Here is a 144,179-nt window from a genome sequence, read left to right as displayed (position 1 = left end):
CCCTGTGATTTCAGTTACAAGTATTAACCTACAAGCGAACTTTTTCCAGTGATGGGATGGTGGTAGAAGCAAGAGGGTTGACTCAGGAATAATGTCAGGAAATACTTCTTCACGGAGAGGGTGATAGATACCTGCAGTGCCCTCCTGCGGGAGGTGGTGGAGAAGAAAAACAGTAACGGAATTTTAAAATGTGTCAGATAAACACAAAGGAATCCGGTATAGAAGGCATGGAGCCAAACTAGCTTAGTGATGATTAGATGGCAACACCAGTAATTGGGAAGCAGAGCCAGTGCTGGGCAGACTTCGGTCTGTGCCCTGAAAGATCAAGTATGCAGATAGTATCACACCATACCTTATGCTATGAGTTTATCTTGTTGGGCAGACTGGATGGACCATACAAGTATCTATCTGTCGTTATCTATCTGAGCCTGCAAAGAGGTGGGATAATGTGGGGTACAAATGTAATAAATAATAATAATACTATATTTGTTAGAGCAGGTTCTACTTTTATTTATGTTTATAGTGCTACTAGACATAGGCAGCACTGTGCACATATTTCAAGATCTTTCAGTAGAAGGGTAAAAATCTTCATTGCATCTTTGTAGAGCAGCCTAGTGTAGCTGGCTATGACTTCTGAAGGCCGATGCAGTAGACTTTCACAGGGTTAGCATGGCTTAAGCGTACAATTTTGTGCATAATATAACCCTGCACAGTCTTGTATAGCATATTTAAACCCATGGTAATGAGGCTGTTTCCTTGAAGGGGTGTCTTTGTTTCGAAAAGTCATTTTCCTACAAAGCTGTTCAATATCGGAAACTACCTATCTTTAAAGACATCTGGCTCATATTTCTTATTTCACAAATTGTTAAAAAACCATCTCTTTCAGAGCTTTCTAAATCATGTTTGAACTGACTTTTCTTAATTTTGTTAATCACATTGAGTCCAATTCATTGGGAAAAGGTGGTGTAGAAAAGCATGAATTTGATTCTGTGCAGATGCAGAAGACTGAGCATGACGCCAAGTTTGAGAGAGCTTAAAAAGTTAGCTCATTCTTCTATGGGGATTTCATTCTTGTTTCTTCTCTTTTCTGCTACCATGCAAGATCCGTAACTTAAAGAGCGTAGATAAAAAGGACAAGTGATGCTCTTGAAGAGGTGCACTGCTGAGAGCTGTATACTTGCACAGATCTGAGCTCATATATCTGCGTATATGTTAGAATGCTATTCTGCATATAAAAGTCTTGATTATCTGGCCTAAACGGGACCAACCCATTGTCGGATAACTGAAAAAGTCAGATTTATGGAAAAAACACTGCATACCTCAAACAATGCATTAACAAAGGCACAGAGTTCCAATTTTTCAAAGATTGTTCTAAAACAAAGATTTTTAATAGAAATAAATGCAGTGTCACTTGGGGGGGGGGGGGGGTGTCAGAGAGCAAAACCTGAAGACCCGGTTTCAAATCCCACTGCAGTGCTTTGTGTCTGTAGCTATTTTATCCAGCCATGCCCAGGTTCTAAGCGCCCTTTGCAATCATGTAAATTTTGTTTGGTACATCTTTATAGATATGGCAGAGTAGAGATTCTGCATTAGAGAACAACGCAAGGACAGGGACAAACTTTTTGTTACTGTGTCATTCTCTACTTTGAAGACTGTTAATGAATTCTGGGCAGTTATTTATGTTCGAGTGATGCAGACAAAGATGTTTTGATTTTTTTGGAAAAGCAAGCAAAAGTGCTGTTTGCACGGGGGATCCTGTGCATTCCTGCTACCAGCACATCTATTTAAAAAAAATCTTAACTATGCTTCATAGGGCATATTTCTCCCCTGCTAGGGCATACAGTACTGGTTGTATTTTCCACACTGGGCATTTTAACAGGGTGGATTAGGGTTCCTAGGGTGGCAGCAGAAGTTGGCTATCATTGGGGTTGGCAGGGTAAAGAGTGGTGGGGGGGTTGTTGTTGTTGCTTGTTATAGCTTTCTATTTGTGATTTTTATAAACAGTTGCACAGAATATTGTTTTTCTATTTTAATAAAAAGATTTAAATATAAAATCATAAGGACAAAGCCTGCGGGGGCGGGACAGAGACAGAGCCCTCAGGGATGGGATAACATTTGTTCCCATGTTATTCTCTGCTCTGGATACTGTCTCCTTACAAAAAACATACCCATGTTTTTTTTCAAACCCAAACAGATCCCTGTCTCTGGTTTGAACACCGGGCTGCTCTAAGTTTCAGTATGGCTTTTCCATAACAGATCAGCAGAGTGCCCACTTCCATTCCTTAAAAAATGCAATTAATAAGCTGAATAGTGGGGGAAAGAGTTCTCTTTGGTGCACAGAGTGTGAGCAGCGTATTCCTCCTGCATCTCCAGCTTGCGGGAGAGTGGAGGCTCCTGGTAAGGAGCACTCATGGCAGTTTCCATCAGGCACCAGCAGACCGCCTGTTGACATCATTGGGGTCTTGATTTTGCCTTCAAGAGCTGGTGCTGCTTGTGGCACGCAGCCACAAGGTTTGCTCACAGCTGTAATGACTCAGGGGCACTTTTACTAAGCCACGTAAGCGTCTATGTGCGCCCAATGCATACCAAAAGAGTTACCACACTGCTACTGCATGGCCCTTGCAGTAATTTCATTTTTGGCGTGCGTCTGCTATGCGTGCCCCAAAAATATTTCTTTTCTGTGCGCCAAGTGGCATTTGGCGCGCATAAGTCATTACCGCTCGGTTACTGTGTGAGACTTTACCGCTAGGTCAATGGCTGACGGTAAGGTCTCAGTCCCAAAATGGATGCGCGGCAGTTTTGATTTTGCCACACTTCCATTTTTGGCAAAAAATTTTTTAAAAAGGGCTTTTTTTTACAGGCGCGCACCCAAAACCCACACCTACACTACCGCAAGCCATTTTTCAGCACACCTTAGTAAAAGGACCCCTAAGTGTCTCTTCTGAAGAAGTTGTAGAAAAATTAACTAATGTGGATTCAAATATTCAAACCTTGGGTAAGCGTATATAAACTCAGGTTGCTACCTACAGGCTACTCTTAGCGTTTAAGGATTCCTTAAATTTTACATTTTAAAATTAAAATTGATGGAGAATGTCAGTAGGAGTAGGAACCTTCAGTTTTTGAATTTTCCTTATAGTTTTCTCTAGTCACCAGAGATTCTCTTGAGGAAATACCTCAAAGAGATTCTTGAACTATCTGCTTATATGATTCAGATAGTAAATTGTTATTATTTACCTGATTAAAAAAAGGTTTCTGATGTTCATCAAGGGGCTGACCAATTGGTCACAGCAGAAGTAGATCTTAACATGTTTTTTAGAAGATTCTCAAGGTACTGTGAAAACTAGATCTACTGGCCTTTGGTCAGGAAAAAGATACATCTTTGGTTCTGAAAACTTTTTTTTCAAAAGATTGATTAAATTTATTGTGGCACCAGGATGAGGCTAGATCCACTCAACTTAGACGAAAGGCTTTTTTTGGCTCAAGTCTAGGGTGTTGGCAATTCTTTTTTTCTGTCTTCTCACATTCAAGGGTACTGAATATATATTTTTGGACTTGCTACAACTTGAAAGGGACATACATGAAGGGTAGTTCTGTGGATTAGTGGGGTATATTATAGTATATATGCGCTATATTTAATAGTTTCAGCTGACTTGATTGTTTTGTTTCCTTGTTATTTAGATGACTTTTTCCTCTAAATGTGGGCTAGTTGGATTTCTAAGGACAAAACACTTGTTTAATTTTTGTAATTTCCTGAAATTCCAATTCGTGTTCTTTTGGTGGATATGCAAAATGTTAAATTTTAAAAAAATGTATAAAACAAACTGAGTAGTTTATAAAAATGACTTGTACCTAGAATGTATGATGCCTGTTTTTTCACATAACCTGGCTAAAGCCAAGGGGACTAAAGTGAGTCAGTGTATTTGATGTTAAAATGAAATTACATATTTCAAGCAGATTATTTTTTTAATTGATTTTGATAGATGTTGATGCTCTGTTACTTTTAGCATGCAGCATTGGGTTTTGTAAAGATTCAGGCCCAGATGCACGAAGGTCCCCGTTAAGAATCCATCTGTATTTCCAAATCAGTAAATATTATTGATTTGGAAATACAGAGTGATTCCCAAAGAGAATCACATACAGATGGAACTGCATGTTGCTTTTGCAACCCAGCCCATTTGCATGCAAAATGGGGGAAGCCAGCTGAGCATGCGCAGAACAGACAGTTGCTAAGTGTGGATGTTCTGCGCATGCTACAGATGGTTCTTATACGTTCAGACAAGCTGCATGTATGAAAGCCAGCGTAGGTTTTAAAATTTGTTTTGTTTTTGTGTTTTATTTAAACTGCCGAGGTCTGCTGATCCTGGGAGGCTGCACTCTCCTGCCCATGGGGGCGCACCACTCGTCCGCTAATGCTGGGATCCTACAGCCTCCTGCCTGGGGGGGGGGGGGGGGCGGTAGATGCAGAAACCTCCCCACCTCCGTCGCAAGGCAAGCTCAGCAGCAGCAGCAGTGCCTGGGTGGAGAGGGCTAGCAGACGGTGTAACTTTTTTTGTGTGTGTTCGGGACTGCTCGTGCATAGCCTGCAGGAAGGGCAGCCGGCTATAGGGCAAAGACTTTTCTGCTCTCTCATTCCCTCTCCCTCCTCCTCTTGCTTTTCTCTTGGGCAGCCTTTGCTGACAAAAGCACTTACTCTCATGTCTTCTGCACATGAGGACCCTGCAGCTATGAAGTACTAGCAAGAACTGATAAGACCGACAGCTCCAGACCTCCTGTTAGCTTTCAGTGCTAAAGGTAGGGGTTGCTTCTGTGCTTCGGGTTGGAAAACGGCTGTGCATTGCTTTGCATGCACATTTGTATAGTAATTAGTTCATTATAGTAGCTTTGCTTAGCGTTGCGTTCCGTTTTCGTTAGCTGCTACCGTGATTGGAAAAGAGCTTGGAGAACCGTTTTGTGCATGTTTAGTTTTACTCCTTGTTCGCTAAACTGGCTAGAACTGGTATAAAAACCACGTTGCTGACTCGGTTTTAGTTCAGCTGGGCCTCACCTGGGATTTTCCATTGCATGAAGTGTTTCAGACAGGTTGTGCTGAGGCTCTTATCAAATACATCAGAGAGTTATTTAGCAGTGCTTTTTTACACTCAGCATACACCAAAGAAAGGAGTGCAAACCAAGCCCCACACCTTTCTGCCTGAGGTTGGTGCCTCTTCTGATGTTACCTGCTGGTATCCTTGCATCAGCTTTCCTTCTGGGCCTATGGGTTTGATCAAATCTGGCTGCTGCTCTTCTGTCAGATTTGTGTTTTGCTCATTGTCTGTCTTTGGATTTTGGAGAAAATGTGCTGTCCTGCTCTGTAAAATAATATGGTAAATTAACTTCCCACTCATGCACACACCCCTGCTCTCAATCTGTGCCCAAAGTACAGTAATTGTATTTTCGAATATGCAGTGTTCTGATAAATGTCTTAGAATTGCAGTTGTGTGTTTTTCTTTAATTGCATTTTAAAATTTCATTTAGTATCTGACCACTGCAGTTAACCACAGTATTTTCTGAGCATGGGGAAGTAAAAGCAGAGAGCAGGTAAATGTAGCTGTGTTAGCAGTTTTCCACATCATTTATCTTGCCTCTGAGATGGAGGAAAGAGATTTAAGTAGGGAGGTGGACAGAATAGGGGTCCAAGATGCCTCCTTAGCTGTGGGATATGTCTTTTCTTTATTCTGGCTGTTAATGTCTGTGGCTAAAAGGAAGGGTGGTTCTCTTCTACAGCTCCAGGGAAAACTCATCAATTATATCTCCATTCCCCTTCCTTGTGTTCTGGGGTAACAACTAGTGAAACAAGGTCTTGCAGCTTCTCAGGTCCATTAAGTATCCACTACCCAGCCCTGACTGTATTCAGGCTTCTAAAGTGGTAGTCTACCATCTTTTCTGACTGGGAGGAGGCCGCTTGTGAAAGCTTGCCAAGTTTTTGGAGATGTCTTCATGTCCGACACTGTTCACTTGAGATGAGAAGTTCATTGTGCCAGCACATATCACAGGACCCCACATCTACATGGGAAAAGCATTCAACATAAGGGGATCCTACTCAGGCAGTTCCTCCAAATGTAGTATATCATTCAGTGTAGAAACTATGAAGAAGGGTGCTACATTGGGGAGACAGATATGCTAAAGGCAAGAATCAACTCGCACAAGCACCACATCAAACACCATAAATTAACCAGGATGACACCTCTGTGGGAGAGAATTTTGCAAGGCCAGAGCACTACATCAATGACTTTATGGCCAGAACACTAAGAGAACATTTTAAAACATGTGACACCTTTTGAAGTTAAGACCTCTTCAATGACAAAATTATCTTAAGAGCTCTGGACTTCCTATCACATTATAAACCATAAAATTATACTGTTTTGAGAGGAAGTGACGTTGCAGCCCTGAATGAACGGCTAGAGTTAGAGCTGCCACGCTACCAACTTACAATCTATTATACATCAGGCCATAATTTTGCCATCTGACCTTGCCTGCTTCATATTGTGCTGTAGTAGAGGTAGACTAGTATTGCGGAAGATTAGAGCAGCTAAGACTAAAAGACATTAGGTGAGCTGTAGACCGACAAAGGCCACATCCCACAATGTGTCTCCTGTGGGCTTGCGCGACTCTGCCTCTAAATCCAATTCAGCTGTCTCAGTGTGGGAACAATATGAGGCTGGCACCTCCCACGAGAGCATGAGTTCTGACATCTGGGAGAACTTAGCAGAGATCCTAAAAGGATGAGGCGATATTCTGGACTCATAGACTTTCTCCATGAAGGCATGAAGAAACTTGGTGGTCGGATGAAGGACCTGGACAGCCCTGTGGACAACAGACTGAAGCGATGCTGACCTGCGACTTGGCCAAGTTTCGGCACAGTACCTTCAGGGGTTGGTGAAACATCTGATGATGTAAAAAATTGGCATATATGATGATGCTCCTAGTAAAGCCAAAATCAAAATCACGCGATGGAAACAGAGCTCTGTTATGCAAATGGTTGATTTAGTTAGGTGGGTTTTGGGGGATGGGGGGGTTACCGTACAGTGTACTTTTGTGTGCTGTACTTCTGTTACTTTCATCCATGCTGTTCCAATTATTTTTACTAGAGTTCTTATCTGTTCTAATGTGAAAATCCTCACTTTGAATATCGAAGGTCCTTGGAAGAGGCAGTTATCTTCAGAGAATTAACGTTTTCCCCACATGTGGTGGTGATACAAGAAACACATTTTCACCGAGATCATGAGCATCTTCTACATCACCCTCAGTACTCCAAGATAGTCTTTGCCTCAGATGGTTCAGGCTGCAAAAAGAAGTGCTGCTTTGCTGTTTCACACTAATCTAAACTTGCAGATTTTATACATTAAAAGTGATGTAAAGGGGAGATTTTTTAACTAGGGTACTTATAACCAGGAACTCACCATTGTATCTATCTACGCACCAAATATAGGTCAAATGTCTTTTTTTCAGAGAACTGAGACTGCAAATGCAATTATTTGCAGGTGGCAAGCTGGTATTAGGTGGAGACTTTAATGCCGCAATATGTCCTTATTTGGACCAATCGAGATCTGCTCCAGGAAAAGATCTAGCCAGTGCTAGAGCTCTTTGGACCATGGTGGAAGACAAATCAAACAGATTTGGGTCTTTCTGTGCAGCTCTTGGATATGTAAACTGCCTCAAACCTCCTACTGGAATGCACGCAGTATATAAGCAGTAGATTAGATTCGATGATCCTTGGCGGGAGCAGTTCCCTGCAGCTCTATTACTACTACTACTACTACTACTATTTAGCATTTCTATAGTGCTACAAAGCGTACACAGCGCTGCACAAACATAGAAGAAAGACAGTCCCTGCTCAAAGAGCTTACAATCTAGTAGACAAAAAATAAAGCAAACAAATCAATTAATGTGTAGAGGAAAGAGGAGAGGAGGGTAGGTGGAGGCGAGTGGATACAAGTGGTTATGAGTCAAAGGCAATGTTAAAGAGGTGTTAAAGAGCTCGGGATTATAGATTTTATTCTCATGCTCATGAGACATATGCACACCTTGATTAAATCTTTTTGGATAAAGCTTTTGGAGAAAAATCTTGTTAGCTGATATACATAGTATAGCCATCTCTGATCGTGCTCCGTGTAGTGTATCCTTGCATGGTTTGTGTGAGGGAACCCTGTGAGAAGCGTTGGACTGTTAATAATTCCTTGCTTCAAGATGGTGCAATAGTAAAGGCTTACATGGATGTCCTTAAAGAGTATTTAGAATTTAATTTGCACTCCGAGCCCTTAATAGCTTTAGTTTGAGATTCCCTGAAAGCTGTCTATAAAATAATGAGTGGAGTGGAACAGGTAGACGTGAAGCTTTCCAAAAATAGGACTAGGGGGCATGCGATGAAGCTACAAAGTAGTATATTTAAAACGAATCAGAGAAAATGTTTCTTCACTCAACGTGTAATTCAACTCTGGAATTCATTGCCAGAAAATGTGGTAAAGGCGGTTAGCTTAGCAGAGTTTTAAAAAGGTTTGGATGGCTTCCTAACGGAAAAGTCCATAGACCATTATTAAATTGGACTTGGGGAAAATATTGCTGGGATAAGCAGCATAAAATGTTTTGTACTTTTTTGGGGATCTTGCCAGGTATTTGTGACTTGGATTGGCCACTGTTGCTACAGGCTCACTAGTCTTTTACATCTCTAGCATATGTTGATGGTTGGGGACCTTTGAAGGCTGGCGCACAGAGCGGGAGCTATCTCTGCAATGTACAAACCTGCCCTGGCCTTCTTTCAATGTGGTCTTGAGCAGGGACTAGCCCTGAATTCCCTAAAGGGTCAAATGGCAGTTTTCTTGTTTTAGAGATAGGATTGATGGCCTTGCTTTGGCTACATAGCCGGATGTGGGTCACTTTGTGAGTGGTCAAGCAAATTTGGCCCCCTTTGCATCAGGTCATGCCTCTTGGGATCTGTTTGGTCCTGTGGTCACTTTGCAAGGGGTCATGCCTCTTGATTTCAAATTTGGTCCTGTGGTCACTTTCTAAACTACCCTTTGGGCCTTTGAAGCATACTTTGCTGAAGGATTTATCTTTGAAGATGGTCTTTTTAGTCTTTTCTGTTCGGCCAGGAGGGACTAGAATAGCATGCCTCTTCCTGCAGAGATCCTTATATTTTCTTGTTGGCTGACTGTTTCTATCAGAGCAGTGCCGCCTTTTCTTCTGAAGATGGTGACCCCTTTTATCTAAATCAAGTGGTCTCGATTCCGGCATTTTTGGAGAGAGAATCGTTTTACGCCTGAACCCTTCATAAGTTAGGTGTCTACAGAGCTGTCTTGTGGTACTTGGAAGTCACAAATGCCTATGTAATTCAGACTTTTAAAATTGTTTCATGGATTATGCAAAAAGGAGATGGCTTTGGTCTTCAATTGCCTGCTGCATTAAGGAAGCAATAGAAGCAACTTACCTTCTGAATTAGAAAATGGTCAGGTCAGGCTTGATGGCTCACTCAACCAGAACACCTGGGCAGAAGCTCGGGTGGTCAGGCCAGAGGATATCTGCAGATGGGCAGTGTGGTCCTTCCTGCATTCCTTTATGAAGTGTGTGCAAGACTAATGCCCAGACCAGGAGATGCTGCCTATGGTAGAACCATATTGCTGGGAACTTTATCTTCCTCTAACTTAATGTGATAGATCTTTGATACATCCCTTCAGTCTGGTCTAGCAGGATAAGGAAGGTAAATTTTACCCTTACTTTAACTTCTTTTCCTTGAATTCTGCTAGACCAGTCCAGCACCCACCCAGGAAGACAGTCCTGTTAGTCCTTAACTTTGGCCTGCTTTTTACTGTTACTTATACATAGTTCTCTTTAGTATTATGGAGTCTGCAGAGGGCTCCCCTGTTCATAATGGATTCTGAATGTATGTAGGTGGTTTAGTTATTTTTAGCTTTGGCATTAGCATACTGGATTGTTCTGGGTGCACCACCTGTTATCCTGATGATATCATTGGAATTTTTAAGTCCATCTGCCGACGGGGGGGGGGGGGGGGGGGGGAGATAACCTGTCAGTCTGATCTAGCAGGACTCAAGGAAAAGAAATTATCAGGGAAGGGTAAATTTCACCATTGGGTTGGATAAAGGAGATTCTTTAACAGCTATTTGAGCTTAAATGTGTTTAATTCATAGCATTAAATCTGTTTAGTCTAACGAACTGAATGTACTAATGCAGTGGTTCCCAAACCTGATCCTGGAGTCACCCTAGCCACTGCACTGCACTGCCTCCACTGCATGCAAATCTATCTCATGAATATTCATTGATGTCATACATGTTCTCCAACAACTGTTGTCATTTTTAATTATCACTCTTTATTAAATAGTTTTCTCATTAATTAGTAACATTACCATTTATATATTTAACAACTTTTCATACATACCAACATGTATATCACACTCTTCTACACTTTCACATTCACAACCAAAATCACTTCTTATACTAATTAAATATTTCAAAGTATTTGGTACAAATTTCACTTCACGTTCCTCAAAAAATCACTCCCAGAAAATGAAGTCCCTGCACAAATATTTAGTTTACTGCTCCCAAACAAAACCGGAGCTAATAGAACTGTTCATCTCCATAGACTTATCTTGAATATCTACAAACATTGAAATATCTTTCATAGTCCTTGAATGATCCGAGGATGTCTTTAATTAATAGTAACTGACTCCATGCTGGTGTCTTCTTATTGTAACAATACATCTCATGTCTCCACTTAGACCCTACATGCTCCTGTTTCGCTGTTTAGAGCATCTTCAGGGGCCATATATTCAGCTACCATAGGTTGCTGGGCACTCGATAAACCATTTGCTCTTGACGACGCCAAAACAGACACCCACAATTATTGGACTTCATTTTCTGGGAGTGATTTTTTGAGGAACATGAAGTGAAATTTGTACCAAATAATTTGAAATATTCAATTAGTATGATTTTGTTTTGTGAATGTGAAAGTGTGGAAGAGTGTGATATGCATGTATTATGCAAGTATTTAATAAAGAGTGATAATTAAAAATGACAACAGTTGTTGGAGAACATGTATGATATACAAATTACAACTAAGTATTGAGTATGTACCTAGAATAGAATGGTGTTTGATCAAACAGTATGAATATTCATTGTGGATATCCTGCAAGCCTGACTGGCTGGGGTACCACCAGGATCAGGTTTGGGAACCACTGCACTAATGAATGTGCACCCCTAGATCTTAACTTTTAAGGCTCTCTGTAAGAGGCACTGCTAGCTTTAGGCTGGGGTTTGCTGTACAGGTTCTTGGCTTGGTGTTTGAAACTTTTTTTCATTGCATTCAAAAATCAAGTCCCTGCTGCCCACCTATCCATCTCTTGAAATCTGTTGGCACCAGTGTTGTAAGAAAGGTATTTAATGAATGTAAATTCTCTTTGCCCTCCCCAAGTAATAATTTACAAATTACCCATCGCCTAGAGTGTCCACCACTCCAGGCAATAATGTAACGATCACCCACTAAGTGAGGAGACAAAAAGATTCAGAAGGCTACAGATATATGAGAATAATTATTTATTTCACTTACCAAGCAATGATACAGGAGATAATCAGACTGAGTAATACAATCAAACCGTGACACAAGCGTGACCACTGTCATTAGTTCTCTGGCTATTTTGGTCCATGGGTCTATAACTTCGTGTCCCATATAATCGTGGGAAATGCAAAATCATCATGTCAAAGCATATTTCATTGGGGTTACAGGTTCATTAAACTATAATTGCAGAATCATCATGTTATAGCATTTTTACCTATGATCAACAAAGTCATACTTGTTTGCAAAATCATCTTCCCAGTAACCATATTTGTATTTCTCCACCCACCTGCTTCTGTGATTAAGAGGTTAACGGAAAATTCCCCTTAGATAAGCAGAGTTATTAACCATATTCTTCTGCAAAGCATATTTTCATTATTTCTTCATGTCAGCTTATTTTGCTCTTTAATAAGCACAAAAGGACATGAGATTCTGTGTCACACTTGTTTGCTTGCTTCTCAGTGACTTGCCCTCTTGGCCTGTACTTTACTTGCAATTGTCAGGCTGCCATAGCAGTCCTATCATTTGGGATTCATTCAGTCCTATCATTTGGGATTTTTTTAAAAATAGTTAATTCATGTAGATATGGGACATGCTGGCATGTCCCATATCTACATGAATTAACTATTTTTAAAAAAATACTTCATATATTTTATCTTCTCTCTTGACTTCCTATGAAATTTTCCTGTGATGCTGACCTTGAACTGTTGGTGTTTTTCACTGAAGGATCACTGAGTTTTGGATCCTGGCTGGCTTCAGGTTAACATAAGCAAAGAGCCTGGGAGATAGGAAGTGAAGGCTATAATTCTGCATTAGTATGATGACTTAGATGTATGACTCTTGGCCACCCTGTTAGGGTCTGTCTTTTCAGATTTTGCTGTCATAACCTTTTTATTATTTGCAGTGCTTTCAGTTAGAGGGGACAAAACCAGGGCTTTTGGTTCCAGCTGAAACAAAATCTGCATGAAATTCACTGTTCAGTTTCAACCAAAACCATAGCCCTCCCTGGGCCTACCTTTGAAGAACCCTGGTGGTCTAATACCTCTTTGGAGCTGGAGTGATTCTGAGTCACTCCTGTCCCCACTTGCCACAAAGTGAAAATGGTGACCGTGGCTGCATGGGCAGGAGCAATCCCCAGTCGCTCTAAGAAGGGGTTATTTTGGAAGATCTTTTCTCATCATATGTTTTTCTAATTTGATCTCATATATTGCCACTTGCTGAACCAGGAGATTGAGTGTATTTCCCATTACTGATGTGGATGTGCTTCTTCAAATACTACAGGACAGGAATTGCAGGACTGCTGCTGCTGATCCTCTCTTTAGAAATTAGAGAAAATAATTCTCTTCCTGTTCTTATCTTACTTAAAGAAATAGTTCTGCATCTTGTTGATGGAGAGAAGACTGTACAGCTGGGTTTTACCACATAGTTGGGGTGTAAGGATTCTTGCCTCTCCTTTCCCAGTGCTGCTTGATCTTTTTAGTGCTGGCTTTCATCGGATTGTTTAGCTGGTGTGTTTTTAACCCCAGTGGAACATAAATGAAGACACGTCTGAAGCCTTTGGAAGTGATAGACCTACCTCTGGCAGTGGTGTAGCCACCAGTGGGCCTGGGTGGGCTACGGCTCCTCCACTTTGGAATCGGGCCCATCCAGTCAGCAGCAGCACGAGACAGACAAACTATAGGTAGTGTCAACATTTTCACTGCCTAGTGCCCAACCACGTTAACTTCAGGGCCTCACCAAAAATTTTAGTCCTGGTTACACTTTCTGCCCCTCCCCCATAACATACATGTCAGACTTGTGTGTATTTACAGTATGAAAATGTTCAACTGGAGGGTTAGGGTAAGACTGCATAATCATCCATTAGGTCTGGCTAAAATATTTGGTGGTGGTAATCAAGTTGTGCCTTGGTATTTCCTGGTAATCCTTCCAGATGTGCAGAGCTTGGTCCAGCTGGGCGGAGGCGTCTTTCTGATCATGATGGCACAAACACAAGGGCTGCTTTCTTTTTTACTGAGACTTTTAGAAGCGAGGTCAAATCCAGTGTATTTAAAAGCAATGCTGGGGGGAGGGGAGCGAAGTTTCAAGATGATTTAGTTAAATGCAGAACCATAAATTCCTGCTACATCATGCTGGCTTCAGTTCTTTGAAAGATTCACTGCCTTATCCCAGGCCAGTTGCTCTGAATCGAACTGTTTGCTACTGCTCTAGCCCTTATGAGAAATCCAGACTAAGGTACCAACAGCTGAGAAAAGGATGTTTTTAGACATGAGCAAATACCGTATTTTTGCGAATATAACCCACGGAGTGTATACATTTTTACAGCCGGGAGATGCCTGGTGAGGGTTTTACTCATCTTAACATTTCATGGCCACAGTGAAGGAGACATTCTACAATTCTTTAAAAATAAAAAAAAAAGTCCCATGTGGTTTATATAAATTACTTTTTATTACAATAAATAAATAGTCTCCATTGGTAATCTTAGTAAGAGGCAAATAAAAATCTTTATAAGGCGGCATTCTACAGTTCTATTAAAAATAAAAAAATTGAAATGGTTTGCAAGATATAAGGTTATGGCATTAATTCTTCATAGAGTCTCAAATATTATCTTGTTCATCGCTAGAAGGAAAAACCTTTGTATCTTCATCTGAGTAGTTGGAATGTGCTGTGGGGAATACAAAGGTGTGGGTAACGTAAATCAATTTTTACATTGCTCCTTTTCCACAGATTATACAGGGGGGGTACGGGTTATATCCGCATTTGGGGTATATGCGTAAAAATACAGTAATGGGAATACATGACACCAATATAGAGAGAAGACCTCAAAATAACACCCCCTTCTTTTCTGTATTCTCTCGGGTATCCCCATTAATGTGGTCTAGATTTTTTTTTTTTTTTTTACTGGATGTTAGTTTAACTTTTTAATTAGTTTATATACATATAACACCCACAGAGCTGAGAAATATGCAGGATACTGTTAAGAATCTGATGAATATGAATATTTTAATTGAGGGATAAATCCAACAACTTTCTGTAATGTGCTCTTAATTTTGCTTCACTACCCAGTACTAGTGCAGAGCTAATTAGGAGAAATCCTGCACAGGGATGGCTAATTGAATGATTTTAGCTGTTTGTGCTTTGAAAGGCTTTGGTTCTATCTGTGAAATCATAATTCAACTGGACTTAGAGGCTGTTCTGTATCTGCATTTTATTTTATTTTATTTTTTTTTTTGCTGTTGCTTAGATTTGGTGTTTTGAGAAATTGAAGCCCTCCAGGAGTCTGCATTTTAATTTCTGTCTATTAAATCATAACTCCCACTGAGTGTATTGTTTACATTCCTAGTTAAAAATACATTTACTGAAATATTGTGCCTTGAAGGAATAAGCTGGTCACAGCGGTAGAAGTTCAATTATGGCCCCCAAACAATTCTTTTGAAAAGGCCCTCAGAGTGTGGGGAGTACCTCAGAAGATCTGGGAGCAGTTGCAAATGGATCCCCTTCTGGCCACAGGAGACACATGGGAAGAATTTATGCTTCTGGCTGGTCCATCTTATGCTGACTCGGGGATAACTTCAAGTTCAACTTTGTGATATACTGCAAAGCCATACAAAGATATTTAAGAGGTTTACAATATCATAAAACAGGGGGAACAGATAAAATAAAATCACCAAGACAATAGGGGGTGGGGGAGGCAGAAATGGAAGGAAAAGGAATAGAATGGAGGGAAAGGAAAATACAGTATCTTAAGAGGAACAGGAGCAAGTGGAAGGGATAAAACAAAAGGTAATGCACTGTGTAAAAAGGAGACTAAATCATGTTTGTTTAAAAGCTTGAGTAACTAGATGAGTCTTAAGGCCAGGGCCGCCGAGAGACACTGCCGGGCTGCCGCCACCGCCCTCCATCCCCGCACCTTTCTGTTTCTGAGTCATTGCTGCACTGCTCCCTCACTTTGTCCTCTCCTGCTCCTGTGTGCAGGGAGTCGGAACCCAGATGATTTCATTAATGCGATATCGCGTTAATGTAATCATCCGGTTCCTGGGTGGCACACAGGAGAGGACAGACCCAGAAGCAGGCAGGAAGAAGCTTGCTGGCACTGGGCCTGAGTCTGGGTCTCCCCCCCCCCCCCCCCTTGGAGGCCGGGCCCAGGGAATTTTGACCCCCCCCCCCACCCCTCACTCGGCAGCCCTGCTTAAGGCTGCTCTGAAATGTTTTATGGGAGAGTTCAGCTTTAATTGAGAGAGGGAGGGCATTCCAGAGGGAGGGTGCAACAATACTGAAACAGGTAAATGGAAGAGAATTGAGCCATATATAGTGAAAAGAAGAAACAGTAAGTAGTTACTATTAGAAAGTGCAGAGTGTATCCTGGGGAGTATAAGGAATTAGAAGGTTTGACAGTGGGAGCCTAGAGTGCGAAATTTGGTGGACAGTAGTAAGATTTTTGAAAAGAATTCACCTACTAGCCAAGTGCTACTTCTTGCTTAGAAAGTAAGCTGTTCCCCCAGGGATGTGATAGTGCAGATTTTTGTTAAAGAAAATTTATAGCACACAGCAGTTGACATACTTCAGGACCTAAGATGTTGGATGTCAATGAAAATACCGTGAATAGAAGGTAGGAGCAAGCTAGAGACTCAAAATAGGAAGACTTGGATACAGCAACCAGCTGGGAAGGAAGTTAATGGAAGAGATGGCTTGGGAGGGGGGGGGGGGGGGGGGGAGATATGATAGAGGTCTACAAAATCCTAAGTTCAGTAGAAATAACATAGTAGATGACGGCAGATAAAAACCTGTATGGCCCAGCCAGTCTGCCCAACAAGATAAACTCATAGTATAAGGTATGATGTGATACTACATATGTATACTTGATCTAGTTTTTGTCCTTGCCATTTTCAGGGCACAGACCATAGAAACCTGCCCAGCATTGGCTTTGCTTCCCAATTACTGGTGGTGCCATCTTTGGTTCCATGCCTTCTATACAGGATTCCTTTTTGTTTATCCCACACATTTTTTTTTTTTTTTTTTTTTACTTCTATTACTGTTTTCATCTTCACCACCTCCCGGTATTCCAGGTATCTGCCACCCTCTCCAAGAAAAAGTACTTCCTGACATGATTCCTTAGTTCCCCCTCCTCCCCCAGCAATCTACATTCATGGTTTCTAGTTCTAAATCAGTAAAAGAGTAAATCGTTTACGCTTTCAAAAATTACAAAGACTAGGGGGATATTACGTGGAGATACATGGTAACACTTTTGAAACAGGAGAAAATATTTTTTTCACTCAGCGAATAGTTAAACTTTGCAACGTGTTGCTGAAAAATGTGGTAACAGCATGTTAGTGTATCTAGGTTTAAAAAAGGTTTGGACAAGTTGCTGGAAGAAAAGTCCATAAATTGTTGTTAAGATAGATGTGGGGAAGTGAGTATCCCTGGGATCAGTAGCATGGAATCTTGCTAGTATTTTGGATTCTGTTAGTTACTTGTGACAGTGGATTGGCCACTCTTGGAAGCAGGATACTGGGCTAGATGCACCATTGGACTGTCCCAATGGCGATTTTATGCTCTTATGTGTCTGTTGAGAGAGGGGGGGGGGGGGGTAATCTGGATGCTGACGCCATGTTCACAACAGAAAGCAAATATCTGCAGTATTTCATGTTAGCTCAAAGTGCCTTCTGTCCACAGCCATCTAATTGTATTTTACAGATTTGATCCAAAAACTGATCTGCAAATAACAGGATCTCAAAGACCTCAAGTTCATCTGGCGGTCACTTCCATTGGGAGGGAGGAACAGAGGAGAATAAAAGATTGACTCCTGATGTGGTTTAGTTAATGAGAGCATGGAGCTGTGACATGCAGGGTCCAGTTTCCTTCTCTATGGTCTTATTCAGATTTATAACTTTTTAATGCAGGTTACACAATTAACTGAAGCAAAGGACTCAAACGCTTGCAATCTCTTTGTACACTGCAGAATCAAAATAACGCTTTATTAACAATAATCCCCAAAAGCCTTTGTGTGCAGTGAAGTGGTGCAGTACGTGTGAGGTCAGAGTTCATCCTTGGAACTGGGGAAAACAAAAGCATCTAGAATAATGGGAGGATGTGATGTGCCAGCAATCTGGCCCTGGTCCACATCCTGACCTTTCAGCTAGCCTTACTCGCAGTGGGAGCCCGCCCAACCTCTCTGTAGTGTTTCCAGCACATTGTATACTGCAGCTTGGGAGGGAAACGGGGCAGCATCCCAAGGGGAGGGAGCTGACCTGCACCGTGGGTTACAGTGGCTGGTGGATCAAAAACCACCATTCAAAGGCCAGCATCTACCTGCCCATCAACCACTCTGATTTTGTGTTCTTTCAACAACAGGGCCGCCTGTGCTCCCCACACCAATCAACTTGTCAGTCTGAGTGTCTCACCTTTTGAGTCTTCTCTCTGAATTTCCTTTATTTTCCTCCAAGCTTTGAATTTCTGCCCTTTACATTTCTGCAAAGCCAGTTGTACCAATGAGTGACTTTCATACTTGCCCCCCCTTTTTTTCAGCTGTACGTTAAAGGCTTTAATGAAACATAGAAACATGACAGCAAATAAGGGCCAAATGGCCCATCCAGTCTGCCCTTCCTCAGTAATTACTAGTTCTTCCTTTTCCTAAGGGACCCCACGTGCCTGTCCCACGCTTTCTTAAATTCCGACACAGCCTTCATCTCTACAACCTTCACCGGGAGGCCACGCCACACATCCACCACCCTTTCTGTGAAATAGTATTTTCTTAGATTCTTCCTAAGCCTCTTTCCTCTTAACTTCATCCTATGCCCTCTCATTCCAGAGTTTTTTTTCTTTCATTTGGAAAAGGTTCTCCTCCTGTACATTAACATCACTGAGGTATTTAAACGTCTCCATCATATCCCCTCTCTTCCAGCATATATATGTTGAGGTCCATGAGCCTTTCCCCATATGTTTTTATGACAGAGACCTTGTACCTGCCCTCTGGACCGACTCCATCCTATTTGGATACATAAGGCTCTACATCAAGTCTCTGCACATGGACCCTGCATTCTTCTGTATTCCCCACTGGCTGCCACTGCATTTCTGTGGCCACCCTTTAATGCAACTTGGCTGTTTACAAATATCCTGGCCTTAGATATCTTGAGCTGTTAATTCAGCATTTTGCTATGGGTATAATTAATTTAGGTTTGTAATGTAGTGCAAGATCAACATAAGTTGTGTACATTTTAAAAAATGGTTTAGCATGTGTCTGAATTAAGAGAACTGCCTTCAGGGTGTTACCTCTTCTCTGACAAACTTGCTGTGCCTGTGGGGGGAAAATGTGTGTCTCAGATCCTGAGATAAATGTTATCAAAGAATGGAAAGTGCTTGCAGATGCTGTTTTGTCCTTACTCCCCTCCCTCCTGCCCCTGCCCTTCCCCAGCAGCACTGCAAATTATAAACCAACTAAGCTTTAAGTATTTGTAATTTTGTCAAATTGGAATTCTTGGGCCTCCCCTGGAGAGGATTTGCAGGACTGATGAGAGGAATTTCCCCTGAAGAACAACCAAGAAACTTTGTTTTTAAATCCATGTCTTGAGAACTAGACATGATGCTTTGCTGTCAGTTTGGATGTCTCTCCCAGAAGGATCTAAAATCTTTCACCACCTCATTCCTCTGGTTGCCCTGTCTCTGGCCTGTGCTCAAATCACTCTGGGGGTCTTTTACTAAAGCTTAGCTTGAGTTATCTGCAGCAGAGCCCATAGGAATAAAATGGGTCCTGCTGGAGATAGCTAAGCTTTAGTAAAAGACCCCCTCTGAGATAGGCTCCAAATCTTGAAGCATTTTACTTTTATTTACATAGTGTTGTAAGTTCATGAAGCTGAAAGGCGCTTGGAATCCACTTTGTGCTTTTCTATGGAAATACAGAATACCAGGTTTTAAGGAATAACAAAAGATCTCCTAGGTAGTTGTGCAGAAGTGAAAGAAGTCCTTCCTCTCAGCCTTAGACTCTGATGATTTTTAAACTTATTCCCAGTAAATTTCAGGTTTATAAACACTGTACTGGCTGTCAGTTTGTTATAAGAACATGGAAATGGTACAGTTGAGGTTTTCAAAATAATTCAAAGTTGTTTAGTCACATGTGGATTATGAGAAATTGCAGGAGAACCTTGGGAAGCTTGGAAGACTGGGCATCCAGTTGGCAGTTGGAATTTAGGGCCCTGTTTACTAAGCCATGCTAGCCTTTTTATCACATGCTAAGCGCTAGAGTCAGAAAAAACTACAGGAAGTGGAAAGAACATGGATATCCCATGAAGAATCACAAAGAAACAGCAGAGAGTGGGAAGGAGGTAGGCTCTTCAAAACAGGCCAGAGACGCTAGGCATGAATCATAAAACTTTATTGGAGGATGACTCAACAGGGTACCATGTTTCGGAGCACACTGTTCCTTCCACAGGAGTCTACGTAAATTAAAATATAAATGAATGAATGTATAAGCCCTAAACAGTAAAAACGGTACAATATCAAAATGCGAGTAAACAAGTGTGTGTATATATGTGTATTATATGTGTGTATGTATATATATATATAATTATTTTTTTTACTATTAAACTAGTAAGTGAAATTTTTTGTTAAAATTTAAAGCAGTCACAGAGAATGGCAAAAATAAAAACTAGGGAGTTATTTTTGCCTCACTGTGTGTGTGGTGTGTGTGTGTGTTTTTAAAGGCAAATGTGTAGATGTCCAAAGAACAATTCAGTTCCTCGTGCTGATAAGATGTTTCTTCCAGAATTTGTAGACAGAGCCAGCTTTCCTCAGAGTTGCCTGCTGTTCTAAGATAATGTAGTGATTCATGGACTGTTTTAAACAGTTGAGATGGGGGATCTGGATAATTTGTAATACAGCATGTCTCATAGGACATCTCCCTAACCTACACTGCAGTTGTATTTTGCCACGTTGCCACTTTCCTATCAGTAAATGCTGCTCAGACCACCTTCTTGCAATCGAACATTACAAATGCTAAACACATGCTTTAATGTAGAAGTGGGACAGGCACGCTCTGTCTGCTTTGAGTTTCATTTTTGTCTTTTTAGAAAGGAAAGTGGAGTTTTCCTTTGCCACTGGAGCTCATCCAGTACATTTATCAGTTAGGACTCGGATCAAACAGCGTCTCTGGAGTGAAAGAGAATGGATAAGCTGCTATGCAGCCTTTCACTTCTGTTGGAACTGTTGGAGCCCCAGTGTGTCTTTGATGGGTTTTGTACACTGCACTTCAGAGGTTGCAGGGTTTTTTTAGTATCTCTGTGCTAATAAGATAAGCTGCCCTGACATTGCCAGCCAGCTATGGACTTTGGTTTAACAAATCCCAAGTGCCTGGATGGAATTAGCAAACATACAAGCTCATAAAAACAAAATTTTGGCAGCTTGGATGGGTTTTGGCTTTTTAATTCTCCAGATGGTAGATAAGTTGTTACCACATTGTAAGATCTGAAGAACAGGAAAGTCCCAGACCCCGAGCCACAGCTGTATCTTCCACTGCCTCTTCTCTACTGGGATATTTCCATTCTGAGTTACCGCCATACCTTCATTTCACGACGCCCAAGGGAAGCTGGCCTGTGATTTCACAATAGTCAGTAGAGCTGACAGTGGAAGTAACCACCTGTCTTCTGTGTGACTTCCATGATGTAATTACACATACATGGACAGAATGAAAATCTCACAAATACAGTGATTTAAGCAGCAGTTCATCATTGCTGGAAGCTTTACATTTGATCTAATTTAATCTTGCATTTTATAACCCGCTAAATCCCCCAAGAGGTCCAAAGCAGCTAACAAAGTCAGATAATTAGAGGTACAATCAAATCATACTAAAAACTAAAATTTTTAAAAACATCACAGAATAATCAGCCCAATTATTACAGAATCACAAATTAATGAACTAACTTTTTAATGGAAGGCTATAACTGCTATATATGAAAAATAACCATCAAGAATTTTTTTTTTAATGGATTCCTTTGGGTGAAGGAAACTCTAAATCCAACTTATGGGAGGATAGATGCACTCTCAACCGATACGGAATGAGAACGAATTCATGAACGCGAATTGGTGCAAAGCCATAGAGAATTTTGTGAATAAAAAAGGCAACTTTCAACAAAACCTGAACTTTCACTGGCAACCAATGAAGTCGTCAATAAAGGAGACTTGTGATCGTATTTTCCCAGTTTAAAAATTAGATGTGCTTCCGTGTTCTATAAAAAGTTGAACTCATTGCTGCAGAGTAACATCTACCGAATTGGAGAGCATTTCAGTAATCCAGCTGTGATAAAATCAAAATATGAACCAGAACTGTAAAGGAATTCTCATGAAAATAAGATTGTATAAACCTCAGCTGCTTCAGTTTAAAGACCTTTTTGAACAAATAACCTGAAATTTGAGAGAGAGGAGTACAACATAATAAAAATTGCTTTAAATGATTAAATTTGAAATAAAGTAGCTGAGCCACTGAGTCGGTTTGTGAAAGCCAAGAGCACTCAAGTATGGTGCCGAGGTTCACTGCAAGGGGTTAAGAGTATCCTCTGAGGGAATATATGCATTGACTTTTTTTTTTTCATTTATGTATTTAAGAACATGGTTTTCCCAGGAGCTCCGGAAATCCCTTCTTTCTCAGCATTGCCCCTCTAATTGAAAATAAGTAGCTGACATTGGGTAAGAAATGGAACACCAGCAGTAGGAATAACTAGAGAGATATCAGGTGAATGTAATGGCTGGAGTTCAGATGTGCGTGTGTGGCTGAAGACACTGACCCTTGGCCAGGGTCAGTTGTTATAATGAAAGATAGAAGTTGAGGAAGGGAGAGTGGGAAGGGGGTAGCTGTGAAATGATAGCTCAATAGAGGGCGACTTATGATTTTGATTTGAAAGCCATAGAGAAGTGGTTCCCAAACCTGGTCCTGGCATCTCCCCAACTAGTTGGGTTTGGTTTTCAGGATATCCACAATGAATATTCATGAGAGAGACTTGCATGCACTGCCTCCACTGCATACAAATCACTCATGAATATTCATTGTGGATATCCTGAAAAACTGACTGGTCAGGGTGCCTCCAGGACCAAGGTTGGGAACCACTGCCATAAAGGAAGAACTTGCGGGGTTAGAGAGTGGGAAGCTGTCATGGCTGTTTGTGAAGGATGTCTCTTGCTTATGGAAGGCTTGCTGTGTTTCACTGGCACAGGTCATTAATGGATTAGACACTTATGTTCTAGGAAATGTAGTCAATTTGGCATGTGTCCTTACTTAGCTGAACCATTGGGGTCCCAGTGCAGAGCACTGTTTCATAAAGCACTGATACCTCTACCTTCACCCCGTTGGAGAAGCTGTGGCTGAATTTCCAGTATTTGGTCTTATGGCAATTTTAAAGCCTTGTGCACAGAATTAGCAAAAGGTTGGCTATTGCAGTGCATAAGAACATAAGAATAGCCATGCTGGGTCAGACCAATGGTCCATCTAGCCCTTGTGTCCTGCTTCCAGCAGTGGCTTCCCCATGTCCATCTCAATAATGGACTATGGAGTTTTTCTCCAGGAACTTGTCCAAACCTTTTTTAAACCCAGATACTCTAACTGATGTTTCCATATCATCCAGAGCTTAACTGTTCTTTGAGTGAAAAAATATTTCCTCCTATTTGTTTTAGAAGTATTTCCATGTAATTTCATTGAGTGTCCCCTGGTCTTTGTACTTTTTGAAAGAGTGAAAAATCAATTTATTTCTACTTGTTCTACACCACTCAGGATTTTATAGACCTCAATCATATCCCCACTCAGCTGTCTCTTTTTTCCAAGCTGAAGAGCCCTAACCTCCTTAGCCTTTCCTCATTTAGGGAGTTCCATCCCCTTTATCACTTTGGTCACTCTTCTTTGAACCTTTTCTAATTCAGCTATCTTTTTTGAGACATGGCGACCAGAATTGAATGCAGTACTCGAGATGAGGTTGCATCATGGAGTGATAGAGACATTATAATATTCTTGGTCTTATTTTGCATCCCTTTCCTAATAATTCCTAGCATCCTGTTTGCTGTTTTGGCCACCGCCACCACCAGATATCAGCAGCATATTGTCTACAATGACACCTAGATCTTTTTCTTGAGTGCAGACTCTTAAGGTGAACCCTAGCGTCAGGTAACTATGATTCAGATTACTCTTCCCAATGTGCATCACTTTGCATTTATCCACATTAAAGTTTATCTGCTATTTGGAAGCCCAGTCTTTGTTTCCTATGGTCTACCTGTAGTTCATTACAATCTGCATGTGTTTTGACAACCTTGAATGTAGTTTTGTGTCATCTGAAAATTTAATCACCTCACTCGGTCTGTTTTCCAGATATTTATAAATGCGTTAAATAGCATTGGTCCCAGTACGGATCCCTGCTGCACTCCACTATTCACCCGCCTCCATTGAGAAAAATGGCCATTTAACCCTACCCCTCTGTTTTCTGTCCAATAACCAATTCCCAGTCCAAAGAAGGACATTGCCTCCTATCCCATGACTTCTTAATTTTCTCAGGAGTCTCTCATGAGGAACTTTGGCAAAAGCTTTTTCAAAATCCAGATACACTACATCAACTGGTTCACTTTTTTATCCACATGTTTATTTACACCTTCAAGGAAATGAAGCAGATTGAGGAGGCAACATTATAATAATGGCTGAACCCATTATTATAATGTTGCCCAATTTACCAGCTTTCCTAATTTCTGAAACATTTATTCATCTGTCCATTCTGTCCTGGCGGTGTCAACAGAAGCTATCTGCATCCCTCAGTGAACCTCGTTCTGGAGAGGTATTTGATATCAGAACTGTGTCAAAAGCTCCCTATGTTTATACGTGATGCTGTATTGTCTGCCATTATTGCTGTTTGTTAAAGATTGTTCACTTGACCCAGGTCTCTTTTGGTTGCTTTGATAGGAGGATAGCTTGTAAATGCTGCCTTTTGAAACGGTCAATAGTTTTATCTTGGGACGAAGCCCAACTTGAGTGTCTGTGCCAGTTGCTGTTCCGTCTCTAATTTACCAGTGATGTGCTTTATGGCGAGATGTTTTAATTACTAATGATCAGACCCTTGACCATGTTTTTCCCCTAAAGCATCTAACACTGGGCACATTACTGACATCCTCATGCTGTCCCTAGTGGATTCTTTAAGGCAAGCTATGTATAGAAGGGCATCAAAGCTGTTGATACCAGATATCTCCTTCACGTGTAACAGGATTACATAATTCAGTGCTACTCAATTCTGGTCCTTGAGGTCCACAGGCAGGCCAGGTTTTCAGGATATCCACAATGAATATGCATGAGAGATTTGCATACCAAGGAGGCAGTGCATGCAGATCTCTTTCTCATGCATATTTGTTATGCATATCCTGAAAATCTGGCCTGCCTGTGGACCTCAAGGGCGGGAATTGAGTAGCCCTGAAAATCCATAGTATCAAATGTCTTTGAAAGTAGTGTTGAAATTAGTTCAGTCACAGTAGACACAGATGGTTGAAATTGGCGATACTGAATCAGTGGGTTTGTATTCCCTTTAGAGCAGGGGTTTTCAACCCAGTCCTTGGGGCACACCTAGCCAGGATAGCCTCATAGTCTACCAGTGTTTGGACCTTGGATCTTTTTAAGCATCGCACTTTATTATATATATAATATATTGCCTCCCTGAAACTATGACTGTGTGAAATAGTTCATGCTAAAAAAAAACTGTCATAGAAGTAAGGAAACGCATATGAAATTGGATCTCAGGTGCACTTTTAACTACTTTTTAAAATTTTTGCAGCTGAAGCTATGGAACAAATACAGAATTTCGAACATTCCATCTCTGATATTTCTAGACGCCTCAACAGGGAAGGTGGTATGCAGAAATGGACTTCTTGTCATCCGTGATGACCCAGAAGGTAAAGAACTGCAGAAGGAGCATCAACACAGGCCAGCATGGTGACTTTCTAGCATCCATAGGAGTAATTTGGGGCAGGCATGGAGGGGAGTGATTCCCCATGTAGGCACTAATGTTGCATTGGTCCCCTTGCCCCCAGTACCAGTATAACTTTTTTACCCATTGCCCCCCCCCCCCCCTCTCCCACCCAAGTAAACAGGCAAACTAGACTGATACTAACACCTTTTCTTTTTGGAAGTGGGAGAAACATTTATTTGTTTGTGACAGCCTAAGGAATGATGGGAAAAAAGTAAGGGAGGGGGGTATTAGTGCTAGGTTTGTATGTATCAAGGATTTTGTATATACATCCTCTAAATAGGATGTCGCTCTACTGGGCAGATGTGGAGCATTTTGATCTTTATCCACCATCATTTGCTAGGTTACTGATTTCCTTCTTGAAATGTATGGCAGGTTGTCTGAACTTGGATCTAAAGAAAATGCCTTGTTTCCTGAATTTTGTGGAGGGAGTTATTTATTGATCCAGAATGCTGCTGCTGCTGCCTCTCCCGTAGGTGATAAGGCTGTAGTGAGTGATGATAAAATGAGCTGAGCTGGCTTTGTGAATGGGGGAGGGGGGGGAGCACACGATACGTGTTTTACAGAGCTCCTTTATTAACCCAAACACTTTTGTCCAGTGGCTGTATAAATATGTGAATCAAATTAGTGGACTCAAAAATGCTTACAATCTCATATAACCAACGGGGGCTTTAAAGAATCATCTACTCAATACCACATTTGCCCAGCGTCATCAATTAATAATATGATGTCTTCCCTTTACATTTTATATTTCTTGAAAAACTGAAGATCTTTAGGTTCTCCACAACTTCAATAATCTTAATTCAATAACGGACCTCAGTAGCTCAATGTATAGAATGGCAGCAATTCATTCATTTCACAAATGAATTGCTGCCATTCTATACATTGAGCTACTGAGGTCCGTTATTGAATTAAGATTATTGAAGTTGTGGAGAACCTAAAGATCTTCAGTTTTTCAAGAAATATAAAATGTAAAGGGAAGACATCATATTATTAATTGATGACGCTGGGCAAATGTGGTATTGAGTATATAAATATATGGGCATCCATCTCTAAAGTAGAAAACAGGACCTCTTTAGGATGTTATGCGTATGTTGCGAGTTTTAAGTAGTATATTATTCTGACACCCATAATCCACCTGAGTTGTGGAACCCTTCATCCTCCGCCATGGGTGCCCCTCCATCAAGCAATCGCATTTGCCCTTGCATGTTTTCTTCCTGTTTTGTTGACATCACCTGGATGAAAAGGGTCTTGCTAGGGTCATAGTTTCATGCTATTTCAAGACTAAAGTGAGACTACCCAAGTCGCATATCATCAGAGCAATAGTCAAAAGCATAACCTCAGTCAACTGGATGGCTGTTTAGGGCCTGTTAGTTAAAATGCTTGGATCAATTTAGACAAAAAGGTTGGATTGATACTGCAATGAATGCCAGCCAGCCTGCTATAGCTAGGAGTTACTTAAATGCAGATAGTCTGAGGACTAAGAACATCCATTTCTGATATGGTGCTTGCTGGGTCCAGTGTGACACCTGGAATGATTCTCCTGCATAGGAAATGAGTGGAGAAGTTAAGATTTCATACATGTTGACTTGATTACAGGAGTGCAAATGGACTTCATAAGACCTAATGCCTGCCAGTCTATTTCTCTCCATTATTATTTCATCCCTTTCGAGGGAAGGTTTTCCCAGCTAAGAATCTTTAGAACAGTGGGGAATTTATACTGGAAGATTATAAGAATCCTAAATCACATATGCTCCAAATTTGTATCCTAAACCCATGCCAGGAATATGATTTGATTTATGTTTTTATTAATTCTTAATTTGCAGTTGCCAAAAATGTTCTAAATAAGGCAACACTTTTTTCCTTATTTACTTGCAGTACAACAGAGTGAATATAAAGTAAATGTAGATGGTCAAGGGATTTCTTTCAGAAAGACACCACCATATGCCTTTCTCAAACTTTCTAATTTTAATGCAGATAGTGGCACAGTATACTTCTGGAAATGGAAGCTCCCCATGAGTAACTTTTTCATAACACATCTGGAGACACTGCTGTTTATAACAAAATTTGCAGTGTTTCCAATCCTCCTACCTTCAAGAGCTTATAAGTAGTTAAATACCATGAAAAGTCTGTGCAACAACCAATGAGCATGTTCAGCTGTAATGTAAACTCCCCTCCCCCCCTTTCCCTTATCTCCCTCCGGTGCACACAGTGCTCCACACATTTATTTATTTTATTTTTGTTACATTTGTGCCCCACGCTTTTCCCACTCATGGCAGGCTCAATGCGGCTTACATATACAGGTACTTATTTGTATCTGGGGCAATGGAGGGTCAAGTGACTTGCCCAGAGTCACAAGGAGCTGTGCCTGAAGTGGGAATCGAACTCAGTTCCTCAGTTCCCCAGGACCAGAGTCCACCACCCTAACCACTAGGCCACTCCAGGCCACTCCTCCACTCCAGGCCACTCCTCCACTCCACTGTATTCATAGACCCATATACCACAGGATAGGCAGCAGCATGTCCCTTCTCTTTCCCCCATCTCCCAAAACACACAAATAGACTTGACTGGATCCTTTTTCAGTCTCTTCTGCTTGTTGCTTTTCTTTCTTGACCTAGAGAGCTTCATCAAATTCAGTGTTGCAAAAGATGTAAGATTTTTTGAAGGTTTGGCTTTTAGGAAATATTTCATTGAGAAGAGGTAGTGACTGAAATGAGTAATTAACAAACTGCATTGTATATGGTTTTTATTTTTATTGTAATTTGCTTTAGGTGAGGCGAAATATCAAATAATGTAAAGTCTGAGGCTTTTCAGATTACTTTTGAGATTACAAATTTGTGGCATCTTCCCATTACCTTTAGGTTTGGAGTTCCCATGGGGCCCAAAGCCTTTCAGTGAGGTCATTGCAGGACCTCTGCTAAGGACCAGTGGGCAGTCTCTGGACAGCAGTGCCCTGGAAGGGAATTACGTGGGAGTCTATTTCTCCGCTCACTGGGTGAGTTCTGCCATTTTTGCCAATTTTATTAGAACAGTTTCAACCTTGCCGGTTTTTCCTCCGAGTACAGCCAGATTTGTTTTCCTCTGGCCTTTGAATTTTATCTGGCACAGGGATATCCCTAGTGCCCTCTAGACACCAAACAGCAGTAATATTAATTGTCCAAAGCTCATGGCACAGGGCTGCAGAATCAGCTCTTGTGATGAATTTGAGCGTAAATAAAGTGATTTTTTTTTGTACCCTCCCCCAGTGTCCGCCATGCCGAAGTCTTACTCGTGTCTTGGTGGAATCCTATCGAAAAATCAAGGAATCGGGGCAGAAATTTGAAATTGTATTAGTCAGCGCTGATCGGTAAGTAATTGAACTGCAGCTGTTCATTCAAGCTACATCTCCCACAGGCTTTACGATGTAATACATCAAAAATGTGTATGTAACCACTTCTGAGGTAGAAGCTTTTGGCAGGTAAACTTTTTGCTTTGTTTGTTTTCCTGCTTCCAAAAGAAAAAGGTAAAGGAGCAATGTAAGTGTGAATATCCAGTTATGGTTGGGTAAATGGAGTCATAGGGAGATTTAAGTGGCTTTTCCAGGTGTCACACAGATAGTAGCTGGCAGACAGCAGAGCAGAATTTGAACTTGAATCTTAGGCAATTTGTCAAGTTTCATAGTTTTCACCACCAACCACACCTCACTCTTCTCACTCCAAGAGTTAGTCACAACCTTAGCTAAGCTGTTTTAAGCGTGCAGAACAGTGCTGCAGGGTTTTTAAGCAACACTACAGATGTATGGAGATAACAGCTAAGTGGAGGCTTTTGCAAGTAGAAAAAAACTTCCATCTTATAGCTGTGAGCTTCACTTTAATAGACAGGCACAGGTTATACAGAACACAGTGGCACAATTGACATACACAGCCCACACCCACCTGAAGCCAGGACACAATTTAAGTTGTATACTATTATTTTTTTTTTTAAATAATGAGTGGCTGTGTGATTGGATCACATTTCTTCAAAAAGGTCCATTTTCATAGAACTCATAACCAAATGTGTTTTCCATCGATGAAGAGGATTAAATCATGTAAGATGCTTAATTCCTCGCTTAAGTACCAAGCAGTTTTGGTCTGGAACTGACTACCATTTCAGATTTGATTACTTATGTTTATTCAGTGTTTGGGAAAACCTTGAAAGCATTATTTCATAAATGTATCACTAGGAAATTAGATTATGTTTGGAAGATGTATTGTAATTCCTGGAATGTTTGTTGTTTATCCAATCTTCTTAAATTGTGTAATCCGCATGGAACTATTAAGGTATCTGTGGAACATAACATAACTAGGTACTCCTGGAGTGTTTTTTTTTTCTTTTTTTTTTTTTAATTGTTTAGCTATGGCCAACTACATACATAGGAACATCTGGAACTCCAAACTGCTCTACAGTGGGTGCTGGAGGGGGTCTTGGCAAGGATGATTCTTATTTAGTTTTTGTAGGCGAGGTTAATGTCTAAAGAATGTGTGTAGACCCGGTGAGACAGCATGGGATGGCTGAGGTAGCGCAGTATGCAAGGCGCTATAACGGCGACATGATAAATCCTACTGTTTGGGAGGGGGGAGGGGCTCGGATTGGGCTTGGCATGATGATGTCCCCTCTGTTGCACTTTGTGTCTTGTCTAGATCTGAGGATTCCTTTAAGCAGTACTTCAGTGAGATGCCCTGGTTAGCTGTTCCATACAGTGATGAATCCAGACGATCACGTTTAAACCGTCTTTATGGAATACAAGGTAATTATTATCCTCCTGTTACTGAGACATGAGATGGTATATAATATGTTTATTTTTGTAGCCCAGAATGTGATGGCAGATAAATCCCATCGCAGGCTGCACAGTTTACTTTCCAGAACACTGTCATAGACATCTGAGAATTTTGTTTGATGCATGGCCAGCTTAAGTAGTGAGGCACAGGCTCAGGACACTGAAGGCTCAAGGATGCTGAAAATCCACCTCACTGAACGGCTCTTCAGAACAGCAGGAGCCAGATATTTCCTTCACGCCCATGGCTGTGCTTTTCTGTGTTCTGATGGAGCTGTTTTATTTTTAAACTCAATCAGCCAACTTAGATTGTGAGCCCTCCAGGGACAGGGAAATACCCAGTGTACCTGAATGTAACTCACCTTGAGCTACTAATGAAAAGGCGTGAACAACATCCAGATAAATAATACAGGAAGTGCTGGTTATGTGTTAAAAATCGGTTATGCCTGCAGAATGCAGAGGAGCAGTGAGTGAAGGTTCTAGCTGGAATGGAGTTGATACTGTAGGGGTGGGATTGATGCTAAGGAAGGGCTAAGATTAGCTGATGAGGGAGGGGGGTTGAGTCTGGAACAGAGCTAATATTGAGGCTGAGCTGGAAGGAGGTTGTGTGTGTGTGTGTGTGGGGGGGGGGGGGGGGGGTAGGACTGGAAAGTGACTGATTCTGCAGTTCATATTTTAAGGTTGGCCTCAAAGGGGCACAAAAAAAAGGTGCTTCAGGTGCCAGAACTCCTCGAATCCTGTGCAATTTAAAGCACAAGTCAGTTTCAATCTTAGTTAATATTATGATAATTTGAGACTAGATAAGGTAAGTTGGTTTCTATTTCTCTGGATTTGTTCCATCTAGTTCATGTCCCCTCTTGTCCTGTCTGCTCTGGCTCTCTGTTATTTTAGGATGCTCCATGCTGTTTCAACAGAAGCATGTACTGATTTAGGGGCTCTGAGTCATGGTTTGTTATGGCTTATATGTATTCAGGGTTCAAGACATCAACATTCTCTGATGCCTTGCATGTCAAACACAAGCCCTAATTCAGGGTTCCTGTCATTTTCAAATATCATACTCTGACTCCCCCCTCCCACGGGTTTGACCTTACATTGGACCCCTGGCTAAATATAACACAACTGCTACAAGGAAGAAGGGGCGTATGCTTAAAAGGGTAAGATGGGCTCAGAGGCTTTTAAAGAAGCAGTATCCCAATATCCCCCAGAATTGGGGGAGGGAGCCTCAAGGCCTCTTATCCCATCTTCCAAATATCTCATATTCATAATCTGTGGAAACCAATTGAGTGAACCCCTGCAAATACGTACTTCTGGTCTGCCTAGTTTTGCTTTTCGACCTTTCTGAAAACAAAGGCTCAGTATTGTCATTTTATTTAGGCTTTTAAAGATATTCATAGCAGTGACCACACTCTGCTTTGCTGAAACTTATACCTATAAGTAAGTTTGACTATGGCAGGCAGACGGTCAGCGTCTTAAATGACTTGTCGATGAATCAGAGTAGAGGAGATTACTGAGCTCGTACAGAACTCTGGCATGTGTCCTAAGATGAAGCCCTTAGCTGCACAGATGCAGGCGATAGCAGCTTCATGATTTGCAGACTTCTTTTTTCTTGTCACTGCTCGGAAAACATGCTTTCTGCAAGTCTTGCGCTCCCTCCACTTCGTTTTTTCAAGCCAGTAACAAGCTGAAAAGACAATTTATATTGTATCGTGCTGACTTTAATCTATGTGTAATGGAAAACATAAGGAATATAATTATGGAACCAATTTAAAATTCAGCTTGTGTCTCGTGGTTTGGGGTTTCTGCTCAGCTGAGGTTCTTGGTTAGTGCTGGTTTCCATTACAAAAGTCTGAGTATTTTTTTTTTAAACTTTGTAGAAAGACCTGCCAAAAGTGGCAGAGGAGAGGAAGGCAATTCCATATGCATAGTCACTCTTCTTACCCTCAGGAATGCTTCTCATCTTAGACACTGCTGCCCCATTTTACTGTATTTCATCTTCAGTTAAGGTGATTATACTACAATTTTTAGAATATTGAAAACAAACCCTGAGGCCAGTGGTGCTTTATTCCTCTCCTGAAGGCACGCCTAACCAGATTTTTTTCAGCATTATCCTAATGAATATGCATATTCAGTAGGTTAATCCTGAAAACCCAACTGGTTAGTTGTGACTCCTGAAGAAGGCTGAGAAGTGATACCCTAAGGAAGCAAATTGATCATTAATGTCCTAGTTCTATAGATGGTGCTGAAAATTGCATATACAAATTTGCGCATGCAGTTTAATTGATGAACAAGTCCATTAGCATGATTGGGTGCTAATAATTGGCATTAATTAAAATTTGCACACCTTTAGGTGCAGATCTGAAAAGGGGTTGCGGCCATGGGAGGGGCATGGGCAGATCAGGGGCATTCCTGGAATTTACACACCGTTTTACTGGATAGGGGAGATCCATGCCTAATTTAGGCACAGGAGTTTACACCAGGTTTTAGTTGAAGTAAATATTTGCAGCCAAAATCAAGCACAGATGCCAAACACTATTCTGTAAACAGTGCCCAACTCTGAGTGCAGTGTATAGAATGGTGCTCGACCCCAATTTTTATCTGTGCCCAAAAATGGGCACCATTTATAGAATTGAGTCCTAAATGTCCTAAGAAGCTGCTCAAATGTGGTTTTTGAAGCGTGATGTATAAAATGACCAACACGTGAACCCATCAGGTTTATATATAAAGATATAGACACATGTATTTTTTTTTCTTACTTTGAATGCATCATTACACTATTTATCCATAAAGTGTATTCAAATGAAACAGCATTTCACAGCAATACTGGCTTATCAAGCTGTGCAATGCTGGAATTCCTTACCATCTGAAATTAGGATAGAACCTTCTTATCTTAGATTTAGAAGATTGCTAAAAACATTTTTATTTAGAAACCCCTCAATATTCAAAGGTATTGAACTGTCCAGACACAGCCGCTGACCAGTTAAATAGCATTTCTGTGCCTAACCTTAGATATTCAGTGGGAGATGGTAGGAGATAACCAGTTAAGTGTCCACTGTTAGTGGCTAGCTGTTAACCAGCTATGTTGCACGACATAGCCGGTTAAGTGCAGACATGCAGCACTTAATCGGCTGTGTTCAGTAGTTAAAATAGGCTGCATAAATAGAAGGCTTATCTTTAACCGCTAAAAAATGAATATCAGCTTAAATGGTTAACTTTTTTACTGTTAATAAAAACCTGGATATTCAGTGCTGGTAGCCGGAAATGGCCTGGAATTGACTATCTGAGTTTAACATCGGCAGTGGACAGCAAAAGAATTATCTGCTTCCAGCTGAATATTGGGTCTAAAACTTTTAACTGGTACTGTTTGATACACTGGTAAAATTGTGTATCAAGGGATTATTCCCCTTTTTACTGATTTTTGTAATCCACGCTAAACCTTTGAAAAGCTGCAGACTGTAAGTACCTATATTGTATATCATAGACCAGCATTTTCCAACTGGTGTTCCACAGTGGAAGTGGTGGTATACTGGGAAACTTCTTCCACCCACCCAACAGAGCTCAATAGTTTGCTGTTGAGACAGACATGGGGAAGCAACTGCTTGCCCCAAGATTGGTAGCATGGAATGTTGCTACTGATTGGGTTTCTGCCATGTACTTGTGACCTGGTTTGGCCACTGGAAACAGGATACTGGGCTAGATGGACCATTGGACTGACCCAGTATGGCTACTCATGTTCTTAGGTTGGGCAGGCCAGAGTCTCCAGTGCTATGGTAAAGGTTACCTGCAATAGAGTTGAAACTGCAGAGTGCTGGTGGATCTCATGAGACTGGAGCCCTGTACAGTTCTGATTTCATCAGGAAGCCAGCAGAGGATGAAAATGCATCTATTAGTTGGAGATCATGGGAGAAGATGGTAGAAGGGACTTTGTAAGTCAATGTGCTTTGAAAATGAGCCTCTAAATGTCTCAAATCTTATGTCAGGAAATTCCAGAGTTGGGCCTGCAACAATAAATATTGACTCCCTATATACATCAAGCCTGATGTGTCAAAAACTTGGAACCTTGAACAGAACTTGGTTGCTGACGCATAAAGAGTGGGTTGGAACATAGATCTTCAAGGTGACAACTAAACAAGATGGTACTTTATCAACAAGAATTTTAAAAATCAGTATTAAAACTTTAAAAACGTATTTGCCAAATAACATGCAGCCAGTACATTTGTTTTAAAAACAGCGTAATATGTTCATAATGTGGACACCCAGTAATCAAACGGGCAGCAGCATTCTGGGCAACTTGAAGGGCCTGCAAATCACTTTTAGAGAGACCCAAAAATAGAGAATTATAATAGTCAAAGGGTAAACAAGTTCTTGTATCACTGTACGAAAATTGACAGGGTTTAGTATGTTCCATTTGAATTAGAAGAAAATGCACTGAACAACTGATTTAAGGTATGATTTCATTGTCAGTGTGTCAAGTAGAACTCCCAGGTACTTCACCTCAAAATTGGGATTTTAATGTCTTCAAAATTCAAAAACTTAGGAAAATGTGGTGAATTTAAAGCTAGAGAGAAGTACCAGCGTTTTAGTTGGATTTAATCTAAACTTGTTGGCTGACATGCAGGTCTTAATTATAGTTCATCTTAAAGCAAATGTTTCTGAAGGTGGTTCTTTACTTGGAAAATAAAACTGCGTATAACCGATGGTTGAGGCCTAAACATCTTAAGATCTTACAGAATGGAGTATTGTAAATATTAAACAATAGAGCAGAAAGTGAAGAACATTGAGAGACTCCAGAGTAGTTAGAGGACCATTTACAGCAAAGTGATTCTAGAATAACTTGAACTTGATGATCTTGTAGGAAGGAAGTGAACCATTTTGATACTTGGCCAGAAATTCATAAAGCTTGTAGCTTCTTCAGTAGATACTGATGGTTGATAATATCAAAAGCTGCACTCATATCAAGTGTCACCATTAAAAACTCAGTCCCTCTATCAAAACCAGATCTGATGGAATCCAAAACCGAGATAAACAAAGTTTCGGTATTATGTTCAAGTCTAAAACCAAATTGGAATTGGTGTGGCAACCCTTTTTTCATCAATAAATGTTTGCAACTGTGCTGAGGCCAATTTTTCTAACACCTTGGTAAGAAAAGGTAAGGAAGAAATTGGTCTAAAGTTACCTGCAAGAGAAGAATCTAACCTGACGTTGTTCAAAAATGGACAGACTACAGCCTGTTAACAAGGAGGGAACAACCCCTTCATGAAAAGATTTATTTACAATTGATGTAATCACAAGGGTAGTGTCAGTACACAAATGCTTCTTTACCAGTGTACCTCCAGGAGAAGATTGAAGACCACTGAACTAGAAAAATGCATAATCTCTATACAGTGGAAACAAATTATGATACAGCTGTAGAGCACTCATTCTATGGAGTGGAGGAGTAGCCTAATGGATAAAGCAGAGGTTAAGAACAGGGAGGCCAGGGTGCAAATCCCACGGCTGTTCCTTGTGATCTTTAGCAGTAGCCCTCCATTGTCTCAAGTATAAACTTGAACTACTACTGAAAAGGGGAGAATTAAATCCAAATCCCTTCCCCTCCCCTTTCTTTCTTTCCAGACAACTTGTACAGTGGGCATGTCTCTCCTGAAGACTCTATTCCTTCCTCACCTGGTTCAGTTCATGCATTTGCTTTTTAAGTTTAACTAGATCAATGTCCATGGATACACAAAGAATTAATTTTCATTCCTTTCAAAAAGTGAAAAGGAAGTTCTCTGTGGCACCCCTGCTGACACTGTTGAAAATTTAGTCTTCTTTTCTTGCCGTTCTTTAACTTTTTGGTACTGTGGCCAGCAATGATGAGAGAGCTGGACGAAAAACTGAAGTGGAATTAGCATTTTGTAGAGCTGTAAATGGTTGATGAATGGTAGCTGCTGGTATCGTTTAATCAGCACAGGGTCCCATTGGCAGCTTTTTCCTTCTGTGACAATCTGTATTTCTGCTTCGCAGGGGAGGTTCATATCCCCTGATGTAGAGTTGAAACTTATATTCCCCATCAGACACTTTCACCTGTTCTAGTTTTTCTTTTCAAAAGTGCCATCACTGTTGCAACAGTGTTGGGTGACATTCAAAGGAGGTATGCCAATACAGGTGGTCTGATATCCCTCTAATACTGCACTGAGTGAGGTTTTGAAAACCAGGTTATCAGGAGACAAAGCCGCCTGGTCAAGAAAGGGGGTTTGTCCAGGAATCATTTTCTTTTTCATATGGTAGTTGACTTGAGCAGTATAACAAACATTAAATAAACTTGGAAGCAGAGACACCTCATTACATGTAGTGCTACAGAGTAGTGTAGAGTTTAGGCAATTGCAGTACCCCTGGATGAAACTGGAGTCTTAAGCTTTAATCTCTTCAAGTGGGCCAACGAAGACCGTACAGTATATTTGCTTTCAAGACTAATCCAAGTCCTTAGGCTCAGTGAGAGGCTCCCTTGCCCTGAGGGCACTCGCTCATCTCACTATCTTGGTCACTGCAGGCTTTTTTGGTGATGATGGGTTCAGTATAGAACTGTTGTGTTTAAGGATGTGATGCTCATAGTTATCCTGGCATTGACCCATCTCTGAACAATAGCAGCTATTGCGGTGGTAAGCAGGGGCTGTGCGATTGAAAAGAATGACATGAATCAGATTTTTCTTTTCATAACTTCCAGGTGATTTCTTTGAATAGATATTGAATGCCATCTTGGACTGAATGAAACCTTTGTGTTAAATTTTTGGCAAGCTCCTCTGGATTCCTATCTCTGCCATCTTGATAGGTTAATACCCTTTGCTTATTCCAGTGATTGCAGCTATAGCACAAACACAGCTGAGGAATTCCAGGCAGGGCTGGAATGTGGGGAGTGTTGTGACAAGCCAGGGCTTCTCCGAGTACAAGTCTGAGGGTAGATGTAGGGATTTGGTTGTGTTCCTTCCCCCACTCTACTCCTCCCCCATGTGATGAAATAGAACAGAGAAATAGATCATAATCTCATGCTTTGGCACAGCACCTCCCAGATCATTGGTTTTAATTTGATATTCCTGTCACAGTGTCAGAGCAAGACCTCAGAACAGCTTCTCTGCCCTGGAAGTGATTTTACTACTGTTACCAGTGATCCAGTGTTCTCATTCCATAGCACGAGCTTTGACTGAGTGGAGTTGAGGAGTAGCCTATTGGTTAGTGTAATGGCCTAAGAACCAGGGGAACAGGGTTTGATTCCCACTGTCTCCATTTGAACCCTAGTCAAGTCACTTAAACCCTCTGTTGCCCCAGGCACAAACTTAGTGAGCCCACTAGGGACGGAGAAAGTGCCGGAAATATAATAATGTAAACTGCTGTGATTGTACCACCTTGACCCTTTGGTGCAGAACCAAGACCAGAGATCTGTTACTTTTAGTTTAGGCTAACACAGTCCATCAAAAAGAACAAGCTTATTATTTGTAAAGTATTCAAGACCAAATATGAAAAGAATTGGTAGTATCACACAAAAATTAATAGCTATAAACTACTGGAAAAGTGATTGTGCTGCTGAGTTTCCATACTAAAATCAAAAATAGGCGGAGAAAGACCTCGGAAAAAATTATAAGGCAGAAATCACTTGCCAACAAATTGCTAGGGCTTCATATAACAATTTTTATCTCATGCAGTCTCATAGTCAACACATAAGAATGTAAGAATAGCCATACTCGATCAACCAATGGTCCATCTAGCCCAGTATCCAATAGTAGCCAAGCCAGCTCACAAGTACCTGGCAGAAACCCAGTTAGTAGCAACATTTCATGCTACAAATTCCTGGGTAAGCAGTGGCTTCCTCCATGGGCATCTCAATAGACTATGGGCTTTTCCTCCAGGAGCTTATCCAAACTTTTTTTTTTTTAACCCAGATATGCTAAATGCTGTTACCACATTCTCTGGCAACGAGTTCCAGAGCTTAATTATTTGCCGAATGAAAAAATATTTCCTCTTATTTGTTTTAAATGTATTTCCATGTAATTTAATTGGGTGTCCCCTGGTCTTGTACTTTTTTTTTTTTTTTTTTGAAAGAGTGAAAAATCAATTCACCTTTACCCGTTCTACAGCACTCATGATTTTGTAGACCTCGGTCATATCTCCCCTCAGCCTTCTCTTTGTCCTAATCTCTTTAGCCTTTCCTCATATGAGAGGAGTTCCATCCCCTTTTATCATTTTGGTCGTTCTTCTTTGAACCTTTTCTATTTCCGCTATTTTCTTTTTGAGATACGGCGACCAGAATTGAATGCAATATTCAAGGTGAGGTCGCACCATGGAGCGATAGAGGCATTATAATATTCTTGGTCTTATTTTGCATCCCTTTCCTAATAGTTCCTAACATCCTGTATACTTTTTTGACCGTGGCTGCACACTGGACAGAAGATTTCAGTGTTCTACAATGACACCTAGATCTTTTTTTTTTGAGTGCTGACTCCTAAGGGAGACCCTAGCATCAGGTAGCTATGATTCGGATTATTATTCTCAGTGTGCATCAATTTGCATTTGTCCACATTAAATTTCATCTGCCAGTTGGATGCCCAGTCTTCTAGTTTCCTAAGGTCTTCCTGCAATTTTTTACAAACCACATGTGTTTTGATAACCTTGAATTGTTTTGTCATCTGCAAATTAATCACCTCACTTTTTCAGATTTCCAGATCATTTATAAATACGTTAAATTGCTCCAGTCCAGTACATATCCTTGTAGCACTCCACTGTTCACCTTTCTCCATTGAGAAAATTGGCCATTTAACCCTACCCTCTGTTTTCTGTCCAGTAACCAATTCCTAATCCACAGAAGGACGTTGCCTCCTATCTCATAGTTTTTAATTTTCTCAGGAGTCTCTAATGAGGAACTTTGTCAAAAGCTTTCTGAAAATCTAGATACACTACATTAACCTGCTTACCTTTATCCACATGTTTGTTTATGCCTTCAAAGAATTGAAGCAAATTGGTGAGGCAAGACTTCCTCTGGCTGAACCTATGCTGACTCTGTCCCATTAAACCATGTTTGTCTGTGTGCCATAATTTTATTCTTTATAGGTTCCACTTTTTTGCCCTGTTTTAATAGTATCCTTCAAGAATACTCCACACTGCACCATGCGCTCCTGGGTGACTGTTGGCTCCCTGCCCCCCCCCCCCCCCCCCACACACACACACACAATTTTAGTTTAAAAACTGCATTATCTCCTTTTTAAATGTTAGCGCCAGCAGCCTGGTTCCATCGCCGTATCTCAAAAAGGTGAAGTCCATCCTTTCAGAACAGGCGTCCCCCTTTCCAGATTGTTGCCCAGGTCCTAACAAATCTAAATCCCTACTACTACTACTACTTATCGTCCATCCCTACATCATCGTCTCAACCAAGTTCTGCCTGTCTTTTGGGTCCTGCGCGTGAAATGAGGAGCATTTCTGAAAATGCTACCCTGGAGGATCTGGATTTCAGCTTTCTACTTAAGAGCCTAAATTTGTCTTCCAGAGCCTCCCTTCTACATTTTCTAGTCATTGGTACCAACATGTACTAAGACAGCTGGCTCCTCCCCAGCACTATCTAAACACAGAGACAAAAATTTTACCCCAAAGATATTAAATAAAATTTCAGTAATTCACTCAAAAGCACTTAGCCATTTAAAGATAAGTATGTTTTGAGTGAATTATTGCCTTATTTTTCATTAGTTATTAATATTCCGATCTGATGGGCTTCACCTTAACCAGGGTGGGACCAGGCTGCTGGCGTCAACTTTTAAAAATGAAATAGAGCAGCTTTTAAACTAGAAACGGGGGGAAGGCCGACAGTCGCTCAAAAGCGCATGGTTTGGAAGAAGATATCTTTTGAGGATATCACCCAGATAGGGAAAAAAGGGTTACTTGTGAGTAAGGACGACAAAGAAATCAGAGGATCAGATAGACTCAAATAAAATTAATAATGACCAGACAGAAGACAACATATTAATAATGCCATGTATTAAACGTAATAATAATCAGAACAACAAGCATACATTGAAATGTCTATACGCAAATGCCAGGAGCCTGAGGCATAAGATGGGAGAGCTGGAGTGCATTGCGCACAATGAAAAACTGGATATCATAGGCATCTCTGAGACCTGGTGGAAGGAAGATAACCAATGGGACACAGTCATACAGGGCTACAAATTATATCGCAGCGATATGGTGGATAGGATTGGAGGAGGGGTAGCGCTGTATGTAAATGAGAACCTTGACTCAGGCTGCAAATATTGCAGGAGACTAAACCCCGACTGGAATCCTTGTGGATTAAAATTCCATGTGAAAAGGGATGGTGATAGGAGTGTACTACCGTCCGCCTGGCCAAGACGAGCAGGCGGACGCGGCAATGACAAGGGAAATTAGGGAAGCGAATAAAAAGGGCAATGTAATATTAATGGGTGACTTCAATTATCCGGATATAGACTGGGTGAATGAAACATCGGTACACGCAAGGGAGGTGAAATTTCTTGATGAAATCAAGGACGGCTTCATGGAACAGCTGGTTCAGGAGCCGACGAGAAAAGGGAAAATACTAGACTTAATCATGATCTGGTTCGGGGGGTAACAGTGCGAGGGCCGCTTGATAACAGTGATCATAATATGATCGGTTTTGATATTGGCTACGAAGTAAGTGAACTCAGGAAATCAAATACACTAGCATTTAACTTTAAAAAAGGAGACTACGATAAAATGAGGAGAACGGTGAAAAAAAGACTGAGGGGAGCGGCTGAAAGGGTAAAAAACTTGAATCAGGCGTGGATGCTGTTCAAAAACACCATCCTAGAAGTACAGGACAAATATATTCCGCGCATTAGAAAAAGAGGAAAAAAGACCAAACGTCAGCCGGCGTGGCTAAACGGTAAGGTAAAGGAAGCTATTAGATCCAAAAAATAATCCTTCAGAAAATGGAGAAGGGAACCAACGGAAGACAATAAGATAAAGCATACGGAATGTCAAGCCAAATGCAAAAAGGAGATAAGGAGGGCTAAGGAGGACTTTGAAAAAAAGTTAGCGATAGAAGCGAAAACACATAGCAAAACTTTTTTTAGGTATATTAAAAGCAGAAAGCCGGCTAAAGAATCGGTAGGGCCGCTGTATGACGGTGGTGTTAAAGGGGCGATCAGGGAAGACAAAGCTGTAGCGGAGAAATTAAATGAATTTTTTGCTTCAGTCTTCACCAAGGAGGATTTGGGAGGGATACCGGTGCCGGAAAATGTATTTGAAGCGGACGAGTCGGAAAGACTAAATGATTTCTCTGTAAACTTGGAGGATGTAATGGGGCAGTTCTGCAAACTAAAAAGTAGTAAATCACCGGGTCCGGGTGGTATTCATCCCAGAGTATTAATAGAGCTGAAAAATGAACTTGCGGAGCTGCTGTAAGTAATATGCAATTTATCCCTAAAATCAGGTGTGGTACCGGAAGATTGGAGGGTGGCCAATGTAACGCCGATTTTTAAAAAGGGTTCCAGAGGAGATCCGGAAAAATATAGACCGGTGAGTCTGACGTCGGTGCCGGGAAAAATAGTGGAGGCTATTATTAAGAATAAAATTACGGAGCACGTACAAAAGCATGGGCTGCTGAGACAAAGTCAGCACGGATTTAGTGAAGGGAAATCTTGCCTCACAAATCTACTGCATTTTTTCGAGGGGGTGAACAAGCATGTGGACAAAGGGGAGCCGGTGGATATTGTATATCTAGATTTTCAGAAGGCGTTTGACAAAGTGCCTCATGAAAGACTCCAAAGGAAACTGGAGAGTCATGGGATTGGAGGCAGTGTATTATTATGGATTAAGAGCTGGTTAAAAGACAGGAAGCAGAGAGTAGGGTTGAATGGTCAGTATTCTCAATGGAGAAGGGTAGTTAGTGGGGTCCCTCAGGGGTCTGTGCTGGGACGGCTGCTTTTTAACATATTTATAAATGACTTTGAGATGGGAGTAACTAGTGAGGTAATTAAATTCGCAGATGACACAAAGTTATCCAGGGTCGTCTCGTCGCGGGAGGAATGTGAAAGATTACAAGAGGACCTCGTGAGACTGGGGGATTGGGCGTCCAAATGGCAGATGAAGTTCAACGTTGACAAGTGCAAAGTGATGCACGTGGGAAGGAGGAACCCGAATTACGGCTATGTCATGCAAGGTTCCGCTTTAGGAGTTATGGACCGAGAAAGGGATCTGGGAGTCATCGTGGATAGAACGTTGAAATCTTCTCCTCAATGTGCTGCGGCGGCTAAGAAGGCGAACAGAATGTTCAGTATTATTAGAAAAGGGATGGAAAACAAGCATGAGGATGTTATAATGCCGTTATATCGCTCCATGGTGCGACCGCACCTGGAGTATTGTGTTCAGTTCTGGTCGCCTCATCTCAAAAAAGGTATAAAGGAATTGGAGAAGATGCAGAGAAGGGCGACGAAAATGATAAAAGGGATGGGACGACTACCTTATGAGGAGAGGTTAAGATGGCTAGGACTCTTTAGCCTGGAGAAAAGGTGGCCGAGGGGTGATATGATAGAGGTGTACAAAATAATGAGTGGGGTAGAGCGGACAGATGTGAAGCGTTTGTTTACGCTTTCTAATAATAATAGAACTAGGGGACACAAGATAAAATTAGAATGTGGTAGGTTTAAAACAAATTGGAGAAAGTTTTTCTTTACTCAGCGTGTGGTTAGACTCTGGAACTCATTGCCGGAGAAGGTAGTGACGGCAGCTGGCCTTGCTGAGTTTAAAGGGGGTCTGGACAGATTCCTGAAGGAAAAGTCCATTGATCGTTATTAAATTTTGGGTTTTTGCCAGGTTCTTGGGGCCTGGATTGGCCGATGTCGGAGACAGTGCTGGGCTTGATGGACCTTTGGTTTTTTCCCAGCGTGGCAGTGCTTATGTACTTATGTACTTATTTGTAAACTATTATAATGTGTTCATTTGTTTTGGCAGTTTTCAGACACTGTAGTTCTTATCTTGTCAGGATTTAAGATGGGATTCTGGGGGGGAGGGGGGGCGTGTCAAGATGGCAGTGTGATCCGGGTGGTGTGTGAACGCTGTGCTCCTGCTGGATTACGATTTGGGAAAAAATTCCTCATATGTGATGCCTCATTCAAAAAGAAAAGGGATGGTGAGGTTTGTCCCCCCCCCCTCCCCCACCTACCTCAACATCGTCCCCAATCCAACAGAGTTTAGACCGTTTCCTCACCGGGGCCTCTTCGAGTGAAGTGAGGGCAGCAATTCCTGCTGTGGAGGGTAAACGGAGGAGCGGAACCTCTGCTGGGACAGGAAACATCATTATCTCCTCCCTCTGATTCCAACATACCTCCTTACCCGGCACTAACTGTGACGTTGGGAGAATGTTGCCATGCTTCCAGAAGTGTAGTGTTTGAACTCTCTGGTGGGGATCCTATGCTGCAGCAAAAACGCTTGGAGAATGGGACCCGGGATTTTATCGGAGCCCCAGAAACAAAGGAGGTTAGCCTTGGAAAAATCTGGTTAAAGCTTAATGAAATGGACGTAACTCTCCAGAAATCTTCAGGTGAGGTATCCACCTTGTTTCTTAAATTTGAAGATTTGGTAAAGACAGTGGAAATAGTAAAGGAAAGTCTGTCCACTCGGGTTAATTTGATTCAAAATGAAGTAAAACAACTACATGACTTCAATACTATAGCGGCTAAAGATAAATTAGCTCTTCATAGAAAGATTGAGAAGATTGAGAACTTTAATAGGTGTTTGAACCTTCGTCTCTTGAATTTTCCTAAAGTTCCAGGGTCTCTACCTATGGATTTATTTAAGAGATATCTGCATGAAAACTTAAAAATTCCACTAGATGCTATTCCTCCGATTAATAAGATCTGTTACCTGCCAAAAAGGCCCGGGAAAGATGAAGGGAATTCCAGAGGTGGGGAAAAAATTGATTTGAATAATATATCTGCTATTCTGGAACAATCGATAGAAAACGCTTCAGAGAGAGCTACACTTTTGGTTTTGTTTGTGTTTTGAACATGATCTCAATGCTATTCTAAAACTTTAAACACTCCAAAGATCTTTTTGGTGGTGCAAAAATTTGGATCTACCCAGACATTACTAAAACAACCCAAGAAAGGAGAAAGATTTTCCCGACTATGAAACAAGATGTTTTGAAACTTGGTGGAACATTCTTTCTTGCTTATCCATGTAAATGTGCGATTCGATTTGGAGAGACTAAGTATATGTTTTATATACCTGAACATTTAAAAGTTTTTCTAGATAAGAAAAGGTTGAAATAATGTTGGAAAATACAATATGTAGAGGTTTCACAAGTAACCTTTAATAATTTAAATATGCCTATATAACTCCTATTATATTCCTTTACATGTCCCCCTACTATAGTGGTCTGACAGAGCTGAATTTATTTAAATTTCTTTATTATATCATTTTCTTTGCTGCTAATATTGTATAGCTGTGTTTCTGTTTAACAAGTGAATGACTTGTGAAATTATTGTAAAACGTATATAAATAATAATACATTTAAAAAAAATGATTTAAGATGGGATCTGTAAGTGTCCCCTGTCCATCTGCATGACACATGTCGTGGCAAGCTGGATTCTTGTAACCCAGCCGATCTGACCATGCAGGAAGTATTTTAAAATATGTTTTTGTTCCACTTACTACAGCTTCTCTGCTAGCAATTGGCAGGGGCTCCTGAGCCTTTCAAGCTGCCCCTCTATGGGCTGTGCTGGCCCTGAGGCTGGCACATGTGAACATACATTACATATGTGCTTAGCTATTGCGCTTTGACAGGATAACGCACATATGGACTGTTGTGTGCGCACACACTGAACCCTTGCCACACAGCTTCCAGTATTGGGTAGTGGATGGAAAGAGGAGGTTCCTCCTCCAGGTTTGTTTGGTTTTGGTTTGTGTTTGTTTGTATGTTGTTTTTATTGCTGAATAAGCAAAAAGGTAACATTTACAGCGACTGTGGATAGTAGTTTTTATAGCCATTGGGATTAAGATGTCAAAACACACAAATATAGCCACATAATAAGGAAACCATGCACCCCATCTCAATGGAAACCCCCACCCCTATAATACAAACCAAGAAGAAGTTATTTAGCCATAGAGAATAACTGGAGAGTAACCTACGATTGCCTAAAACTACCCCTCAATTTATGGAAATAAATGGCAATAGCTTGCAAGGCAAAATACTGAGCAAAATCATAAGCCTCTATTTGCAGAATAAGCTGTAGCTGATCTTGTTCTTGGTATCTGGTTTTGAAAACATATCATGACTAAAAGCTTGTCATTGAGTGACTAGTAAAAACTGAGAGAGTATAGCTTGCTTACATATTTTGATAGTTAAAACCAAGCTATGATTCTGGATCCACTCTCCTGGGAATTTCAATCTCCACTTCTACAGTATTGGCTGACCATGGTACATTGCTATGAGGTGGTGAAAATGTAAAGCTGTTCATGTGTTTTGTAGGGTGGTGGTCTGCCCTATGAAATCTGTCCCCGTTTCCTCTGCCCACCAATTGTTGACAGTTGGAAAGAGCTTGGCGTGGACTCTGGCATACACCAAACAATGACTTGTTCAAGCAGAAATGAAGATTGAGTGTGCCCCCTATGCAGCAACAGAAGGTGCTAGGTCATCTTTCATTGCAGTAGAGCAGTGTTTTGAAATCCTTAAGCCCGTTTTATTTTTCTTTCTGTTTGAAATTGATTGAATTACCCTTGTAAGACATACAGGACCAAGTGAAGTTTCTAATAGCCCAAGTTTTTTGGATTATCTTCTGCTGAAACCAGACATGGTGACAGCACCACTTACATTATGAAGCAGATGTCATTGTGTTTAATTATAACATACAATAACTGGCAGAAAAGAAGTCTCTTGTATGTTTTAACAATTCTTATTAGATAAGGTATGATTTTTAGACTCAGATGATGACATTTTGTTCTAAATACCAAAATATTGGAAAGGGGCCAAGATGGCATCAGGCTAGTAGTGTGCTGCAGAACCTCTGCTGTATTTCCTCATTACTTTTGCTTCTGAAATTGACAAATTGCAAAAGGAAGGTTCAGGTCTACCCCCCCCCCCCCCCCCAACCGAGCTGACTGTGTCCCCAGCACTCACCCAACAGATGCTTTTGTGCAGCCTACCACAGAGGATGGAAAGAGGGACATGCCAATCTGTGTTGCTGCCTGGCACAGGAGGGATAGCCTCTGCTGAAAGACCCTGGGAGAGAGTGTATTGGCATGGTATTGGGTACCCAAGAAGTATTTGTTAGAGAATAGATGACAGCTAGAAGCTGGACATCCCTGAAAGTGAAATGGGTGTTTTGATGAAGGTAGAACCATCTGTCCGAGCTTGCTGACCCCTCATTAGGGGTATTAAAGGAGACACTTGTCGGCAATTGATAGTAACATAATAGCATAGTAGATGACAGCAGATAAAGACCTACATGGTCCATCCAGTCTACCCAATAAGAAACTCATAGCATGTGTTACAATATAACATATATTCTTCTTGATCTTGATCTGACATAAGTACATAAGTACATAAGTAGTGCCATACTGGGAAAGACCAAAGGTCCATCTAGCCCAGCATCCTGTTACCGACAGTGGCCAATCCAGGTCAAGGGCACCTGGCACGCTCCCCAAATGTAAAAACATTCCAGACAAGTTATACCTAAAAATGTGGAATTTTTCCAAGTCCATTTAATAGCGGTCTATGGACTTGTCCTTTAGGAATCTATATAACCCCTTTTTAAACTCCGTCAAGCTAACCGCCCGTACCACGTTCTCCGGCAACGAATTCCAGAGTCTAATTACACGTTGGGTGAAGAAAAATTTTCTCCGATTCGTTTTAAATTTACCACACTGTAGCTTCAACTCATGCCCTCTAGTCCTAGTATTTTTGGATAGCGTGAACAGTTGCTTCACATCCACCCGATCCATTCCACTCATTATTTTATACACTTCTATCATATCTCCCCTCAGCCGTCTCTTCTCCAAGCTGAAAAGCCCTAGCCTTCTCAGCCTCTCTTCATAGGAAAGTCGTCCCATCCCCACTATCATTTTCGTCGCCCTTCGCTTTACCTTTTCCAATTCTACTATATCTTTTTTGAGATACGGAGACCAGTACTGAACACAATACTCCAGGTGCGGTCGCACCATGGAGCGATACAACGGCATTATAACATCCGCACACCTGGACTCCATACCCTTCCTAATAACACCCAACATTCTATTCGCTTTCCTAGCCGCAGCAGCACACTGAGCAGAAGGTTTCAGCGTATCATCGACGACGACACCCAGATCCCTTTCTTGATCCGTAACTCCTAACGCGGAACCTTGCAAGACGTAGCTATAATTCGGGTTCCTCTTACCCACATGCATCACTTTGCACTTGTCAACATTGAACTTCATCTGCCACTTGCACGCCCATTCTCCCAGTCTCGCAAGGTCCTCCTGTAATCGTTCACATTCCTCCTGCGACTTGACGACCCTGAATAATTTTGTGTCATCGGCGAATTTAATTACCTCACTAGTTATTCCCATCTCTAGGTCATTTATAAATACATTAAAAAGCAACGGACCCAGCACAGACCCCTGCGGGACCCCACTAACTACCCTCCTCCACTGAGAATACTGGCCACGCAATCCTACTCTCTGCTTCCTATCTTTCAACCAGTTCTTAATCCATAATAATACCCTACCTCCGATTCCATGACTCTGCAATTTCTTCAGGAGTCTTTCGTGCGGCACTTTGTCAAACGCCTTCTGAAAATCCAGATATACAATATCAACCGGCTCCCCATTGTCCACATGTTTGCAATTTTCAGGAGTCTGCCTGACACTGGACTTACTACCCATCTGCTGGAGTTGTTGAAACCCAATCCAGCCCATCCAGATGTGTTTAGCCATAATCAGGGGACAGACTATAGAAGTCTGCCTGGCATTGGCCTTATTTCCCAGCTACTAGAGTTAATCTAAGCATTGCTAAGTTTTGTTTTGCTTCCATTCTCTTTTTATATAGGAATCCTTTGTGTTTCTCGCATGCATTTTTTAATTAACGTTTTCATCTCCTCCCAATCTCACAGGAGGGCATTCCAGGCATAAAATGATTTATGGGTCCTATGACTGACCTGAAAGCCTGTATTTGTCAGTAAGGACAGCGTTGGTTAAAGCAAGAGGGAAAGTTGGGAAGAAGTGGAAAAACAGGTGGTGGTTGTACCTCTACTATTGATAAAGATCAGTCAGTGGTACATAGACTTGAGATTCTGGACAATTTTCCCCCTTCTCCCCCACCAAACCACCACCATTGTAGCTCAAAAGCACTGAGTTGGAAAGATCAGCCTCCTATCCTTCCCCTCCTCCACAAAGACAATATTGTATGCTTTCTGGTAAAGGGAAAGGTATTTGTCATGTATTAGGCTTCTCCTCTGGGGAATCTGAAGGTGACTCTGTCTCGGTTAGGTTGTAAGCTTCACAGAGCTGGGGTGGTCTCTGTACACTTTGAATTGCCCTTCAGAAGAATAATGGTTACAACCCATCTGCAACTACTTCCATAGCCCGTGTCCACCATATTGTCTCGGATGGATTTGGAATTTTTCCTTTTCAGTTGTATAGATCCTTAGCCTTTGGATTGTAACTGCTGTAGAGGGTGTAGTTTGATACACAATTGTGTAAGGACAGTTTGACTTGAATGAAAGAGAAAAATCCAAATCCAAGCCTTTTGACAGTTTCCTACTGATACTGTTTGAATATACACTATTCCTCTAACTGTATAAACTTACATGCATAATTTGGCACTTAATGTGCAAAATTGTTTGCACAAGATGTGGAATATTGCCAGTTATGCATGCAACTTAATTGTTAATTAGCTGTTAATTGGCTTTAACAACCAATAATCAGTGTTGGCACTAATTTGCAATTATACATACTGCTGCCCTTAGTATTCTACAAATTGAGTACGCAAACTCCATAGCATGCAACTGAAAGGTGTGGTCCTGGGGGGGGCATGGGTGGGTCAGGGCATGCCTAGCACTTACGTGTGTAGGTTATGCACCTGACAGCAGTTGCACCAGCCATTGAGCTAGCATAAGTGCTTGCGCCTGTTAGGCTCATAAACATGGACTTACGCTACTATTCTATAAAGACAGTTACCTGTGAAATTCGCACTTAATGCTTGTAGAGAGTTACCCCTTATAGGCTTTTAATGTGTCGCATGAACTGCTCTGTTAGTCGATTTGCTATAATGTTACTCCCTACCGTACAGTGTGCTGGTGTGCACGTTCCTGAAATACTGGACCTAGCAACCCATTGATAGTGTGGTATGGTGTTTGCATGCCAGGTAAACCAAACAGAATATTTTTAATTTGTCTATAAATTCACTTTAACTCTGCAAGCTGTTAGATTACTCTATTCACGTTCTCTTATTTGGATGTTAACATGTTTCATGCCCCATTTTGCATAGGTGCTCAGTGTGGAAAATTGGATACCCAGGTCAGGATGTTCACAATTCCCCAGTGTTTTTTTTTTTTTGTTTTGTTTTGTTTTTTAAATGTCCTGCCAAATGCAGAGCTTTCAGTAAAATACATATAAAAATGCCAGAAAATGCATTTTTCATTTACTGTCATATACAGTGGGAGTCACCACTCTTACAGCAGGGTTTCTAAACCCAGTCCTTGGAACACCCCAAGCCAGTCTGGGTTTTAAGATATCCACAATGAATTTTGCATACTTAATGTGGGTATCTTGAAACTTAACTGGCTAGATGGTGTCCACAGGACTGGGTTGAGAACCCTTGCTCTGTGTAATCCACATTAAGTGCTGGTGATTATATATGGAAGTGATGATTTCGCAGCTTGCATATATGTGCTGGCACTTAATCCATATTGAAGAGGAGGGGATAATTCTATAACTTTGCACTTACATAAGTGTGTATTCCATACAGGAAAATAGCCAGTTACACTGGTATTCCATTGCAGGGCCAATGCTTGGAACAATCTGCCAGGAACTTTACATTTATATTGTTGTGTGAGTTCAGGAAGCGTTTGAAAACGTATTTTTTTGTGAAAATGTTCTGCTAATTCTTAACATGAAAGAGGCAGTGAAAAGGACAGATTGTATGTGTATTTATTTTATTGTGTACGTTTTGGGTACTCCACTTAGTTTTTAGGCAGAATAAAAATGTTTAAACAAAATAAATATATATGCATACACACAAACACAAGTGCTTATGGAAGTTCTCATGCCTAGTTTTGGAAGATGTGTACATAACGTATAGTACTCAAGTTGCACATGTAAATGCACACGCCACCCATGCGATGCCTTCCTGCAAACTATACGCTACTGAAGATATGCACATAATTACAGAATAACGCTTAATAGCATTTTTGGCGCATATGTTTGTGCATATAAACTAGTATTCTAAACATTTATGCCCATGATTAAATGTTAGCGCCTACTTTATAGAGTCATCCTAATAGTAGCCCGATTTTAAAAACAAAAAAACCCACTATTTGTATACCGGCAAGTGGTGCCAATTGACTAGTGAAGCCAGAAAGGTTTTTGTTTTGTTTTTTCACAAATTTTCAGGCAAAAAATTAAAAATCAAATGAGGCAGGGGATTAAGGAAAATCTGTCTCCTTAATCCTCTAAAGTCCTGGCTTAAACAAGCACTTTATGAAATCCATGTGTGCCTTGGAGCTTGTGCAAAAGCTGATGGGGAATTTTTTATAAATATGTATATTCCCATTTATAAAATGGAAAATGCACGTACACTTTCAGTCCACGTAAAATACTTTTCCTTAATATCTGCATCAAGGCCAGCTAAACAAGTAAAACAGCAGCTTTCTGAAATTGCTATTTGCATGTGTAGATGCTTCTAAAGTGACAACCTTAATCATTTTATAAATTCTACAAAGGAGGAAGGAAATCCCAGTCCCACCTGGTGGTTCTGCTACTCTAATGCCAGTACCTGATTTTTATTTTTGCAATGTCAGTTCTATAATCACAGCAAAAAGTGGCAAATGAAATTCAGTAAAATAAAAAATCAAAGAATGCAATGAAATAATATTGATATGCTCTCCAATAAAGGAAATTACAGGGCCAAACAAAGAAATAATTAACAAGCCTCCCCAAGCCTCTATAGTGCTTTAAAAACTCCAAGATTCACATCTGGACTCAAATTTCCTCCTTAGCTTTAATAAATTCCTATAGCTGATTGGGTCAGAAAACATATGATTTACACTCAAAATTTGACAATTACAAGGCAGATGGAGCACATAGATAGCACCCAGTGCCTGTGCTCTAGGTCACAAGACCAAGAACTCCTGGCACCCACAGCCCCATTGATCCCTGGCCTGGGCAGCAGATTCCAAAGAAATGATAGTTGCTGCTCACACAGGTTTAAAGCTGTCACGTCTACCACTGACCCTATAATCAGCAAAAATGGTAAACCTCCAGCAAAGTCTTTTCCCACAGTTGGATGATGGTTTATGCCAGTGCACCCCAGCAAAGGAGCAAATAGCAAGGTCAGGGAGCCAAAGAAAATAGTTTTCCTTGAAGACAAACAGCTGTTGATAAAAACTTGCAGGCTGCAGTAGAAGGAAATTGCTGGGAAATGTGGGCTTTCCTTTGGACACCATCTGCTGCTGCTGCTGCCTTTTCCAAGTCATGTCAGCTGGCATGATATGCTCTCTTCTGGCTCTGTATACTGACAGGGGGCAGCACACAGTCTGCTCATTACCACCTGCTCTCAGCAGTTCCTCCTTGTCCTCCTTCCTTGAGTACCCTAGGGTTACAGAGCTCCTTTTTATACTTCCCTTTGAAATGTTTTTATCATTTATTTATTGCATTTGTATCCCACATTTTCTCCACCTATTTGCAGGCTCAATGTGGCTTACATTATGCCGCAATGGCAATCACCATTAACGGAATGAGAAGTACAGAGTGGTATTACAATTGAGGTACATAAATATCAAGAAGTTAGAAGTAAATAAATAATACATATCAGGTATATGAGATCAAGGACAAGGTATAACGGTTAATAATAACAATATGATTAAAGTAACCAAATTAAGAGTTCAGTGTTGGCTTGTTCTGGTTCATTTTTTGATGTCAAGTCTTTTATGAAGGATTCTTTTTATAAGTCTCTTTGAACAGGTTAGTCTTCAGTAACTTCCAGAAGGTTGCCAGATCGTGCGTTGTTTTTAAGGCCTTCGGTAGTGCGTTCCATTGTTGTATGCAGATGTAGGAGAAGCTGGATGCATATAATTTGTGTTTAAGTCCTCTACAGTTGGGGTAATGGAGGTTTAAGAAAGTGCATGATAAACTTTTTGTATTTCTTGCTGGTAGGTCTATGAGGTCTGACATATATGACGGGGCCTCTCCATGAATGACTTTATGAACCAGGGTGCAGATTTTGAATGTAATTCGATCCTTTAGTGGGAGCCAGTGTAATTTTTTTCTGAGGGGTTTGGCGCTTTCATGTTTCGCTTTTCCAAATATGAGTCAGGCTGCAGTGTTTTGGGCTGTCTGGAGTTTCTTAATAGTTTGTTCTTTGCATCTGGCATAGATGGAATTGCTCTTTGCATCCGGCATAGATGGAATTGCAATAGTCCAGATGGCTTAATAGCAGTGTGATTGCACCAAATTGCGGAATACCTCTCTTGGGAAGAAAGGTTTCACTCTTTTAAGCTTCCACATTGCATAGAACATCTTTGTTACAGTTTCATGTGAATATCTAGAGTAAGATATTCCCACAATAACTTCCCAATCCCTTATGTGTTCTATTTGTCTGTCTTGAATAGATTGTAAGCTCTGTTAAGCAGGGACTGTCTCATATGTGTTTTATGTACAGTGTTGCATATGTCTAGTAGTGCTATGGAAATAAGCAGTAATAGTAGTGTTAGCTTTAACTGAACCTACTGACAACAGATTTATGTTTATCGTGGTGACTTACAGAAGTCACAGAGTGTACTGTTAAAGTATAAAATTAATCATTAAGAAATACTTTGATAACCAGAAACTTGCTCATTCCCTTTGTATGTGTTTCCATTAATGTTTGAGGAGATGGAAGGTGTTAAACTCAGAGAGTTAGACATATATTTTGGAATCTTTTGCACACACTAGTGCTGAGAACTACTATGATGTCCACCCCACATTACTGATGTGGTGTGAATCCTGTTTTGATGCAAGAAATGGTAGCTCAGGATTTTGAGCTCTGATTTTTGTATTGCTGGAATCTATGTGCTGTTAGCTGTGCAGGGACTCTGTAGTCATTCTTTCTTACCATGGCTACAAGATGCTGGGATGGAGATTTACTGAATTGTGATCTCTTCTGGTTACAGGGATTCCAACGCTAATCGTGCTGGACCCCCAGGGAGATGTCATCACACGGCAGGGGCGGGTGGAAGTGCTGAATGACCCAGAATGCAAAGAGTTCCCTTGGCACCCAAAACCTGTCCTGGAACTGACGGATTCCAATGCGGTGCAGCTGAATGAAGGGCCCTGTCTGGTTCTTTTTGTAGGTATGGAGCAGCACCAGGAGAAGCAAAAATCCCTTTGTGAAATAAAATGCTCTGCTTCTGTCTACTTTGATGTTCTCATTATACTTTTCTGTCGCTGACATAATCAAGAGGAGACAGGAAACTTGAAACCTTGCAGCCCGATTTTTATTATATCCATACATAAACATACTAATCAATTAGTGATAACATGAGGCTAAGAATTATAGCCTTGCAAATGAGGATAAAATTCCTACTCTGTAATCGTCCATCCATTGGTTGTCAGATTGCCTTGTGGGAATATCCAGGTCTAGGGTAGTCTTTCTTACAGCCCTGCTATCGAGAAACGCAACACAGGCAGTCTTCTGTCATCTTAATTGTGCGGTGACCGTGATAATTTATTCAATGGATCATAGGGTGTAATTTGTGGTGAGCCAAAGTCTTTCCTTCCCTGTTGCTGTTCCTCTGACTCATGGATTTAGATTTGCTTTATCCAAAACCAAGCTTGAGGCAAGTTGGGACAGTGAAATAACTTGTGTGCCTGACTAAGTGAGCTTACAGTCCAAGCGATACCCAAGTCAATGGAGAAGTGACATGAGTTGCCCAAGATCACAAAGTGTCAATAGGAGACGTGGGAATACTGCTTCATAACTTGCTTCTCTAACCACCAGGGGTTATGGAGCCCCAGTAATGGCTCTCATGCTTCGGTCGACCATCTTGAGTGTTTAGCATCTTTAATCCAAAGGGTACTTACAATTTAATGATTCAGAGGCGCATTGATACCCCACCCCAGCCATTGGCTTCATTGGTCTGGGTATCGATAAATCTTTCAAGTAACAGAGTAATAATGCTGCTGTTCATATTACCCAGTTGCTACTGTATAAACCAGGGTATAGAGAGACTAAGTAATATAGCCAAGGTCATGCTAAAAATCAGCAAGTGAGCTGAGATAAAAACATGACTTCCATGTGATTTTCAGAGGAAAACTTTTCAAGCATGTTCTTTACGGCAACCACAATGCTTACTGAATCTACTAAGTCCTTACTGTCCTGTCCAAAGTTTGAGATCTTTAAATCAATACTGGTTAGTTATCCCTACTAGATTAGATTCAACCTGTGAATCTGCCTTTTTCTTTTCTTTTTATTTTAACTTGGCTTCTGCTTTATGGAAATTCCCTCCCAAATCATCTTTGTTTAGAGTCCAATCTAGCAGCCTTTAAGAAGAATTTTTTTTTCTTTTCTCTTCCTTTCTTTTGACCGTAAGTGCTTTACATGCCGAAACAAGTAACCGTGACCCCAATGTATATATCAAGATATTTAATGTAAATGTGCTTTCAGTTTTAGACAGCTTTTGTTTTAATTTTTATATAGTTAATGTTATAGTACCTGAACCATTTGTAAACCATTTTGATTGGTATATCAAAAATTATAAATAAAAATAAAATGGGAGGTCTAAAACTTGGAAACATACTGCTCGATATTCAGCAAAATTTAACTGGCCAGGAATGGCTACTGGCCAGTTAAATAGCCTTAAGCCAACTAAGCACTAATATTCAGCGTGAGATAGCTGGCTATTTCAGCTGAATATTGGCCTTCACCGGCTGTGTTGCGCCAGTGCTGACCGGCTAAGTTTAGCAGCCAGATAGGCCCGTATAAATAGCAGGTCTATCTTTGGCTGCTATAACTTAGCTGGTCAGCAAATTGGCTATGTGCATTGCGGCCACACAAAAAAAACTGAAAACCTGGAAATATTTGAATTTATGGGTTTGCTGCCGACTCGCTACCAACTGCGGGAAGCAGCCCAGCTAACTCCTGTGGTCTGAATATCAGCCCAATAAAGTTGGTTTGATGGAGTAGTGTTCTGATGCCCTGATCTAGCATTTCTCTTGATTTGCTTATTGTCCCATGTGCAGTTAACCCTCTCCTCTGGTCTTTCTGGAGGCATCTGTGCAGAGGTTTTGAGGCACCTGTGGATTAATGCAGCATTGAAAAGTTTGCCACGTGGTGAAATTTATCTGTTTTCTGATAGGAGCTATGCATTCAGCAGCAGACGTGCACTTAAGGGTTTCCATTTACTTTTCAGATTCAGAGGATGATGGTGAGTCGGAGGCTGCTAAACAACTGATCCAGCCCATAGCAGAGAAGATAATTGCACAGCACAAAGCGAAGGATGAGGAGCCCCCACTGCTATTCTTCGTGGCAGGCGAGGTGAGTGCTAAATACCCAGAGGGCTATGAAGAGCATCTTTAGAAACCTCCTGGCATCTGTTTCCTCCAGCTGCATAGCTCTAAGCTAGAAGCTGTGGTCTTTTTCTGCCGTCATCTACTATGTTACTATAAAAAGACAGGTACAAATCAAGGTAAGGTATACACAAAAAATGGCACATGTGAGTTTATCTTGTTGGGCAGACTGGGTGGACCGGACAGTGCAGGTCTTTTTCTGCCGTCATCTACTATGTTACTATCTCGGTTTCAGCTTTTGTGCTGAAACCAACCCAAAATCTGGATTCAGCCATGCTTCAGTTTCCCCTACGGCTGTTTCCTCACCACAATTTTGAAGGCTGCAGGTGATAACCCTGACTTCCCCATTTGAAGGGAATTTACTTCTTGCCCACAAGTAACCTAAGCCTACCTCCTTGATGGATGAACTGATTGGCAGGGCCAGTAGGGAGCTTGGTTTGGTTGTCAGTGGACAAATCGATGCAGAGTGTGTAATCCACAGTACACTACATATGTGCTGCAACAAAGAAGCCCAGATTAATCCTGCAAGTCACAGTGCATGGCCAGCCTTCTGCTCATCTGCTGCTGCTGCAATATTGGGATCCTGCTGCTCTGGGCTCTGCATTTACTGTGCTTCCTCTGATCAGGTGATTCTTGTAAGGTGCAACATCTCTACAGGGGAAAAAACCTGCGAGAAAGTAGCCTACTTACAACACACATTCCATCTGAATGTACATATCAAATTGCTGTTAAATGAAGGGAAACAAAAGGTTAAGCAACCATTTAAAGTCACTTTTAGTAGTGAAGTAATGAGTTGGAGTGTCCCTGGATGCATGTAGCCAACCTTAAAATAGCACTGTGCCCAGGGCAGTGGCGTTCCTAGGGGGGCAGACACCCGGGGCAGCACCCCCCTCACGATGCAGCGCGGACCCCCCCCCCCCCCCCCCCGGGTGCATGCTGCTGGGGGGTGCCGCGGCGCGCGCCTGCTCTGAGTTCCCTGACTTTGCGCGTTCGCTGCAGCTCCCTCTGCTCTGCCCTGGAACAGGTTACTTCCTGTTCCGGGTCAGAGGGAGCTGCAGCGAACGCGCGAAGTCAGGGAACTCAGAGCAGGCGCGCGCCGCGGCACCCCCCAGCGGCGTGCACCCGGGGCGGACTGCCCCCACCGCCCCCCCCCCCTTGGTACGCCACTGGCCCAGGGGTATCTAATATTGGGATGCCTGGCCTGGGCAGGGAGAATTTTTCCCATCAGGGCCAGGCACCCTACTGGGAGGGAGTGGTGCCCAAGGTGGGAGTTTTTAAACCTTGGACAGAGCTGGGGCGGCTGGCGAGAGAGAGCAGGCCTCCTTCCACCCGCCCATACACTAGCTACTGTTGTTTACTGTCAGAAGTCACAACTTTGATAATGGGAGTACATGAGCCTGGGTTGTTGACGTCACACTGAAGCTGTTGTTTGGTGCAGCAGGGATAGCAGCACCTAGGTTGCACACCCCTTGCTGCATGGCAGGGATGTCCTGCCCCCCTCCCCCACTTTGGGCTCAGGCCCCCCTCCAAAGCTGCGGCACTCTTGAATGGCTGGCAGGGATGCCCAAGCCTCTGCCAGCTGAAGAGATCCACTGCCCCTGCCCCTCCCCCCCCCACACACACACACCCAGGTGCTGCCTCAGTAGCAAAGTTGGCAGCATGCTTTCCAGCCATCGATGCCAGCACTCCTTACGCATGTTCACTTCATGTGCATACTGAGCATGTGTATGGAGTATCAACAGGGAGGAAGTCGGCGATGTGATTTCCAGCTACTGAGGCTGCATCAGTCAGGGTTCAGGCAGTGAATCTCTGTGAGGCTTGGACATTCCTGCTAGCAAAGGTAAGATTTTTAATGGGGGAGTGGAGAGCAGAGAGAAAGTGTGCTCCCCTCTGGGCTGCCTGCAATACCCCTGCAATGTCATATGTGGTTAATGAATCCCATTGATGGGTTTACTTGGCCTGGGTCAGGGTGTTATAGTTGCCTATGTTTGAAGTGGCAGGGATGGAATTGAAAGTGTCACTTCTCTGTGCTGTAACTACTTATTTCACTGCCAATGTGAATATGGCAGTTAAAGATCAGTCTGCCAGATAGCATTTAGGGTGAGAGTAGAATGTTTTCTTCAAGCAGCTTCCTGCAGGAAGGAGCAGAAGTTAAAGCAATAGTTAGGGAGTTTTGAAGATGCAGCCCTCTCTCCCCCTTAGCCTCCCACAGCCATGTCACCAATTACTAGAATAGATTGGTAATGTCTGGGCTCCTGCCAGGGCAGCAGAGCAATGATGCCAGTCCTCCTCCAAGGGACTTGAGGGAAGGGAAAGGAGGGAGAGAAGCACTGTAATTGGGTGAGTTGACTGATTATTGTAGTAAGAGCAAATAATTAGGCTACGCAGCAGCCAGAGTGAAAATGTACAGATTAGGGAATGCAAAAGAAACTGTTTCCAAGGTTGAAATTCAGTCCTTGTTAGTTAATGAGGATGGCACAAAGCCTGCTCATTTCTGGGCAGAAAAAGCTTTTTAGAGGTTGGCAGTGGTTCTTGGAGCACTGGCCTGTCATGTTCTGGTGTGGCTGATGGAAGTGTGACAGCTGGGTATAGCAATAGAAGGTTTATAGGCTGCAGCCAAAACTGAACAGGAATACGTTTGTCTCCTTTTCATTCTCAGTGTGTATTAATACTGTGAGAGTGGAGACTGGCCTGCAGTGGACCTAATCGGTGCCAGGATTGTATGGCCTCTAGCTGCTCTAATAGGGTCATTGTCTGACGAGAAAAGGGGAAATGTGTTCATAGATATCAGTTGCTCTTTTTAAGCTCCAGGTTCAGATAGTCCATATTGGTCCTGGAGATAACTGGATTTCCTGCATACTTATTGAATGAAAATAGGAGTATCCCAGAAGGATACGGTACACAAGCTTTCAAGGTAGCACAGCTGTGTGCAGATGCTTACTCATTTGGTTGGCACTGTCACTTGGTCTGTAAGTACTTTCCTAATGAAGTGGAGGAGTGGCCTAGTGGTTACAGCACCAGGCTTGGCATTCAGGGGTGCCCAGTTCAAATCCACTGCTGTTCTTTGTTATCTTGGGAGAATCACTAAACCCTCCATCTTTTCAGGTACAACATTAAATACCTAGAGGTGTGTTTTCAAAGCACTTAAACTTACAAAGTTACATAGAGGCGTATTTTACGTGGAACTTCGTAACTGCTTTGAAAATTAGCCACCTAGTGTACCTGAATGTAACCCATCTTGAGCTGCTACTGAAAAAGGTGTGAGCAAAAATCCAAAATTAATCTAAAACCTTATTGGTTTGCTGAAAAAAGACAGTACTAATTTGGACGCAAGTTGATGATATCCAGCAGTGCCAAGACAGAACAGCTCTTGTCAGTGGTGTTCCTAGGGGGCGGTGGGTGCGGTCCGCCCTGGGTGCACGCCGCTGGGGGGGGGGGGGGGTGCCGCCGCGCGCCTGTCCTTCGTTCCATGCTCCCTCTGCCCCAGAACAGGAACCTTCCATGCATGGAATGAACGAAGGACAGGCGCGCGCGGCACCCCCCCAGCGGCGTGCACCCGGGGGGGGGGGGGGATGTTGCGCTGCACCCGGGGTGCAGGGCGCATCAGCAATCCGCCCCGGGTGTCAGCCCCCCTAGGAACGCCACTGGCTCTTGTAAAGCACAAAGGTGGTATTAATTTTGAGCATGCATGGCTTTTCCAGATGCAGCAGCCCCTTCACTTTTCTCAGTTTTGTGTGTTCTGTTCTGCTGAATGAATGTGAAATGAATATTCCTCGTCCTGGTGCAGTTTTCATTGTCACCTGCTTTTAAGACAGCCAGCTCAAAGGCCACCTTTAAAAGGATCTTAAATGAGGCCTTACTAAACCATTGTGCAGTGGGTCCAAGAGACAAATTGTACTTTAGAGGGTGGCATTAGTAAATGCTTCAGACTTGTGTTTAAAATATTTCAACTGACAGCTGGAGAATTTTAGTACATTTACCTTTTTTTTTTTTATAATTTCATTTATTCCCCTTTTTTCAGCCCTCTTCTCATCCACTCAGTGGATTTCCTGGAGTTATGTTCCCTGTGCTGGAAGAGTTAAAGGGAAACGTGGTAGTGCCAGATTGCACCTCTCCCTTACTAGTAGAGGTGATCATCACTAATATAGGGGACCTTTTACTAAGCTGCATTATAATAATAATATTAAAGCGTATAACCCACACTAGTCTTGCAGTTCAGAGCAGTTTATAGAAGACTAGCCGTTCAGCCCGTAAAAACGGGCTAGTATAGGAAGGTGGGGTTGAAAGGCCCCCCACCCCCGCCGCCAAGTTCGCCGCTGCCGCTCCCCCTCCCCCTCCGAGTTGCCCCCCCCCCCCCAGAGCCGTCGCCACCCACCTTCCACCCGGTCAGGCCCTCGCTCCACTATTGAAACAGCGAGGGCACACAGCTCTACTGCTGAGCTACTGTGGCCTTCCTTCTTCTTCTCTGCCTGTGTCCCGCCCTCGTGTGACGTAACGTCGTCGAGGGCGGGACACAGGCAGAGAAGAAGAAGGAAGGCCGACGGCAGCTCAGCAGAGCTGTGTGCTGCGTGCCCTCGGCTCGCTGTTTCAATAGCAGAGCGAGGGCCCGACCGGGTGGAAGGTGGGTGGCGGCGGCGAGTCCGGGTGGGGGGGAGTGTTAGCGACGGCGGTGTCCCTCGCAAATGCGCAGTAGAGACCCTCTCTGTTCCGCCCCCGTCATCACGTATTGACGCGGGGGCGGGGCAGGGAGGGTCTCTACTGCGCATTTGCGAGTGAGTACGACACTCGCCATTTATATATATTGACTAGCCGTTAAGCCCGTTAAAACGGGCGCGTATTGGAATGTTTTTTTTTCCCAAGGCCCCCCTCCCGTTGCAGCTGCAAGGCCCCCTGTCATCCTCCTTCCCTGCCAGCTCCAAGGCCCCCTCTGTCCCTCCCTCCCAGCTCCAAGGCTCCAGTCCTCCCCCCTTCCCAGCTGCAAGGCCCCCTGCCCTCCCTCCCTCCCTCCCAGTTCCAAGGCCCTCCCCCCAGCTCCAAAGGCCCCCTTCCCTCCCTCCCGCCCAGTTCCAAGGCCCCCTGCTCTCCCTCACAACTGTAAGGGGGCCCCATTCCCTCACAACTGTAAGGGCCCCCCTGCCCTCCCTCCCAGCTCCAAGGCTCCAGTCCTCCCCCCTTCCCAGCTGCAAGGCCCCCCGCCCTCCCAGTTCCAAGGCCCCAGGCCCTCACCCCCAGCTCCCAAGGCCCCCTTCCCTCCCTCCCTCCCAGTTCCAAGGCCCCAGGCCCTCCCCCCCAGCTCCCAAGGCCCCCTTCCCTCCCTCACAACTGTAAGGGCCCCCCTGCCCTCCCTCCCAGCTCCAAGGCTCCAGTCCTCCCCCCTTCCCAGCTGCAAGGCCCCCCGCCCTCCCTCCCAGTTCCAAGGCCCCAGGCCCTCCCCAGCTCCCAAGGCCCCCTTCCCTCCCTCCCTCCCAGTTCCAAGGCCCCCTGCTCTCCCTCACAACTGTAAGGGCCCCCCTGCCCTCCCTCCCAGCTCCAAGGCTCCAGCCCTCCCCCCTTCCCAGCTGCAAGGCCCCCTGCCCGCCCTCCCTCCCTCCCAGTTCCAAGGCCCCAGGCCCTCCCCCCAGCTCCCAAGGCCCCGTTCCCTCCCTCCCTCCCAGTTCCAAGGCCCCAGGCCCTCCCCCCCAGCTCCCAAGGCCCCAGGCCCTCCCTCCCTCCCAGTTCCAAGGCCCCCTGCTCTCCCTCACAACTGTAAGGGCCCCCCTGCCCTCCCTCCCAGCTCCAAGGCTCCAGTCCTCCCCCCTTCCCAGCTGCAAGGCCCCCCACCCTCCCTCCCAGTTCCAAGGCCCCAGGCCCCCCCAGCTCCCAAGGCCCCCTTCCCTCCCTCCCAGTTCCAAGGCCCCCCCGTGCCTTCTTCCCAGCCAGCTGGAAGGCCCCCTTCAGTCCAGCCCTCCCAGCTCCAAGGCCCCCCCTCCTTCTGAGACCTCCCATGTCCCCTCCCCCCCCCCCAAGGTAGCCGCTACCGCCCCCCCACCCCGGAGTCGCCACCACCCCCCCTTCACCCGGCCCGGGCCCTCTCTTCATTATTCAACTCACAGCAGCAAGCAGCAGCTCCCGTTGGCCTTCCTTCACTGCCTATGCCTCGCCCTCGTGTGACGTCACGTCGGCGAGGGCGGGGCACAGGCAGGGAAGGAAGGCCGACGGGAGCTGAAGTTGAGCTGCTTGCTGCTGTTTCGGCGCTGCTGTAAGTTGAATAACGAAGAGAGGGCCCGGGCCGGGTGAAGGGGGGTTGGTGGCGACTCCGGGGGGGGGGGGGGCGGTAGCGGCTACCTTGGGGGGGGGGAGCGGTAGCGACGTCAGCGGTTCCCTCCCTCCCCTTCCGCGCAGTTTCCCTCTCTGTCCCGCCCCCTCCCCCCGTCATCACGTCTTGACGCGGGGGCGGGACAGAGAGGGAAGTCTCTACTGCGCATTTGCAGGTGAGTCGGTCACTTGCCATTTATAGGTTTGATGCTTCTGGTTAGTCCCCAGCAATTACAAACCATGTAAAAGATTCATTGTACAAACTAAAACTATATCTTAATCTAAATCATCTAATTAAACCTATACTGGTTAATATATATTTCCTAAATAGAAATATTTTTATATTTCAACAAAACTCCATATAGGAACCAGATGACCTAATTATATTTGAAATTTATTTCCAAAACCTGGCTGTCTGGAAATATAGCAAATATTTAAAAAATTTCAGCCTTTTTATATACCCCTAGGAGAGGGAAAAGAGAAATAATAATTTCCCATCCTATTATCTCTATTATTTACTGTTAACTTAAAATTTCCATAAAAATAAGATGGAACCAGGCCACATAAGGTTTTATAAAGAAAGCATTACAGTTTAAATAAAATTCTGGCACCTGTCAGCAACCAATGCAATTTAATGTAGTATTGAGACAAACTTATCAAATTTCTTCAATGAACAAATCAAACAAAAGGCTGTATTTTGTATTGTTTGCAGCCTTTTAAAAAGTTGTTTTGAACATACCAAATATATGATTTTACAATAGTCCAGTTGACTCAAAATGATTGACTGCACCATTATTTTAAACTGGTCTTCCTAGAAGTATTTATGTATTTGTCTTAGTTTCCTAAAGAGCAAGAATGGTTTCCTAATTAAGCAGTTTATTTGGGTTTCTAATGTTAGAGTATTAACTACATTTATCCCTAAAATTTTAATATGTAACAATTCATAATTTTTATGATCCACAGTTAATGATTGAAGGTATCAAATTCAATGAATTTCCAAAACATATACATTTTGTTTTCTGTGAGTTCAGTTTGTCTGTTTTAACATGCTTCTGTCAACTCCACTCCTGCTTGCACAGTCAACATTTCTGATTCAGACCAATTACTGATGGGAATTAGAATTGAGATCATCTGCATAAATATAAGATGTATACCCATGTTTCTGAAATTCAAACCCCAATGTATGTAAAAATACATTAAAGAGAATCAGAGACAAGGGGGAATCCTTGTGGCATCCCTGCAGAGGACATTCCAGCTTTCATAATAAACTTTTATATATAGCTACTTTATATGATCTGCTGGTCATAAATCCATTAGATGCTAACGTGGGTCTAACGCAGAAAAAATGGCCTAACAGAGAATATGCTAAATCATTCACGGTGAAGCCCCTGCATATATGTCTGACTTGGTAGACTTGCCACCCAGAAATGCCAAAAAATCATCCAGAACCTTCCTCAACCTCCACTTCCCAAAATGCAAAGGCATAAAGTATAAAGCACTACATGCATCAACCTTCACCTACAAGAGCACGCAACTTTGGAACGCACTGCCACGCGGCCTGAGAGCGGTCTATGAGTTGACAGACTTCCGCAAACGATTAAAGACCTATCTCTTTGAAAAAACATACTGCAAGGATTAAAACATATAAATCCCATATACATCATAATAATGCCTCAAGACATTACCTCACGTACTCCACTTCCCCATACTCTCTCCCACTCAACAATCTACCCACAGATAAAAACTCTCTACCCATCACTCTCTTGCTACTATTCGACCACCGTAGTAATTCCCCAACGACATATCCTATAGTTTCTACGCCCCAAAAGTGACCAATATAACTCTGTCTTCCTTAACTATTCACAATGTAACCATAATCGTAATGTAACAAACTGTATTTCCATTATTTACAATGTATTGTAAGCCACACTGAGCCCGCAAATAGGTGGGAAAATGTGGGATACAAATGCAACTAAATAAATAAATAAAGTGTCATGCAGTAGTTTTGGAATATCTATACAATATCCGCGCGGTAAATATATTTTTGAAATTTTTTAGGGGGTATGTTGGGGATTGACTGTGCAATCAACTTAATATCAGAAAAGTAGATAATCAGGTCACTTCTGATTCAGTATAAGGGGGAGAAAAAGTCTCATACTGTCATTGGGACTTATCTGTCTTAAACAACACTCCGGATACGAGTGATGCCTTTATGTGACTCGTATAATCATCATGGCTAACACGTGAAAGGGATCTAAAACTGGCTTACAAAAATGGTCACTACCTCATGGACTACTGGAAACAAAACAGGGCACACTCTGACCCAGTAAGCAGGGGGGAAAGCACCATGGGAGTAGAGCCTACTCCCAACTACCAACATCGTGAGCATTTGCCACAAGCTAGTGGAATCGCGGAGCCCAATACCCTACACCCACCACAATGCATTGCTGATGTGACTCTGCAGTGCGCATAACAGAAAAGGTGTCACACTCACCAGAGAGCCACATCAGAACCAGGGAAAGGCTGTCACAGGATAGAACACATTCTGCTGTCATGGAGGTGGGTACGGTATTTGAGGCTGGCATATAGGCTGGAAAAAAAGTTTTTAAAGTGTTTTTTTTTTTTTTAAGTGGGGAGGGGGTTACTGACCACTGGGGGAGTCATCCCCGATTCCCTCCAGTGGTCATCTGGTCAGTTGGGGCACTTTTTTGGGACTTGTTCGTGAAAAAAAAGGGTCCACAAAAAGTGACCCAAAATCGCGGTAAAAACGCCTTTTTTCGATTATCGGCCGAGGATGCCCATCTCTCCTCAGCCGATAACCACGCCCCCAGTCCCGCCTTCACCACGCCTCCGTCAACTTTACCCATTTCTGCGATCATACCGATTTGGGCGCCCATGGGAGAAAGACGCCCATCTCCCGATTTTGGTCGCAATATAGGCGTTTTTCTCTTTCGATTATAAGCAGGATGGTGTGTCATTTATATAGAAAAGGGCTACATTTCGATTACAATTTTAATCATGATTAAAGTCAGGGTATAGCCAGTTCACTGGAGGGGTACATATTTCCTTTCCCTCCTCACCACACCCCCCCCCACCCCACATTAGATATCATACTTTTGCTGGTACTGTAGCTTTGGAGGGAGCCTTCACCATTCTCTCAAGCGTGCCCCCCTATAACTTCACTCATTTTCTCTCTCCATGTGCTTCCCCTATGCCTTCACCCATTCTCTCTCCATGTGCCCCCCCTATGCCTTCACCCATTCTTTCTCTGTCCCATATGCCACCCGTGCCTTCACAGAGAGAAGAGAGGAGATCCACCAGCAGTCTGGGAGGGAAGAGATGCCAGACTGGGCAAGCAGGTGGGGGAGGGAGAGAGGTTAATCATTAATTGTGGTTACATTTTTTTTTAATCACATTTAATGATTAACACATTGATTGCAGCATTAATCGCGATTAACCTGCAGCCCTAATATAGACAGCATATCAACGTGCACTTGGATGGATTTTTTTAATCAGGCTAGTGCCACAAAATACAACTGGGATGGCCCTTTTTCCTACTACATTTCTTGGTCTCTGACTGCATTTCTTTTTCTTGTGAATCTTCTGTCTTCATTGTACAGACTGGTCACTTGGCACTGACATTTTTATTAGCACTTTTCTTTTTTTCTCCTTTATCACACTATGTAGCTTACTTGCATGAAATTTAGCTGGAATTGAAATGTCCTAGGTGAGCACAACGTCTTCATTCTCCATTGTTCTCTTATGGCTGTGATTTCTGGTACTGTGCCGATATGCAGTTTAGTTGTGGCTACATTAATCTCTCTATGCTCTTGAACTCTATATGTGTGATTTTAGTTCTTCTTTATATATATGACCAGTATTTTAAAACCACAAAACTTTATTTTCCAATTGTAAATATAAAAAAAATCTATCATCCCACCCTTTAATACTCACAAAGATTAACAATCACCAAACCCTCAGATTACATAAAAAGTGTTATTTACCATTCAAATTATTATACCCTTTTACAGAGTCCAATAGTAATACAAAATAAATCTCTACTCCAAAAAATACATACACTTAGCTTATTACTGATGGGAGTGGAGGAATGGCCTAGTGGTTAGGGTGGTGGACTTTGGTCCTGGGGAACTGAGGAACTGAGTTTGATTGCCACTTCAGGCCAGGGCCGCCGGGGCCGGGCCCAGGACAAGGCCGCCCCCCCCCCCCCCCCCGCCGAGGTCACGTCGCGTTGTGCCCCCCTCCACCCGCTGCCAGTGCCGGGCCCTCTGAACTAACCTGAAGCGCCTTCATCTTCGACACAAGCAGCAGCAGCAGGGCAGACCTCTCCTTCCTTCCCTGCCCCGCCCTTGCGGACGTTACGTCAGGCGAGGGCGGGACACGGAAGGAAGGAGTGGCCTGCTCTGCTGCTGCTGCTTGCGTCGAAGATGAAGGCGCTTCAGGTTAGTTGTGGGAGCAACGGAGAGCGGGTGAGCCGGACTGTGGTAGCGCCGGGCCCCCTGCGGAGGCCCGGGCCCGGGAACTTTTGTCCCCCTTGTCCCCCCTCTCGGCGGCCCTGCTTCAGGCACAGGCAACTCCTTGTGACTCTGGGCAAGTCACTTAACCCTCCATTGTCCCATGTAAGCCGCATTGAGCCTGCCATGAGTGGGAAAGCGCGGGGTACAAATGTAACAAAAATAAATAAAAAATAAATAAATGTTCCAACCAATCACAAATGCTTTTCATGTACCATTTATATACTCTTGAGTCATTGATAATTGTACTTCAAAAAGGGAAAGAGTGGAGCCATGTTTCTTTGAGCTTCAGCCTACAGCACTTTCTACTCTAGTTTTTCCTGTGCTATGATGGAAAATATTTAAGAATCTCCTGATGATGCTTTTAGCGACACGTGGGCCCATGTAGAGATTCTAAGACAAGATCTTGAAACACCAACTTGAGATTTTGGATAAAAATTTTTCATGAAAGTTAGATTTTGGAACAGAACATCTTCAGTAATTATATAATAAAGATATTGCATGATGGAATTTGTTCATCGAGATCTACATATGGAACATTACAGATTGTTTCAACCAATGGACTAACAGTTCCGTATGATGCATTTTACCCTTTTGCAAGTACAATTATTACATGAAAAGCATTTGCAATTGGTTGGAACATCAGTAATAAGCTAAGTATATGTATTTTTTGGAGTACAGATTTATTTTGTATTAACAATATTGGACTCTGTAAAAGGGTATAATAATTTGAATGGTGAATAACACTTTTCATGTAATCTGAGGGTTTGGTGATTGTTAATAACCTTTGCGAGTATTAAAGGGTGGGATGATAAAGAGATTCTTATATTTATGGTTGGAAAATAGTTTTGAGGTTTTAAAATACTGGTCATATATATAAAGAAGTCTTTATAGTGATTTATGATTATAGATATTTAGAGACTAAACATAATTTGAGTCCTTCTGTGATAATGATTTTAGTTCTTGCCAGTGGCGTAGCAAGAGGGGGCGGGAGGGGGGCGGTCCGTCCCGGGTGTGAGCTCGGCGAATCGACATCCCCCCCACCTTTAAAAAGAATACCGGGAGTCGCGCCTGCCCTGCACGTACAAGAAATGTGGACCGTCGGCTCTTCCGTCGCTCTGTCCCGCCCTCCGCTGACGCAACTTCCTATTTCCGCAAGGGCGGGACAGAGCGAGAGAAGAGCCGACCGGTCCACATTTCTTGTACGTGCAGGGCAGGCGCGACTGCCGGTATTCTTTTTAAAGGTAGGGTGCGGGAGCTGGTCGTCGGGGGGGGGGGTCATCGTGCTGCACCCGGGGGGGGGGGGGTGCAACGGCGAACCGCCCCGCCCGGGTGGCAGCCCCCCCTGCTACGCCACTGGTTCTTGCCATACAAGTATGCACACTCTTGGAAGTATGGAACAGCAATTTAGAAAGGACGTCCAACTCAGAGTAAGGATGTCCAGGTTGGTATGTTGCAGGTGCTGCTTGTATTTTAGATTAGGATCTGCAGATGCACAGCTTCTGTAAAATACATGAGAAATAGACATCTGTATGCTGGTTATGTCCAGCGTGAACATCCATTCTACAAACTGAAAAGTCCAAACTATTAACGGGGCAAAACAAAGGACCATGAATGTCATTGTGGCATCATAGGAACGTCTGTGTTATAAAATGGCCATATAGACATCTCTGTGGAGTACAGGTGTAGCCTAATGGTTACAGCAGGGGATTGAGAACCCAGGGATCCTCATTCAAATCCTAGTGCAGCTTTGTGATTTTTTTTTAACTTTTTAATTGTGAACCCTGTAGCAACAGAAAAATACACAGAGTCTATTGAAGCAGGTGGTATATAAGAAATTTAACATATATTTTTTTAGTGTTATGAATGGCCATTGTTCCTAAAGCTGTCACAGAGCTAAGTATCTCTTGCCAGTTTCATGCGTGAGGGAAGCAACCACTGGGGGATTAAAGGGGTGACCTCCTTAATCCCTTCAGTGAGAAAGCAGCTCAATCGAAGCACCTTTTTTTTTTCTAATCTGGATGGGCAGGTACTAGGTCTAAATACCAAAGTCCATCTTTTTAAATATAGGTGTCCTCTTTCTGATATTGGCGTTGGATGTCCATATTTTGGCTTGTCCCCTAGTCCTACCCAAAACACACCCAAGCCATGCCCCTTGCTAAAAGGATGTAGTGAAGTTTTAGACATCCATATCTCAGCTTTATAGAATCAGGATTTGGATGTCTTAAATACTGGTTTTAAATGTCCAAAACATGAATAGAACTTCTTTTAAAAAAGCCATAGTAATGAAAGGAAAAGTGTATTTCAAAGAACAATATCTCCAAATGGGTTAGTTTTGTACATGTTGCCCAGAGTAAGCAAAGATTTATTTCTGGATTAGTTTTCAAAATACCATGATAGTAAAATCTTGCTTCTAAGCCAGACTATGTGGAGTACGATCTCAGTCTCTCAGGTTTACTGCTGATGCATTGAGACAAAGGCAGCTATTTGTCTGGACTTCACAAGACATAAGATGTACAGGCATCTTATCCAGGTGTGTTTAGAAATTTGCATTTAATTGAGCCTGGGAAATATTTCTATCTTTCTGCCACATTTTCTTGGTCTTTGCCCATATTTCTTAGTACTTCAGGATCATCTTCTTCCTCTTCACATGATGACTGACACCTCTAAGGCTGGTCTCATATGTTTCTCTTTTACTACTGTCTGGTTTTATTACATTGAGTTTCTCAGTTGGACTAGGACTGCCCAGGTGATCACAACCTCTTTATTCTCCCAGTGTCATCCCATTGCTTTGTAATGTTTACAAAGATTTTGCAATGTAGTCATACCACATTTTTGTACCTTATAGAAATTTTCTCCCATCAGAACTTTGCAGTCAGCTGTGAGATGAGTAACGCTTTCCAGGTCTTTCTTACAAAATCTATATGTATCTGTTTTTATCAGGGGTTTTTTTCTATGCTTGCTGTGAACTATCTTGCCCACAATCTACTGTCCTGGGCTGCCACTATCCATCTCTGATCCTTTAGGTTTTTAGGTTAGCCATTCATGTGTCCAGTTTTGATCTATGAATGACTCCTAAAATTTGTTATTGTATTCATTTACCATTTGTTCTTCCTTGTTTGCTGATCTGAGTTGTTGGGGGGGGGGGGGGGTTCACTTGCTTTGCAAATTTTCTTCCCTTCCTGTGTACTTGGTGGCTTCTCACTCATTCATTCTGCTTGTTGGATGGAATGCTTATCCAAACTGGATTCTGGATGTTTACTTTCATAACCACTTGTGCTCCTTGTAATCTTGTGCAAGTCACTTAACCCTCCATTGCCTCAGGTACCAACTTAGATTGTGAGCCCTCTATGGACAGGGAAATGCCCAGTGTACCTGAATATAACTCGCCTTGAGCTACTACAGAAAAGGTGTGAGCAAAATCCAAATAAATACTTCAACATTAGGTTTGGAGGCCTGAGGTAGCAGTTCTGTATGTATGTATTCTATTTTGCATGACCTTGCCAAAATCCAGCCTGCTGTTGAAGAGTAGCACCTTGTCCATCACTTCCTTGGATGTGGCTCAAGACTCAGTATCTTTGAAAAACACATGGTGCTCATGCTCCTGTTCCACTACCCTAGTGCCTGAGGAATTTATTGATGCCTGCCGTTGAAAATATGCACATATCTGAAGCTCCAGGCAAAAATTCCAAAGCAGAAAGTGTTATGGAGAAAGTTCAAAAGAACAAAAATAGGCCCATGTACCAAGTAAGATATAGGTAAAATTATATTAATAAATCAACTCAAATACCAGACCTAACCATATTTTGACTAGCACTTGGCTAAAGGATAAAATACAAAGCATTCAATCTATAAAGTAAAATTGATATGAGTAATCCAACAGTAGTATACTCATAATAAAAAAGTTTAAAATGTGTGCCTCCCCCTGTGACCCAAGAGGTGGTCTTCAGGCAGCATTGTGGGGTTCACAGTGGCCAGTCTGAGTCAGCTAGAAGTACTTGGCTGATCCTAATAGGGCAAATCATTTCTCATTGCTCATACCTAAAGGGAGCAAGCCCCAGGTATACTTGACTAATAATTATTAATGGACTTGATCATTCTCCAGAAACATATCCAAACTTTTTTTTGTAACCCCAGCTATACTATTGGTAACACATTTCACAGCTTAATTGGATGTTTACTGAAAAACAAATACTTTTCCAAACAATTTGGGTTAAATCTGCTGTCACATCTTGTCTCTTCAAGTAGAACCCTAACCTTATTTTTTTTTTTTAGTCATAAGGGGGCTATTTCATCCCCAGAAGACATCTCTTTAATTCTGATTTTATTTTTGCAGGATGATATGACGGACTCTCTTCGAGATTACACTAACCTTCCAGAGGCAGCACCACTGCTCACTATCCTGGACATGTCAGCAAGAGCCAAGTATGTGATGGATGTGGAAGAAATCACACCTGAGGTTGTGGATACATTTGTCAGTGATTTTCTAGCAGAAAAACTAAAACCAGAACCTATTTAAGAGGAAGTGGGGCCTTAAGATTCTGCAGCAACAGACTTTATTTAAAATTTGATTTTTTTTTTTAAGTAACAGATTACAAATGCATTTTTGGCACACAGTGCCTTGTTTAAAGCTTACTCCACCCTCCTCTGGCCTCTCAATATGCATCTGCCTATACGAATTGTTCTGCGCTACCATGTGGACCTGCATTTTGTACCACTTGATCCAACCAGCAGGTGCTTGGAAGCTGTGCTTTTCTCCATCTATACCACTTATCACAAGTCAAAGTTCATAGAACTAAGGTGTCTGAAGATACTACCTTGGTTATTGCATCCTACTATGTTTGGATTTGTGACTGTTCATAGGGACTTTTGGCAACCAAGTTCTTCATAATGGAGCTATTCCTACAATGGCCATTCTTGTTTTTATGGCTGTGTGAGCAAGGTTTGGCCTTTCATTCAACCAGATTGTGCCCTATAGAGGAGGGTAGGCAGTACTTTGCCTGTAATGCCTATATGTGCACCTTCCTCCTTTGCTGCTGTTTTTACCATTGGTGCTGATCTCCTTGTTGATGCTGTAAATGCAATATGAAAGCAAAGCCAGGCTGCCTTGTGCTGTACAAGGACAGCAGCGCACATGAGCTTTCATAAATTTGCTTTGGGATTGGAGCTTGGTATTGAACACCCCCTCCCCTCAGAGCATTTCTCAAACTGCACACATCACAAAACAGCAGCAGTGGCATAGTGGAAGAACAGTGCATGGCTTTGTCTCGAGTTGCGTTCATATAGAAGTCACTTTGTAGAGATGACATATTCGACTGCCAGGGTGAAGCTGTATGGTTTACTGCAATTTAAGACTGATGTCCAACAGTAGAAAGGCAAGCTATTGGAAGGAGAAGTAAACAGTGAAACTCTCACAAGTCTTCAAAGCAGAGGAGCTCCCAAAATGATAGTAATTGTAGGTGAAGGGAGTGTCTATGAGATGGATTGTTAATGTCAAGGGCAATTAGAAGAACTTTGTAACTGAACTGTGGTGCTGACATAACTTGAGTTTGATTACCATCTTCAAACTCATGCCAGTATTGCAAAATGGAGGCAGGCTGGACAATATGGGAAGGTGGGCTTCCTTCTCATGGAGTTAGCTTAGCAGTGGTATAGTTGCTGGGCTCAAGCCTCTTTTATCTGAACTTTTTTTGGCACGTTTGAAAGTGAATATTCTGACTTATCTTCCAGACTGTAAAAGGGTGTGACTTAGAGGGGGACTGCATTCATTAAAGAGACACTAGCACCACATATCAGCTTTCCTGGATATGTCATTACCTCACTTTATTGCGGCGAGATTTATCCACAATATTAATATTTTATGACTAAAGTATTTCAGGCAGCATTTGTTGGGAGGTGTGGGAGAACAAACAGTAAAAGTCTCCGGGCTGGCCAAAACCACTTTTCCGCAGTTTTCTTGTTCTCTTTGTATTTGCATTTCAGCAGATATCCAGTTATTAGGTTGATGTAAGAGACTCTGAACCAACTTCACTACAAATAAAAGAGCTGACTTTTTTTTTGTTGTTCTCTTGTGTAGGGCTTTTCTTGTGAGTTGATAAAATGGTCTTTGGCCTGAGGTAAATGTCCAGAAGATTCTCCCAGGTTAAAACTCATTGCATGTGTAGTAAAATGTAGGTTATGCTGCCCCTTGCTATAGTGATGCAAGCAGTCTCTCCCTCATCCCCAGTGCACACTACGATGCTTGTGTGCTCCATAGGATGTGCTAGTAATTTGTATCTAACATTTTTTGACCCATGCTACCAGGAGCCCTTGCTTCACCCCCCCCCCCCCCCCCCCCAGGCTGGGTGCTGCCTCTGCAGTAGTCCTAGCACCAATCAGTCGTGTACTTCTTGGTAACCCCCCCATTATGAATTTACATACATTTTTGTACAGCTGGGCCTATAAGAACCCTCCACAGCCTAACAGCCAAAGTGGCTTTGAGGCATATTTTCAAAGCACTTGGACTTACAAAGTAAGTCTAAATGCTTTGAAAATGAGCCCCTTTCTGGGGCAGATTTGGTTTAAAAAAAAAGGACGTCACCTTTAAGTAGGAAAACAAACTGTACAGACCTGAGAATGAAAAGCAAGGAAGCACATATGTTACTACTGCTGCAGGGTCAGCTCATTTAAAGGCCCGAGCAAAAATGCCCTTGCTTTCCAACTTTTATTGTATTGTTCCTCTCAGCACAGGCTTTCTACTGTTTTGGTTATTGGTCCTTGTTGGTAGGCTGGAGGAAGGGGTTCTGTTGGTGTCAGCCACCACAACTGCATCTGCCCCTTTATAAATTGCCCCCTTGATTGTTGATAAATGGAATGACTTGCTGTCTGCAGATGATTTTTTTTCCTGTATTTACCTTGCATAAGACTGCTGCTGCTGCAATCTGAGCAGAACACTACCTTAACATGGTAAGCAACCACAAATTTTCTAACAAAGGTGAAGGGGTATGAAAATGTTGGCAGAACACCTGTTGGTCCAACCAGTCACTGCCATCCATAGTGCTAGGACTGATAGCCAAGCTGTCACTCATAAGAGTTTGGTGGCTTGTGGGATGTTTTTCCTTATCCAAGTCCCTTTTTGTTGTCTTTGTTCATCTGTACCAGAGGCTTACATATCCACTCTCACTCAGCAGTATGCACTCTGGACCTGATGTAACCAGATGTGCTAAGCTTAGTGCAGTTTATTATCCATCTGTTAGAAACATTTTGCACACTAAAAGCTTGTACTTATTTGATGCTAACATGCAAAGATATTCATCAAGACTTCGGTTCACATACTGTGCTCTACTCTCAGGAATCCCTGCATATCCAATTGGTCGTCTGAGAATCTTGTAGCTCTCAGGGTTTTTCAAGGTATAAACAATGAATATACAAGAATAATTTGCACGCACTGCCTCCACTGTATGCAAATCATTTCATATGCATTTGTGGCTCTTCTATTTTTAGTAAAGTCCATTGCCTTTGGCTTTTAAGAGTTGAATCTCATGCCTTTTTCTATTGTAGCTCAAGGTGAGTTACATTCACAGTAATGGAGCAGATACAGACCTCATGGTCCATCCAGACTATGCTTAAGTCCACTGGTTGTGAACTCTTCACCATGCCAAACATGATGTAGTCTTGGTTATAATCATATATCAACCTTAAGTATTGCTGACCGTATTCAGCTTACTAGCCGTGATATCTTCCCCTCCTGAGTTGCACAGTGCCCTCACTTCCAGCACATAACAAAGCAACTCAACATGAGAGTTGCTGAAGCGTCACCTGTCTTTTTGCCATTTGCAGGACACAGACAATACAAATCTGTCCAGCATTAGCCTTGGTTCCCCCCACTACTGAAGTTTCCTGAATCTTCTTCCAGCTTTTTCAGGACACAGACTGTCCGTCTGGCTTTGGCCTTATTTCCCACTACTCTTACCCAACATAACAGCTCAACGGCAATTCAGGTGGTGTATGCATTTTTCAGTCCCTAGAGGGTTCACAATCTACGTTTGAACTTTTGAAAGCATCAGTAGAGGTGGGTTGCTGCAGCTGTTGACTCAAGATTACTTATTCCCAAGTAAACCCTCTATTATATGTAATTATTTCTTGTGTGTAATTCAAATTCCATTCCCTCCTTATAATTACTCTCTCCTTGTGGCCTTGCTATCTGTAAACTGTCTTGATTGAAGGGTGGTATAACAAACATGTAACTAAACAAGTGCATGGACAAGAGATGCAGGTGCTTCACACTGCTGACTTAACAATAAGATTGTAATTTTTATTCATGGCACTGGACATTCATAGAATAAAAAAATAGTAAAGTTTAGTGCATTTTTCTTTACTACACTTTTTTCTTTAAAACACAGCTAGCTGCTATGCCTATTTTTATGTAGTTTTAGCACACCTGCACCTACTGCACGAAATATGGTTACTGTATATCTTACTCATATTTAATAGAATGGCCCAGTGCTTTGTGGGTGTCATGTTTGATCTATTGCCATACATTGTAGAGCAGCTTCTACAGTACAAATGGACGATAAAAGAAAACCTAAGGATCAGCAAATTCCACTTTTCCTGCAGTGCTGATAGCACCTGCTAGTGTAAACTTATGTACTATGTCAATGTGGAAAAAGATGCTCTAATTTAATTAACATTTTGGTTCTGATCTGTAGTAGCCCATTCTCCAAAGCCTGCCTTTTATTCAGGGATTATAGCTCAGTTTTACAGCTGCCCCTAGTGTTCACTCTTTGTAGTGTCCTGATAACAGCTGTACACATAAAAAGTGCTCCCATTTTTATTTTCACCTTAGTTCCAAAATAATTTTGAAATGCTGACCAGGTTAAGCTTGGATCACTTCCTCATAAGATACCTTCACAAGGAAAGGATTAGTTACTTTTTCAACAGCTGTTTAGCCATGCCTAGGTCTTATCTGGTGAGAATAATGTAGCACAACTATAATAAATGGAATCTGTTCGCCTTTGTGGTTGGTCGGTAGTCTCCTCATATCAGCTGATCTCTGCCGGAGCCTCACCGCCTAAGAGTGTTTTCCAGTGCTGCTTCTCCTCTACGGCTGTCTTTGTGTTTTGGAGGAGGAGTCCCGACTTGACGCAGGTCAGCTGTTCTCTGCCAGCAACCTCCCTCTTGCCAACTGATCACGGTTGTGGTTTCGGCCATTGGGGACTAAGGAGAGTGGCCCTGGCGAGTGGTGGGGCTTCTGTTACCACCCTCTTGGCTCGCTATCCTCTTCGCCTGCCTTACCGAGACGCAGCGAATCAAGCTCTGATTTCAGACTTTTTCCCTTTCTCCTCTTTTGGTTTTCTTTCACCGCCTACTTTTAATTTGTTTTCAGATTGTATTTCTATTCCCTTCCTCACTCCATTCCAACTCTACTTCTACTCAATTTATTTTATGAGTTCATTGTAAGCCGCTTTGGGGCTGCCAAACTGTGGCAAAAGGCAGGGTATAAATGACCTAAAAATAAATAAATATCACAAATTCAAAGAAGCTTCTACAATCATATCCGTATCTTCAGGTATATCTTGTATTATTTAATAAAAATATAGTGAAGAAAGAAGACCAGTATATATCAGAGAAACCTCCATTTGAAAGAAACATTCATGAATGTAACTCACCTTGAGCTACTGCTGAAAAATGTGAGCAAAATCTAAATAAATAAATAAATAGAGGGCTCCTTTTAATCATCAGGGGGAAAAAAACTCCACTTATTTCAACAGTTTTCACAAAACAAAAGACAAGATGACCTTTTAAAGATACAGAATGTGAAAAAAATTGTTACTAACAATCATTTTGGATGATTTATTTGAACAGTGTATATTTGAACAAGGCTTTGAAACCAACATAAGTACTACATTATAGTTGTTAGCAACATAATTTTTTCACCTTTATCTTTCAAACAGAGTCTGATATATACTGGTCTTTTTTTCTCCACTACATTTTCATTAAATAATACAAGATATACCTGAAGATACTAATGATATAAATTCAAAGAAGCTTCTACGCTCATAAGAATAATGTAGTCTGTTACTGCTTTGAAATAGTTTTTTTTTTTTTTTAATCATCTTTAACAAATGCAAGCAAACCAGTAGTACAAGTAACAAAATCCCTCCTCTCTTCCCCCCCTACCCCCAAAAAAGTGAGAATTATCTGGCACTATTTTGGAGCTGTGGTCCTATTGCTGAGACCATCGTGGTTGACATCCACATCAGGAATTTAGGAGTGTTGTTCAGTTGGGCTTCTAGTATAATACTAGTCTCAAGGGCAACATTTCCAGAAAGGATATATTGGAAAGTAATCTGGCTCCCTTCCATCACTTCAGAGGATGAATGAGCATTTAACAGCTTCACTAATAACGGAGATAAGTTTTGTGGCTGTGTTTGAATCTGATTTGAGTCAAGAACTACACTCACTCATCATGGAATTCTATTCAGTGAAAAGAAACAAGTTTTCAGTCAAAACCTGGCCTGTGTAGGTCATTTCGAATGCACTGGACTCAGAGTATTAGGCATTTAAAAGTTAAAATATTTGCTTGTTTTGGTCTATCAACATGTAATGAGCTTGGGAGGAGAACATGTATAGAAGATAATAAAAGTTTTTATTATTATTTGTTACATTTGTATCCCACATTTTCCAGGCTCAATGTGGCTGACATAACTGTTAACTGTCTGAACAAATACAAAGTGACATTGTAGTAAAATGAAGTACATGTATGGTAGATACAGTTGGGGAACTTAGAGAGGAAAAGGGGGAAGAAGAGTCAGGTAATGTTAGTCTTTGGTTGCATTGTGTCGCAGGTGAACAGGCATTTTTATGTTGGGTCGGTGGGGTATGCTCTTCTGAACAGGTCTGTCTTTAGTGCTTTCTGAAAATTTAGGTGGTCGAGCGTAGTTTATTGCTTTTGGCAATGCGTTCCATAGTTGTGTGCTTAGGTAGGAAAAGCTGGTTGCATAGGTGGATTTATATTTGAGTCCTTTGCTGTTTGGGTAGTGGAGGTTTAGGTATGATAGTGCAGATTTTGTGGTGTTTCTGGTTGGCAGGTCGATGAGGTCTGTCATGTATCGTAGGGACTCGCCGTAAATAATTTTATGAACAGTTGTGCAGATTTTGAAAGCGATACGTTCTTAGTTTAACTGCACTGGCTACCAATCAAACTGGATAATGCTGATAATGAGTAAGATGTGAAACTGGTCACATATTATAATATTTAATAAAGATTGATATTGTATAATATAGCAATTCATAAGCTGTCATACTAGGAGTGACTATATTGACATAATTGATGCAGTGGGAGAGATGCATTTTACATTCTACTGGCTCAGCCATGAAGAATTGTGTGATGGCATTCATGAGCACCTCTGGGAAAAGGTAACTAAAATCAGTAGAAAAAAAAAAAAGGTTTTAATTTTGTAACAACAATCCAAACACCATCTTTCATGTAAAAAAAAAAAAAAACCCCAGCAGTTCAAACATGTAACTTAGGATGGCTTATAGACCTATCCCATAAAAACTGCCCATTCTCAACAGGTTTTTTTTTTGTTTGTTTTTTTTCACATTTGTACCCCGCGCTTTCCCACTCATGGCAGGCTCAATGTGGCTTACATATTGTATACAGGTACTTATTTGTACCTGGGGCAATGGAGGGTTAAGTGACTTGCCCAGAGTCACAAGGAGCTGCCTGTGCCTGAAGTGGGAATTGAACTCAGTTCCCCAGGACCAAAGTCCACCACCCTAACCACTAGGCCACTCCTCCACTAGTTTAGATCTGAGCCTATGGTCACATTTTAAAAACACTGCTTGAGCCTTGCCAAGCTTTTAACCTTGCCCTCTAAGGGTACTGCATCAAAATGACAGGTGCAGTTCAAGGTGAGTTGCTGGCTTTAGCTCCATACATGTTACGATAGATATTTTTTCCCCAAGGCTTCATTTGAGAAGAAAATTAATAAGTCTATCCTCCATTTAAGCTGCCTGCCATCTTCCTTTAAATACTTAAAGGAACCTCCATCCTGGTTAGGCCTGGTGGAGAGGACTAGGAATGGTAGAGACCTGTTAATACATTAATGGACAAGGAGTGAGTAGAAAATAAGGAAAATTACAAGCCTTCTGTTGTAGCTAAGCTACAAGTCTCATAGCATTAATCACCAGTCCCAATTCTGTATCACTAAGCTTTAAGGCTCATGCCATTAATACTCAATCCTGATTTGGTGTAGTTAAACAAAAATCTTAAATCTGACACTTGCTAAGGATATGAACTTAAATTAGGTCTGTTCTCTTACTGCCCTAGGATCATAACTAAGACCTTCTGCTAAGCCTTATTTCACCTTTCTGCTGCAATTGTCTTCTTCCTTCAAACAACAGGATACTTGCTGCCATTGCTGAATTCAAGCTGTCCACTCCTGGTACCACAGGAATTAAAAGTCTTGTCCCTCCACTACTTTCAGCTAGCTGAAGGGACTCCACGCTTAGCCCATGTGTTTCTCCTCCTATGACAATAGCAACTGGAGGCTGGGCCCAGTTCTCGCAATATGTATGTACAGACAATTCTGGAAATGAAACTTTACTTGACCTCTCTGTCTCTTCATCATCACTCTCCTCCTCTTCATCACTGGAAGAATCATAGGATAACTGCCTCTTACCCATCCTCTCTAGATGGCAAGAGACCCAACCATAGTCACTGGCTCTTGTTGATGCAAGTTTTGCTGGCTGTGCCATGTGCAAGTTGCAGTTATCAGCCACACAGACCCTAGTGCTAGCTGAGAGGTAATTTGGAATAACTTCCCATTCTAGACTAGTGATGACTGGTATGCGGAAGTGAGCACCCATCCCAGCACGAAGCACTTTTGGCTCCCATGCATCAACACAACCTAGGAATGGAGAGAAAAAGAAAAGGCATTACCACTTCTAGATTAATTATAAATCCTACTCACATCTGTACTTGTGTTGTCAGCCATCATTGAAGCAAGCCTAAGTGCTGGTCACCCACAGGTGTTACAGAACCTCAGCCCACATGCAGGAAAAGCAATGCTAGTTTGCAGATATGAGGCTATGGGGTGGAGGGGGGGGGGAGGAGATAGTGTGTGTATGTGGTAGAACTTGAGTGGCACTGACCTTTGGTAAGCAGGACTTTATTACAACCTGCCCCAGCTGCTGATCTCAGAATAGTTCCCAGGTTGCCAGGGTCACGGATATTGTCACAGATGAGAGACAATGGCAGCGAATTTTTCTGCTGAGTTACTGGATAACTCATCTTAGTGTGGTCAGGTCTGGAAAAGATTCCTGTGGAAACAACCAATATTATGGCCAGTTAATACTTTATATTATTATTTCTTATATAATTTCTAAAGCATTTCAAAATTAATTACAAAGGGAATGGAACTTAATATACCACCTTTCTGTGGTTTTTGCAACTACATTCAAAGTATATACAGGTACTTATTGGTACCTGGGCCAATGAGAGGTTAAGTGACTTAGAGTCAGAAGGAGCTGCAGTATGAATTGAACCCAGTTCCCCAGCATCCAAAGTCTGCTGCACTAACCACTAGGCTACTCCACTCCACTCCACTCCACCCCACCTCTTCATACAGAAATGCAGAGGAACATTGTTTGCTGGAGGGAGCAGCCTGCACAACCCCTTTCCTCTTGGTATATGCCATAGGTACAGAAGCAAGAGAAAGCTACACTAGTTTTAAGAGCAGTCTGGTTCAGAGCCATCGGGTGCATGTTGCCATCTTGAACCTGCCCTTTGTATGATATTTAGATAAACTTGTGGAGATAAGAGGCTGAATTAATGTAGAAGAGATTTGCCTTTTTTTTTTCCTATAGAAATCAAACAAAATAAAACATGGAACAGAAAATAAGATGATACCTTTTTTATTGGACATAACTTAATACATTTCTTGATTAGCTTTCAAAGGTTGCCCTTCTTCGTCAGATCGGAAATAAGCAAATGTGCAAGCTGACAGTGTATATAAGTGAAAATATTCAAGCATTACTATGATGGTCTGACAGGGTGGGAGGATGAGCGTGGGTCAGAGGTATGCATGGGGACATCAAAGCATATCATTGATATTCTAACAGGATGGGTGTGGATAGGTGAGGGGTGGGGTGATCAACAGAGACATACAGCTTTATGGTTTATAATGGACTAGGAACCCCAGGTCCTTGTTAAGTCCTTTCTGGTGGGTGTTAAAATATTCAATCATTCTGACTTCAAAGGTCTTACGTTCTTGTATGGTTTTAAAGTTACCTTTCAGTATTTTCACTGTGAAATCACTGGTACAGTGTCCTGGTTCAGTCTGTGATGGAAGTTTACTTCTGATTAGCTTGTGTTTTAAGTTGGGTGGTTGTCGGAAGGCCACACACCAGACCAAACCTCTAAAATACTACCGATACATCAATGACATTTTTATGATTTGGACGGAGGATGAAGAAACTCTGAAACAATTTTATTCTGCCTTCAATACATACCATCCTACAATCAGATTCAAAATTGACTACTCCCCAGAAAAAGTCAATTTTTTTGGACATCACGGTCTCAATCAGTGATGGCTGTATACAAACATCTATATACAAGAAACCCACAGACAGATGCAGCTACCTTCACAACGCCAGCTTCCATCCTTCACATACAAAAAGATCCATCATTTACAGCCAAGCCACAAGATACCACCATATCTGCTCTGACCCAGGGGACAGAGACAGACACCTTAAAAGCCTGAGTGCATCCTTCAAACAGGCTACAACCCCAAAATAATCTCCAAGAATATTGCCTCCTCCCTCAAAACACCCAGGGAGAATCTGCTACAGTACAAGGAGAAAAAAATCCACAGACAGAATTCCCCTTGTAGTGACATACAATCCAGAGCTGGAAAAACTGAGGAAAATCATAAGATATCTACAACCTATACTCCAGGAGGATGAATTACTGAAAGAGATATTCCCATCCCCACCAGTACTGGCCTTCCGACAACCACCCAACTTAAAACACAAGCTAATCAGAAGTAAACTTCCATCACAGACTGAAAAGGAACAGAAGGGCACACTTCCTTGTAATTTATCCAGTTGCAAACTATGCCAAAATATTTTACAGGACCCCACAGTTACCCACAAAGGAAAGATATTCAACATAAAGGGATCTTTCACTTGCTCATCTTCCAATGTGGTATATATCATTCAGTGTAAAAAATGTAACGAAGGATGTTATATTGGAGAAACAGGCCAGATGCTTAAGACAAGATTCAATTTACATAGACATCACATGAACAATACAGCCAGTAGGGCCCCCCACCCCGGTGGGACAGCACTTCACAGAACCAGGACACTGTACCAGTGATTTCACAGTGAAAATACAGAAAGGTAACTTTAAAACCATACAAGAACGTAAGACCTTTGAAGTCAGAATGATTGAATATTTTAAACACCCAACAGAAAGGACTTAACAAGGACCTGGGGTTCCTAGCCCATTATAAACCATAAAGCTATATGTCTCTGTTGATCACCCCACCCCTCACCTATCCACACCCATCCTGTTAGAATATCAATGATATGCTTTGATGTCCCCATGCATACCTCTGACCCACCCCCATCCTCCCACCCTGTCATAGTAATGCTTGAATGTTTTCACTTACATACACTGTTAGCTAGCACATTTGCTTATTTCCGATCTGACGAAGAAGGGCAACCTTCGAAAGCTAATCAAGAAATGTATTAAGTTATGTCCAATAAAAAAGGTATCGTCTTATTTTCTTTTCCATGTTTTATTTTGTTTGATTTCTATTGATAACCTTAAGAGTGGACTAACACGGCTACCACACTCCTTTTTTTTCAAAAATTATCTTTTCTAACCTACAAGAAATGTACACTATCTTAAAACAAGCTCATGATTCAGTACTAACAGCCCAAACTTGAACCTACAATTTAAGGTAAAATTATGTATCATACCTGATCACATACATACACATGATGACTCTGACACCTCTAAGGCTGGTCTCATATTTTTCTCTTTTACTACTGTCTGGTTTTATTACATTGAGTTTCGCAGTTGGACTAGGACTGCCCAGGTGATCACAACCTCTTTATTCTCCCAGTGTCATCCCATTGCTTTGTAATGTTTACAAAGATTTTGCAATGTAGTCATACCACATTCCATATCATCATGCTGATCAAGCCATAGACTGGTGGGTTGTGTCCATCTACCAGCAGGTGGAGATAGAGAGCAAACTTTTGCCTCCCTATATGTGGTCATGTGCTGCCGGAAACTCCTCAGTATGTCGATATCAAAGCTCCATCCGCAGGACTCAGCACTTAGAGAATTACACCCACAAAGGGACACTCTGCCCAGCTCACCACCGCCGAAACGGGGGAGGGGAATTAACCCAGCTCATCCCCACACAAGTGGGGGAGGGGAATCCGTCCAGCTCATCCCCGCGGAGCGGGGGAGGGACACCACCCCGCCGATGCGGGGGGATCTGGCTTATCCTGCAACCGCAAGAGGAGCTGACTGACCCTAACACCGCCGAAGCGGGAGGGGTACAAAGCTGCCCTACAGCCGCACGAAGCGGGAGGGAGTGCCGGCAGAATTTAAGTCTCAATCCAGCCCCGTAAAACGGAGGGGAGAGGAATGCAGCAGCTCACTGTAACACAAACTCGTCTCAACTCTTGAAGAATCCAAGTGAAAAAACTTGAACACGAAGTCCTCCTGAAGTAACTGAAGATTAAACTTGAACCTAAAATTCAACCAGAATATAAACAGTACAGATATCTGGGAGGGGCTATGGATTGATCAGCTATGATTAATGGAAAGAAAATGATCAGGTATGATACATAATTTTACCTTCCATATCATCATGCTGATCAATCCATAGACTGGTGGGATGTACCGAAGCAGTACTCACCCAGGGCGGGACATTGAAATCCCTGACCTCAACACTGAAGCTCCAAACCGGGCCTCCGCCCGTGCCTCCACAGTCAAGCGGTAATGCTTGGAGAATGTATGGGCCGATGCCCAAGTTGCCGCCTTGCATATCTCTGCCAAGGAGACGGACCCGGCCTCTGCCATCGAGGCCGCCTGAGCTCTAGTGGAGTGAGCCTTCAGCTGGATAGGCGGCACCTTCCCCGCGGCCACATAAGCCGCTGCAATGGCTTCCTTGACCCATCTTGCCACTGTAGGCTTAGCAGCCTGCAGACCCTTACGAGGACCTGCAAACAGGACAAACAGATGATCCGATTTCCGGAAATCATTGGTCGCTTCCAAGTATCTGATGATCACTCGTCTCACATCCAGATATTTGAGAGCAGAGAATTCCTCTGGGTAGTCCTCCCTACGAAAGGAAGGGAGACAGAGCTGCTGATTCACATGGAAGCGAGAAACAATCTTGGGCAGGAAGGAAGGCACTGTGCGAATAGTCACTCCTGCCTCAGTGAACTGCAGAAAAGGCTCTCGACATGAGAGCGCCTGGAGCTCGGAAACTCTTCTGGCTGAAGTGATAGCCACCAAAAAGACTGCTTTCAACGTCAGGTCTTTCAGAGATGCCCTCGACAAGGGTTCAAAAGGCGGCTTCTGCAAGGCTCTTAGCACCAGGTTGAGATTCCACGCAGGCACCACTGAGTGCAGAGGAGGGCGCAGGTGATTAACTCCCTTGAGAAAGCGCACCACATCTGGCTGCGAAGCCAGGGAAGCACCCTTCAGGCGGCCCCTGAAGCAAGCCAGAGCCGCTACCTGGACTTTAAGGGAACTGAGCGACAGGCCTTTCTCCAGACCTTTTTGCAGGAACGCCAACACTGAAGAAATTGGAGCAGTGAAGGGGGAAAGTGAGCCTGCTTCACACCACGCTGCAAAGGTACGCCAAACCCTGGCGTAAGCCGTAGAAGTAGAGCGCTTCCTCGCTCTCAGCATAGTGGTGATGACCTTGTCTGAGAAGCCCTTCTTTCTCAGACACTGCCGCTCAATAGCCAGGCCGTAAGACCAAAGGGGGAGGGATCCTCCATCACAACAGGACCCTGATGTAACAGGCCCTGCTCCACTGGCAGCCGCAGAGGATCGTCGACTGAGAGCCTGATCAAGTCCGCATACCAGGGACGTCTGGGCCAATCCGGACCCACCAGGATTATCCGGCCTGGATGCTTTGCCACCCGGTCTAGCACCCTGCCCAACATGGGCCAGGGCGGGAACACATAGAGAAGCTCTTGTGTCGGCCACTGTTGGAGAAGAGCATCTACTCCCAGGGATCGAGGGTCCCGTCCTCTGCTGAAAAAGCGCGGCACTTGGCAATTGGCCGATGACGCCATCACATCTAGGCTCGGCTGGCCCCAGCGCTTCGTGATGTCCAAGAACGCCTGAGCAGATAGCTGCCACTCTCCGGGCTCCAAGGTATGGCGACTGAGAAAGTCCGCCTTGACATTCATGACTCCGGCAATGTGGGCCGCTGACAGCTGTTCCAGGTTCGCTTCCGCCCACTGGCATAAATTCATGGCCTCCTTGGCTAGAGGGGCGCTCTTGGTACCTCCCTGGCGGTTGACATAGGCCACAGCCGTGGCATTGTCCGACAGGACCCGTACTGGCTTCAACGCCAGTACCGGGATGAACTCCAAAAGCGCCAACCGAATGGCTCTGAGTTCCAGGAGGTTGATAGACCACTTTGCCTCTGCAGGAGACCAGAGCCCCTGCGCTGTCCTTCCCAAGCAGTGGGCTCCCCAGCCCGACAAAGAGGCGTCCGTCGTGACGACAATCCACTCCGGGGTCACCAGAGGCATTCCTGCAGACAACTTGTCCGTCTGCGTCCACCAGCTCAGCGCCTTGCGCACTGCTGGGTCCAAGGGAAGGCGCACAGCATAATCCTCCGACATCGGAGTCCAGCGCTGCAGCAGAGAGTGTTGTAGTGGTCTCACATGAGCCCTGGCCCAGGGCACTACTTCCATCGTGGCCGTCATAGAGCCCAACAGCTGCACATAGTCCCAAGCCCGAAGAGGAGAGGCTACTAGGAACTGGTCCACCTGAGCCTGAAGCTTGACAATCCGATTGTCTGGCAGGAACACTCTGCCCACTTGGGTGTCGAATCGAACTCCCAGATACTCCAGGGACTGAGTCGGGCGCAGCTGGCTCTTCTCCCAGTTGATGATCCACCCCACGGAGCTCAAAAGAGCAACCACCCGGTTCACAGCTTTGCCGCACTCTGCATAAGAGGGGGCTCGGATCAACCAGTCGTCCAGATAAGGATGGACTTGTACTCCTTCCTTCCTCAGGAAGGCCGCGATGACCACCATTACTTTGGAGAAGGTCCGCGGAGCAGTAGCCAACCCGAACGGGAGGGCTCTGAACTGGAAGTGTCGGCCCAGGACTGCAAAACGCAGAAAGCGTTGATGAGGAGGCCAGATGGGAATATGCAAGTACACTTCCTTGATGTCCAAGGATGCCAGGTACTCCGCTGCCTTCACTGCCGCTATAACAGAGCGGAGAGTCTCCATGCGAAAGTGCCGAACTTTCAAGGCCCGATTGACCCCTTTGAGGTCGAGGATAGGCCGGACAGAACCTCCTTTCTTTGGTACCACAAAGTAAATGGAGTAACGCCCCTTGCCAAGCTGATTTTCTGGCACCGGAACGACCGCACCCAGGCGGATCAGGTTGTCCAAGGTCTGCTGCACTGCCACAGCTTTGACCGGAGACTTGCAGGGAGAGAGTACAAACCCGTCTCTTAAGGGTCGGCAGAACTCTAGCTTGTAGCCGTCTCTGATGACTTCCAGCACCCAAGCGTCTGAAGTTATTGTGGTCCACTCGCCCAGAAACGAGGACAGCCGTCCTCCAATCTGCACTGGGGCGTGGACCAAGGCCCCGTCATTGGGTACGAGACCCTGGGGGAGGACCGGAGGGAGCACCTCCGGGACGGCGGTCTCTGCGAAAGGAATGCTGCTTGGGGGAGAAGTTCCTCTTGAAGGAAGAGGGGGCAGAGGAGCCCGACCTGCCCGGGCGGTACCGACGGGCTTCCTGAAACCGTCCTCTGGAGGTACCGGGGCGAGTACTAGCCCGAGCCCTGACCTCTGGTAACTTCTTGCCCTTAGACGTGCCCAGATCGGTCACGATTTTGTCCAGCTCGACCCCAAAGAGCAGCTTGCCTTTAAAAGGCAATCTAGCCAGGCGGGATTTAGAGGCGTGGTCAGCAGACCAATGCTTCAGCCAAAGCCACCGCCGCGCAGAGATTGTCTGAGCCATGCCTTTAGCTGAGGCCCTCAAGACATCATACAGCAAGTCTGCCAAATAGGCTAAGCCCGATTCCAGGGCCGGCCAATCAGCCCTCAAGGAATGATCCGAGGGGGAAGCCCGCTGCACCATAGTCAGGCACGCCCTGGCCACATAGGAGCTGCAAACTGAGGCCTGCAAACTTAAAGCAGCCGCCTCAAAGGACGACCTTAAGGCCGCCTCCAATCTTCTGTCTTGGGCGTCCTTTAGGGCCGTGCCACCTTCCACCGGCAACGCCGTTTTCTTGGTCACCGCAGTGATTAAAGAATCCACGGTAGGCCACAGATAGGCCTCACGTTCACTTTCAGGCAAAGGATAGAGGCGGGACATAGCCCTAGCCACTTTAAGGCTCGCTTCCGGGACATCCCATTGAGCCGAAATTAAGGTGTGCATGGCATCATGCACGTGGAAGGTTCTAGGCGGGCGCTTCGTCCCCAGCATAATGGCAGAGCCAACAGGGGCTGAGGGAGAGACGTCCTCCGGAGAGGAAATCTTCAAAATGCCCATGGCCTGCACTAACAGGTTGGGCAAATCCTCTGAGCTAAAGAGCCGCGCTGCAGAGGGGTCATCCGCTCCATCCGAGCGGGGATCCGTCTCCTCCAAGGAATCCGCAAAGGACCGTTGGGAGAACTCAGATACGCTGCCCTCATCTACATCGGAGGAGACAAAGTCCTCCAAGGCCTGGGAATCAACCCGAGGGCGTTTACCTCCGGGAGCCTCAACCTCTTTACCAGACGAGGGAGCAGGGGCAGCGTTTTGCATAAGGAAGGCCTGATGCAGCAGCAAAACAAACTCGGGGGAGAAACCCCCCAGACTGTGCACTTCCGCAGCCTGGGCTACAGCCCTAGACGCACCCTCAACCGGCGCTCCCAAGAGCGGGGGAGAGACATGCTGCGCATCCAAGATGGCGTCCGGCGCGACACTCCGCGAAGGAGCCGCGCGGGAAGAACGGCGCTTAAGTTTAGCCGCTTTTGTGCCGTCGCCCAAATTAAGGGCGTTCATGGCATTAATGTCTCCCACCTCAAGGGCGGCCCAAGAAGAAGCCGTCTGAGCCGCGTGGCCGGCCAAGATGGTGGAGGCGAGCAGCGGGGGATGGGCGTTTATGGCGGGAAAAACCGCCACACCGGAGGAAGGACCGGGACACTCATCGGTCACGAAACTGTCACCCAACAAGGGCGAATCAGACTTTAAGACCCCCGCATCCCCTGTAGAAGCGCCCAAGCGATCCGGGGAGCGACTCTTTGCGCCCTCGCCCTCCGACGCCATAGGCCACGTGGAGATCAATCGGGGAACCCCCTGCCCACTATAAAAAGGTAAAAATTACCTGCTTTCCGCTCCGAGCTGTAACGACCTGGTGTCCCAGTGAGTAGCTGCAATAGATGTTTAAATAAACGTCGAAATAAACGCCTTTAAGGACGTTCAAAATTTTTTTTTTTTTTTTAACAACGGAGCCAGCGGGAGGGGGGAGAAAAGGAGGGACCTGGCGCCACCAGGTTTGCACTTGCTCAAGAAGAGCCCTCAACCCCAGGCACTCAACAAAACCTAAAAATTAGGCTTGGAGGCCTAGCCAGAGCTGCTGCTGTGTGTGACCACCACCTGCTGAGATAGAGAACATACTGAGGAGTTTCCGGCAGCACATGACCACATATAGGGAGGCAAAAGTTTGCTCTCTATCTCCACCTGCTGGTAGATGGACACAACCCACCAGTCTATGGATTGATCAGCATGATGATATGGAATACTTTTGCTTTCACTGGCAGATGGGCTTTGTCTTACCTATTATTCCTTGAGCTGTTACAAGATCAGACCACAGTTGTATGTCTTCAAACTTCACTTTGATAAGATTGACTCCCTTCAGCTTTTCATTTGGCAGCTCATTCAGCCGATCCACAGTACTGAAGAACAGAGTTTGCAGCATCGCTCCTGCTTCCAGGGCATCGCATATCAACCTCCGACCTTCCAGCAGAACCTTTCCATGTTGCTCCCGAAACTTTCGTGACTTTGCAATTGTAACCACTTTGCTATTTAAAAAAAAAATTTATATATATATATCCAGGACTAAATTTTTGGTAAATGCACTCTAACCATATTTCAGTTGGTTTTGAAACAAATGGCTTTGATAAGTGATTTTCAAAACCATTAGTGACTGACATTGGCAAACATGGGCCAACATCTTTTTGGCTAGAGGGGACCAAACAAACCAATTTCTTTTCCTGACATCTCTCCCTCCTGCGTTCAGTTGCTGATGCTGTGTTGGGCAAAAATATGAGAAGGCCATGGCCCACTCTATTCACTGCCTATAAAGTACATACCACATCTTACTATATGTTTACAAAACAAAAATTTGACAATATTTCCATTTATTATTTGGTAGCCAATAGCTACATTCATATATGCAAAATGTAAACAAAAAACAAGCAATTCATCAACCTAGCCAAACTGGGGTCACTGAAAATGAATACCACTTTTCATGATATGATGTAAAACATGCAAAACAGTTAAGATATTGACGGTTGCAGGTGCTAAGCTGAGCAATTGAGCCACATCCCGTTTAACGTCTGGATCTCGTCCTACTTCATCTACATACTGCGGTATTACTTATTTAAACATTATATATATTACTGGCTTCAGAGGGAAGGGCCGAGAGTAACTGCTACTTTAGCCCAGCTACCTAAGTTTGTGCCTTCTTTTACTCTCTCTTTACTACAATCCCGTCCCGACCGTGGCTCTCCTAAATTATCAGCTCCTCAAGATAGGGTTCCACAGCCTTATGTGTCCCCCCATAACCTATACAGCACTGCCACTTGGGAACAAATATATATTTTTCTTACGCCAGCCTCCGATCTCCGGGCACAGCTTTATCATAACGCAAACTCTGTGAGCGAGCGCTGGCCTGCTCTTCCCCACCAGCCGAGTTCCTAGGGGTATAAACCCGCCACTTTGTACTACTAGGCTTCGGTTGCTTAACCTCCTCCTTCTTCTCCTCCTGCGGGTGTAGAACCTGGACAGGGCGCCTCCGCAGAGCTCGGACATGCCGCTTCACAGTCACAGTTACGACTCGGGTTCCTCTTCCGAAGAACCCGCCTGCAAGAAGGCACAACCACGGCACTGCCATGATTATCCCTCCTGCTCCTTCGGCAACGAGTTATGACGCCAGGAGGAGTCAACCCCCACCATCCGGTAACGGATAATGACGTCAGTCGACGGGGCTAGCCACCATTTTGTGCGTGGCACCAGAAAACGACTACATTATACTCTAAGGTCTCGGAAAAAAAAATAATAAATAAAACAACGTAAATAACTGCACAGCAGCTGAAATTTGTCACTGTTAACGAAGATCACGCGAGACTCACTTGCAGTTGAGGCAATCCGGGTCTGACCTTTGAACCCGCCGGCTACCGCTCATTGGATGCTGACGGCCGGCTTCTGATTGGTCACTGTTGTGTCTGGACTGGACTGGTCCCTCCCTACCCCCTTCCTGCTTTACTTGGGTATCTGGTGGTTGCTGCTGGGGTGCTGGAGGTGAGTGTAGGTGCGTAAGATGAGCAGTGAGCTGAGAAAGGAAAAGGTTGTGTGGCCGTCAGGGTTATAGGTAGTTCTAATGATATCTCCCCCGAGTTGCTGCTGGGATTCCACTTAGGACTGTGTTGGACGGAATGGAGTGGTTCGCCTCTTTCTCTGGAGTCGGGTGCATACCTGCCCAAAACAGTTGTCACTTTATAGAAAATTGAGTATGTTGGCTTAAAGCTAAGCTTTAAACTGTGTGTGAATAGGGTGGTTTTTGTTCCTCTGAATGAAATTGGCAAGGCCCTGAAGATGCTACCCAATGATTTTCACAAATGTTGGGCAGTTGGGGGTGTAAGTGCGTCAGTTAGTATGTCTTCTTTGTGTAGTACTGTCTGTAGGTATGTCCTTTAGAAGATAATACTTGTATCTCCCCTAACCACCTTCACCCCAGAAGAGACTCCAAGGTTGTATCCCCGTCCTACCCTTGGAAAGGACTCTCCATATTCTCTTTCTCACCCTGGAACTTGTCCCAGTATCGCCTTTTCCACCCCATCCAATGGAAAGCTCTCCCCAGGGTTTCTTTCCTCTTTCCCCACAAAACAGTTCAACTGCATTCTCCTACTTCCCTCCCCCCCCCCCCCCCCCCCCCCCCCCCCCCCCGAACATTGTTGACCTCATTACTCCTCCCTGGCTCTCCAGATCCTCTGGGCTCAAGTCCCAGTATCCCAGTGCAGCCTGCCCTTGCAATGCTCCCTGCTCAGCAGAAAGAGCAGACAGCACAAAGCCAGGTGTTTCCTTTTCTCTTCCCTAGATCCTTTTTTTCCTCCTCCCTTCTCCTATCTCCTGGTAGAATGAGTAGAAAACCTAGAGCTGACTTATCGCCATTGCTTCTGCTTTCTCCATCCACTGACTAGAGGAGCAAACACACTTCCATTACATTGCTTCCTGCTATTTCAGAAGATGTGGAATTGTTTCCATCAACCAGCAAGTGGAGATAAAAAGCTTAAAACTAAGCTGAGCTTAGCATCCAGTCCAGCACCTCAATATTTTGATGGATACACTTTTCAGCCTCTGGTTCTGAGTGATTTGCTCCTGGTCCAGTTGTTCAACTAGTCCCCAGGTGGCTTGAATCTGCACCTCCCTTCACCTCTCCCCTGTTTCCTGTGGAGCTCTCCTTTTCCAGTACAACAACCTTTAAAATTAAAAAAAAAAAAAGGATAGAGGTTTACTGGAGAACCTGGGACGGAGTAATTGAGTCTTTCTCATCTGTTGTAAGACTTGTGGAGATTGTAAGCTTGTGGGGAGCAGCTGGCAGTGGTAAGGCCGACTTAAGTTTGACTCAGTACCGCTTGGATGGCTGCAAGTTCTACTTGGTGCAGGGGAGAAATCCTGAGTCACTTCTGGGACCGCATTGTGCCATGCTTAATCCAGTCGGGGTGAATGGCAATTCCCGTAGAGGCAATTAAGCGGTTTTCCCCACCGTGGGACCAACCAGCTGGCATCAGGGCATTACAGTGCATGCAAGCCAGGAATCCCCTGGGGCATGGGGGAAATGATCGGTGGCAGCATATCTTTGGATATGGCTCAGCATCTGAATATGCCGGGAACTTAGGGCTCTCGGGCAGTGCCAGTGCACAGTTTAATGCAGGAAACAGGTGCCACTTTGTCGGGACTGACTGTCTGATCACCCGCAGAGCATAGCCGCCATTTTACAACCTCAGGGCCCAACAGAGCATTCAACTGTATCAGGATCTTTGTTTTCTCCGGAGTTTATATTGCTCTTACATCAGGCTTGCTTCAGCAGGGACAATCAGAGTTGCTGCAGGGTGCTTCACCTCGCTGCCCCTCTGGCTCCTAAGAGATCTTGTTAGCCTCATCTGCCCATTCCCTCCTTATCTGATATGGCCTCAGTGTATTCAGAGGAGCCATCATTGAAGGAGCCATTAGAGGAGGGAGATGACTCGAAAGTACTGAGGTTTTTTCATAAAGAAGAACTCAGTACTCTTATTCCTGAGTCATTGGCGGTGCTGTCCTTTGAGGAGTCTTCTGCTTCAGTGTCAGGAGTTCCATCTTCATTGATCATGAGTGAGCTTCGAGGTCCTTCTAAGACCTTCCCAATGTATCCAGACATTCAAGACCTGATTACAGCAGAATGGGTCTCACCAGAGGAGAAAGAGAAATTGCAACTTCCCAGGGTGGACTCCTTTGTTACGGTGGTGATTAAGAAGACCACCTTGCTATTGGAAGGGGGCATTGACCTAAATTATCTACAAGATAGGAAGCTAGAAGGCTTGCTGAAACAAGCTTTTGATGTTGCCTCTTTGGGTCTTCAAGCAACAGTGCGCAGTTCATTTGTGGCTAGAGCATGCCTCAAGTGGCATCAGCAGTCTGCAACACAAGACGGGTGCCATAATACCCAGCTGGAAGGGGGGTTGACATACTTGGTGGATGCTATTTACGACATGTTACAACCTGCAGTATGTCTTTGGCTGTCAGCAACTCTGGTTGCAGTATTGGGCAGCAGATGCAGCATCAAAGTTAGACATCTAGTTAGACTGCCCTTTCAGGGCAATGCCTATTTGAAGAAGATCTTAGTAACTTGATGAAAGAACTAGAAACATGATGGCAGAAGGGCCAGATGGTTCATCCAGTCTGCCCAAAACTAGTGGAAACTAAGCCACAGCGGTTGCCTGAGGATAAGCCAAAAGCCTCTCGTCATCTGTCTTCAGGGGGCTGTTGATCTCGATTTCAAGACAGCAGATGGTACTGGCCTGGTCGTCAGCAATATTGTCAGAAATCCCACTTTCAGGCATGCTGGTTTTCCTTTCATGCGGACAGGAAGTCCTCCTCTCAGTCAGCTAGAGTGCCCAGTGCCTCCCGAGGTTCACAATGATGTGAGGCTGATCCAGTCTTCTTTTCCTCTGGTGGAAGGACCTCTTCAGGAGTTGCAGGAGGTGTGGGCCAAAATCACCTCAGACCAGTGGGTTCTAGATATTCTTACAGAAGGTTACAAATTGGAGTTCTCCACCTGGTTGCATCTCTCTTCTTGCAGCCTCTCTGTTGAAAGGGAACCAATGTGGTCAAGGTTCAGGCCACTGTAGATTCCTTGCTGGTGCTCTGGCCATTGTTCCAGTTTCCCAGGCCAAACAGGGACAAGGCAGATACTCCATCTACTTCATTGTCCCAAAAAAGGAAGGCACTTTCCATATCATCAAGCTGATCAATCCATAGACTGGTGGGTTGTGTCCATCTACCAGCAGGTGGAGATAGAGAGCAAACTTTTGCCTCCCTATATGTGGTCATGTGCTGCCGGAAACTCCTCAGTATGTTCTCTATCTCAGCAGGTGGTGGTCACACACAGCAGCAGCTCTGGCTAGGCCTCCAAGCCTAATTTTTAGGTTTTGTTGAGTGCCTGGGGTTGAGGGCTCTTTTGAGCAAGTGCAAACCTGGTGGTGCCAGGTCCCTCCTTTTCTCCCCCCTCCCGCTGGCTCCGTTAAAAAAAAAAAAAAAAAAAATTTTAAACGTCCTTAAAGGCGTTTATTTCGACGTTTATTTAAACGTTCATTGCAGCTACTCACTGGGACACCAGTTCGTTACAGCTCGGAGCGGACAGCAGGTAATTTTTACCTTTTTATAGCGGGCAGGGGGTTCCCCGATTCTTCTCCTCGTGGCATATGGCGTCGGAGGGCGAGGGCGCAAAGGGTCGCTCCCCGGATCGCTTGAGCGCTTCTAGAGGGGATGCGGGGGTCCTACAGCCTGATTCGCCCTTGTTGGGTGACAGTTTCGTGGCCGATGATTGTCCCGGTCCTTCCTCCGGCGTGGCGGTTTTTTCCCGCCATAAACGCCCATCCCCCGCTCCTCGCCTCCGCCATCTTGGCCGGCCACGCGGCTCGGACGGCTTCTTTGTGGGCCGCCCTTGAGGTTGGAGACATTAATGCCATGAACGCCCTTAATTTGGGCGACGGCACAAAAGCGGCTAAAGTTAAGCGCCGTTCTTCCCGCGCGGCTCCTTCACGGAGTGTCGCGCCGGACGCCATTTTGGATGCGCAGCATGTCTCTCCCCCGCTCTTGCGAGCGCCGGTTGAGGGTGCGTCTAGGGCTGTAGCCCAGGCTGCGGAAGTGCACAGTCTGGGGGGTTTCTCCCCCGAGTTTGTTTTGCTGCTGCATCAGGCTTTCCTCATGCAAAACGCTGCCCCTGCTCCCTCGTCTGGTAAAGAGGTTGAGGTTCCCAAAGGTAAACGCCCTCGGGTTGATTCCCAGGCCTTGGAGGACTTTGTCTCCTCCGATGTAGATGAGGGCAGCGTGTCTGAGGTCTCCCAACGGTCCTTTGCGGATTCCTTGGAGGAGACGGATCCCCGCTCGGATGGAGCGGATGACCCCTCTGCAGCGCGGCTTTTTAGCCCAGAGGATTTGCCCAACCTGTTGTTACAGGCCATGGACACTTTGAAGATTTCCTCTCCGGAGGACGTCTCTCCCTCAGCCCCTGTTGGCTCTGCCATTATGCTGGGGACGAAGCACCCGCCTAGAACCTTCCACGTGCATGATGCCATGTACACCTTAATTTCGGCTCAATGGGATGTCCCGGAAGCGAGCCTTAAAGTGGCTAGGGCTATGTCCCGCCTCTATCCTTTGGCTGTGAGTGAACGTGAGGCCTATCTGTGGCCTACCGTGGATTCTTTAATCACTGCGGTGACTAAGAAAACGGCATTGCCGGTGGAAGGTGGCACGGCCCTAAAGGACGCCCAAGACAGAAGGAGGCGGCCTTAAGGTCGTCCTTTGAGGCGGCTGCTTTAAGTTTGCAGGCCTCAGTTTGCGGCTCCTATGTGGCCAGGGCGTGCCTGACTATGGTGCAGCGGGCTTCCCCCTCGGATCATTCCTTGAGGGCTGATTGGCCGGCCCTGGAATCGGGCTTAGCCTATTTGGCAGACTTGCTGTATGATGTCTTGAGGGCCTCAGCTAAAGGCATGGCTCAGACAATCTCTGCGCGGCGGTGGCTTTGGCTGAAGCATTGGTCTGCTGACCACGCCTCTAAATCCCGCCTGGCTAGATTGCCTTTTAAAGGCAAGCTGCTCTTTGGGGTCGAGCTGGACAAAATCGTGACCGATCTCGGCACGTCTAAGGGCAAGAAATTACCAGAGGTCAGGGCTCGGGCTAGTACTCGTCCCGGTACCTCCAGAGGACGGTTGCAGGAAGCCCGTCGGTACCGCCCGGGCAAGTCGGGTTCCTCTGCCCCCTCTTCCTTCAAGAGGAATTTCTCCCCCAAGCAGCATTCCTTTCGCAGAGACCGCCGTCCCGGAGGTGCTCACTCCGGTCCTCCCCCAGGGTCTCGTACCCAATGACGGGGCCTTGGTCCACGCCCCAGTGCAGATTGGAGGACGGCTGTCCTCGTTTCTGGGCGAGTGGACCACAATAACTTCAGACGCGTGGGTGCTGGAAGTCATCAGAGACGGCTACAAGCTAGAGTTCTGCCGACCCTTAAAAGACGGGTTTGTACTCTCTCCCTGCAAGTCTCCGGTCAAAGCTGTGGCAGTGCAGCAGACCTTGGACAACCTGATCCGCCGGGGCGCGGTCGTTCCTGTGCCAGAAAGTCAGCTTGGCAAGGGACGTTACTCCATTTACTTTGTGGTACCAAAGAAAGGAGGTTCTGTCCGGCCTATCCTCGACCTCAAAGGGGTCAATCGGGCCTTGAAAGTTCGGCACTTTCGCATGGAGACTCTCCGCTCTGTTATAGCGGCAGTGAAGGCAGGAGAGTTCTTGGCTTCCTTGGACATCAAGGAAGCGTACCTGCATATTCCCATCTGGCCTCCTCATCAACGCTTTCTGCGTTTTGCAGTCCTAGGACGACACTTCCAGTTCAGAGCCCTCCCATTCGGGTTGGCTACTGCTCCGCGGACCTTTTCCAAAGTAATGGTGGTCATCGCGGCCTTCTTACGAAAGGAAGGGGTACAAGTCCATCCTTATCTGGACGACTGGTTGATCCGAGCCCCCTCTTATGCAGAGTGCGGCAAAGCTGTGGACCGGGTAGTTGCTCTTTTGAGCTCCCTGGGGTGGATCATCAACTGGGAGAAGAGCCAGCTGCGCCCGACTCAGTCCCTGGAGTACCTGGGAGTTCGATTCGACACCCAAGTGGGCAGAGTGTTCCTGCCAGACAATCGGATTGTCAACTTCAGGCTCAGGTGGACCAGTTCCTGGGAGCCTCTCCTCTCCGGGCTTGGGACTAGGTGCAGCTGTTGGGCTCTATGACGGCCACGATGGAAGTAGTGCCCTGGGCCAGGACTCATATGAGACCACTTCAACACTCCTTGCTGCAGCGCTGGACTCCGATGTCGGAGGATTATGCTGTGCGACTTCCCTTGGACCCAGCAGTGCGCAAGGCGCTGAGCTGGTGGATGCAGACAGACAAATTGTCTGCAGGAATGCCTCTGGTGACCCCAGAGTGGATTGTCGTCACGACGGATGCCTCTTTGTCGGGCTGGGGAGCCCACTGCTTGGGAAGGACAGCGCAGGGGCTCTGGTCTCCTGCAGAGGCAAAGTGGTCTATCAACCTCCTGGAACTCAGAGCCATTCGGTTGGCGCTTTTGGAGTTCATCCCGGTACTGGTGTGGAAGCCAGTACGGGTCCTGTCGGACAATGCCACGGCTGTGGCCTATGTCAACCGCCAGGGAGGTACCAAGAGCGCCCCTCTAGCCAAGGAGGCTATGTATCTTTGCCAGTGGGCGGAAGCGAACCTGGAGCAGCTTTCAGCGGCCCACATTGCCGGAGTCATGAATGTCAAGGCGGACTTTCTCAGTCGCCATACCTTGGAGCCCGGAGAGTGGCAGCTATCTGCTCAGGCATTCTTGGACATCACGAAGCGCTGGGGCCAGCCGAGCCTAGATCTGATGGCGTCATCGGCCAATTGCCAAGTGCCGCGCTTCTTCAGCAGAGGACGGGACCCTCGATCCCTGGGAGTAGATGCTCTTCTCCAACAGTGGCCGACACAAGAGCTCCTCTATGTGTTCCCGCCCTGGCCCATGTTGGGCAGGGTGCTAGACCGGGTGGCAAAGCATCCCGGCAGGGTAATCCTGGTGGGTCCGGATTGGCCCAGGCGTCCCTGGTATGCGGACTTGATCAGGCTCTCAGTGGACGATCCTCTGCGACTGCCAGTGGAGCAGGGCCTGTTACATCAGGGTCCCGTGGTGATGGAGGATCCCTCCCCCTTTGGTCTTACGGCCTGGCTATTGAGCGGCAGCGTCTGAGGAAGAAGGGCTTCTCAGACAAGGTCATCGTCACTATGCTGAGAGCGAGGAAGCGCTCTACTTCTACTGCTTACGCCAGGGTTTGGCGTATCTTTGCAGCGTGGTGTGAAGCAGGCTCACTTTCTCCCTTCACTGCTCCAATTTCTTCAGTGTTGGCGTTCCTGCAAGAAGGTCTGGAGAAAGGCCTGTCGCTCAGTTCCCTTAAAGTCCAGGTAGCGGCTCTGGCTTGCTTCAGGGGCTGCCTGAATGGTGCTTCCCTGGCTTCACAGCCAGATGTGGTGCGCTTTCTCAAGGGGGTTAATCACCTGCGCCCTCCTCTGCACTCAGTGGTGCCTGCGTGGAATCTCAACCTGGTGCTAAGAGCATTGCAGAAGCCGCCTTTTGAACCCTTGTCGAGGGCATCTCTGAAAGACCTGACGTTGAAAGCAGTCTTTTTGGTGGCTATCACTTCAGCCAGAAGAGTTTCCGAGCTCCAGGCGCTCTCATGTCGAGAGCCTTTTCTGCAGTTCACTGAGGCAGGAGTGTCTATTCGCACAGTGCCTTCCTTCCTGCCCAAGATTGTTTTTCGCTTCCATGTGAATCAGCAGCTCTGTCTCCCTTCCTTTCATAGGGAGGACTACCCAGAGGAGTACTCTGCTCTTAAATATCTGGATGTGAGACGAGTCATCATCAGATACTTGGAAGTGACCAATGATTTCCGGAAATCGGATCATCTGTTTGTCCTGTTTGCAGGTCCTCGTAAGGGTCTGCAGGCTGCTAAGCCTACAGTGGCAAGATGGGTCAAGGAAGCCATTGCAGCGGCTTATGTGGCCGCGGGGAAGGTTCCGCCTATCCAGCTGAAGGCTCACTCCACGAGAGCTCAGGCGGCCTCGATGGCAGAGGCCGGATCCGTCTCCTTGGAAGAGATATGCAAGGCGGCAACTTGGGCTTCGGCTCATACATTCTCCAAGCATTACCGTTTGACTGTGGCTGCACGGGCGGAGGCCCGGTTTGGAGCTTCAGTGTTGAGGTCAGGGATTTCTATGTCCCGCCCTGGGTGAGTACTGCTTCGGTACATCCCACCAGTCTATGGATTGATCAGCTTGATGATATGGAAGGTAAAATTATGTATAATCATACCTGATAATTTTCTTTCCATTAATCATAGCTGATCAATCCATAGCCCCTCCCAGATATCTGTACTGTTTTTATTCTCGTTGCATTTCAGGTTCAAGTTTAGTCTTCAGTTACTTCAGAAAGACTTCGTGTTCAAGTTTTTTCACTTGTATTCTTCAAGAGTTGAGACGAGTTTGTGTTACAGTGAGCTGCTGCATTCCTCTCCCCTCCGTTTTACGGGGCTGGATTGAGACTTAAAATTCTGCCGGCACTCCCTCCCGCTTCGTGCGGCTGTAGGGCAGCTTTGTACCCCTCCCGCTTCGGCGGTGTTAGGGTCAGTCAGCTCCTCCCGCGGTTGCGGTTGCAGGATAAGCCAGATCCCCCCGCATCGGCGGGTGTGGTGTCCCTCCCCCACTCCGCGGGGATGAGCTGGACGGATTCCCCTCCCCCACTTGTGTGGGGATGAGCTGGGTTAATTCCCCTCCCCCGTTTCGGCGGTGGTGAGCTGGGCAGAGTGTCCCTTCGTGGGTGTAATTCTCTAAGTGCTGAGTCCTGCGGATGGAGCTTTGATATCGACATACTGAGGAGTTTCCGGCAGCACATGACCACATATAGGGAGGCAAAAGTTTGCTCTCTATCTCCACCTGCTGGTAGATGGACACAACCCACCAGTCTATGGATTGATCAGCTATGATTAATGGAAAGAAAATTATCAGGTATGATTATACATAATTTTACCTTTCATCCAGTCTTAGATCTCAAAGATCTAAACCGCTGCCTCCAAGTGTCTCACTTTCACATTGATCAAACAAACCAACCTCTTGTTTACAAACTGCAAAGTACTTTAACGGTACTAAAATCCTGTGAAGTGCCAAGACATCTGATGATGAGAAAGGGAAAAAGCCTCTGTGCCCACACCTCCACCCAATATATAGCTTAATAGGGTAAGAAGGAAAATCCGTGGGTCAATTTTCTTCATCGGCATAAAAAAACCCTTATCTCATCTCAAAATCTCAATAATCTTTAGGCTAAAACTTCACAGGTTAAACATCAGTGGATCCAAATATACAGGTTAGAAGTAAAAAAAAAAAATCTTAAACTTAACCTTCCAAAGCATGTGTGGAGATAAACGTGCAGGAGAAATCCATCAGTCACACCAACTGTGGCCAGAGTTTCGCCGTCAAGGCTGTGTCAAGGCGTGCATGACATCAAAAGTTAGAGCACGATACATCTTCAGTGCATTCAGATCCCTTTCACATGGAAACACTAAGAGCAGTCATAGCCGTGGTTCAAGTAGGATAATTTCTTGCCGCCCTCAATCTCAAGAAGGCATACTTGCATGCTGCATCAGAGGTTTCTGCGTTTTGCAGTGCTGGGCCATCACTTCCAGTTCAGGGCTTTGCTGTTCGTTTTTGCCATGGCACCAAGAACATTTATCAAGGTTATGATGGTGGCCTTCCTTCAGCACCAGGGAATTGGAGCTCACTCATATCTCTGATTGACTGGCTCATTCATTCATTTTCCTATTCAGCAGTGTAGCGGTGACTGACAAAAGTTGTCCATCTTCTGCAGACATTGGGTTGGGTGATCAATTTTGAGAAGAGCAGACTAACTCCATTGCAGATTCTGGAGTATCTGGGTGTTCTATTCAACACAGCAAGAGAGAAGATCTTCCTCACGGAAAGCAGGAGGTCGAAGCTGGTTCAACAGATTTGGCTTCTGAGTCAAGGCAGGCCCAGGGTCTGGGGTCAGTGATAACGGCGATGGAAGTGTGATGCCTTCTGGTAAAGGCTCATATGCATCCATTACAGAAGTCTCTTCTCAGCCACTAATTTTCAGTGTCATAGAAGCACAATCTTCATCTTCCTTGTGTCCAGAGTGGAACCTTAATTTAGTTCTTCTGGCTCTTCAGAAGCTTACTTTTGAGCCACTCCAGAAGGCCTCCTTGAAAGATCTTATGCTAAAGACAGCGCTGCGTCAGCACGTGGCATTTCAGAGCTTCAGGCTCTCTTGTCAGGGTACCTTTCTCCACATTTCAGAGACGGGGGTCTCTCTGTGCACAGTTCTTTCCTTTCTTTCAGAAGTGGTAATGGTATTTCATCTCAACCAATCTGTGGCGCTTCTGTCCTTTTTATCAAAGAGGATGAAGAAGCTCAGTATTCTTCCTTGAAGCTTCTTGACGTGCGTAGAGTCCTCATCAGATATAAGTTACGAATGAGTTTTGCAAATTGGACTGTTTCTGCTTTTTGGTAAGCAGAGGCTTGGCCTCATGGCTTCCAAGCCCACAATTGCTAGATGGCTGAAGGAGACTATCATGTCAGCTTATTTGCTTTAAGGAAGCAGGCTTCTCAGGCTTTGTGGGCTCTTTCTACAAGGTGTACAGTAATATTGTGGGTGGAGGCTACCTTACTGTTTCTGGTGGATATTTGCAAGGTGGTACTTTACCAAGCACTACAGAATGGACACTGTAGCGCACTCAAAAGCCATTTTTGGGGCGTCCCTTATTTCTATCTGACAATGTCTGTAGAGCAGTGAGGTATAATCAATAAGATCAAATGCTGCAGTAAGGTCGAGAGAGGAGACGTACTGATTTAACTTGATCTAAAAGAAGATACAGTGGGGGAAATAAGTATTTGATCCCTTGCTGATTTTGTAAGTTTGCCCACTGACAAAGACATGAGCAGCCCATAATTGAAGGGTAGGTTATTGGTAACAGTGAGAGATAGCACATCACAAATTAAATCCGGAAAATCACATTGTGGAAAGTATATGAATTTATTTGCATTCTGCAGAGGGAAATAAGTATTTGATCCCTCTGGCAAACAAGACCTAATACTTGGTGGCAAAACCCTTGTTGGCAAGCACAGCGGTCAGACGTCTTCTGTAGTTGATGATGAGGTTTGCACACATGTCAGGAGGAATTTTGGTCCACTCCTCTTTGCAGATCATCTCTAAATCATTAAGAGTTCTGGGCTGTCGCTTGGCAACTCGCAGCTTCAGCTCCCTCCATAAGTTTTCAATGGGATTAAGGTCTGGTGACTGGCTAGGCCACTCCATGACCCTAATGTGCTTCTTCCTGAGCCACTCCTTTGTTGCCTTGGCTGTATGTTTTGGGTCATTGTCGTGCTGGAAGACCCAGCCACGACCCATTTTTAAGGCCCTGGCGGAGGGAAGGAGGTTGTCACTCAGAATTGTACGGTACATGGCCCCATCCATTCTCCCATTGATGCGGTGAAGTAGTCCTGTGCCCTTAGCAGAGAAACACCCCCAAAACATAACATTTCCACCTCCATGCTTGACAGTGGGGACGGTGTTCTTTGGGTCATAGGCAGCATTTCTCTTCCTCCAAACACGGCGAGTTGAGTTCATGCCAAAGAGCTCAATTTTTGTCTCATCTGACCACAGCACCTTCTCCCAATCACTCTCGGCATCATCCAGGTGTTCACTGGCAAACTTCAGACGGGCCGTCACATGTGCCTTCCGGAGCAGGGGGACCTTGCGGGCACTGCAGGATTGCAATCCGTTATGTCGTAATGTGTTACCAATGGTTTTCGTGGTGACAGTGGTCCCAGCTGCCTTGAGATCATTGACAAGTTCCCCCCTTGTAGTTGTAGGCTGATTTCTAACCTTCCTCATGATCAAGGATACCCCACGAGGTGAGATTTTGCGTGGAGCCCCAGATCTTTGTCGATTGACAGTCATTTTGTACTTCTTCCATTTTCTTACTATGGCACCAACAGTTGTCTCCTTCTCGCCCAGCATCTTACTGATGGTTTTGTAGCCCATTCCAGCCTTGTGCAGGTGTATGATCTTGTCCCTGACATCCTTAGACAGCTCCTTGCTCTTGGCCATTTTGTAGAGGTTAGAGTCTGACTGATTCACTGAGTCTGTGGACAGGTGTCTTTCATACAGGTGACCATTGCCGACAGCTGTCTGTCATGCAGGTACCTAGTTGATTTGGAGCATCTACCTGGTCTGTAGGGGCCAGATCTCTTACTGGTTGGTGGGGGATCAAATACTTATTTCCCTCTGCAGAATGCAAATAAATTCATATACTTTCCACAATGTGATTTTCCGGATTTAATTTGTGATGTGCTATCTCTCACTGTTACCAATAACCTACCCTTCAATTATGGGCTGCTCATGTCTTTGTCAGTGGGCAAACTTACAAAATCAGCAAGGGATCAAATACTTATTTCCCCCACTGTAGATGTAAGTAGTGATACCTAGCAATGTTGTTTCGGTGCTGTGGTAGCTTCTGAAAACCAATTTGTTTTGGGTGTAAAATGTGAGGTTTTTTTTCTAAGAACTCCTGAAGTTGAGAATGAACTATAGATTTCATGATCTTTGCTATGAATGGAAGGTTGGCTATCAGTCGGTAGTTGTTACAGTCACCAATTGTACCAAAGGGATACATTTGATTTTAGGTCTTATAGATGCATTCTTCCAAGTCTCAGGGATATAACCATCAGAAAGGCTTGTATTTATCATATTGTTGATAAGAGAAAAGGAAGTAATGGCATAATGCATCTTTCGATCAGAGTGGATGACATTGTGTCTTGTTGGGACTGTAGTAAGCTGCATAGAGTTAAGTACCTTTGTCAATGTATATAAGGAGGGTAGATTGAATCTTGTCAAGTGTGCTTCTAGGAACAGAAGATGGGAGGTCTTGAATCAGACATTGGTGATATAGTTGCAAGTAAAGTGTTTTGTAATGTGTTGAGTTTATTCTCAAGCGATTGGCTAAGTCTTGAGGGGAAGGGAGAGCCGCAGTCCTGAGCCCTTCTAACACATATTTAGACAATGCAGTGAGTGTAATTTACTCCTTATGACTGGTTTCCTGCATATTCTGTTGATGTAGGAACAACAAAGCCAAGCTAAAGACTTTCATCAAGGTAAGTGAGACCTCTTTTGTAATAGCACGTCCCCATTTATTGATTATATATCTTGCAAGGATTAGAAAACTAGCCAAATACAAGAAAAATATGGGAAAGATTCAGATATGATGTTACTCACTTGTAGAACCCTTTTTCAGAAATAAGGTTTCTCACCTGAAATATGTTTATGCTGATGCCCTAATATTATCTGTAGATACTGCAGGGTAAAGACACAGTGAAGTCTTGTGCGGCCTCCTCTCTCGGTGCATATCTGCCAAGGGATTCCTCGGGGTGCCTCTCAAATCCATGGCCACCAGAAGAGCCCTTCATTTTGTCTTTAAAGTTGGGGACCGACCTCAGACTGTCAAGTTCTACAGGGATGTGCTGGGAATGAAAGTAAGGTGATTCTGTGCTGCTGTCTTTGTTGTAGGAATGATGATTTCATGCAGGGGTGGGGGGTTAATACAATGAATCAAACATGCGACTCCTGTCAGTTCAATAAAGTCTTGCAGAGTACGAGTGGGAGAAGGAGCAAGGTATTAACTGACTTCTTAGCACATTGGAATACATGAGATCTCGTATTATAGGGGCAGGAAATGCTTAGGCAATGCTGCCTCATGTTCCCGGTAAACCACCTTAGCAGTTGTGAGAGTCTGAACTGGGCCTAAAAGATTCCTGATTTTTGAGGATTAGCAGATGGTTCCAGTGGTACTGGGAACTGTCAGAGCCAGTTCTTGGATTGCATTCTTGGTCTTGTAGTCCTAAGAAAAGCAGGACTGGTGAATTTCTCTTGCATTAATATTTTTTCTTTTGCACTGAGTAACATGGTATGAACTGTTTCATGTGTTCTAATTTCCTTCTTGTGTCTTTTCACAGATTCTGCGACATGAAGAGTTCGATGAGGGCTGCAAAGCAACATGTAATGGGTAAGTTAAGGGAGGGAAAGTCTTGTCACTTTCTGGAGTGAGAGCCCCCTGTGTATCCTGACAGGCTGCAGTTAGTACAGGCATTAGTTTCTTTATGTAATCCTCACTGTGTGACCTTGAGCATGCCACGGACCTTCCTGATAACATGTACTCGGCTAATGATACGAGGTAAGGAATAATTTGTAACTGGCTGGGGGCACTTTTTATGTTAAGTATCAATAGAAATCAAACAAAATAAAACATGGAAAAGAAAATAAGATGATACCTTTTTTATTGTACATAACTTAATACATTTCTTGATTAGCTTTCGAAGGTTGACCTTCTTCCTCAAATCGGAAATAAGCAAATGTGCTAGCTGACAGTGTATATAAGTGAAAACATTCAAGCATTACTATGACAGTCTGACAGGGTGGGAGGAGGGGGGTGGGTAGGAAGTATGCATGGGGACATCAAAGCATATCATTGATATTCTAACAGGATGGGTGTGGATAGGTGAGGGGAGGGTGATCAACAGAGACATACAGCTTTATGGTTTATAATGGGCTAGGAACCCCAGATCCTTGTTAAGTCCTTTCTGTTGGGTGTTAAAATATTCAATCATTCTGACTTCAAAGGTCTTACGTTCTTGTATGGTTTTAAAGTTACCTTTCAGGATTCTCACTGTGAAGTCACTGGTACAGTGTCCTGGTCCTGTAAAATGTTGACCAACAGGCGTGGGAACCCTGCTGGCACCAGTATTGTTCATATGATGTCTATGTAAATTGAATCTTGTCTTAAGCATCTGGCCTGTTTCTCCAATATAGCACCCAATATAGCACCCAACAGAAAGGACTTAACAAGGATCTGGGGTTCCTAGCCCATTATAAACCATAAAGCTGTATGTCTCTGTTGATCACCCCTCCCCTCACCTATCCACACCCATCCTGTTAGAATATCAATGATATGCTTTGATGTCCCCATGCATACCTCCGACCCACCCCCATCCTCCCACCCTGTCAGACTTCATAGTAATGCTTGAATGTTTTCACTTATATACACTGTCAGCTAGCACATTTGCTTATTTCCGACCTGAGGAAGAAGGGCAACCTTTGAAAGCTAATCAAGAAATGTATTAAGTTATGTCCAATAAAAAAGGTATCATCTTATTTTCTTTTCCATGTTTTATTTTGTTTGATTTCTATTGATAACCTTAAGAGTGGACTAACACGGCTACCACACTCCTCTATGTTAAGTATGAAACAAAGAGTTAGAATTTCCTTTAAACCGAATTGGCTGATTGGTTTGTGGGCATGATAGACAAGAGCTGACTGCTGGGATTATGTATTCCCTCCTTGCTGGCTGGCTGGCTGGTTCTTACACGGTGATGGACAGGGAACCAGGATCAATTTTTAGAGTGGTGGCACCATAGATGTTTCTAACACCTGTTTCCTTAGCGTAGGCAGCAATGAATCTAGGAACTGGTGGCTTGTGTCCATCTACCAGCAGGTGAACATAGAGATTACAAGCTGAAGTGAGTGATACTGGACGACCAGCCCCCCCATCAGCCAGTATATCTCTTATCTCCAGCAGGTGGTGGACGACTTCTCTCACCAGCTCCTGGATCCTGGATTCCTCGAGACTGGGACTACTGGGCTAATTTGGCCAGTTGAGTCTGGGGGTGTTTGGCCACTTGGAGCCATTCTTAGGGGCATACCTGTCTAGGTCCCTTCCTCACACCGTGTCCTCTTGCCTCCCTGCAGGTTTTTTCTGGCTGTTCCCTTCCTCACCAATATTTTAAAAAAAGGCAGCTGAGAAAAAAAAATCGCTTTACTGAGCTGGGGAGCAGAAGGAACTGCACACACAGTGAGTTTCCCAGACAGTTTCTTGTTGGAGTGAGTTTGTTACCCTGCTGAGCCTGTTTGGCAGCAGGTCTGCACTGAGAGGCGTTTGTTGGTGCCAGAGCCGCCTTTGTTGGTGATTGCCTGTGTTTTTTCTGTTTTTCTTCCTGCAGTGGGGCTTGTGGTAATGGCGGCGGAAGCAATGAAACAGTGTTCCTGCTGTAACAGCCAATGTTCTGCAAAGGGGTTGTTCTTGGCAGGCTGTTCATAGCCTTTGCAGGGATACAGCACTTCGGCTCCAGAGGCTTCCCTTTCCTGCGCTGATGGGGTTGGGGCTCACATCATTTTGTTTTCTTCCTCCGATGTGGCTCCCGCCTGTCAGCTGACTGTTTCAGAGCCGGGGCGCTGCCTTTTGTGGTTGCTTTGGGGTCCTTTTCCGGGGGGGAAGGGGGGGGCACTGGGGAGGCTTTCTCCACAGAATTTGTTCTTCTCTTGCATCAGGCCTATATGTTAAGGGCTTTTCCTCAGTCCCAGCTTCAGCCTTCTGTTATGCCTTCTACTAACTAGTGTGGCAGAGTGCATCGGCGCTGTTTCCCACTCTCCTTCTGAGGACCCTACTCTAAAGAGGAGGCGAATCATCTCTCTTTTGGAGATGGTGTCATTGGGTTCCGGTACCCTCTCCCCTTCACTTGTCATATTCTCTGAATATTCCCTCCATCCATCTCAGGTAGATGAGCTAGAGGAGGGCGAGTTGGGCAAGGAGGAACCTGATGACCATACGGCCGGCCGTGTCTTCCATAGGGACGAGCTGTGCAGGTGGTAGCTTTGGCCTGTTTTTGCGGGCAGGTTCCTCCCAAGCAGCTGATATGCTTGTGGTTTGTTTCTTGAAAGGTGTGATTCACCTGCATCCTCTGTTGCATCGGCCGTGTCCGGCCTGGAGCCGTAATCTAGTCCTGCGCACCTTACAAAGGCTGTGTTTTTGGTAGCTATGGCGTCAGCCCGTAGTGTTTCGGAGATCCAAGCCCTATTGTGTTGGGATCTGTTTTTACAATTTTCAGAGTCTGGGGTCACCTTGTGGATGGTGCCTTCTTTCCTACCGAAGATCAACTCACCTTTTCACCTCAAATCAGCCTCTTTTTCTCCCATCTTTTCGGGAAGAGGATTTTCCCTTGGATTTCAGGAAACTTTGTCTCTTAGATGTTTGCCGGGTTCTACTGTGCTATTTTGATCGGATCACCTGTTTGTTCTTTTTCAGGTGCCCGGCAGGGTGATGCGGCTTCTAAGACCGCTATTATTGCTAGATGAATCAAAGAGACAATTGCTTCGGCCTATCTTTTGCGTGGCCGTGTTGCTCTGGGGCCATTGCATGCTCATTCTTCTAGGGCGCAGTCCACTTTGTGGGCAGAGACATCAGTTCTGTCTTTGGATGGAATCTGCTGAGCGGCTACTTGGGCTTTGTTACACTCTTTTTCTCGTCATTATAGAGTGGATGTGGCCACTAGGTTGAATGCTTCCTTTGGAGCAGCAGTGTTGGCAAGGGGGGCAATGGCTTCCCTCCCTCCTTAGGGATTGCTTTGATACATCCCACCAGTTGCTGGATTCATCTGCTGCCTGCGCTAAGGAAGGTAAAATTATGTCTTACCTGATAATTTGTTTTCCTTTAGATGCAACAGATGAATCCAGGATTTCTCCCATATTTTTCCATCACGTTTATTCTCTGCTTTGTGTTTTGTTCCCATTCTGCCTAAAAAAAAAGGGAAGAAGAAATCAGAAGAAACTGAGCTTTCGACAGCTTCCAGTATACCAGAATTGGCAGTCTGCCGTATATTACGGTACAGTACTGGCTGCAGTGATTCTTCATTGGTGAGGAAGGATTTCAGATTTGTGGCCAGATTCCGCTTTGTGATGCGACATATACTGACTGATGGAGGGGCTGGTCATCCAGTATTACTCACTTCAGCTTGTAATCTTTATATACAAGCTGGTAGACAGACACAACCCAGCAGTTCCTGGAGTCATCTGCTGTAGCTAAAGGAAAGAAAATGATCAGGTAAGACATAATTTTACCATAATAGAAGCCTGCACGTCCTCTAGTTCAGTAATTTTGATGAGGGGATGTGTGCACTGCAGTCTCTTGCTGATTGTGTCAGTATTCTACGTTGTATCCCTCCTGCAGCCCTTACGATGGGAAGTGGAGTAAGACAATGGTTGGATATGGGCCCGAGGACCATCACTTTGTGATAGAGTTAACCTACAATTATGGAGTTGGAGACTATCGTCTGGGCAATGATTTCTTGGTAGGTAACCCTGGATATCTGGTTGGTTTTTGATGCAATACTTTTGGGGGAGAATGGAAAACAGATCTGTGGTAGCTGCATCCTGTTCGGATACCCATGGTACTTGGACCAGATATAGATAAGGATGTGAGAGAAAATGTGGAAAATACAGGAAGCACAATGATTTTCTGATGAGAACTAGCAGTTAGCAAGTGACCCTGAAGCATTACAAAAAGAAATTCTTCTGTTAGCTAGTCAAACAGACATTCTCATCTTGCTTGGCTCAATTTGTGCAGAGTAAATGCATTATTTTTTTTTTTAAACTCATCTTTATTAACATAAAGTACAAAAGCCGGGCACAGATCATGGAAAAAGAAATATAACAAGTACAAAATTGACCCGTCTTATCTTATACAAGTACCAAGATTTCAACATTTTCAACATTTTCTCCCCTCCCCCCCCCCCTCCCATTTCTACCCCACCCTCCCCCCTCTCCCTCGTCAGGAATTTAAGATTCTGCTGCGGGCTACTGAAGTCAATGTGTCCCAAAAGGGTGCCCAGGCTGTACAAAATAGGTTTCCCTTAGTCCCTGCCAAGTCTGCAATCCCGCTGCGTTCAAATGAGCACATATAGATCATGAATGAACGCCATTGGGCTATGGTGGGGGTGTCCGATGTCATCCATTGTTGTAAGATTGTTTTTTCCCCCATCAATACAGATCTATGTAAGAAGGCACGTAAGCCTGGCTTAGATTGTCCGTGTATAGTATAGACTCCAAATAATTGAGGAGGAGTATGTCGCCATCTCACCTGCCACATAGCCGAGATGTGTGACGCCAAGGCTATCCAGAATTGTTGAATGGCGGGGCAAGACCAGAACATGTGACTCAAATGGGCATTTTCCTTCCCACATCTGCGACAGCGGTCTGATTCACACAATGTGGCCCGGAATGCCCTCCTGGGAGAGATGTGTAGGCGAAAAACAAACTTGTACTGAATTTCCCACCAGCTAACATTTTCAGTCAATTTATAGGTTCCAGCCAAGATAGTCTTAATGGTCTCCGGGGTTATTTGTGTAGACAATTCCACTGTCCATTGCTGTGCCACCCGGTCGAAATCTGAAGAGTGCAGATGGTCTCTCAAATGTGCATGAAAGTACTTTAAGGGGATCCGTAGTCGTGCATCAAGACCAAACATTGAATTAAAACATTCATACACTTCCATGGATAAGTCTTTCTTGGGCAGAGAGTGCACGTAGTGTTGAAGTTGTAAAAATGCAAATGTATCAGTTCTGTGTAAATGAAACTCTCTGGTGATTTCAGGAAGCCTTTTTATCTCGCCCTTATCTGTTATCACTTGATGCAGAAAGGAGAGTCCCTTGGCCTCCCATTCACGGAATGTTCTAGAGGTGTCTCCCACTGGGAATTCCGGATTACCCCGTATTGATAGTAAAGGAGAGATCGATTTGTTAAGACTAAAGAACTTACATAACCATCTCCAAGCCTGGCGTAGTGGACAGAGCACAGGGCCCGCCATTCCCAAACTCGAGGGTGGTCTCTGACCCTGGTGTAGCCAATTTGAAAAGTGTAGAGAACCCAACCAGCTAGTCTCTGTCGCTGCGAGGGAGAAGTGGTTAGTGGACCTAAACCAGTCCGATATGTGGCGCATGTTACTTGCCACAGAGAACAAGCGAAGATCCAACAATCCCAGTCCCCCTTTAATTCTTGGAAGGATGGCTCTGTTTATGGTCATGCGCGCCCGTTTCCCTTGCCACAAAAATAAGTTTAACTTTGCCTTCAACCATTTTTCATCCCTAACGGACAAAAACATAGGTAGGGTTTGGAAAGCATATAGCCACACAGGGAAAAGGACCATGTTATAGAGTGCTACTCTACCCATCAATGAAACTGGGAGGTCCTGCCAGCCCTGGAGGGACCGGGCCACCCGCCTCTTCAGGTGTACCATATTTCGTGAGTATAGTGAGTGCAAGTCCATGGGGATCCTTACCCCCAAGTAAGTTACCTCTTCCTGTGCCCACTGTAAGGGGAAAGGGCCCTCCCAATTCAACTGAATCTCTGCTTTGGATGGGAGTGCTGTGGATTTCTGCAAATTCAAACTAAGACCTGAATATAATCCAAACTCGTCAATGGCAGCCAGGACTCTGGGGAGAGACCGCTGGGGATGGGTCAAAGTTAACAGAATATCGTCCGCAAAGGATAAGACCTTTACCCGTTGACCCGGTAGAGGCACCCCACATATATCTGGGTCTTTCTCTAAAGTACGTAGCAATGGCTCTACATATAGTAAAAATAATAGAGGAGAGAGGGGGCATCCCTGTCTGGTACCGGCTTTGATCTGCAGTGGAGGGGACCTTGTTTCGTTAATTAGAAGTCTGGCTACAGGCTCTCTATACAGTACTTTAATTGCTTCTAGAAACCAGCCTCCTATTCCCACGTATGCTAGTACCTGGAATAAATAGTCCCACCGCACTCTGTCGAACGCCTTCTCGGCATCCAAGCTGACTAGCAACAGGTCAATGTCTGCGGCATGGCAATGCGCAATTGTCAAAAGTACTTTACGTACATTGAGCACTGAGTTTCTATCCCTCATAAATCCCACTTGATGTTCCCCAATCAGTGCATTCATACAGGGGGCTAACCGATCAGCTAAGATCCGGGCCAAGATTTTAAGGTCCACATTAATAAGGGAGATGGGTCTGTATGATTCCACTCTATCACTCGGTTTGCCCGGTTTTGGAATTAAAGTAATTAAAGCTTCGTTGCTCCCCAAGGGTAGCTCTCCTCGTTCTATCACTTCTTCCAAGTAGTCAATGAAAGTGCTTATAAACTGAGGGGGCAAAGTTTTATAGTATTCAGCTGAAAACCCATCTGGGCCCGGGGCAGAGCCCAGGGGGAGAGACTTCAGCACCTTCTGGACCTCCTGTGCCCGCAACGGTTCCATGAGGACTCTCTGGGCCAAAGGGGAAAGGCGGGGTAACCCTGCATCTACTAGGTAGTCCTCCACTGCCATATCTGTAAAGTCTCCCTCGCCTGAGTATAATCTAGAAAAATAGTCATGGAACACCTGAGCAATCCCTTCTGTAGAATAGATCTTGTCTCCCTGGGGGGTCAATATTGATGCTACCAATTTTCTCTGACTACGTGCCCTCGCCATTTGTGCTAACAGTTTTCCGGGTCTATTCCCATATCTACGGTAATTAAATCCCCTTACTGTTAGTCTCCTTTGAGTTTGCTCATGGATTAAGGAATTCAGAGCAACTCTAGTGGAGGACAGTAGATCACTCGCTTCCGAAGAGGGGTTCTGCAAGTATTGTGCCTTTACTGAACGTAGGGTGCGTTCTAGTCTAATTATTCCCGCAGCTAATCTTTTTGCTCTAGCACTCATATAAGCAATGATGGCCCCCCGCAAAACTGCTTTCGAGGCTTCCCATAGAATTAATGGGGAGTCACAGGAGTCTTGATTGTTTAGAATGTATTGTTCCCACTGAGCCTTTATATATTCATTGAATGTTTTATCTTTATGTAAATAAGCGGGATATCTCCAATAGTATGATTGTTCCCCGGGAGCTTTAAACTGCAATTCTGTCCATATCAGGGAGTGGTCAGTGATTTCCATAGGGCCTATCTCAGCCTGAGTAATTTGAGAGAACAAGGAGCGTTGCACCAGAATGTAATCCAGCCTAGACCACGAATGGTGAACCCTAGACTGGTGAGTAAAATCTATTGTGGAGGGATGAAACAGTCTCCATGGATCTACTAAATTTAGGGACTGGCACAGAGCCGAAAGCCCCCTCTCTCCCCTTCTCTCACTTCGCAGGGTTCCCCTGGATCTATCCACCTCTGGGTCCAATACCTGATTGAAATCTCCCGCCCACACCCAGGGTGCATCAGAGTATCGCAGGCCCAGGGAAACCAGAGATTGAAAAAACAGGGGTGAATATACATTTGGTCCATACACCGCACACAAATACAACTGTTGTCCGAACATTGTCAAGCGGATCAGGACCACTCTACCCTCCCGATCTTTATATATCAGTTTGGGCTGGCACAGGACTCCCCTTCTAATCAAGATCGCTACACCACTTCTTTTTGCTCCCGATGATGAGTAAAAGCACTCTCCCACCCATTGCTGTTTTAGCTTCTCATGTTCTTTGTCACTCAACTTCGTCTCCTGGAGACATGCAATTGAGACCTTGTGACGCTTCAACTGGGCTAATATCTTGGTCCGTTTAATCGGGGAAGAAATCCCAGATACATTCCAAGACATCAGCCTCACTGGGACCCTATGGGGTTAAGTTAGTCTGTGAATTTTGTTGGCGTTTCACCGTAAGGGAACCCCAGGAGGCCCAGCCCCTCCCCCCGGGGAATATTGTACTCCAATAGTTAGAAATGTTGACTACAGCCTGCCCTTTTATTATCCTTTGTGTACTTCCTGACAAGAATCCCGCCCCTCCCTCCCTCCCATGTTCCCCACCCCCCTCCCTCTTTCTTCCCTTCTCCCCCTTCTCTTTTATCCATCCAAGAATCATATTCTCCTGTCTAGCAGTTGAATAAGGGTCACTTCCATGCTAGAGGCCCCCCCGTCCCTCCACACCAACAATCACAATGTCTCAGTCTTTATAAAGTCTCAGCTCTCACCCTCTACCAGTACCTTCGCTTTACTCCAATTGCATTCATGAGATGGCTTTCAGGTCTCAGTCGCGGCCTCCAAACCATTATCTGATGCAGTGTCTAGGTTTTGGACAAAGGTGTGCGCTTCATCCGCATTATTAAATGCTTTCCACCCATTACCTTGTTTGATTTTCAACACTGCGGGGTAAAGAAGCATAAATTTGATTTTCTGCCCATGTAACTTCTGGCATATAGGGTTAAATAGCTTCCGTCGTTCCTGCAATGCCATGGAGTAATCCTGGAATATGCGGATCAGCTTTCCATCATATTTAGTTGAGTCCCTCCTCTGCCGATATCCACGCAGGATTTCCTCCTTATGTATGTAGTTATGGATTTTAACAAGGACTACTCGTGGGGCCTGGCGGCCATCTTGAAGGCGCCCCACACGATGAGCCCGTTCGAGGCATAGTGGGCCCATGCTGTCTGAGAGCGCAAACTCTCTCTTCAGCCACTGCTCTAACTCCGTGGCTAGGAATCTGTCTCCAATTGATTCTGGGAGCCCTACGATTCGTAGGTTTGCTCGGCGCGATCTATTCTCTAGATCATCAATTTTCACTAGTAGTTGTTCGATCGTGCCATTTTGTTTTTTCACCTGCGCCGCATTAGATATGCACGTGTCCTCCAACTCCGAGACCCGGCGCTCGAGTTCTCCTGTGCGGCCCGTGGTATCCGCCTGCGAGGCCGTCAGCGTAGCGATCTGGGACGCCAATTGTTCAAACTTTGGAGCCAGTGCTAACCCCACCGCCTCCGTAAGTTGTTTTAATTGCTTCGGGGTAAAAGTAGCATTATCGCTCTTGGCGTGTTCGTCATCGCCGTTCAGCGCTTTGGTTTTTTCTTTTTCCCTCTTCGCGCCTCTAGCGGGTAGGCTTTTGGTTTGCGGTTCCACAAATTTATCCATTAGGAGTTCTTGTTGGTCCGCTTTCAATTTAAGACCGAAATTCTGAGTTTTAATCAGGTAGTTGGTGAAGATTAACGGAGGAGCCTCAGAGAGCACAGAAAACACGTCCTGAGCCCTCTAGTGCATCACGTGACCTCCAGTAAATGCATTATTTATTATTCTTTACTGATACATTTCTTGTACTGTGACAGTCTGAGCATTCATGGTTTAGTGCCCCAGACTATCATGTTTAATAGCTTGTTCTTTTTTTCCATTTCACTGCCAGGGTCTTGCACTCCAGTCCAGCCAGGCTGTCCACAATGCCAGGGAGCAAGGTTGGCCACTCACTGAAGTTAAAAGCGGCGTGTTTGAGACTATGGCCCCTGGGGGATATAAGATCCATTTGGAAAACAAGAAGCAACCAGAAACAGGTGAGGCTGAGGTTCTAGAAAATCCATCATGTGGTGGTGGAATAGCATATTAGCGAAGGAAACTTGTGCTAAACATCATCCCTCACAGGATTCCCTCTGATTAAACCAGGTTATTTCACAGCTACAAAAAGACATTGAGAAGACTACTTCCTTCATTCAGAGGAGTCCAAAGTTCTGCCCCTTGAACCTTATTTTCAAGAGTGTGTGTATCTATAGTGGGCAGTGGGTTGAGTCCTCTCCATATTAATTCCTCCTGTCTGCCCACATTCCCCTTCAGTGATGGGAAGATATTGTAATTTTGCAGATCCTGTGCAAAAAGTGACACTAGGTGTGTCAGACTTGAAGAGAGCCCTAAATTATTGGTCAGACCTAATTGGAATGAAAGTTTACAATAAGGACAAAGAGAAGCAAAGAGTGGTCCTGGGCTTTGCAGATGATCAGGTTAGTCCTTTGCTGTGGAAATACTTTTTTGTAGATGTTTGATTTAAGAAAATTCAGAACGGTTTTAGGTCTGATTCAGGTGTAGGCTGGCAAGTCACAGTGTGAGTCTCCCAACTCTATTCTTTGTCAACCATGTTATAGCGGAACTATTTGAGGGGAGGGGCACTGGGGGGGGGGAGCATCTTTAGGGTTAGAAAAGGGACCTTGAGATCACAACTCCTGTTCCATACTACTCCAGTACCCTGCATTCACATAATGATGTCCATGTGTAACAGACATGAAGCTGGGGCTGGATATATATACACGTTTCCATTTTTAACCCTTAAAGAATAATGATGTCTATTTGTGACAGACATGGGACTGGGGCTGGATATATACATCTTTCCATTTTTAATCAGAGCTATGCCTATCTATGCTGTGACAGTGTAAGCTGGAGCTGCAGGACATCGGAGAAGCTGTTGATCATGGGACAGCATTTGGACGGATTGCTTTCTCCTGTCCAAAAGAAGAGGTATGCTTTCTTTTACCTTGACCCCATACATTCTCAGCTTGCTTGCTGCATTAGAGCATAACTAAAGGTGTTTGTGGAGCCTCTCCTAAGAGAGAAGAATAACCATACCGTGGGGCCAGTATACCCTGAACCTAGAAACATTGCTAAGTTATGCCCCAGAAATGCATGGGGTGCTGTATAATGAAAAGGGAATGTTTAATTTTGTGTGTTCAAAATGGTAAATTCAAGTCTTATTAAACTAAAAATCTAGATACAGCATCCTATAAAGGGAACTGAAAAGTTTTCTGAGAAACAGGCAAGATGGGACTTTAGCATTTTGATATTGATATTCAGAATGATTTGCGTCGGTAACTATAGCGTTAATGGTATAAATTGTTTGGGCCAGCTGCAACATAAAGTTTGATTAGACACCTTGATGGCAAAAGTTGTGTGGGTAGAATGGGGGGGGGGAGGGGGCGGGAGGTGTTCCTGGGTCGGGATTTTAAAGTGACTGAGTAGTGATAATATTCAGCTGTTGCCAGGTTAAGTGCCGCACGAAAGACTCCTGAAGAAATTGCAGAGTCATGGAATCGGAGGTAGGGTATTATTATGGATTAAGAACTGGTTGAAAGATAGGAAGCAGAGAGTAGGATTGCGTGGCCAGTATTCTCAGTGGAGGAGGGTAGTTAGTGGGGTCCCGCAGGGGTCTGTGCTGGGTCCGTTGCTTTTTAATGTATTTATAAATGACCTAGAGATGGGAATAACTAGTGAGGTAATTAAATTCGCCGATGACACAAAATTATTCAGGGTCGTCAAGTCGCAGGAGGAATGTGAACGATTACAGGAGGACCTTGCGAGACTGGGAGAATGGGCGTGCAAGTGGCAGATGAAGTTCAATGTTGACAAGTGCAAAGTGATGCATGTGGGTAAGAGGAACCCGAATTATAGCTACGTCTTGCAAGGTTCCGCGTTAGGAGTTACGGATCAAGAAAGGGATCTGGGTGTCGTCGTCGATGATACGCTGAAACCTTCTGCTCAGTGTGCTGCTGCGGCTAGGAAAGCGAATAGAATGTTGGGTGTTATTAGGAAGGGTATGGAGTCCAGGTGTGCGGATGTTATAATGCCGTTGTATCGCTCCATGGTGCGACCGCACCTGGAGTATTGTGTTCAGTACTGGTCTCCGTATCTCAAAAAAGATATAGTAGAATTGGAAAAGGTACAGCGAAGGGCGACGAAAATGATAGTGGGGATGGGACGACTTTCCTATGAAGAGAGGCTGAGAAGGCTAGGGCTTTTCAGCTTGGAGAAGAGACGGCTGAGGGGAGATATGATAGAAGTGTATAAAATAATGAGTGGAATGGATCGGGTGGATGTGAAGCGACTGTTCACGCTATCCAAAAATACTAGGACTAGAGGGCATGAGTTGAAGCTACAGTGTGGTAAATTTAAAACGAATCGGAGAAAAGTTTTCTTCACCCAACGTGTAATTAGACTCTGGAATTCGTTGCCGGAGAACGTGGTACAGGCGGTTAGCTTGACGGAGTTTAAAAAGGGGTTAGATAGATTCCTAAAGGACAAGTCCATAGACCGCTATTAAATGGACTTGGAAAAATTCCGCATTTTTAGGTATAACTTGTCTGGAATGTTACGTTTGGGGAGCGTGCCAGGTGCCCTTGACCTGGATTGGCCACTGTCGGTGACAGGATGCTGGGCTAGATGGACCTTTGGTCTTTCCCAGTATGGCACTACTTATGTACTTATGTACTTATGCTAAATAAGTTATCTGTCTAATCCAGGAGAGTGATCTGTTTCAAACTGCTTATTTAGCACAGCCTGATAAATGCAGATAAAGCATCTGTTTCTCTTTGTGCAGAGACTGCTCCTTTGAATGTTGGCCTCTTCCATGTTGACAAAGGCATAAAGGAGCAATTGTATAACCGGATGCCACAATTTCGTACCCACTTGGTGGGCTGTGAACCTGTTCTTTAAGATCTCTTAGGTGTGTGTTGGCATCAATGCAGCTACATATAGGTGTACCCACTTATATCGGTATTCTAGAAGTTATGGACTAGATTCATAAAATAGAAAAATGAGCGCTGAGCATGTAAACTTCAGCATGTACTTGTGTAAGCGCTGGCATTTATATACATAGAGTGCAAAACCACAGCTTACAGTTTTGGTGCTGGCACGACACTGATACGTTTCTTCCTTTTTTGAATGTGTTCCCATTGGATATCCACAGAGTACTTGTGTATTTCCACATTCAGCAAGTCTTTTGTAAGATACTCTGCAGATAGAATAGTCAGGCCTGGACATCTCCTTTTCTGCCTAGACAGTCTTTGTAAAATCAGACTTATTTGCTCCCTTCAGGATCCATGTTGTTGGCCTTTACCTGTCATGATATGAACAAGCTGATGATAAACAAAAATACAAGTGGGCTATGTGTCTATTAGATTGTAAGCTCTTTGAGCAGGGACTGTCTCTCTTTGTTAAATTGTACAGCGCTGTGTAACCCTAGTAGCGCTCTAGAAATGTTAAGTAGTAGTAGTAGTTTTGGGGCAGAGGAGGGAAAGACATATATTTTTCTGCACTATTTTTCTTCAGATATGGAGAATGTGAAATGGGTAAAGGCCACAGAAGCAGCCAGAGATCTCTGACATAATGGAAGTCATTTTATTATATACACTTGTAAACAGCAGCCCTGTAAAATCAACAATGGCAAGTGCAAACGCCACAGGACGCATTCTTTTGAAAGGTGCATGCGCTGTGTGGTCCAAAATACAACGTTCTTTGACTGTGCTCCTTGTGTGCATGCAGTCTTGTGAAATCTAGTACTTAACAGGGGTACATAGTAAAATTGGCACCTGCACATGAATTAACGAGTACTTACATATATAAAGCCCCATGTGATGTCATTCTGCTTTTAGATGTGTAATTATATGAAATCAGTGCTCCTCCAATATATGTGTATTTCCTGGCATCCTTATATGTATTTTACAAAAGGCTGCATGTTCATTGGAGCCATTTATAAAATACTTGAGAAACTGAACCTCCTGACCTGGACGTCCCAATTCCCACCTAAACATCCTGTGCAAAACGAAGCATCACACTGGCAGAACACACTGCATTCAACCTCTGTTTTTGTCCCTTTTTAAGCTGCCAGGCATTGAAGCGCTGATGAAACAGCAAAACCAGAAGATTTTAACCCCTCTAGTGAGTCTGGATACACCTGGGAAGGCAACCGTGCAAGTTGTGATTCTGGCTGACCCTGTAAGTGTACCCCAAAATACTCTAAAGCTAAATATTTTTCCTGTGAGATTTATTTCCACCAATACCTCTTCTCACCAAACTGTATTCCAATAAGTAATTAAACAGTGCTGTACCCTAAAGCTGTAACTTGAAAGTTACTTTTTAAGTGGTTTTTCCCTGGGGCAATCATTTTTCCTAGCGTTGACTGATATCACAGGGAATGGGGTCTTTTTTGGTTCATGCAGTATGTGATTGTTTATGATACAGGTGGCATGGACCAGTTAGATCAAAGAAATGTAAAGTGATTTCTAATTTTCAACCTATATAAAAATGAATACATTTCTTAAACCTTACTCTTGCCTAGTATTTTGACCCTAGACTAGAATCTTCATCAGGGAACCACAGTGCCTGTAAAGTTAGGTCAGGAATCAACTCTTCAAATAACACAGCCTCCTTGCTTCGCAGCTGAAGCATCTAATTAAAAAAAAAATAATAATTTTTTTCTGTTATTCACTCAGCCATTACTTGGATTTCCTATTATTTATCATAGGATGGCCACGAGATTTGCTTTGTGGGTGATGAAGCATTTCGAGAGCTGTCTCAGGTAGATCCAAATGGGAGCCAACTGCTAGATTCTGTGAGTATGAATCTGGTAATGCCTTTCTCCTCATGGAAGATGAACATGGGGGCTTGTGTATAAAGAGACATTTAAATGAGCACATTCAGTCTTTTCTGGAGTACCCTAACTCACTTTCAGCTGAAGAGGGGGGGATGAGATTGTTTGGGCAACAAAACACAGTCAATGGAACCAATCAAACCATTTGCCAGTCTTTTGCTTTTGGATTGGAAACAGGATGAATCCAATATTGCCTTTTCTAGGAAGTAAAAAAAAAAAAGTCACATGTTGGCTGCACCAGAACATAAGAATTGCCATACTGGATTAGACCAATGGGTCCATTTAGCCCAGTATCCTGCTTCCAACAGTGGCTAATCCAGGTCATAAGTACCTGGCAGAAACCCAATTAGTAGCAACATTCCGTGCTATTTTGAGCCAGTCTCTCTCCTTGTGTTCTGGTGTCTCCCTGCTCCTTTGGGCTTTCAGCTTGATGAGAACCAATGTCTGCTAAAGGTTTGGCACCACAAGCCTACATTTGCAACTGCTGTCTTCTATCTAGTCAGCAATGAAAACCCTAGGCTGGTACCACAGTTAATACCTACACCTGCATCATAGGTTGAGCCACTAGGTGGCACCACTAAATGATTGTGAAAGCTGTATCCACTACCCTGGAGCTCCAGTTAGTTGCTCCTAATATTGTTACAATGTGCATTCAGGTAGAGGTGAGTTAGGAAAAGAGGGTACCCCTTCCTTTAATTCATTTCCTTTTTTTTTTGTTTAACTAGAGGATTCATTCTCCTTTTGTTATGCTCTATAATCAACAAAAGCAATGAAAACCTAAAGACAATACAAATACATTCCAAACACAGTCAAAATATGGTCTGCACAATGCAAAAATTATAATCCTCTTAAATTTTTATATATCTAAACAAAAGGAAAAGAAAGAGGGGAGGGGAAAGAGGGGGGAGCCAGACCCCGCAACTATGAGAATATGTCAAACACCTGTAAAACAGTAGAGATGATAAAGTAATACAGGGAAAACAAGTACAGGTCTCATTCACCCACATTACGTACAGAACCCCCAATTTTTCCCAAGTCTTAAGTTGTTGTGCCAAATAGCAGTAAGCTTCTTCATTTTATAAACATCAAATATATTAGGCAACTATTAGTTCCAATTAAAACAAAAAACTTTTATTTATAAATCTCAGAAAAAATTTTAAAATCACTAAACATACATTATTCTCAATTCTACAAGATATACATTAATATATATAAGCCTACTATCATGCATAATCTGTACCTTTCAAATGAGACAGTTCAGAGCTGATGAGCAATGCTATTCATACTCTACAGATTGTTAATCCATATTTTATTAGTGGAATCCATTTCCAGTCATTCCAGTTGTATATTATGCTCTCCAGTATTAAAATTTACTGTTGTAACAGATTTAACCAAAGTTGTAGTGCAGACTCCTTCTTCGATCTCCATTGATTACAGAACTGTAGAGCAATCCTTATCTTGAACACTAAATATATTCCCCAATCAACCTTGAATCTGATTCAATCCACTCCTCATTCATTTAATGTAATGTGTTCCTCTGCCTGAAGTTCTTAGGAAACCTGCAACCCAACATGGTCCATGTTTTGCATATAAGCGTAGTCAGGGGTTGATTCTGCAAACTTAAACCAGATCTTCAAACTCCTAACAGACACTGGCAGATCGGAGTTCTACATACAACAACTGCATCAAGCATAGCTCCACAAAAACGCCAGTGCATGCGTCTTTATACTCTATAGAATGTCAATCCATACTTTATCAACAGAATCTTATTTCCAGTTGAATATTATGCTCTTTAATATTAAAATTTACTGTTGTAACAGATTTAACCAAAGACATAGAGCAAACTCCTTCTCCGAATTCCGTTGATTACAGAACTGTAGAGCAATCCAGGTCCAAATTATAAACATAATATAGCTGGGATCTCCATTTAGCTGTTAAGCGAACTCCTGGGCCTCCTCCATGCCGTAGCTAAAATGAGCTTGCCCACATGTAACAGTTGATGAATCAAAAAAAGTGTGATGCTTACAAACCCCCAGAATCTCCCCGTTGAATAGGTAAATCCCAGGATCCCAAGGAACTTTCAATCCAATAATCCACAGTATCTGAAAATGAGTAGATTTCCAGAAAGCAGTTGCCTTCGGGCAGGACCACCAAATATGTCCCATTGTGCCTCAAGCACCACACCCTCTCCAGCACAATGTAGAGGACTGAGGAAACCATCGATTACGGCGGTCTGGAATTACGTACAGCAATATACAATCTTAACATTCTCTCGGACATTAGAAGCAATAGCTATTTTCACCAGTAAACGCTCGATGGAGTCCCAGTCTTCTAGGGTAAAAGTTACTCCTAGTTCCTGTTCCCATTGATGCCTATGCCTCACATCAGGAGGCCGAAGGTCACATAAATATGCATAGAGCTTACTCGCCAAAAACCTTGTAGATCTAAAATCCTCACAGACATCCTCCAAAAAAGTGTAAAAACCCGTCAGCCTTGGCTTAAAGGTGCTTGGAGGTCAATAAAGCTGCAAGAAGGTGTAATGATGGGATTGCAGAAGACCATAGTTCCGGGGCAGGGATTGAAAGGAAATCGAGGCATCTTCATCATAAAGTTGATCCCAACAGCCCAATCCATTTTGTTCCCATAATCTATAAACTGAAGGAACCAAACCTGGGGGGGGGAAACTCAGGGTTATAGCAAATAGAAGTGTATTGGGAAAACTGAAAATCCACTAGTGAGTTCAAAGAGTTCCAAATTTGAAAGGCGTGAGTAATTGTGGGGGAATGCAACGGAACTGGACCCGCCTGAGTCTGTTCAATGTGTACCCACAATTTATAGGCATGATGTTGAAACCATTCAATCGCCAATCGAGCTTGGGCTGCTCTAAAATAATTCCATAAGTCTCTAAAAAGGACTCTGCAGGAGAGCCTCAGCTTTCTGTCACACCAAATAAATTTGTGTAAAGTCCCCTGAAGAAAAGAAATAGCCTGATGAGGTACCTTAACTGGTAACACCTGAAATAAGTACAACAATCTAGTAACACATTTATCTTGATAGCTGAAGTTCTATCAAACCAGGATAACGTTTGGTGTTTCCAACGCTGCAAGTCAGCCTTAATTGCCAAGAAGAGTGTAGGATAATTGGCTGCATACAGTTGGGATAATCCACACCCCGAGATATCTCAACTCTCCAGAGACCTATCTAAAAGGGAAGGATGTCTTCAACCTCAATAAAGTGGGTTCATCTATATTGAGATTAAGAGCTGCTGTCTTACTCATGTTTACCTTAAATTCGGTGACTTGTGAATAAGCTTTCAAAACCGATAGCAAGTTAAGTAGCGTAGTAATAGAAGACGACAGGGATAATAATATATCATCAGCAAACAAACTTATTTTAAATTCAGCATCACCCATCCACACCCTTAATATTTGGGTTAGATCATACAGCAAAAGCTACTGGTTCCATCACCAGGGCAAAAAGCAAGGGGGATAATGGGCAACTCTGCCTCGTACATCTGGAGAAAAATGTGGCAGAATTTCCCCCATTCACCTGCAAATAGGCTTTAGGATTAGAGTAAAACTTCAAAATCCAGGTCCTAAATGAGATCCCCAGTCCCATAGTTGCTAAAACCCGATCCAAAAATCCCTAGTGGACCCTGTCAAATGCCTTTTCAGCATCTATCCTGAAGAGAAAATACTGCTGACCAGCTCTAGAGGATATGTAATTTCAATTAATAAGTTTGTAAAAGTTATTAGCAGCCTGTCTCTTAGAGATGAACCCAACCTGGTCCGTGTGAACAAGAGTTGGAAACATACTGCTGAACCGCACTGCAAAAAATTTGGCCAAGAGTTTTTTACATCTGCATTAAGAACCGATATAGGGTGATACAATCTACAGTCAGTCTTATCCTTGCCTTCCTTTGGTATGACAGAAATCCAGGCCCCCGGCATTGAGGAATGTATCCAAGCTCTATCTTTCACCCCATTCATAACATCCGCCAGAAGGGGAGAGAGAGCTCAACAGCAAATGTTTTATAAAATTCAAATGGCAATCCATCCAAACCGGGGGATTTCCCCAAGGCCATGGATCAAACAGCCTTCAAGACCTCCTCTGGGTTAACCACTGCCTCCAAACGTTCCCGCTGTGTCTCAGAAAGGCAAGGCAGAATGGAGGACCCTAAGTAAGAGTCAGTTGCAGTGTCCTTTATCTCTACATCCTTAATTCATTTTATTAAGACAGGAGAGTTCACATCTGCACTCCAACAGACTGCCAGTTCAAATCATTAGGATTGGTAAGATCTGAGGAAAAAACAATAGCTGTTTTTCTCTCTTTTTGGCGGGTATAGGAGAAGAGGTTGTGATTCTTTTGTTGTTTGCAGTGCTGTATTGTGGATTTCAGCGCTATATGCCGGCTCCTGTCATTAAACCTCCTTTCCTTAACCTAGCTGTGGCCCAGGCTTTTATACTTCCTGGATTATGCCCTCTTGGCTCCACTCCTCCTATGTCACTTCCCCTTTGGGCGGGATTATGGGGTTTTAAGGTAACCCTGTCATTATGAGGGAGTACCTTGAGTGGAAATGGCAGTGTCCTGTAGACTCCCTCACGCTGCTCCTCAGTAAAATTGGATTTAGAAAAGTGATGCTGGCTAGTGTTGTTTTTTTTTTTTTTTTTTTGCTTAGACACACCTTGCGTTGTGTTATTTTAGGCTGTGTACATTTATTGAGATTCATGTGCATTTCCACTGGTTCTGTGCATAACTTAACATTTCTCTTTTCACAGGCCATGGCAGCTGACAAGAGTGACGAATGGTTTGCACAACATAAAATGCAGAAAGCATCGGCATAAATTGACAGAAGCGATTTGTGCTTTTGCATTATGTTGAACCTGTGGATAATTTCAGCTTTATATCTCTATACAACCAGCCTGTTGGACGCTTAGAATTCTTCCAGCAGTCTGTGCGTGAAACTTGCTTTGAAGGCCATCTCTTGTTAATTCATACCTGAGCCTAGAGAAGCTGTCGCAATTGCTACAAGACCTCCAGCTCATTCTGTGTAAACTGATCAGAAAATAAATAGCAGAGATCAGTCGGAGCCAAATTTCTCTTTTGACCTGGTGTGAAGAGGAAGTTCACACAAAAGGTTTTGATGACCTAAGTTGGTAAAATTTCTCGCTGCAGCAGTATTGGGGTCATTCAGATTATTTTGTGTTCTTGAACCTTTTTTGCACAATTTATCTAGAGAGAGACATTTTTGGGAACTTTGGCAGGAAATCCGACTATTTAGTGAAGCAGAATTCCTGGTGAACAGCTGTGACTGGTACAGCGAGACGCTGTAGGTTAAGGCTTGCACTAAGGAGATGAGTATGTATTGAACTTAGATCCAACAGAGATCATTGTATTATACTACACTTCTGTATAGTTGGTCCAATAAAAAGATTCAAATATGTAGCTTGAATACTTGTATTTCCCAGTTTGTCTTCTTTACATTATTTTTTGTTTGTTTTTGTTATCCTGAAAACTGGATGGTGCTGATTTTCTTCCTCTGCACAGCTCCTAGCAGTGATAATTATTATTTTGGGTTACCTTCTTCAGTAATGAATGGAAGGAGCATAGGAAATATTTCAGTATGTTGCTAGAGTGCCAAATTAATAACAATTATGTGCAAAACTTTAGGCAGCCCTGGTCAAATGGTGTGTTTCAATGACTCCCCAGGTGAATAGAAGTTAACATCTTTTTCTGCAAAAATGCATAATTACTATTGACTAGCAATGTTTTTTAAATTATAGATTCAAAATAAGAAAACGGTGAATATAGCAGGTGCAAACACTTGGACACACTTTGGGTCAGTACTTTGTAACACCTCCTTTTGCAAAAATAACAGCTTCCAAACATTTCTGGAGCTAGCTATTCTTGCTTTTGGAATTTTTTCCCATTCTTCCTTGCAAAACTTTATTTTGGACGTATTTTAGATCTCCTCCTCCTCCTTGCATGCACGTTTGAGATTTCACCACAGATTTTCAATAATGAAGCCTGGGTTCTGTGAAGGCCGTTCCAAAACCTTCACTTCTCCAGAAAGTACTTCATGGTTAATTTTGAGGTGTGCTTCAGATAGAGACTGACTGAAAACAGGTTTGTTTGGTTTTTTTGGGTTTTTTTTTTTTCCAGTTTTGGCCAAAACCAAATTTGTGGCTGAAATTTTACCATATAAAAGTTGTCAAATTCTGTTCACTTAGGGATTCAAGGAAGCATACATTCTGACCATGTCTGCCTAAACATTTGCACATAGCTGTAATAGCAAATAGGTTGCCTGTGGGTTTATTCTGCATTTCTGCTTTCAAATTATTGTAGTATGTTTGCTAAGTTAGTCTACTTAACTACCAGAAGACAGGGTGTTGGTTAATCTTTATTTCTACCAGGCCTGGATGTAGATATAAAATTTTGGTGACTACAGGCAGTTTTCTACATCAGGCTCTCTTTCAACTTAAAGCATAGGAAACTTATTCTAGCACTCTAGGCCAGAGAGGAAACATTTTTCTCATAGTGCATCTGGTCCTTCAGACAGCAGTAGGAAAAGAGACGGTTGAGGGAGGATATGATAGAGCTCTACAAAATACTTCCATATCATCAAGCTGATCAATCCATAGACTGGTGGGTTGTGTCCATCTACCAGCAGGTGGAGATAGAGAGCAAACTTTTGCCTCCCTATATGTGGTCATGTGCTGCCGGAAACCCCCCAGTATGTTCTCTATCTCAGCAGGTGGTGGTCACACACAGCAGCAGCTCTGGCTAGGCCTCCAAGCCTAATCCTTAGGTTTTGTTGAGGCCTGGGGTTGAGGGCTCTTTTGAGCAAGTGCAAACCTGGTGGTGCCAGGTCCCTCCTTTTCTCCCCCCTCCCGCTGGCTCCGTTTAAAAAAAATAAATAAATAAATAAATATTTTTAAACGTCTTTAAAGGCGTTTAATTCGACGTTTCTTTAAACGTTCATTGCAGCTACTCACTGGGACACCAGTTCGTTACAGCTCGGAGCGGCAAGCAGGTAATTTTACCTTTTTATAGCGGGCAGGGGGTTCCCCGATTCTTCTCCTCGTGGCAATGGCGTCGGAGGGCGAGGGCGCAAAGGGTCGCTCCCCGGATCGCTGGAGCGCTTCTAGAGGGGATGCGGGGGTTTTACAACCTGACTCGCCCTTGATGGGTGATAGTTTAGTGACCGATGAATGTCCCGGTCGTTCCTCCGGCGTGGCGGTTTTTTCCCGCCATAAACGCCCATCCCCCGCTCCTCGCCTCTGCCATCTTGGCCGGCCACGCGGCTCGGACGGCTTCTTCGGGGCCGCCCTTGAGGTTGGAGACATTAATGCCATGAACGCCCTTAATTTGGGCGACGGCACAAAAGCGGCTAAAGTTAAGCGCCGTTCTTCCCGCGCGGCTCCTTCACGGAGTTTCGCGCCGGACGCCATTTTGGATGCACAGCATGTCTCTCCCCCGCTATTGCGAGCGCCGGTTGAGAGTGCGTCTAGGGCTGTTGCCCAGGCTGCGGAAGTGCACAGTCTGGGGGGTTTCTCCCCCGAGTTTGTTTTGCTGCTGCATCAGGCTTTCCTCATGCAAAACGCTGCCCCTGCTCCCTCTTCTGATAAAGAGGTTGAGGTTCCCAGAGGTAAACGCCCTCGGGTTGATTTCCAGGCCTTGGAGGACTTTTGTCTCCTCCGATGTAGATGAGGGCAGCGTGTCTGAGGTCTCCCAACGATCCTTTGCGGATTCCTTGGAGGAGATAGATCCCCGCTCGGCTGGAGCGGATGACCCCTCTGCAGCGCGGCTTTTTAGCCCAGAGGATTTGCCCAACCTGTTGTTACAGGCCATGGACACTTTGAAGATTTCCTCTCCGGAGGACGTCTCTCCCTCAGCCCCTGTTGGCTCTGCCATTATGCTGGGGACGAAGCGCCCGCCTAGAACCTTCCACGTGCATGATGCCATGCACACCTTAATTGCGGCTCAATGGGATGTCCCGGAAACGAGCCTTAAAGTGGCTAGGGCTATGTCCCGCCTCTATCCTTTGGCTGTGAGTGAACGTGAGGCCTATCTGTGGCCTACCGTGGATTCTTTAATCACTGCGGTGACTAAGAAAACGGCGTTGCCGGTGGAAGGTGGCACGGCCCTAAAGGACGCCCAAGACAAGATTGGAGGCGGCCTTAAGGTCGTCCTTTGAGGCAGCTGCTTTAAGTTTGCAGGCCTCAGTTTGCGGCTCCTATGTGGCCAGGGCGTGCCGGACTATGGTGCAGCGGGCTTCCCCCTCGGATCATTCCTTGAGGGCTGATTGGCCGGCCCTGGAATCGGGCTTAGCCTATTTGGCAGACTTGCTGTATGATGTCTGGAGAGCCTCAGATAAGGCATGGCTCAGACAGTCTCTGCGCGGCAGTGGCTTTGGCTGAAACATTGGTCTGCTGACAACGCCTCTAAATCCCGCCTGGCTAGATTGCCTTTTAAAGGCAAGCTGCTCTTTGGGGTCGAGCTGGACAAAATCGTGACCGATCTCGGCACGTCTAAGGGCAAGAAATTACCAGAGGTCAGGGCTCGGGTTAGTACTCGTCCCGATACCTCCAGAGGACGGTTGCAGGAAGCCCATCGGTACCGCCCGGGCAAGTCGGGTTCCTCTGCCCCCTCTTCCTTCAAGAGGAATTTCTCCCCCAAGCAGCATTCCTTTCGCAGAGACCGCCGTCCCGGAGGTGCTCCCTCCGGTCCTCCCCCAGGGTCTCGTACCCAATGACGGGGCCTTGGTCCACGCCCCAGTGCAGATTGGAGGACGGCTGTCCTCGTTTCTGGGCCAGTGGACCACTATAACTTCAGACGCGTGGGTGCTGGAAGTCATCAGAGACGGCTACAAGCTAGAGTTCTGCCAACCCTTAAGAGACGGGTTTGTACTCTCTCCCTGCAAGTCTCCGGTCAAGCTGTGGTAGTGCAGCAGACCTTGGACAACCTGATCCGCCGGGGTGCGGTCGTTCCGGTGCCAAAAAATCAGATTGGCAAGGGACGTTACTCCATTTACTTTGTGGTTCCAAAGAAAGGAGGTTCTGTCCGGCCTATCCTCGACCTCAAAGGGGTCAATCGGGCCTGGAAAGTGAGGCACTTTCGCATGGAGACTCTCCGCTCTGTTATAGCGGCAGTGAAGGCAGGAGAGTTCTTGGCTTCCTTGGACATCAAGGAAGCGTACCTGCATATTCCCATCTGGCCTCCTCTCCAACGCTTTCTGCGTTTTACAGTCCTGAGACGACACTTCCAGTTCAGAGCCCTCCCTTTCGGGTTGGCTACTGCTCCGCGGACCTTTTCCAAAGTAATGGGGGTCATAGCGGCCTTCCTGCTAAAGGAAGGAGTACAAGTCCATCCTTATCTGGACGACTGGTTGATCCGAGCCCCCTCTTATGCAGAGTGCGGCAAAGCTATGGACCGGGTAATTGCTCTTTTGAGCTCCCTGGGATGGATCATCAACTGGAAGAAGAGCCAGCTGCGCCCGACTCAGTCCCTGGTGTATCTGGAAGTTCGATTCGACACCCAAGTGGGCAGAGTGTTCCTGCCAGACAATCGGATTGTCAAGCTTCAGGCTCAGGTGGACTAGTTCCTAGTAGCCTCTCCTATTCGGGCTTGGGACTACGTGCAGCTGTTGGGCTCTAGGACGGCCACGATGGAAGTAGTGCCCTGGGCCAGGGCTCATATGAGACCACTACAGCTATCTCTGCTGCTGCGCTGGACTCCGATGTCGGAGGATTATGCTGTGCGCCTTCCCGTGGACCCAGCAGTGCGCAAGGCGCTGAGCTGGTGGACGCAGACAGACAAGTTGTCTGCAGGATTGCCTCTGGTGACCCCGGAGTGGATTGTCGTCACGACAGACGCCTCTTTGATGGGCTGGGGAGCCCACTGCTTGGGAAGGACAGCGCAGGGGCTCTAGTCTCCTGCAGAGGCAAGTGGTCTATCAACCTCCTGGAACTCAGAGCCATTCGGTTGGTGTTATTGGAGTTCATCCCGGTACTGGTGTTGAAGCCTGTACGGGTCCTGTCGGACAATGCCACGGCTGTGGCCTATATCAACCGCCAGGGAGGTACCAAGAGCGCCCCTCTAGCCAAGGAGGCTATGAGTCTTTGCCAGTGGGCGGAAGCGAACCTGGAGCAGCTTTCAGCGGCCCACATTGCCGGAGTCATGAATGTCAAGGCGGACTTTCTCAGTCGCCATACCTTGGAGCCCGGAGAGTGGCAACTATCTGCTCAGGCGTTCTTGGACATCACGAAGCGCTGGGGCCAGCCGAGCCTAGATCTGATGGCGTCATCGGCCAATGGCCAAGTGCCACGCTTTTTCAGCAGAGGACGGGACCCTCAATCCCTGGGAGTAGATGCTCTTCTCCAACAGTGGCCGACACAAGAGCTCCTCTATGTGTTCCCGCCCTGGCCCATGTTGGGCAGGGTGCTAGACCGGGTGGCAAAGCATCCCGGCAGGGTAATCCTGGTGGGTCCGGATTGGCCCAGACGTCCCTGGTATGCGGACTTGTTCAGGCTCTCAGTCGACGATCCTCTGCGGCTGTCAGTGGAGCAGGGCCTGTTACATCAGGGTCCCGTGGTGATGGAGGATCCCTCTCCCTTTGGTCTTACGGCCTGGCTATTGAGCGGCAGCGTCTGAGGAAGAAGGGCTTCTCAGACAAGGTCATCGCCACTATGCTGAGAGCGAGGAAGCGCTCTACTTCTACTGCTTACGCCAGGGTTTGGCGTATCTTTGCAGCATGGTGTGAAGCAGGCTCACTTTCTCCCTTCACTGCTCCAATTTCTTCAGTGTTGGCGTTCCTGCAAGAAGGTCTGGAGAAAGGCCTGTCGCTCAGTTCCCTTAAAGTCCAGGTAGCGGCTCTGGCTTGCTTCAGGGGCCGCCTGAAGGGTGTTTCCCTGGCTTCGCAGCCAGATGTGGTGCGCTTTCTCAAGGGAGTTAATCACCTGCGCCCTCCTCTGCACTCAGTGGTGCCTGCGTGGAATCTCAACCTGGTGCTAAGAGCATTGCAGAAGCCGCCTTTGGAACCCTTGTCGAGGGCATCTCTGAAAGACCTGACGTTGAAAGCAGTCTTTTTGGTGGCTATCACTTCAGACAGAAGAGTTTCCGAGCTCCAGGCGCTCTCATGTCGAGAGCCTTTTCTGCAGTTCACTGAGGCAGGAGTGACTATTCGCACAGTGCCTTCCTTCCTGCCCAAGATTGGTTCTCGCTTCCATGTGAATCAGCAGCTCTGTCTCCCTTCCTTTCGTAGGGAGGACTACTCAGAGGAGTACTCTGCTTTTAAATATCTGGATGTGAGACGAGTCATCATCAGATACATGGAGGTGACCAATGATTTCCGGAAATCGGATCATCTGTTTGTCCTGTTTGCAGGTCCTCGTAAGGGTCTGCAGGCTGCTAAGCCTACAGTGGCAAGATGGGTCAAGGAAGCCATTGCAGCGGCTTATGTGGCCGCGGGGAAGGTGCCGCCTATCCAGCTGAAGGCTCACTCCACGAGAGCTCAGGCGGCCTCGATGGCAGAGGCCGGATCCGTCTCCTTGGAAGAGATATGCAAGGCGGCAACTTGGGCTTCGGCTCATACATTCTCCAAGCATTACCGTTTGACTGTGGCTGCACGGGCGGAGGCCCGGTTTGGAGCTTCAGTGTTGGGGTCAGGGATTTCTATGTCCCGCCCTGGGTGAGTACTGCTTCGGTACATCCCACCAGTCTATGGATTGATCAGCTTGATGATATGGAAGGTAAAATTATGTATAATCATACCTGATAATTTTCTTTCCATTAATCATAGCTGATCAATCCATAGCCCCTCCCAGATATCTGTACTGTTTTTATTCTGGTTGCATTTCAGGTTCAAGTTTAGTCTTCAGTTACTTCAGAAAGACTTCGTGTTCAAGTTTTTTCACTTGGATTCTTCAAGAGTTAAGACGAGTTTGTGTTACAGTGAGCTGCTGCATTCCTCTCCCCTCCGTTATACGGGGCTGGATTGAGACTTAAAATTCTGCCGGCACTCCCTCCCGCTTCGTGCGGCTGTAGGGCAGTTTTGTACCCCTCCCGCTTCGGCGGTGTTAGGGTCAGTCAGCTCCTCCCGCGGTTGCGGTTGCAGGATAAGCCAGATCCCCCCGCATCGGCGGGTGTGGTGTCCCTCCCCCGCTCCGCGGGGATGAGCTGGACGGATTCCCCTCCCCCACTTGTGTGGGGATGAGCTGGGTTAATTCCCCTCCCCCGTTTCGGCGGTGGTGAGCTGGGCAGAGTGTCCCTTCGTGGGTGTAATTCTCTAAGTGCTGAGTCCTGCGGATGGAGCTTTGATATCGACATACTGAGGAGTTTCCGGCAGCACATGACCACATATAGGGAGGCAAAAGTTTGCTCTCTATCTCCACCTGCTGGTAGATGGACACAACCCACCAGTCTATGGATTGATCAGCTATGATTAATGGAAAGAAAATTATCAGGTATGATTATACATAATTTTACCTTAGTGGTGTAGAACAGGTAAACATAAATCAATAGTTTACTCTTTCAAAAAGTACAAAGACTGAGGGATATTCAAGGAAGTTACATGGTACTACTTTTAAAACGAACAGGGGAAAATATTTTTTCATTCAATGAATAGTTAAGCTCTGGAACGTGTTGCCAGAGGATGTGGTATCAGCAGTTAGTGTATCTGGGTTTAAAAAAAAAGTTTGGACAAGTTCTTGGAGGAAAAGTCCATAGTCAGCTATTTAGATAGATATGGGGAAAACCACTGCTTGCCTTGGGATTGGTAGCATGAAATGTTGCTACTATTTGGGATTCTGTCAGATACTTGTGACCTGGATTGGCCACTGCTGGAAGCAGGATACTGGACTGGATGGACCATTGGTCTGACCCAGTATGGCTAGTCTTATGTTTTATGTAATACTAGGAAAAAAGGCCCGTTTCTGACACAAATGAAACGGGCACTAGCAAGGTTTTCCTTGGAGTGTGTATGTTTGAGAGAGTGTGTGAGAGAGAGAGAGAGTGAATGTGCAAGTGTGTGTGTGTGTGACAGAGAGTGCGACTGGGTGCGAGTGTGTCTGTGAGAGAGTGTGTGTGCGAGTGCGTATGTGAGACAGAGAGAGTATGTGTGTGATACACAGACTCTGTGAGACCGTGTGTGTGACACAGAGAGTGAATGTGATAGAGTGTGAGACACAGTTTGAGAGAAAGACACTGTGAGAGAGAGAGTGTGTGTGTGTGACAGAGACACCTCCCGCCCTCCCTCTGTGGTCTCAGGACCCCCTCCCCTCTGGTCTCTGGATCCCCTCCCAGGTCTTGGGACCCTCCCCCCTCTCAGGTCTCGGGGGTCCCTCCCCTCTGGTGTCAGGACCCGCTGCCTCTCCCCCCCTGCATGTTTAGCAGCACCGTGTGAGTGTGTGTGTGTGACAGAAAGAGAGTGAGACTGGGTGCGAGTGTGTCTGTGAGAGAGTGTGTGATTGTCCTCTCTCCCCTGCCCCCCTCCAGCCACCCAGCTATTCTGCTGTCTCCCCTGCCCCCCTCCAGCCACCCAGCGATTGTCCTCTGTCTCCCCCCCCCCCCCCCCCCCCCCGCAGCGACCCTGCGATGTTTAAGTGCAAAATTAGGGAGAAGTAATAAAACGCACCTGCAACGTTGTGAAGCTGACACCGTGGCTTCATTGAAGGATTCGTATCATTCGTAAGTCTGTCACATCTGTTTGTGCCCCGCCCTCGCGTCATGACATTTTGACGCGGTTCCCTCTGATAGGTCCGCCGCCCTAGACGACGTCACGTTTTGACGCGAGGGCGGGAGCAGAGAGAGATGTGACAGACGATGTTACGAACCCTTCACTGAATCCACGGAGTCAGCTTCAGAATGTTGGAGGTGCGTTTTATTATAGTAGATTAATAGTGGGAGTATTTTATAAAGCATCCTCACTGGCCTCCCACTTAGCCATCTATCCCCCCTTCAGTCCGTTCAGAACTCGGCTGCACGTCTTATCTTCCGCCTGGACCGATATTCTCATATCACCCCTCTCCTCAAGTCACTTCACTGGCTTCCGATCAGGTACCACATCCAGTTCAAGCTTCTCCTACTAACCTACAAATGCACTCGATCTGCAACCCCTCCTTACCTCTCTACCCTCATCTCCCCTTACATTCCTACCCGTAACCTCCGCTCTCAAGACAAATCCCTCCTCTCTCAGTACCCTTCTCCACCAACTCCAGGCTCCGCCCTTTCTGCCTCGTCTCACCCCATGCTTGGAATAAACTCCCTGAGCCCATACGCCAAGCCCCCTCCCTGCCCATCTTCAAATCCTTGCTCAAAGCCCACCTCTTCAATGTCACCTTCGGCACCTAATCACTACACCTGTATTCAGGAAATCTTGACTGCCCCAACTTGACATTTCGTCCTTTAGCTTGTAAGCGCCTTTGAGCAAGGACTGTCCTTCTTTGTTAAACTGTACAGCGCTGCGTAACCCTAGTAGCGCTCTAGAAATGTTAAGTAGTAGTATTTTCAACATATAAAGCATGTTTTACCTTTGGAAAGTGACTATTTGAAAACTGAGTGAATACACCTGTACAATTTATGCATGCTGGCCACAAGCACAGGTAGGTAGTCCAGGGGGTAGCAATTGGGCAGACTGGTAAGGAGTGGATAAATATGTCCTGCTGCATATTTTTATGGTGGCATATGTCTGTTCACGATTTCAGAAGGTTTGCTTTTGTGAAGTGCCATCTGTCGAGTGTGCATTTTAATTGCGAGTTCAACAAATAGATACTCAAGTGGAGACTATATGATTTTATAGATATCGATTAGCCCCTGATGCAGCCCAGTGGGGCGAAACATGGCCTGTGTCAGGCTTCTTAATTTTTTATTGATCCATATCAATTAAATATTGTTTTCCACATACGTATCTGCTTCGTTTGGTGTCCATCCTGCTGCAGTATGTGCAGCCTGTGTCACTCGTGTGTGTGTGTGTGTGTGTGTGTTAGTGAGACTTACAAGTTAGTTAGTTCTTCCATTGAAGGCCTGGTTGAAGAGTCAAGCTTTCGCCTGCTTCCTGAAGTTGAGATAGGCTCCGCTTAACACCAGACTTTCAGGCAGTGCATTCTAGAGTGTGGGGGCTACTCCAGAGAAGGCTCGCTTGGGGGGTATCACATTGTGTAATGTCTTTTGGAGAGGGTGTGGTTAGTGATAGTCCCTGAGAGGACCTTAGTGTCCTTGGCGGTGTGTGAAGGATCATCCTATTCTTCAGGTACTGTGGAAGACTGGAAGAGGTGGCCTGCAAATGGCAGATGACTTGTCCACATTAAATTTCAAAGTGATTCATATATGGAAAAAATAACCCAAATTCGAGCTACACAATGCTAGGTTCTACCTTAGGAGTCACCACCAGGAAAAGGATTTAGGGGTCAAAGTAGAATTCTTAATTTCTTTCATTCAGAACTGATTTCACTAACCTGTCATGGAAATTAGTATCTCGCTTAAAAGTTATACATGGTCTAGATCAAAAATAGAATGAATAGACAGAACCGACCAATGTTCATGTATTATGTTAGCTATTTGTGGGACTAAATTAGAATAACACAAGACACAAACAAATTTAGCCATTTTCTCTTTTGATGAATTCTGTAACAGCAGAGATCTATTGGCATAGTGTGCTTGTAAATATGCCTGACAGACAATTTTGAGTCTGGACCATGTATAGCTTTTAAGAGAGGTACTTTTACGTGACAGGTTAATGAAATCAGTTCTGCTGCAGTATTGCTTACAACTTCCTGGGCGCTACAATGAGGTGATGTAGCATGCTGAAGATGGTGTGCTGCAGCTGTCATGCTGAAGCTTTCAGCACTCTCCTGGATTGTAGAAGGGCATGACATTGTCTTGGGATTGGGCCCTTTCCCTCACTTGTGCTGAGGGCTGTGGACATCCTTCCAGTTCCTAAGCCATGCATTGCTGCAGCATGATATCTCTATAACTGAAGCTCTTTCATACCCTCCTGGCTGCTAGGGAAGGTAGCACTGCAGTAGAACAGAGCCTTCTTTCCTATGGAATCTACACTCACTCTGATTCTGCTTTTTCCAGCAAACCTGTGAATTCCAGTGACCCTCTTCTACTCCAGGGGTTGCCTTGCATCCAGGAGGAAGGGTGTGTTCCCTTGCTCCAGGGACTCTTCATAATTCACTTTCCTGCATCTTAGGAGAGAGAGTGCTATGCTGAAGGATCCCTCCTGCACCTGGGTGTGGGGGTCTGACCTAAGATCTTTAGCAGTACAGGGAGAGTGTAGTTGGGTGTCTGTACTGGATTTGGGGGGCCAGAAGCATCTGCCCTGCTAGTTCACTTTAAGCTGGGCGGTGTGCTGGGTATAAAGTAGTTAAGAGTGTATGTTGAAAACCCGTGCCACAGGTCCATGGAACAGAATACACTGGCACGCTGCAGTCTCTGCTCATTATACAGTGCTGTAACCGTTTTGTCCCTTTAGGCTGCAGTATTGAACATTTGCCTTGTGGTTGGGATGGGAGTGGTCAAAGGAAGAATACAGACGGGATTTAAATATGTTGAGACCTTTCTCCGAGGACAAGCAGGCTGCTTGTTCTCACGACTGGGTGACGTCCGCGGCAGCCCCCACCAACCGGAAGAAGCTTCGCGGGCGGTCCGCACGCGGGGCATGCCCACCGCGCATGCTTAATTAATTTCTTGCCCTGTGAAACCTCTTATTTTCTTTCTTCTCTTCCTACCAAGCTCTGAGAGGGAGGCTGTATTGTATTGGGGCTCTAAAGTGCATTTTACATTGTTGAAACTGATATAATTATTGGGAATATCTGGATTTATAGTACAACAAGGAAAGCTTATTTTTTATATTCTAGGGCAAATTTGGAAGTTAAATCATTTGAAAATTCTGGTCCCACCCAGAGAATTGCCTTAACTCAGTAGTTAGCTGGCACTTGGGACTTATAATCACACCCACCCTCCCCACATCCCACCCACCCCAGGGTTTTCCACTCATTTATAGACAAACCAAACCTAATTAACTTAAACTTAATCATACATAGGCAGTCTTACAGACTGTTAACCCCAACTAAGTACACCTGTTCATACCCAATTCAAGAAATCAGGATGACTTTTATTCTCTGCAATAATTGTGGTACTTTAGTTTCAAGGCCAACCATCTGGAGACTTAAAGCTTGCCCTATCTGTCTTCAACTATGTAGTTTTAAACAAGAGCTCAGTAAAGTAATGCAAAAATTGGATACAATTAAACCAGCTTCTAGGACTGCACAGAGAAATAGCTTCTCACCACTCCCTCAAAGAATAAAACCACATAACAGATGGTTCACAGTAGGCTCAGGCAGACTTCGTCATGTGACACAGAAGCATCCACCCGCACAAGTGTTGCCACTAAAGAATTCTTTTGCTCCATTAAAGCACTGTAATGCTCCTGAAAATAGAACTGAAGCAGAGGAAAAAGCAAAGTTGGAACAAAAAGACATGAAGGTACCCAAAGTGAAAAGACACCCCCAAATCACTAATGTTAAAACACATACCAAGAAATATAGGTGGAAAGCAATGGCCACAAATGCTCGTAGTCTAAGCAATAAAGTTCATGACCTTCAAGCCCTGATGGTGGAAGCAGACTTAGATGTTGTTGCAATCACAGAGATGTGGCTCAACAGTTCCCACGAATGGGATACAAGCATACCAGGCTATAATCTATTTAGGAAGGATAGAGAGGGTCGTAAAGGTGGAGGAGTAGCTGTGTATGTGAGAAATGATATCATGGCGACTGAAATGACAGGGACCTGGGGAAAAGAAGAAGCGATATGGATCACCTTAAAAAGAGAGGATAGAACTACTGTCCACTTGGGTGTTGTCTACAGACCCCCCACACAATTAGAGGAACTAGATAAAGATCTGATTGCAGATATTCAAAAATTAGGAAAGAAAAAAGAGGTTCTATTGATGGGAGATTTCAATCTGCCGGATGTAGATTGGAAGGTTCCATCTGCCAAATCGGAAAGAAGTAGAGAGATCGTTAATGCTTTCCAAAGTGCTCTGCTCAGACAGATGGTGACGGAACCCACGAGGGAGGGAGCGATGCTGGATCTGGTGCTCACAAATGGGGATAGTGTGTCAAATGTGCGAGTGTGTGCACATCTGGGAAACAGTGACCATCAAACGGTTTGGTTTGATATAACGGCTGAAGTGGAGGGCGGCCACTCTAAAAAAGTCCTGGATTTCAAGCGTGCTGACTTTAGTAAAATGGGGGAATACCTGAGGAAGGAGATGATGGGCTGGGAGGACAAACAGGAAGTGGAAGGGCAGTGGTCCAGGCTGAAAGAAGCAATAAATAGGGCCACAGACCTTTATGTAAGGAGAGTAAATAAAAGCAAGAGGAAAAGGAAACCGATATGGTTCTCCAAGCAAGTGGCTGAGAAAATAAAGGCTAAAGAGTTGGCGTTCCAGAAATATAGACAATCTCAAGAAGAGGAACACGGGGAGGAATACCGGATGAAACTGAAAGAAGCCAAGAGAGAGGTACGTCTGGCGAAGGCGCAAGCGGAAGAACAAATGGCTAGAAATGTAAGGAGGGGCGACAAAAATTTCTTCAGATATATTAGTGAAAGAAGAAGGACTAAAAAGGGAATTGTGAGACTAAAAGATACAGCGAACCGCTATGTAGATAATGATGAAGAAAAAGCCAATTTACTAAATAGCTACTTTTGTTCGGTTTTCACTGAAGAAAATCCTGGAGAAGGACCGCGAGGGACTGGCAAAAGTACACCTGAGAGTGGAATGGATATAGCACCGTTCACGGAAGAGAGTGTGTATCAACAACTTGGAAAGCTAAAGGTGGACAAAGCCATGGGACCGGACGGGATCCACCCCAGAATATTGAGGGAGCTCAGAGAGGTCCTGGCAAGTCCTCTTAAAGATTTGTTTAATAAATCCTTGGAGACGGGAGAGGTTCCGAGGGATTGGAGAACGGCGGAGGTGGTCCCTCTTCACAAAAGTGGGGATAGGGAAGAAGCTGGAAACTACAGGCCGGTAAGCCTCACTTCGGTTATTGGAAAAGTAATGGAAACCATGCTGAAGGAAAGGATAGTGAATTTCCTGGAAGCCAATAAGTTGCAAGATCCGAAACAACATGGTTTCACCAAAGGGAAATCGTGCCAAACGAATCTCATTGAATTCTTTGACTGGGTGACGGGAGAATTAAATCAAGGACGTGCTATGGACGTCATCTACTTAGATTTCAGCAAGGCTTTTGACACGGTTCCCCACAGGAGGCTCTTAAATAAACTAGACGGCCTGAAGATAGGACCCGAAGTGGTGAACTGGATTAGGAACTGGTTGACGGACAGACGCCAGAGGGTGGTGGTCAATGGAGTTCGCTCGGAGGAGGGAAAGGTGAGTAGTGGAGTGCCTCAGGGATCGGTGCTGGGGCCGATTCTGTTCAATATATTTGTGAGTGACATTGCCGAAGGGTTACAAGGTAAAGTTTGCCTTTTTGCGGATGACACCAAGATTTCCAACAGAGTGGACACCCCGGAGGGTGTGGAAAACATGAAAAAAGATCTGAAGAAGCTAGAAGAATGGTCTAACGTTTGGCAATTAAAATTCAATGCAAAGAAATGCAAAGTGATGCACATAGGGAGTAGAAATCCAAGGGAGACGTATGTGTTAGGCGGAGAGAGTCTGATAGGCACGGACGGGGAGAGGGATCTTGGGGTGATAGTATCTGAGGACCTGAAGGCGACGAAACAGTGCGACAAGGCGGTGGCAGTAGCTAGAAGATTGCTAGGCTGTATAGAGAGAGGAGTGATCAGCAGAAGAAAGGAGGTTTTAATGCCCCTGTATAAGACGTTGGTGAGGCCCCACCTGGAGTATTGTGTTCAGTTTTGGAGGCCGTATCTTGCGAAGGATGTTAAAAAAATGGAAGCGGTGCAAAGGAAAGCTACGAGGATGGTATGGGATTTACGTTCCAAGACTTATGAAGAGAGGCTTGCCGACCTGAACATGTACACCCTGGAGGAAAGGAGGAACAGGGGTGATATGATACAGACGTTCAAATATTTGAAAGGTATTAATCCGCAAACGAATCTTTTCCGGAGATGGGAAGGCGGTAGAACGAGAGGACATGAAATGAGATTGAAGGGGGGCAGACTCAGGAAAGATGTCAGGAAGTATTTTTTCACGGAGAGGGTGGTGGACGCTTGGAATGCCCTCCCGCGGGAGGTGGTGGAGATGAAAACGGTAACGGAGTTCAAACATGCGTGGGATATGCATAGAGGAATCCTGTGCAGAAGGAATGGATCCTCAGATGCTTAGCTGAAATTGGGTGGTGGAGCAGTTGGGGGGAAGAGGGGGGTGGTTGGGAGGTGAGGATAGGGGAGGGCAGACTTATACGGTCTGTACCAGAGCCGGTGATGGGAGGCGGGACTGGTGGTTGGGAGGCGGGTAATACTGCTGGGCAGACTTATATGGTCTGTGCCCTGAAAAGGACAGGTACAAATTCAAGGTAATGTATACACATATGAGTTTGTCTTGGGCAGACTGGATGGACCATGCAGGTCTTTTTCTGCCGTCATCATCTACTATGTTCCCGCTCGTGCGTGACCGTTCCCGCCAGTCTTTTCTTTTCCGCGCCTGAGGAGAGTCGTGCTGTCGCCGCTCTCCCTTCGCAGCCCCGGAAAGACCGTCGCGTTTACGCGATTTTGTTTAGTTTTTGTTTTATTCGGTTGCCGCGTGCTCCAGTTTTCTTTTCTTTAAAAAAAAAAAAGAGCACGCGCTCCTTTTTCCCTCGTTTCTAGCGAGGGCGTCGCGTTGCGGCCTTGTGGCCGCACGATCGATTAATTTTTTCGAGGTGTGATTTCCGCCACCATCGACGACTTTAACTTCGCCGACGCGATTTTTCCGTCGATGTCCTCGAAGGTCCCGAGTGGATTTAAGAAGTGTCGGTGCGGCCGGCCGATCTCGCAGACCGACACCCACGCTTGGTGCCTCCAGTGCCTCGGGCCGGAGCACAATATCAAGTCGTGTTCTCTGTGTCTCGGTCTCCGGAAACGGACTCAGGTTGCGAGGCAAGTTCTGCGGGACCACCTTTTTGGAACTTGCGCCAGCCCCTCGACGTCGACTTCGACGGCATCGGTATCGACGCCCGGTCCTTCGGTACCGGTATCGATGCCCGAAAAATCGGCATCGATGGCATCGACCCCAGGAGAACAGGTCCCATCGGCCCGCCGGTCCTCCGGTAAGGGTAGAGGTGAAAGACCGCGTGGGCAGTCGGCCCTGGTCACTCCTTCAGCCCGTGGCCCTCGGGACCGAACCCTGTCTGACCCGGTTCCTCGGGACCGAGGGGGATCGACCTCCTCCTCCTCCATACCACCCGGCACCGGTGACGGGCACCGTAAGAAGGCAAAGAAGCACCGTCACCGGTCGCCCTCGACGCATCCGGCTCTCGGTACCGAAGAGGAGTCGACGCCGAAGCGTCCGCGTCGAGAGGAGAGGTCCCCCTCGGTAGTGGAGGTACCGCCACGTCAGGGTCCCAGCACTTCGGTGCAGTCTCCTGGACCCGAGCAGCTTCCGGCACCGATACCTCTACCGGCCCCCAAGTCTTTCCCGACAGCGGGCCTGGACGAGTGCCTCCGAGCCATCCTTCCGGGGATCCTGGAAGGGCTGATGCGCCAGGCTGTGCCGGCGCCGGGGGTGCTTGCGCCCTCGGCGCCGATGACTGTGGCGCCGGCGAGCTCTAGCCCGGTGCCGAGGCTGTCGACGACGACGCCGCCGCTTGCGGCGCCGGTCTCGACCGCCATGCAGGTGGAGTCCCCGTCGACGTCGATGGAGGGAGCTTCGTCCCCGCCGGCGCGGGAGTCCACCGCTCGACGACATCGAGGCCTCGGCGCCTCGACATCGAGCCGGGCCCGGTTCAGGACTCAGCTACATGAGCTTATGTCCGATACCGAGGAAGAGGCCTCGTGGGGGGAAGAGGAGGACCCCAGATATTTCTCCTCAGAGGAGTCTGTGGGTCTTCCCTCGGACCCCACGCCTTCACCTGAGAGGAAGCTCTCACCTCCTGAGAGTCTCTCTTTTGCCTCCTTTGTGCGGGATATGTCTATTTGCATTCCCTTTCCCGTGGTCTCTGTGGATGAGCCGAGGGCTGAGATGCTCGAGGTCCTCGACTATCCATCACCACCTAGAGAGTCCACCATGGTACCGCTGCACAATGTCCTCAAGGAGACACTGCTTCGGAACTGGATGCGACCATTATCTAATCCCACCATCCCCAAGAAAGCAGAGTCCCAGTACAGGATCCACTCGGACCCAGAGTTAATGCGGCCACAATTGCCCCATGACTCGGCGGTCGTGGATTCTGCTCTCAAGAGGGCACGGAGTTCGAGGGATACCGCCTCGGCGCCCCCGGGGCGGGAGTCTCGCACTCTGGACTCGTTTGGGAGGAAGGCCTACCAATCCTCCATGCTCGTGACCCGCATCCAGTCATACCAGCTCTATACGAGCATCCACATGCGGAACAATGTGAAGCAACTGGCGGACCTGGTCGATAAGCTCCCGCCGGAGCAGTCCAGGCCTTATCAGGAGGTGGTCAGGCAGCTGAAGGCGTGCAGAAAGTTCCTGTCCAGGGGTATCTATGACACCTGTGACGTGGCATCTCGTGCTGTGGCCCAAGGTATAGTGATGCGCAGGCTCTCATGGCTGCGTGCCTCTGACCTGGACAACCGCACCCAGCAGAGACTGGCCGACGTCCCTTGCCGGGGGGATAACATTTTTGGTGAGAAGGTCGAGCAGCTGGTGGACCAACTGCATCAGCGGGAAACCGCCCTCGACAAGCTCTCCCACTGGGCACCTTCAGCATCCACCTCAGCAGGTGGACGTTTTTCCCGGGCCCGGCAGGCTGCGCCCTATTCCTTTGCAAGGCGTAGGTACACCCAGCCAGCCCGAAGGCCTCGCCAGGCACAGGGACAGCCCCAGCGCGCTCGTTCTCATCAACAGCGTGCGCCTAAGCAGCCCCCTGCGCCTCCACAGCAAAAGCCGGGGACGGGCTTTTGACTGGATCCACGGGAACATAGCCGCCCTCAAAGTGTCCGTACCGGACGATCTGCAGGTCGGAGGGAGGTTAAAATTTTTTCACCAAAGGTGGCCTCTCATAACCTCCGACCAGTGGGTTCTCCAAATAGTGCGGTGCGGATACGCCCTGAATTTGGCCTCCCTGCCACCAAATTGTCCTCCGGGAGCTCAATCCTTCAGCTCCCATCACAAGCAGGTACTTGCAGAGGAACTCTCCGCCCTTCTCAGCGCCAATGCGGTCGAGCCCGTACCACCCGGGCAGGAAGGGCAGGGATTCTATTCCAGGTACTTCCTTGTGGAAAAGAAAACAGGGGGGATGCGTCCCATCCTAGACCTGAGAGGCCTGAACAAATTCCTGGTCAAAGAAAAGTTCAGGATGCTTTCCTTGGGCAATGATTCAGAAAAACGATTGGCTATGTTCCCTGGATTTAAAGGATGCATACACTCACATCCCGATACTGCCAGCTCACAGACAGTATCTCAGATTCCGCCTGGGCGCACGGCACTTTCAGTATTGTGTGCTGCCCTTTGGGCTCGCCTCTGCCCCACGAGTGTTTACAAAGTGCCTCGTGGTGGTGGCAGCGTATCTACGCAAGCTGGGAGTGCACGTGTTCCCATATCTCGACGATTGGCTGGTCAAGAACACCTCGGAGGCAGGAGCCCTCCGGTCCATGCAGTGCACTACTCAACTCCTGGAGCTGCTGGGGTTTGTGATAAATTACCCAAAGTCCCATCTCCAGCCAACCCAGTCTCTGGAATTCATAGGAGCTCTGCTGAATACCCAGACGGCTCAGGCCTTCCTTCCCGAAGCGAGGGCCAACAACCTCTTGTCCCTGGCTTCTCAGACCAGAGCATCTCAGCAGGTCACAGCTCGGCAGATGTTGAGACTTCTGGGTCATATGGCCTCCACAGTCCATGTGACTCCCATGGCTCGTCTTCACATGAGATCTGCTCAATGGACCCTAGCTTCCCAGTGGGTTCAAGCCACCGGGAATCTAGAAGATGTCATCCGCCTCTCCACCAGTTGCCGCACTTCACTGCTCTGGTGGACCATCCGGACCAATTTGACCCGGGGACGTCCATTCCAAATTCCGCAGCCCACGAAAGTGCTGACGACGGATGCATCTCGCCTGGGGTGGGGAGCTCATGTCGATAGGCTTCACACCCAGGGTCTGTGGTCCCTCCAGGAAAAGGATCTGCAGATCAACCTCCTGGAGCTCCGAGCGATCTGGAACGCACTGAAGGCTTTCAGAGACCGGATGTCCTACCAAATTATTCAAATTCGGACAGACAACCAGGTTGCAATGTATTACA

General features: G+C 44.9%; 2 protein-coding genes across 7 annotated transcripts; one reads left to right on the top strand and one right to left on the bottom strand.

Annotated features, from left to right (window-relative positions):
• Nucleotides 1-68,381: 68,381 nt before the first annotated feature.
• On the bottom strand, nucleotides 68,382-90,585 carry MRM3 (mitochondrial rRNA methyltransferase 3). Of its 2 annotated transcripts, none has more exons than XM_030222290.1 (5): nucleotides 90,031-90,585; nucleotides 88,976-89,220; nucleotides 80,077-80,244; nucleotides 79,290-79,832; nucleotides 68,382-68,441 (listed from the first exon to the last, which is right to left on the bottom strand). In XM_030222290.1, the coding sequence occupies exons 1-5, from the start codon at nucleotides 90,312-90,314 to the stop codon at nucleotides 68,413-68,415; spliced, it is 1,269 nt and encodes a 422-aa protein (XP_030078150.1). In that variant the 5' UTR covers nucleotides 90,315-90,585; the 3' UTR covers nucleotides 68,382-68,412. The 2 variants fall into 2 exon arrangements, with proteins under 2 accessions (XP_030078150.1, XP_030078151.1); XM_030222291.1 differs by lacking the exon at nucleotides 68,382-68,441 and adding an exon at nucleotides 78,048-78,340.
• A 29-nt stretch (nucleotides 90,586-90,614) lies between these two features.
• Nucleotides 90,615-125,241, top strand: GLOD4 (glyoxalase domain containing 4). Of its 5 annotated transcripts, XM_030222293.1 has the most exons (11): nucleotides 90,654-90,721; nucleotides 103,901-103,934; nucleotides 104,131-104,312; nucleotides 104,793-104,842; nucleotides 108,836-108,956; nucleotides 114,789-114,933; nucleotides 115,238-115,374; nucleotides 115,799-115,885; nucleotides 119,021-119,134; nucleotides 119,664-119,750; nucleotides 124,568-125,241. In XM_030222293.1, exons 3-11 carry the CDS (start codon nucleotides 104,223-104,225, stop codon nucleotides 124,631-124,633), a joined length of 897 nt encoding a protein of 298 aa, XP_030078153.1. In that variant the 5' UTR covers nucleotides 90,654-90,721; nucleotides 103,901-103,934; nucleotides 104,131-104,222; the 3' UTR covers nucleotides 124,634-125,241. The 5 variants fall into 5 exon arrangements, with proteins under 5 accessions (XP_030078156.1, XP_030078152.1, XP_030078153.1 ...); XM_030222292.1 differs by lacking the exon at nucleotides 103,901-103,934 and having other exon boundaries at nucleotides 90,635-90,721; XM_030222295.1 differs by lacking the exon at nucleotides 103,901-103,934 and having other exon boundaries at nucleotides 90,681-90,721; nucleotides 104,140-104,312.
• Nucleotides 125,242-144,179: the final 18,938 nt, after the last annotated feature.

Source organism: Microcaecilia unicolor, chromosome 13 (genome assembly GCF_901765095.1).
Source record: "Microcaecilia unicolor chromosome 13, aMicUni1.1, whole genome shotgun sequence".
Classification (NCBI taxonomy): Eukaryota; Metazoa; Chordata; class Amphibia; order Gymnophiona; family Siphonopidae; genus Microcaecilia; species Microcaecilia unicolor.
This window is presented reverse-complemented; position numbering and strand designations above follow the sequence as displayed.

Coding starts and splice junctions, on each gene's coding strand:
- MRM3 (XM_030222290.1), bottom strand. CDS start 90,314: ATGGCAGTGCCGTGGTTGTGCCTTCTTGCAGGCGGGTTCTTCGGAAGA. Junction 79,833..80,076: donor TAAAGTCCTGCTTACCAAAG/GTCAGTGCCACT, acceptor CTCCATTCCTAG/GTTGTGTTGATGCATGGGAG. Junction 68,442..79,289: donor AAGACAATTGCAGCAGAAAG/GTGAAATAAGGC, acceptor TGTATTTTACAG/AAGCTGTGCATCTGCAGATC.
- GLOD4 (XM_030222292.1), top strand. CDS start 104,223: ATGGCCACCAGAAGAGCCCTTCATTTTGTCTTTAAAGTTGGGGACCGA. Junction 115,375..115,798: donor TGGGCTTTGCAGATGATCAG/GTTAGTCCTTTG, acceptor ATGCTGTGACAG/TGTAAGCTGGAGCTGCAGGA. Junction 115,886..119,020: donor TCTCCTGTCCAAAAGAAGAG/GTATGCTTTCTT, acceptor TCCCTTTTTAAG/CTGCCAGGCATTGAAGCGCT.